The sequence below is a fragment of the Staurois parvus genome, unplaced genomic scaffold, assembly GCF_062004578.1.
Source record: "Staurois parvus isolate SC_StPar_1 unplaced genomic scaffold, SC_StPar_1.0 ptg000048l, whole genome shotgun sequence".
Lineage (NCBI taxonomy): Eukaryota > Metazoa > Chordata > Amphibia > Anura > Ranidae > Staurois > Staurois parvus.
Genome location: NW_028317844.1, coordinates 8,526,343 through 8,670,521, shown reverse-complemented (window position 1 = coordinate 8,670,521; position 144,179 = coordinate 8,526,343). Strand labels below are relative to the sequence as shown.

At 41.5% G+C, this 144,179-nt stretch overlaps 1 protein-coding gene across 3 annotated transcripts; it reads right to left on the bottom strand.

Moving 5' to 3' along the window:
• Nucleotides 1–39,747: 39,747 nt before the first annotated feature.
• On the bottom strand, nucleotides 39,748–116,272 carry POPDC3 (popeye domain cAMP effector 3). 3 transcript variants are annotated; one of them, XM_089665089.1, is made up of 5 exons: nucleotides 116,089–116,272; nucleotides 110,679–110,849; nucleotides 68,513–69,298; nucleotides 42,576–42,684; nucleotides 39,748–40,263 (listed from the first exon to the last, which is right to left on the bottom strand). In XM_089665089.1, exons 3-5 carry the CDS (start codon nucleotides 69,001–69,003, stop codon nucleotides 39,967–39,969), a joined length of 897 nt encoding a protein of 298 aa, XP_089521215.1. In that variant the 5' UTR covers nucleotides 69,004–69,298; nucleotides 110,679–110,849; nucleotides 116,089–116,272; the 3' UTR covers nucleotides 39,748–39,966. The 3 variants fall into 3 exon arrangements, with proteins under 3 accessions (XP_089521215.1, XP_089521221.1, XP_089521208.1); XM_089665095.1 differs by lacking the exon at nucleotides 110,679–110,849 and having other exon boundaries at nucleotides 68,513–68,730; nucleotides 68,992–69,298; nucleotides 116,089–116,271; XM_089665082.1 differs by lacking the exon at nucleotides 110,679–110,849.
• Nucleotides 116,273–144,179: the final 27,907 nt, after the last annotated feature.

The following is a 144,179-nucleotide window of genomic DNA, read 5'->3' as shown; positions in this document are numbered from 1 at the left end:
CGTAATCTGCCAGCACCCTATGTCAAAAAATTTAACACACCAGCAGTGTGAAGAGACCTGAAAGTGGCACATGGCAGCAGAGTGTGGCGATGGAGACAGCAGCAATGGGAGGCCGTACAGGGACCCATGAGAGACTCTGGACTTGGCAGCAGCATGAGGAGGCGGTATATAGGGGCCCATGGCAGATTAGGGGCCTGGCAGCAGCTATGTGAGGCCCGTAATCTGCCTGCACCCTATGTCAAAAAATTAAACACACCAGCAGTGTGAAGAGACCTGAAAGTGGCACATGGCAGAGTGTGGCGATGGAGACAGCAGCAATGGGAGGCCGTACAGGGACCCATGACAGACTCTAGACTTGGCAGCAGCATGAGGAGGCGGTATATAGGGGCCCATGGCAGATTAGGGGCCTGGCAGCAGCTATGTGAGGCCCGTAATCTGCCTGCACCCTATGTCAAAAAATTTAACACACCAGCAGTGTGAAGAGACCTGAAAGTGGCACATGGCAGCAGAGTGTGGCGATGGAGACAGCAGCAATGGGAGGCCGTACAGGGACCCATGAGAGACTCTGGACTTGGCAGCAGCATGAGGAGGCGGTATATAGGGGCCCATGGCAGATTAGGGGCCTGGCAGCAGCTATGTGAGGCCCGTAATCTGCCTGCACCCTATGTCAAAAAATTTAACACACCAGCAGTGTGAAGAGACCTGAAAGTGGCACATGGCAGCAGAGTGTGGCGATGGAGACAGCAGCAATGGGAGGCCGTACAGGGACCCATGAGAGACTCTGGACTTGGCAGCAGCATGAGGAGGCGGTATATAGGGGCCCATGGCAGATTAGGGGCCTGGCAGCAGCTATGTGAGGCCCGTAATCTGCCTGCACCCTATGTCAAAAAATTTAACACACCAGCAGTGTGAAGAGACCTGAAAGTGGCACATGGCAGCAGAGTGTGGCGATGGAGACAGCAGCAATGGGAGGCCGTACAGGGACCCATGACAGACTCTAGACTTGGCAGCAGCATGAGGAGGCGGTATATAGGGGCCCATGGCAGATTAGGGGCCTGGCAGCAGCTATGTGAGGCCCGTAATCTGCCTGCACCCTATGTCAAAAAATTTAACACACCAGCAGTGTGAAGAGACCTGAAAGTGGCACATGGCAGCAGAGTGTGGCGATGGAGACAGCAGCAATGGGAGGCCGTACAGGGACCCATGAGAGACTCTGGACTTGGCAGCAGCATGAGGAGGCGGTATATAGGGGCCTATGGCAGATTAGGGGCCTGGCAGCAGCTATGTGAGGCCCGTAATCTGCCTGCACCCTATGTCAAAAAATTTAACACACCAGCAGTGTGAAGAGACCTGAAAGTGGCACATGGCAGAGTGTGGCGATGGAGACAGCAGCAATGGGAGGCCGTACAGGGACCCATGACAGACTCTAGACTTGGCAGCAGCATGAGGAGGCGGTATATAGGGGCCCATGGCAGATTAGGGGCCTGGCAGCAGCTATGTGAGGCCCGTAATCTGCCTGCACCCTATGTCAAAAAATTTAACACACCAGCAGTGTGAAGAGACCTGAAAGTGGCACATGGCAGCAGAGTGTGGCGATGGAGACAGCAGCAATGGGAGGCCGTACAGGGACCCATGAGAGACTCTGGACTTGGCAGCAGCATGAGGAGGCGGTATATAGGGGCCCATGGCAGATTAGGGGCCTGGCAGCAGCTATGTGAGGCCCGTAATCTGCCTGCACCCTATGTCAAAAAATTTAACACACCAGCAGTGTGAAGAGACCTGAAAGTGGCACATGGCAGCAGAGTGTGGCGATGGAGACAGCAGCAATGGGAGGCCGTACAGGGACCCATGACAGACTCTAGACTTGGCAGCAGCATGAGGAGGCGGTATATAGGGGCCCATGGCAGATTAGGGGCCTGGCAGCAGCTATGTGAGGCCCGTAATCTGCCTGCACCCTATGTCAAAAAATTTAACACACCAGCAGTGTGAAGAGACCTGAAAGTGGCACATGGCAGCAGAGTGTGGCGATGGAGACAGCAGCAATGGGAGGCCGTACAGGGACCCATGACAGACTCTAGACTTGGCAGCAGCATGAGGAGGCGGTATATAGGGGCCCATGGCAGATTAGGGGCCTGGCAGCAGCTATGTGAGGCCCGTAATCTGCCTGCACCCTATGTCAAAAAATTAAACACACCAGCAGTGTGAAGAGACCTGAAAGTGGCACATGGCAGCAGAGTGTGGCGATGGAGACAGCAGCAATGGGAGGCCGTACAGGGACCCATGAGAGACTCTAGACTTGGCAGCAGCATGAGGAGGCGGTATATAGGGGCCCATGGCAGATTAGGGGCCTGGCAGCAGCTATGTGAGGCCCGTAATCTGCCTGCACCCTATGTCAAAAAATTTAACACACCAGCAGTGTGAAGAGACCTGAAAGTGGCACATGGCAGCAGAGTGTGGCGATGGAGACAGCAGCAATGGGAGGCCGTACAGGGACCCATGAGAGACTCTGGACTTGGCAGCAGCATGAGGAGGCGGTATATAGGGGCCCATGGCAGATTAGGGGCCTGGCAGCAGCTATGTGAGGCCCGTAATCTGCCTGCACCCTATGTCAAAAAATTAAACACACCAGCAGTGTGAAGAGACCTGAAAGTGGCACATGGCAGCAGAGTGTGGCGATGGAGACAGCAGCAATGGGAGGCCGTACAGGGACCCATGAGAGACTCTGGACTTGGCAGCAGCATGAGGAGGCGGTATATAGGGGCCTATGGCAGATTAGGGGCCTGGCAGCAGCTATGTGAGGCCCGTAATCTGCCTGCACCCTATGTCAAAAAATTTAACACACCAGCAGTGTGAAGAGACCTGAAAGTGGCACATGGCAGAGTGTGGCGATGGAGACAGCAGCAATGGGAGGCCGTACAGGGACCCATGAGAGACTCTGGACTTGGCAGCAGCATGAGGAGGCGGTATATAGGGGCCCATGGCAGATTAGGGGCCTGGCAGCAGCTATGTGAGGCCCGTAATCTGCCTGCACCCTATGTCAAAAAATTTAACACACCAGCAGTGTGAGGAGACCTGAAAGTGGCACATGTTTGAGGCATGATTCATGGCGGATTTAGTCAGTTGTGTCAGGAACTGGTGGTTTGAAATCCAGACTAATCCACGCCTGATTCATTTTCACAAACGTGAGTCTCTCCACACTTTGGGTGGACAGTCGTGTCCTCCGCGGAGTTACAATACCTCCTGCCGCACTAAACACGCGCTCCGATGCCACGCTACTGGCCGGGCATGACAGCCTTTCAAGGGCAAATTCAGCTAGTTGGGGCCAAAGGTCAAGTTTCGTTGCCCAGTAGTCAAGGGGATTGTCTACCTCGGTTGGCAGGGTGCTGTCCAAGTAGGCCCAAGCCTGTTGTTTGAGCTCCTGCTCCAGGTCCACCTGATGCTGCTGCTGCTGCTGCGGCTGGTTAGTAGTTTCCTCACTGCGCTGGTGAAGAAAGCTACTCATCATCGACTGCAGACTGAGGCAGCCACTGCTGGTGGAGCTGCCACTGCTCCTACCACCCCACCCCTCCCCTGCTGCCATGCCAGCGGAACGCGAGCGCACAGGGCCCACAGTGTCTGAGGATGGACGTTGGCGCACAAAGGCAGAGACCAACTGACTACATAGGTGGTTTTTATAGTACGTAATTTTGGCCTCCCTCTCAGCAGGTGTGAAAAAGGCCACCATTTTGGACCGGTAGCGAGGGTCCAACAAGGTGGACAGCCAAAAGTCATCCCTCTGTCTGATGGTTATTATTCGGCTGTCGCTACGCAAGCAACCGAGCATGCTATGGGCCATTTGTGCCAAGGAATGCGAGGGACTCCCTGCCTCCATCTCCACAGCATACTGCCACGGTGCGTCTGGGTCCTCTGTCTCCTCCTCCTCCTCCTCTACCAGATGCTCCTGCTCCTCCACTCCTGTCCGCTGAGTGGAAAAACCACCCATTTCACTCAATAATTCCTGAGCACAAATGTCCTCCTCTACCTCCTCCTCTTCTTCCTGTCCTGCCCCCACAGGGGTCATGTGGCGTTGAGATCTGTGCGCCACGTCTACCGCACCCTGACCAGCCATTGTTAACAGCATTTGTTCCAGGACGTGCAACAGAGGAATGACGTCGTTCATCCCATAGTCCTGCCGACTCACGAATAGCGTGGCCTCCTCAAAGGGCCTGAGCAAGCGGCAGGTGTCACGCATGAGCTGCCAATGGCTGACATCTAAGTTACACAGGGGAGTACCTTTATCCGCTTGTAACATCAGGAAATCGGTGATGGCCTTTCGCTGCTCGTAAAGGCGGTCTAACATGTGTAGGGTTGAATTCCACCTTGTTGCAACGTCGCAGATCAGGCGATGCTGTGGAATTCCGTTCTGCCGCTGCAGCTCAATGAGGGTGTTCTTTGCGGTGTAGGAATGGCTGAAATGCATGCACAGTTTACGTGACATTTTAAGGATGTCTTGCAGTGGGATGGTGGATTTTAGGAACCGCTTGACAACCAGATTGAACACGTGAGCCATGCATGGCGCATGGCACAACCTTCCTTGACGCAGAGCAGACACCATGTTCTTTCCGTTGTCAGTCAACATGGTTCCGATTTTTAGTTTGCGCGGAGACAGCCATCTGTCGATTTCTCTGTTCATTACACTCAGCAGTTCCTCCCCTGTGTGACTACGTTCGCCAAGGCATACCAGGTGCAGCACAGCGTGACACCGTTGCGCCCTGCACATGTGATATGCCGGTCGGGTAATGGGACTTGGCACGGGGGTGGCGGCTGAGGACACGGCGGAAAAAGAGGTGGTAGAGGCGGACATGCTTGCTGGACCAAGGACGTGCAAACGTGGAGGCAAAAGCGTCGTGACCTGTCCAAGTTGCTGGTGCGGCTGTGCCGGCACCACGTTCACCCAGTGGGCCGTAAATGACATGTACTGTCCCTGACCGTAGTTACAGCTCCACACGTCGGCGCTGCCGTGCACTTTGGCAGAGACCGACATGCTCAAAGACTGGCCCACCATCTCTTCTACATGTGAATGCAGGGCTGGCACTGCCTTTTGGGCAAAGAAATGACGGCTTGGCACTCTCCACCGCGGCGCGGCACAAGCCATCATTTCTCGGAAAGGTGCTGAGTCCACCAGTTGGAAAGGGAGGGACTGCAGCACCAGCAACTTGGACAGGAGGACGTTCAGCTTTTGCACCGTCGGGTGCGTGCTCGCAAACTGTTGTCTCTTGGATACGGATTCCAAGAAAGACTGTTGACGGAATCCGAGAAGAGGAGTAGCAGGAGAAGGAGCATCTGAACGAGCGGAAGATGCCAATGAGCGACAACTCCCCTCAGCAGAGGTGTTGGAGCCTTGACTGGCTGATAGAGGGCGATTGACGACGTCGGGTGACGGAGCAAGTAACGGAGCGGGTGATGGAGCGGGGGCTGGGGCAGGCAGAACCGCCGTATGTTTATCACGGTTTTCCCAGGCCACCGAATGGTGACGCTGCATATGCTGACGCAACGCTGTAGTCCCAACATGGGCCCCCTGGCCACGCTTGCATTTCTGGCCACATAGTCGACATACGGCTACGTTTACTTCCTCGGGCGGCTTGAGGAAAAATTGCCACACCACCGAGTAGGAAACTTTGCCCCCGCTACTCTTCACTGGCTGACTGCTACTTCCTCCGTGCGCACCGGCACCACTACTGGCCGTGGTGGTAGGCTGCAGTGGAGCTGGTGCTCTACTCCGTGGACGTTTGGCTCCACTGACACTGATGCGACCCTGCTGCTGTCTCCTGGGCAACCCACCGACTGTTTTGCTCGCTGCCAAGCTGCCACCCTCTTCTCCTGATGATGCGGAAGAAATTGCCTGATGACGACGAGGCTGCCAAGTGCGATCAACCTCCTCATCATCAAGTAGGGTCTCCGCCTCACTACTAGCCCCCTCGGCTGCGTCTGGGTCAGGAGACAGACCTGTCTCTAGACCGGCTACCGAGCCACTCTCCTCGCCAGTACTTGTTCGCTTGGCTGCTGAAAAGGCCGATGTCTCCCCCCGTTCCTGACCGCCCTCTGTTAGCTCTTCCTCACTGTACAGTGGGGCTGAGCCCACAGCATGCGATACTTCGCTTGGTGAGGGAACAGCAAAGGACAGGGGCAGGTAGAGGACACGTGATTTCAGTGGGCTTGGTCCCGGGCCATGCCAACTAACGGTTGTGTCTGACGTACCCACCGACCGTTGGCTGTAGGTGTCAGAGGTGACCTGGGAAGAGGAAGACGACCGAGCCAACCAATCAATGACGGCAGGGTTGTCGGTGGAGACACGACCGCTGGATGACACCGGGAGCACTGGCCTCTGGCTGCGAATACTGCTGCCTCGACCCCTTCCTCTGCTGCCACGTCTGCTCGCTCCTAAAACATTGCCTCCTCTGCCACTCCTCTGCATGTTGTCTGACATACTATTTAATTCAACGATTAGGTGTCCCTGAGTAACAATTCTCTGGCACTCAGTAACAATTCTGTCTGTCCCTGAGTATGAATTCTGTGGCCCTGAGTAACAATTCTGTGTCTGTGCGAGTAACAATTCTGTGTCTGTGCGAGTAACAATTCTGTGTCTGTGCAAGTAACAATTTTGTGTCTGTGCGAGTAACAATTCTCTGGCACTCAGTAACAATTCTGTCTGTCCCTGAGTAACAATTCTCTGGCACTCAGTAACAATTCTGTCTGTCCCTGAGTAACAATTCTCTGGCACTCAGTAACAATTCTGTCTGTCCCTGAGTATGAATTCTGTGGCCCTGAGTAACAATTCTGTGTCTGTGCGAGTAACAATTCTGTGTCTGTGCAAGTAACAATTTTGTGTCTGTGCGAGTAACAATTCTCTGGCACTCAGTAACAATTCTGTCTGTCCCTGAGTAACAATTCTCTGGCACTCAGTAACAATTCTGTCTGTCCCTGAGTATGAATTCTGTGGCCCTGAGTAACAATTCTGTGTCTGTGCGAGTAACAATTCTGTGTCTGTGCAAGTAACAATTTTGTGTCTGTGCGAGTAACAATTCTCTGGCACTCAGTAACAATTCTGTCTGTCCCTGAGTAACAATTCTCTGGCACTCAGTAACAATTCTGTCTGTCCCTGAGTAACAATTCTCTGGCACTCAGTAACAATTCTGTCTGTCCCTGAGTAACAATTCTCTGGCACTCAGTAACAATTCTGTGTCTGTGCGAGTAACAATTCTGTGTCTGTGCAAGTAACAATTTTGTGTCTGTGCGAGTAACAATTCTCTGGCACTCAGTAACAATTCTGTCTGTCCCTGAGTAACAATTCTCTGGCACTCAGTAACAATTCTGTCTGTCCCTGAGTAACAATTCTCTGGCACTCAGTAACAATTCTGTCTGTCCCTGAGTAACAATTCTCTGGCACTCAGTAACAATTCTGTCTGTCCCTGAGTAACAATTCTCTGGCACTCAGTAACAATTCTGTCTGTCCCTGAGTATGAATTCTGTGGCCCTGAGTAACAATTCTGTGTCTGTGCGAGTAACAATTCTGTGTCTGTGCAAGTAACAATTTTGTGTCTGTGCGAGTAACAATTCTCTGGCACTCAGTAACAATTCTGTCTGTCCCTGAGTAACAATTCTCTGGCACTCAGTAACAATTCTGTCTGTCCCTAAGTAACAATTCTCTGGCACTCAGTAACAATTCTGTCTGTCCCTGAGTATGAATTCTGTGGCCCTGAGTAACAATTATGTGTCTGTGCGAGTAACAATTCTGTGTCTGTGCAAGTAACAATTTTGTGTCTGTGCGAGTAACAATTCTCTGGCACTCAGTAACAATTCTGTCTGTCCCTGAGTAACAATTCTCTGGCACTCAGTAACAATTCTGTCTGTCCCTGAGTATGAATTCTGTGGCCCTGAGTAACAATTCTGTGTCTGTGCGAGTAACAATTCTGTGTCTGTGCAAGTAACAATTTTGTGTCTGTGCAAGTAACAATTCTCTGGCACTCAGTAACAATTCTGTCTGTCCCTGAGTAACAATTCTCTGGCACTCAGTAACAATTCTGTCTGTCCCTGAGTAACAATTCTCTGGCACTCAGTAACAATTCTGTCTGTCCCTGAGTATGAATTCTGTGGCCCTGAGTAACAATTCTGTGTCTGTGCGAGTAACAATTCTGTGTCTGTGCAAGTAACAATTTTGTGTCTGTGCGAGTAACAATTCTCTGGCACTCAGTAACAATTCTGTCTGTCCCTGAGTAACAATTCTCTGGCACTCAGTAACAATTCTGTCTGTCCCTGAGTAACAATTCTCTGGCACTCAGTAACAATTCTGTCTGTCCCTGAGTATGAATTCTGTGGCCCTGAGTAACAATTCTGTGTCTGTGCGAGTAACAATTCTGTGTCTGTGCAAGTAACAATTTTGTGTCTGTGCGAGTAACAATTCTCTGGCACTCAGTAACAATTCTGTCTGTCCCTGAGTAACAATTCTCTGGCACTCAGTAACAATTCTGTCTGTCCCTGAGTAACAATTCTCTGGCACTCAGTAACAATTCTGTCTGTCCCTGAGTATGAATTCTGTGGCCCTGAGTAACAATTCTGTGTCTGTGCGAGTAACAATTCTGTGTCTGTGCAAGTAACAATTTTGTGTCTGTGCGAGTAACAATTCTCTGGCACTCAGTAACAATTCTGTCTGTCCCTGAGTAACAATTCTCTGGCACTCAGTAACAATTCTGTCTGTCCCTGAGTAACAATTCTCTGGCACTCAGTAACAATTCTGTCTGTCCCTGAGTAACAATTCTCTGGCACTCAGTAACAATTCTGTCTGTCCCTGAGTAACAATTCTCTGGCACTCAGTAACAATTCTGTCTGTCCCTGAGTAACAATTCTCTGGCACTCAGTAACAATTCTGTCTGTCCCTGAGTATGAATTCTGTGGCCCTGAGTAACAATTCTGTGTCTGTGCAAGTAACAATTTTGTGTCTGTGCGAGTAACAATTCTCTGGCACTCAGTAACAATTCTGTCTGTCCCTGAGTAACAATTCTCTGGCACTCAGTAACAATTCTGTCTGTCCCTGAGTAACAATTCTCTGGCACTCAGTAACAATTCTGTCTGTCCCTGAGTATGAATTCTGTGGCCCTGAGTAACAATTCTGTGTCTGTGCGAGTAACAATTCTGTGTCTGTGCAAGTAACAATTTTGTGTCTGTGCGAGTAACAATTCTCTGGCACTCAGTAACAATTCTGTCTGTCCCTGAGTAACAATTCTCTGGCACTCAGTAACAATTCTGTCTGTCCCTGAGTAACAATTCTCTGGCACTCAGTAACAATTCTGTCTGTCCCTGAGTAACAATTCTCTGGCACTCAGTAACAATTCTGTCTGTCCCTGAGTATGAATTCTGTGGCCCTGAGTAACAATTCTGTCTGTGCGAGTAACAATTCTGTGTCTGTGCAAGTAACAATTTTGTGTCTGTGCGAGTAACAATTCTCTGGCACTCAGTAACAATTCTGTCTGTCCCTGAGTAACAATTCTCTGGCACTCAGTAACAATTCTGTCTGTCCCTGAGTAACAATTCTCTGGCACTCAGTAACAATTCTGTCTGTCCCTGAGTAACAATTCTCTGGCACTCAGTAACAATTCTGTCTGTCCCTGAGTAACAATTCTGTCTGTCCCTGAGTATGAATTCTGTGGCCCTGAGTAAGAATTCTCTGGCACTCAGTAACAATTCTGTCTGTCCCTGAGTAACAATTCTCTGGCACTCAGTAACAATTCTGTCTGTCCCTGAGTAAAAATTCTGTGGCCCTAATAACGTTTCTGTGGCCCTAAGTAACAATTCTCTGGCACTGAGTGAAAATTCTGTCTGTCCCTGAGTATGAATTCTGTGGCCCTAACTAGCGTTTCTTTGTCCCTAAATAACGATTCTGTGGCCCTCATTAACAAATCTGTGTCCCTGAGTAATGGTTCTCTGTCCCTAAGTAACTTCTCTCTGTCCCCAATTCTCGTTTCTGTGGCCCTAACTCTGTCCCTGTCCCTAGTACAGAGCGGTCTGCCTCTGTTCAATGACTGCAGGCAAATGAAGATTTCCAAAATGGCCGCTATATATACCTCGACCATTACACAGTGCTGGCTGGCTGGCTGCTGATTGGCTGATGCGATCACATGTCGTTGAGGAATGCATTATGGGGCAGCGCGCCTTGTCTGCGCGCCTTCCCCGACATCCCCGCTCCGTCGCCGCACATGTCAGCCGCCATTTTCGGAAAAATTTCGATTCGCGCGTCCGAATTAGGCTGTTTTTCGGATTCGGCACGAATCGAAATTTTTCCGATATTCGACTCGAATTCCACTTCGGATACTTCGATTCGCTCATCTCTACTCTTAATACAAGAGAGGATTTTGCTCACTTTAGAAGCTGCAGCTTGGCATTGCATGCCATTATTAAGCTTGTGATCTACCAGAACTCCTAGATCCTTCTCCACCATTGATTCCCCCAGTTGTACCCCCCCCCCCCAGTATGTATGATGCATGCATATTCTTAACCCTCAAGTGCAGAACCTTACATTTATCCACATTAAACCTCATTTGCCATATAGTTGCCCAATTAAACAGTGCATGGAGGTCAGCTACTCTTTTTTTTAAGTTTACATTTACAACCATTCACAAAGCCTCAAAGACAGGTTGTCTATAATAGCCTTCATTCTGGAACTCATGGGATTCATGCAAGTTCCAGGCTAGTGAAAAGGCAAGGCAGTATGAAGAGTGTTATTTTTTATTGTGCTGAGTCTATGCTCAACTGCCTTTTGGTAATTGCTGCTTGATGCTTGCTTTAGGTAAATGCACACATGTGACATGTCTTGAAAAAAGGAAGATGCACAGATGCAGAGCGAGGGTTGCACTGAACACCAATGTGGAGAAATGTTTGCGCTGAGCTCTAAGGCAGAGTGATTTTTGCACTGAGCACCAATGCAGAGAATATTTTGCACTGAGCACCAATGCAGAGAACATTTTGCACTGAGCACCAACGCAGAGAATATTTTGCACTGAGCACCAACTCAGAGAATATTTTGCACTGAGCACCAATGCAGAGAATATTTTGCACTGAGCACCAACACATAGAATATTTTGCACTGAGCACCAACGCAGAGAATATTTTGCACTGAGCACCAATGCAGAGAATATTTTGCACTGAGCACCAACGCAGACAATATTTTGCACTGAGCACCAACGCAGACAATATTTTGCACTGAGCACCAACGCAGACAATATTTTGCACTGAGCACCAGTGCAGAATGGGTTTTGTACTGAACACCAATGGAGTTTTAAACTGAATCCAGATGCAAAGAGTTAAGATTTAACATTTCTTATTTTATTTGATGTCATATCTATATTGCTGATCACACTAATGTTCCCTGATCTGTGGTTAAAAGTTTTTTCAAGGGTTTCATGAGATCTGACTATTTTTTCATCTAGTTGCAGCCTGTGCGACCTCATTATGTACAGTTAGGACCCACTCCTTATGCTAGAGCTGTATCAGGTTAGGGTTGGGATTTGTTTGTTTATTGCTAGTCTTAAAGTGTTACTAAACCCAGGACCCTGTATTCACTATATCTGGTCTCCCACAGTACACAGAAATGCAATTATTTTAGTAATTATAAATAAATACCTTTTTTCATCAGCAGTTAGAGCAGTCTTGTGGCTTCAGCGGAGCACAGGTTAAAGCTTGTAGGAGGACTTTTCTCTCTGCTCTAGGAGGATGCAAAACCCCTGACCTCTGTCTGAACAGTGCTGATTGGCCCTGTGCTGATCACATCACCCTCCCAAGAAAAAAAACAACTCTCTAGCAATACACACCAAACTGAGCATGTGCAGAGTGTCTCCACACGGTATGTCTTATCAGGAGATAAGAAGGGGAGGATCATAGAATCAGGAGCAAACACTCTCCCAAGGAAAAAAAACCAGCCTCTCTAGCAATACACAGCAAACTAAGCATGTGCATGCCTACTGTTCAGTCTGTCTTAGCAGGAGATAAGACGTGGATATTTGAACAAGAGGAGGGGCAGAGAAAAGAGGATCAAACACGAAGGATTAACCCCTTAGGTTCCACAGTGAGTATAACAAGCAAACGTTACTCCATATACAGACTGATTTTACGGTTTTGGCCTTAGCAACGCTTTAAGCCATAGACAATGTGATTTTCTTTGCTGCAGCCCATGGGTTTTGGCCACAGTGAGGAGTTACCCCTGCTGGGAGAACACAGTGGTTATTGCTAGCGGCTATGGCTGCTGGCAATAATCGCATAACAAAATCTGGCAGGCAGGTTGTACCCAATCAAATTGGGTACAATCAGCCTGCCCATAGATGGGTCCCTGCTAAACCTGCTGAGATTCGCACCACCCATTCGTTCACATGGTAAACTAGTCGTGAAGATATACCTATTATTGGATTAATTTTCGCTGACCATACAAATATTTCTTGATACAGATATCTTTGCTACAAGTTAAGTGGAACACCATTTTCCTGCCCTGAGCAACTTGATTCATGGGAAAACAACTTGCCATGTGCAGGCAATGTCAAATTGCCATCACTCCAGGAGCGGACTGACAACTCATGGGGCCCCCGGGCAATAGGGGATCATGGGGCCCCTGTTTCCTTGCCCAAACTCAAAAAAGCCTATGAAAAAGGTACCAGGGGCATCTCATGGGGCCACCTACTGACCCCCGGCCCTGGGGCAGTTCCCGAGTTTCCAAATGGTCAGTCTGCCCCTGCAGCACTCCACTACCTGACGCCCTATGTCTGTTCAGCACAGACCTCATTGAGTTTGAACTCCCTTGTCAAATCAGCACCCTAAAACCCTAAGCTTCTAAGACATTTTTTAAGGAAAGAGTAGCATGTCCTAAAGCCAACATTGTCCATGGAATTGAATCTCCTGCTGCTTTCTTTTGTGTTCTGTTATCTTGTATGACTACCCGTCCTTGAAAAGTACAACACAGACTTGCATATGAAATATTATACCTTGCTTAGAGCCAATTTTTCAGGAAAAATAACACTGATGTTTCCCAGCAGCACCACTGGGGGATAGGGCAGAATTAACATTACTTGACAAATTCATCAGGACAGGGCATGGAATTCTGCTATACAAAATGCTACAATTAAATGTGCTAAATATAGACTTCTACTCAGCAGGTGCATTTTAGCCTCGGTGGAAGTTTCGTATCAGTTCCTGAATAGATTTCAATTTATGACTTTATCAGACAAGACACAATTAGTGGATATTTGAAGAAATCTTTTTTATTTATGCCTATGTTTCCTGTTTTTCAGATTATATTTATTTATATGTTTTTAATACCTTCTATAATTCTTCTCTCTCTCTCTGCATATGTTTTTTTTTTTATAAAAGTTACCCCCAATTAAAATAAAATTACCTTCTGGCATAAAATCTGTCTGGACTCTGTAACCGCTTCCGCACTGCCTTATAGCAGACATTCTGCTACAGGGTGAATGGGTGTGCAAAATCACATATATTTATATATACATGATTTTGCATTTCCGGGTAGGGGGTGCACACGCGCCTGCCCTACCTGCGCCGCCATTCCTAGGCTGTCAATCACCATGTTCTTGTCGGTGATTCCCTGCCAGCGCCCGTGATCTCCGAGGATTTCCATCGGGGGAGAGACAATACAGATCTCTCTCCTGTTAGCTCCTGCACACTGCTTTGTATGGTTCTGCACAGCAGAGCCATACAAAGCAGAGTGCTTAGAGTGAAACACACACAGCCCACATAATAAAACAGCACACAGTTAACCCTTTGATCACCCTATATATGTTAACCCCATCCTGCTCAGTGCCATTAGTACAGTGTCAGTGCTTTTTATTAGCATTGATCACTGTATTGGTGTCACTGGGGATGTGAGTGACACCAAGTCATCTCCCCCCAGTGTCAGAATGCCCATCGCAGTCCTGCTATAAGTCGCTGATCACCGCCATTACTAGTAAAAAAATAAAATAAAATAATTCCAGTATCTATATACCGCCATTTGTAAATGCTATAACTTTCACGTAAAACATTAAATTTACACGTTTTGGGATTTTTTTTTGTAGCAAAAACATGATGAAATTCAATTTTTACAATTTTTTTTACTGGACATGTTTAATAGCAAAAAGATATAGGTTTATTTTTCCAATTTTTTTTCTTTTTTGTTCATAGTACAAAGAATGAAAAACACACAAATGATCAAATACCACCGAAATAAAGCTCTACTTCTGGGGAAAAAGAGATGTAAATTTCATTTGGCTACAGCGTTGTATGACTGCGCAATTGTCAGTTAAAATAACCAGCGCAGTATTGCAAAAAATGGCCTGGTCAGGAAGGGGGTAAATCCTCTGGAGGGCAAGTGGTTAATATGTTGAAAAAAGCACCTTGATATACTATGCTATATAAACAAATAACAGTAGCAAGATATCTTGTGACATTAGCAGTAACACCTTCCTTGATAATATCACACTAGGAATACTCATTCATTTTCAGACTCGTCTCACATTCAGTATACTTACATTTTCGAGCCTAGATTTTTTTTTCCTTTTTTTTTTCTAATTTGCCCTTCTAAATGTCTCCAATCCAGGCCAGTCGCTGGCAGAAGTTGAATACTGATTTTTCATAAGAGGTCCATATGCTTTACATAATCTGTGCATATTACTCCTGTTCCTACTACATGTATACTAGGTCATTATAAATTATACAGCAAAAATGTAAAATTGCTTCAAGGGATTGTGTAAATGTAAAGTTCTTTACTAATTTCACAACTCTTCTTAGGAAGGGGACTTAGAATACCTTGTACATTTAATGTAATACTTTTAATGTAATATAAGGGATGCATTTTAAAAATTCACAGCATAATCTGGCAGTGCTCGATGACCTTGGTGAGGCTGTACTCCAAGAAAGGCAGATGGATAATAAGGCACATAGATTACAAGACTAAATTCATTGAGATCGAGAAGTTATTTGAATTCAATTTTGTATTCCATATGGTTACAAACATTCTGCATGCCTTAGATATAGAAGCAATTTTCTTCATAGGAAATGAGCATTTACCTATTTAAAGGGCACCTCCACTTTTCTGGAAAAAATGTGGCAAATAAAAAAAAAAAAAAACACACACATATATATATATATATATATATATATATATATATATATATATATACACACACACACACACACACACTATATTGCTAAAAGTATTAGGACACCCTTCCAAATCACTGGATTCAGGTGTTCCAATCACCTCCATGGCCACAGGTATATAGAATCAAGCACATAGGTATGCAGACTACTTCTACAAACATTTGTGAAAGAATGGGTCGCTCTCAGGAGCTCAGTGAATTCAAGCGTGGTACTGTGATAGATTGCCACCTTTGCAATAAGTTCATCTGTGAAATGTCCTTGCTACTAAATATTCCACGATCAGCTGTTAGTGGTATTATAACAAAGTGGAAGCAACTGGGAACAACAGCAACTCAGCCACAAAGTGGTAGGTCACATCAAATGACAGAGTGCTGAAATGACAAATGACATGCTGAAGCACACAGTGTACAGAAGTTGAAACTGTCTGCAGAGTCAATAGCTAAAGACCTCCAAACTTCATGTGTCCTTCAGATTAGCACAACAGTGCTTAGAAAGCTTCATGGAATGGGTTTCCATGTCCGAGCAGCTGCATCCAAGCCTTACATCACCAAGTGCAATGCAAAGTGTCGGATGCAGTGGTGTAAAGCATGCTGACACTGGACTCTAGAGCAGTGGAGATGTGTTCTCTGGAGTGACGAATCACACTTCTCTCTCTGGACATCTGATTGATGTGTCTGGGTTTGGTGGTTGCTAAGAGAATGGTACTTACCTGACTGCATTGTGCCAAGTGTAAAGTGTAGTGGAGGGAGATTATGGTGTGTGGTTATTTTTCAGGGGTTGGGCTTGACCCCTTACTTCCTGTAAAGTTAAGGTGTTAGCATAACAAGACATTTTGGACAATTTCATACTCCCAACTTTGTGGGAAGTTTGGGGACAGCCGCTTTCTGTTCCAACATGACTGCGCACCAGTTCACAAAGCAAGGTCCATAAAGACATGGTTGAGTGATTTTGAGGTGGAGGAACTTGATTGGCCTGCACAGAGTCCTGACCCCAACTAGACAGAACACCTTTGGGATGAATTAGAGCGGAGGCTGTGAGCCAGGCCTTCTCGTCTGACATCAGTGGCTGACCTCACAAATGCCTTCTGGAAGAATGGTCAAACATTCCCATAGACACACTCCTAAACCTTGTGGACAGCCTTCCCAGAAGAGTTGAAGCTGTTATAGCTGCAAAGGGTGGGCAACTCAATATTGAACCCTACAGACTAAGACTGGAATGCCATTAAAGTTCATGTGCGCATAAAGGCAGGTGTCCCAATACTTTTGGCAATGTAGTGTGTGTGTATATATATATATATATATATATATATATATACAGTATATCATATGCAACTGTAAAGATGTGCACAACAGTATATTTTTTTTTTTCGTTTCGGATTAATTTGTTAAATCATTTAGTTTCATCATATTAATTAATTAGGGATGCCCTTTTTTTATCCGTGAGTACAAGTACCGCTACTTTTGGTCATGTATTCACCAATACTGCTTACTGATATTTTGTGGTGCGATTTGTGTCAATACAAAATGTATGGACGCAAATTGCACAGCAAAGAATAACATGCGATTTGAATAGAAATGTGAGGTTTTCCCACTGCTCCTGTGTGAGCCCAGGCTGAATCCCTGCCACTGTCTCTCCTTTCCTTTCAGGGATGACAGTTTGGGCTAGAGGGCTTTTGATTGGTCAGCACCATCACATGGACGATGCTGACTAATTCTGATGCTGTCTAGCCCGTACTGTCATCCCTGCAAGGGGAGGAGAGAAAGCCACTTCATAGGTCTGGGGATTTGAAATCCCTGCGGCTTTCTCCCCTGTCCTTGCAGCAATGACAGTACAGGCTGGATAGCATCTGATTGGTCAGCACTGTCCATGTGACAGTGCTGAGCAATCAAAAGCCCTCTAGCCTGTCCTGTCAGCCCTGCAAGGAGAGGAGAGAAAGCAGCGGGGATTTTAAATCCCCACCACTTTCTCTCCTCTTCTACCACTGAAAATATGGACCATAGTATATATCCCCACTTGCCCACTCTCCATTCAGCATGGGATGCCTGCAGAGAGGTTTCCCGCACCACTCCTGTGTAAACTCATGGTTATGGCAAGCCTGGGTTCACACAGGAGCAGTGGGAAAATCTCATGTGATTTGAACAGGAATCATATTCCTGTTCAAATCACATGCTAATCTTTGCCGTGCAATTTTTATTGACGCATATCGCACCAAAAAGTATTCGTTTCCAGTATCAGGAGCACTTTCATGAGACCTCATGAAAATACTTGGCTTCGGCACTGATACCAATATTGGTATCAGTGCATCCCTAATTAGAATGATTCATTTTCTGCATTTGTTTTGTATATTTGGAATAATTTTGTATATTCATTGTTCCAAATTGATTCGTATTTTTGTAAGGTATTGCGGACATTTGGCTATATTTGTTTTACTGTGTTAATTCATTATTTTGGGAGATTACTTATACACTCATCCCTGCTAGTCCAACCCAAAAAGAAAAATGAAATAAGCTTGGATGACATTGACTGGAGTTGTGAGCATCCAAAATTAACGAATGGAACAAAATACATTTTTGATTAATTTGCTGTTATCAGAGATTCATGATGGATCCACCTCCATCCAACCCAAACACAATAATGAATGTACAATATACAGTATATATGTAAAGCACTGCATAAATTGAAGGCGCTATATAAGTACCTGTAATAAATAAATAAATAAATTGGGAATCATCTAATTTCACTTTTATACCTTATTGTATTTATTGCAATATGTTTCCATTTCATATGTAACGCATTTTTTTTATATTACTGAAAAATGATAATACAAAAAAATTGGCTGACTAGCCGAGAGTCAAAGACTATTGTGCCACTCACATCCCAATAAAACAGTAGGATCAGAATCAATATGGATCATTTGTTATGCCATTACGTTATTTCGGATGCTTCCAACATTAACAAAAAGCTCAAGCTATCACACCATGTCATCCGAATGAAACAAATGAATACAAATGAATTCATTGTGTTCGTTATATTCTGGAATCGTTGAAAATTGTTACTATTGTGATTTGGAGATTCGGATACATTTGAATCTCCGAATAATTAAAATTTCCCCCTAATTTTCTATACCAGGGGTATCCAAACTTTCTAAACAAAGGGCCAGTTTACTATCCTTCAGACTTTAGGGGGGGGGGCAGACTTTGCTAGCAGGAGTGGAAATTCTCCTGGCATCAGTGGGAATAAACAATACCACATTAGGTATTAGGGGGAAGAATCGTGCCACATTGTTGCCGTCAGTGTTAGAAATGCTGTCCCATTGCTGATTTCAGTTGCCAGAATAGTGTGTTGTATCTGTGGGAGGAATAGTGCCCCAAGGGCAAGATAAAGGCTAGCAAAGGGCAACATTCAGACGCAGGCCACAGTTTGGACCACTGGTCTATACAATTGCTAGACAAGCCATATAGCAATTTAATGATATTAAAAATTACCATTCCTTTTTCAGTCTACAGCTGGTGTAATTTTCTGTGAAATGCAAAGCAATATGGCTACCTGGAGGCGTTCTGTACACCATAGGTGTATGGAATGCTCGTGGACATGTAATTTCTTGCTTGTGCCACTGGCTCACTGATTTTCTCATCTGCACTAACATATCTAACATACAAGTCACATTTTTAGTCACCACCTGTAATAGGTCTTTCAGTTTTGGTGAGATACTCTCAAGGAGTTAAATATTTCTAAAGGGAATTTCTAAAGGGATGTAGATCCTGCAACTTTTCTTATCAGAATACTGTGAGTGCACCAGGTAATAATAATATGCAAGGAACAGGATGAAACAAACACCTATTTCTTCAGAGCAACAAAAGGCAGGCATGTGCTAAAAAGTTTGTTAAATTCTCTGCAGGGGATTTTTTTTCTCAGAAAAGTGAGGTTATTCTTTAAGTCTTCTTTTCTCATGAACTGTGAATGTATCACACAAGGTTTCAATTTATAAGCTATAATGCATCTGTAATTTCCAATTTCAGTAGCTGCCACTGTTATTTTCAGCTCCCTATAGGGAAAATAATATGCATCCCTGTGGAAAAGGAAGGCACTCCCTCCTACAGTTCTAGGGGGTGCTCTTCCTTATAGCTGTTAGTTTTTCAAACTTTCCAAAGGGCCAGTATACTATCCTTCAGACTTTATGGAGGCCAGACTAAGGCCAATGGGAGTAGAAAATGTCCTGGTGTTAGTGGGAGTAAACAATGCCTCATCATTGGTGTCAGTGGTAGGAATAGTGCCCCATCGTAGGTGTCATTAGGAGGAATTGTACTCCTTCATTGGTGTCAGTGGGAGGGCATATGCTCAATTGTTGGTGTCATTGGGAGGAATTGTGCCCCTCTCACTGGTGTCATTGGAAGGACATATCCCCAACTGTTGGTGTCAATAGGAGGACGCATGCCCAATTGTTTGTGTCAGTGGATGGAATGGTCAAACTATACACCCCATCTCAAAAAATACCCAATATGTGGTGACAAATACAAAATATACCACTTAAGAACAAAAAGATATATAAATATAAGATAATAAAGTGTCTCCAAAAAAAAAAAAATCTAAATGTTTAAATGTGTCCCAAGATGAAGATTTTCAGAACATATCCAATTTATTCACCAATCCAGATCTCGTAGTACCTCAAAAAAATATAAAACTGACATAGTGTATTACCTTCAAATATTATATAAATATTGTGTGTGTTGTTTTGTCACGGTTGCAGGAGTGTACACGGAGTGGAGATTGTTTTTTGCATGTCACTCGCGTTGTATTTATCCAGTTTTTTTCACAATTTTTCACTTAATAATTTTAGAATATTTGAAGGTAATACACTATATCAGTTTTATATTTTTTTGAGGTACTACGAGATCTGGATTGGTGAATAAGTTGGATATGTTCTGAAAATCTTCATCTTGGGACAAATTTAAACATTTGGACTTTTTTTTTTTTTTGGAGACACTTTATTATCTTCTATTTATATATCTTTTTGTTCTTAAGTGGTATATTTTGTATTTGTCACCACATATTGGGTATTTTTTGAGATAGGGGTGTATAGTTTGTTTATTTAAGAAAAGGTTTTTGTTGTATATTCACTTTCAAGGGTGGAAGTGTGACTTTTCTTGGGTGCATTTTAGTGAGAGCCTGTTCAGTTATACATAGTGGATGGAATGGTGCCCCAAGGGCCAGACAGAAGCCAGCAAAGGGTCACATCAGGCCCCCAGGCCGCAGTTTGGAGACCACTGATCTAGAGGATCATCACAAAGGTTTCCTTTAAAGGTTAGTCTGAGAAGATAGAGGTCAGTGAATAAAGAAGTGTGAGTATTCAGAGCAAAGTACAGACTTATCAGTGTGTTTGTCTGCTTCTTGCTGGATGGAAACAGGATTGAGTGCATGGTAAATGTCAGCTGCACTCTCAGGCCTTGTCATTATGAAGCAAGTGTTATGTTACTGAGATACCTAAGGCACTAGTCATACCACACTGAAACATTCCCTGTCATGAGAAAGCAAATTACTATATCTACAATGTCTCTGACATACATTTTATTGCACTTGTTCATTTACATAGTTCAGTGCTGGTTTTACTCTTCCTTTAGAACAGGGGCGGCAAACTCAGTTTTATTGCAGGCCACATCAGCATTATGGTTACCCTCCCAGGGCCGGTTGTATCTGTAAGTCTATATAAATGTATCTACTCTTTATGATGTTAAATAATTGCCTCTGAATTTGATTACTTCTAGTCTTAGTAATAACTTAAGCTGTGAAGGGCAGGTGCAGATCAGCACGGAGTCCACTCACACCACTGTAGCAGATGATGCAAGTCTGAACAGGAGGGTCACACACTGCTGGTGCCATCCACAAAAATGTTATTGGAGACTGCCATGGTGTTCTGTTTAATTAGTCTCCAATAAAGTTTCTTGAGAATATTACCAGCGGAGTGTGATCCTCCTTTTCTCCTTGGCATATAATTGTATTATTTCCATAATAATTATAAGCAGATGTCCAGAGCACCCCCTTGCCTTAAATCACATCAATCAATCAAAAGCCACCATCAGAAGTCAAGTGTTTCCTACCCTCCCCTACATCACAGCGCACCCACCTTACCTTATGCTGCTGCCAGGAAGAAGGTGGGGGTGGAACTGGGAAGCAGAAAGTGCAGAGTCTGGAGGAGGACCAGAGGAGGGCTGGAATCAGCTGCCAGAGTCTGCTGAATGCTGAGAACAGGGGAAGCGGAGATGAGAGGGTGCTGCGGCTGGTTGCCTCTCTGCTGCCAACTGCTGAGACAAAGTGGGGGTGGAGGCAAGAGTGGTGCCATACTTGAAGGATAGGTGTGAAGGCCACATAAAATGGTCTGACAGGCCAGGTTTGGCTTGTGGGCCTTGTGTTTGACACGTGTTTTGTGGGCCTTGTTTTTGACACATGTGCTTTAGAAGCTCTCAAAATCAGGGCCATTTGGACCCTCCCATATGGAATTGTATTGTAACCATCTTTTAACTACATAGCACTGTACAAATGGCTGATGCTATATAAATTCTGTATAATAATAATAGAAAAGGGAAACTTAGAAAAGTGACGGTAGAAAAAGATCAAGTGATCCATCACGTCTGCCCGGTTTTTTTTTTGAGGGGGGTGGGGGAGTTTTTGTTTTGTTTTGGGGGGTTTGTTTTTTTTGTTTGTGTTTTTGTATAGATCTACGCTTGTCTCAAGCATGTTTGCAGCTATTTACTGCTGAATGGCTTACTACCTCTGCTGGAAGTTTATTCCAAGCATCAACTACTCTTTCAGTAAAATAGTACTTTCTGGGATTAGTTCTGAACTTTCCTCCAGTTAGTTTAAGGTCATTTCCCCGTGTTCTTGATTTTGGTTTCATGTTGAAAATACTGTCCACCTGAACCTTATTCACCCCCTTGATGTATTCAAATGTTTCAATCATGTCTCCCCTTTCCCTTCTTTCCTCCAGACTGTACATATTATGTTCCTGAAGTCACTCTTGATATGTTTTATCCTCCAGACCTTACACTATTTGTGTTACCTGTCTCCGGACTCAATCTATCAATAGATCAGCTTTAGATTCATGTTCCTACATTCCTTCTTCAATGTGCTGTAGGCTTGGAGATTTTATAATTGTCCACATGAACCAAAAAACCTAACTTAGCACCAGCAGCAATAGGTTGCTTTGCAAATGTCTCAGTCTTACTGCTGTACAAACCTATAGCTGGATTGTGCCACCAGTCAGCATCATTGTCAGACTCCCCTGTGACCACGTACATATCCCAGTATATTTTTAACACCATGAGTGACACAATTGGGTTGGTTTACTAATGGCAAATAGGCTGCTCACTTTGTAAGGAAGGTTTCACTTAGCTTTGTGAATGGGGTGAGAATTCACTTTGCAAAGAATACCCAATCACGTGCAAGGAAAATTAAAAGGAACAGTATTTTTGTTTGCACATGATTGAATGATGGAAGTCAAAGTGTTACTAAGCCCACAACTGTAAAATTAGTCTGTGTGTGCAGTAAAGCATGCTTGCTATACTCACTGTTGAACCTAAGGGGTTAATGTTCCGCATTATGTAAAAAAGCTGTTTGATCCTGTCATCCCCTTCTTCCACAGTCCCCAATCCATCTGCTGATAGTACTGAGCCCTAGGAGACTCTCTGCACATGCTCAGTTTTGTGTGTATTGCTAGAAAAAATGTTTTTTGGGGGGATGGTACATGTGATCAACACACGGGCCAATTAGCACTGTCCAGACAGAAGGTCAGGAATCATGCAGCCTCATAGGACAGTCAGAGGAGAATGAAAACTTCTCCTACAAAATTAACTAGTGCTCAGCCAGACACTGATAGAAGTCACAAGACTGCTATATACTTATATACTGCTGATGAGAAAAGGTATTTAGCAGTTTATATTTACTAAAATAATTGCTTTTCCATGCTCTATGTACTGTGGGAGACCGGATATAGTGAATGCAGGGTTCTGGGTTTAGTAACACTTTAACAGAGCTTTACCTCACTCATTAAGTTAAGTGGAAGCTTCCTTGCGAATTGAAAGTTTGCCATTAGTAAATCAACCCCAATGCAACTCTTTGGCTAGCGATGAAATATTCCCTAATTACCTAACAAATTATACAAAATTATGCAAATATTGACATCATTTAAAGGAGATCTTTACAAAAACTTAAAGTGGCAGGTAAAACTTAAGAAATAAAAATTTCCAGCAGGTCTTTTGGTAGAAGCGACTGACTGTGGCGCATGTGCATTACAATGTACAGTACTGGCATCATACAGATGCCAGGAATGGAACCGGGTGCCAAGGTAATGTAACGCTAGTGAGCATATGGGGCAGTTACATCATCAGAGTCTGCCCAATGGGTGTAGTAAGAAGACAGTATACCCAAAAGAAGAGGAAGATAACAGGGCACTGGCAGGGACAGAGTAGATGTGGGGAGGTTGGACCTCACTTCCCTGGAGGAGAGCAGACCTAGAGTAACTGTGTCATAATGTGTAACAAAGAAAGACTGTATGCTTATTTTTTTGGCAAATTTGGGCTTCTACTGGGTGCAAGCACCAGTTTTTCCGGAACAGAGTCACAAGTAGGAATTGGGATATATGCAGACATAGCCACTAATTGGCTGCCTTTGCTTGGCCATCCATTAACCGGATTTACCTGTACACACATAGCTGTTCTGGAACCCTGGCACAAGTATTAAGAGAACGTCTGATCTTGCTAAAAGATAAGTAGCATTATTACATTATTTTAGTGATTTGGTAGTTTGGTGGCTAGTTTAAGATTTTGCCAAAAATGATTGTCCTTCATTGTCTAATGTAATTGTTCCTGATACATCAAATATTAAAATGACTGTTGCTAGAAAAAAAAATGCCCAAATTGCCTGCAAAAGAAGACTCATAATACTTACCTATCTGGTAGGCAGGGAAGTCTCTTCAAGGGCTATGGTTCTGAAGGCATCTCCAGCATCCAAAGATTTTGAATGAGTCAGATGCCTACTGTCCTGCCACACATCTGTTGGAGCCCAATACAGGACACAGGGTTGGATCCCACTGGTGGCAGTGAAGAACATATAGTAGTATAAGAAGGGAAGAAAAAGGAGTACCTAGATCTCCAAATTACTGTAAAAGTCACTAGGATGAAGTGATGCATTGTGACTTTACCTGGATGAAAAACTGTAACGCTGAGTTGGTGGGCTATGTTCTTAATTAACATTTTATAGCTTTAAGTACACCACTCAGTTCACCATTCCTTCAGAGTTTTTCAGGTACAGGAATGCATTGTTTTCTAATATGCTTTATAAAACACTTCCTAGGGGTCTTAAAGTGTTACTAAACCCACATTAGTAAGATCAGTCTGTATATGCAGTAAAGCATGCTTGTTATACTCACTGTGGAACCTAAGGGGTTATTCCTCTGCATTGTGTAAAAAGGATGTTTGATCCTGACTTTTCTGACCCTCCTCTTGTTCAGATGACCACCTGATAAGACAGACTAAACTCGTGGTCACATGCACATGCTAAGTTTAGTGTGTATTGCTAGAGAGTTTTTTTTTTCTTGGGAGAGTGCATGTGATCAGCACAGGGCCAATCAGCACTATCCAGACAGAGGTCAGGGGTTTTGTATCCTCCTAGAGCAGAAAGAAAACTCCTCCTACAAGATTTAACCAGTGCTCTGCTGAAGTCACAAGACTGTTCTAACTGCTGATTAGAAAAGGTATTTAGCAGTTTATATTTACTAAAATAATTGCATTTCCATGTTCTGTGTACTGTGGGAGACCTGGTATAGTGAATGCCGGGTCCTGGGTTTAGTAACACTTTAAGAGCTAGCCTACTCTGACCAGCTTCCTTAGCTAGCATCGGGCCCAATCAATAGTGTGATGGAGGGCCGGCTTAACATTGCTAGTAAGTGTAAGCTCCGAGGAGCAGGGCCCTTCTATCCCTCTTGTATTGAACTGTATTGTTGCTGTATTGTCTCCCGTTATATTGTAAAGCACTGAGCAAACTGTTGGCACTATATAAATCCTTTATTATAATAATAATAATAATAAGTGTTGAAATGTGAATGCTGGAACATCCGGGGTCCCGGGGCTACTAACGATACCTAGATGTTGGATCAGTTTAATGAAGACTGGTTAATGAAAAGTTTTGTGTAATAGACTGAATAGGAACAATCAACCATGGGTGAGTAAACTCATATTAAACATATTGCCTGTCAGCTGATTTTTTTCCTATGTTCAGTCTTCATGTTTATGGGAGTTGTCTGACATATAGATTTGTGCAGATTATTGGGGAAAAAAGGTCTATCGTATTTTACTACACATGTATTGACATATAGGGGATTATTTACTAAAACTGGAGGAAATAATCTGGTGCAACAGAAACCAATCAGCTTTCGGTTTTTATTGCCAAAGCTTAATTGAACAAGCTGAAGTTAGAAGCTGATTGGCTGCCATACACAGCTGCACCAGATGCTAAGTGCACCAGTTTTAGGAAATCTACCCCATAAGGTCTACAACAACCTGATGTGGCAGGTCAGTAGTTAATGTATCAGTTACCCAGATATCAAACACTGTTTTATTTTAATATGATCAGTGTTTATAATGTAACATTTATCGTAGCAAAAAGAAATGTTTTCTTTAATAAGCACACTTACATTTAAAAGAGCATCTTGCTATCATTATGTTCCCCTAGCTGGTAAAGTCTGCTTCCTGCTGATGCATATCCTATATATAAATTAGAATACAAATAATGATGAATGCATGCACCCTCAGTAATGCAGTCATACATTTTGTTTTCTCCGGATGGTGCTATCTGCTTTTTTGTAGTTATATATTACCTTTGTTTGAGAACACAATCAAATTCTGAGTTTCAGCTCTATTAAATAAAATGTATGTATTTATTATTGTCAACTAAATGTCAATGCATCTAACAGACTATTCTACCATTGACAACATTATGTCAGTAATCCCTGTAACAGCTGCTGATGTCAGAGACCCCACAGAATCTTTTGTGCCGCAGCAAAGCCATTTTCATAATGAGCTGGAGTCCCAAAGGAAATGAAAATGATTACAAAAGATAATATTCAACATATTAATCATCCCAACTGGTTTAGTGACTCTTGTTCTATGAAAAGATCTGTGCTAAGCAAAAGGAATTGTTTTAGGTTATTACTTACCTGGATATATAAGACAACTATTCCACTCGGGATGATCGCAATTGAAAAAAGAAAATATATACTCATTTAATTCATTCTTGTAGTAACAAACAGAGGTCAAGATAACGGCAGCTGCTGTACCACAGAATTGATTCTGAATTTATTATAGGTTACCGGACAATAAGGGCAAAGAAAGTACAACAGGTGTTGTATGAGTTCTAGCAGCAGGGTATGTGTCAGTGATGATGTCAAGAAAAGCACATGTTCACTAATTAGGACAGCACAGACGTTCTGCTCTAGCATACAGAATGCTGTGTCATATTTATTCATGCTGTTGCCTGCTGTCTATCTCACAGATGTTACTACAGTAAATTTTACGGGGATGATTTACTAAAACTGGAGAGTGCAAAATGTGGTACAGCTGTGCATGGTAGCACCAGCTACAAACCTCACCTTGTTCAATTAAGCTTTGACTATAAAACCTGGAAGCTGATTGGTTTCTATGCATAGTTGCACCAGATTTTGCACTCTCCGGCTTTAGTAAGTCAAACCCTATGTATCACTTGGTCTATTTTTATGGAAATTATTTATTTTCCTACATTCAAATGGAAAATTGGTAACTTTTGTATAGTTATGAATGATGTGTTTGGGAATGGTTCCTATATATATCACTTATGAAACAACTAACCTCAAGCCACTGATACCTTTATAAACAATTGTTTCATAGATTTCCCTTCACACAGTTTTTGGAGAAAATATGGTCATCCAAATCATCCATAAGAAAGTGTTGATGAAAACAAAGAGCACATACTCCTTTGTTATGGGTCACTCCATTAATTGCCTTGAAAAGACAACCATCCGTTTGCTAGAAGATGTATTTGCAAAGCAGGTGGACATGTCAAGAAATATTCGGGAGAATTCATAGAGGGTGTTGTAATCATGAATCCATGAATCTGGAGCAAGCACCAACCCTTTCGGTACTGAGCCTCAATGGAATTCTACAACACCCTTTATGAACTCCCCCATGTGTTTAAGGCAACAAAAGATACAGAAAGGTAAGTGGCTATTATTATTTACCATTTGATGTGTTTTGTCTAATGCTCTGTGTTAAACTATATGATTTCCTATATTTTAGTGAGGATCTGTTTTTATTTATTTATTACAAGTAGTTATATAGTACTGACAACTGACACAATGCTTTACACATTGTACATTCACATCTGCCCTTAAGGAGTTTACAATCCCTACCTCACATGCATACAGCCACTAAACAGGAGCCACTAGACGTACCTGCAAGTCTTTAGAGTATTAGGAAAAACCCATGCAAGCACACCAAAAACATGCAAATTCCAGTCTTTTGCCCCAAACCCTTGAAATATTTTTTGAGTTTCAGGGAACTCCTATTAAAATTATTGAATTGGGGGCAGTGGGAAGAATGACCCTTATGGTGGTGTTGATTAGTAAGTATAATGTCCTTCTAACAGAGGTGCCACCCTTATCAGCTTCTACAAAGATCACTAGTGTGAAGCCACTGGCTCTACCAAGTGGCATTGGACACGGAACCATCCAGGCACCATCAAGATGGAAGGTCAATCAGCTCCAGCTCAAGGAACCCCTAGTACCCTCTGGAGAAACCTTAGGGTTTTACAAAGGCTGGTTGAAAATGGCTGCTTTTTGAGCCTCTGCTGTGATCATTTGTGTTATTTGAAAAGCAATTGCTTTCCTGTAGAGAGCTAGAGAGGTCAGGGATTGCTTGTTGTAAAGTTCTTTTACTGCTTGTTAAAAATATAGAAATAACTAAATGTACATAGCTTGGGCACTGGTATACTTTACACAGTTCAAAGGTGTAAAGTTAAGTAGAAGAATGGGTAAATAAATTAAGAAATGTCAGCTGATGACTTTTGGTACCTGAAGAAACACATGATAATGTGCTCAGTACAATGCTTTTTATGTCATTGGCCCTGTTACTCCATCAGTATTGTCATCCATTCATATTTGTACACACCACACAGTTGTAAAAATAAAGAGAGGTTTTCCTCTGTCTTTAATTTTTACTAAACCCACAACTGTAAAATCATTCTGTATATGCAGTAAAAATGCTTGTTATATTCACTGTGGAACCTAGGGGGTTAATCCTCCGCATTGTGTAAAAAGGATGTTTGATCCAGTCTTCTCTGATCCGCCCCTTCTTCTACTGTTCCCAACCCATCTGCTGATAGAACAGAGTCATGGGGCAAGTTGCACCTGCTCAGTTTGGTGTGCATTGCTAGAGAGGTTTTTTTTCTTTGGGAGCATGCATGTGATCAGCACAGGGCCAATCAGCGCTGTCCAGAGGGTCAGGGGGTTATGCAGCCTCATAGGGCAGTTAGAGGAGAATGAAAACTCCTACAAGCTTTAACCAGTGCTCTGCTGGACACTGACAGAAGTCACAAGACTGCTCTAACTGCTGATAATAAAAGGTATTTAGCAGTTTATATTTACTAAAATAATTGCATTTCCATATTCTGTGTACTGTGGGAGACTGGATATAGTGAATGCAGAGCCTTGGGTTTAGTAACACTTTAATTGTCAGTAGACGTGATTGGTAGTAAAAATGTCCCGTGTGGCTTTAACTTCACAGTGGCAGCCAATTCAAGAACAGCTGAGCTTGGGGATGCATAATTGCTTGCAGTAGTTTTTTCTGTGTGTTTGAGAAATTGACCTTTCCTATTGCAATGTGTGCATATTGCAGGAGTGTTGGAACCTGGAACATAAGCATAAATCTTCCTAGCATGCCTGCACTATCACATTATACTGAGTTAGTAAGAATATATCAGGCCTGTTGAGATATTATGAAAATGAAGCTATATGAACGTTGCTAGAACCTTGCGCTTACCAAATATCACAAAGTTGTTTGCATACTTCTTTCCTGGCTGCTGCACTCTATACATTGTGCTTTATGCTTACTCCTCCATGAACTCTTTTGCTTCTCTCTCCCTCACTTGTTAGAATTTAATAGGGTTGGAATCAATATTTTACCTGTCCCACCTTCTGCACACTAGTACTGAAATTTCCAGGCTCATTATTGCTAGCACTGCTATTACTGCTTAGTGACGTCTAAGAGAGCAGTCAGCAGTGAACAAAGGAGGAAAATGTATTTGATTAAAATAAAGTCCCTGGTTTTATTGTGGCCATTAACTTTAGATATTGTTTTTACTATTTAAATACTGACTGCTTTAGTTTCTGATAGAAGTTTTGGTCTTCTTTAGGCTGTTGGTAAAAATGGGTTTCATCTGTAAATGTTTTATGCTTTGTCTGTAAAAACCCTGCCCTTCATTAGGCTGATTCACACTAGTAGCAGCTGGTGGATTAGAAGAATGGAGTCATTGCATGGCAGCCAAGAGTTCCAGGCACACTGAGAAACATATGTATCTGATACACCAGCTATTTACAGTACCTATTATTCTTGACTTTACCCCTCTGGGCTATTTACACCCAACAAATGAGTTTCTAACCACACCTTTGTTTTAAGGCACTTAAGGACATTAACAGATCATGACCTGATCCAGCAGATAATGGTCATATAATGGGACAGATCTCAAGGAAAAATCAATTGTTTAAGATGGATTTTCCTTGAGTAGTTGCTTATGTTCTCCAGGAAAAATACTGGGCTGGAGGTGTGAATGTGTGAGCTTAATAGTTGTTGTAAAACAAATCCCAATTTTTAAATTGTTTACCCATTCACTAATACTATGTTATTTGGAAAATGGAATGCCAAAAAAAACATTGGATGTGGCCCTTGATCAGATGGAGGCCGCAACCTACCATTTAATGGACAATTACACTTAGCACTGGCTATGTATAAGGTTCACTGAGGAAAATGGTGATTAAACAGGTTCCAAAAATTGTTGGATAACTTTTTTGGCCCAAATAAGGTAGATCTGGAGACTTCTACAACATTGACCATGGGTTTAAATTTTTATTTTTTTAACTCAGTAGGCGATTGTCTGTTTTTTTAGCCTATCTAAATATGTTACTGTGCCCCCTGCTCTCTAATCCTAAATTAGAGAGTCCTGATGTTCCAAAGAGACACAGATGTCTGAAGGTGATCAGACTGGGGTAGATTTACTAAAACCGGGGCGTGCAAAATCTGGTGCCACTGTACATGGTAGCTAATCAGATTCTAATTTCAGCTTGTTCAGTGAAGCTTTCACAAAAAAATATGGAAGTTGATTGGTTTCTATGCAGAGCACCAGATTTTGCACGCTTCAGTTTCAGTAAATCAACCCCAACATGTCTTCATGTCTGTTGTCTATGGCCTGCTTTAGTTCTTCGAGAGGGAACGTTTAGTCTGTGCATGCTCATTGGGGCTGAAAATCCAAACACCAGAGGGGATTTCCTTTCTTAGACATTTATGTCACCAAGTACTTACAGTCAGTAGCAGAAGAATATTGTGCAGTCCCATGCTTCTGGCCTCCAAGTAATTACACACATCATTTCACAAAGATTATCACCACTCTTTTGCAGCTGCGATGGCATGTGCTGAATGCATAGAAATCAAGGAATCTGGCTTTCACTTTCAGATGAGAAGGAATTCTGTTCGATATGCATAATCCTTGCCTCGCTATGCCATGCCTGCTCACTCACAATGTCAGCTCAGCGTGGGTCTTAGAGGCAATTGCTTTTCAACTGGCATGGAGAAAGTGATCCATTCCAGAAACTAATTTTAAGTCAAGTGAATTGCAGCATTCAAAAATTCAGCAGCATTGCCCTCATGGCAGTAAATGGAGATTGGATTGAGCTTTGAGGTGACCAAATCAAGAAAAAATAAGACTGTCAGCTGTTAGATGCCCATTTCATGAAAAAAAAAGAATGATTTCAGAGCTGTAATATTTTTGTTTGTGAATTGGATATTGTTAAGAAAAATAGTGAAATAAAATGAATGACCCAATTCTTTGGCCCTCTTGGTCAGCTAAGCTATAGTTAAGTAAAAGCAACCCTGTATACATTTTATGCCATTTATTTTACATTTAGATTTGCATACGTGTGTACCTGCAATTTAACCCTTTCACTGCCATCAAAAAGTATTATGTTGGTGGCATGTAAGCAGACTGCTTTATCAGCCAGTAGTTTGCCTTTTTACATCTGGCTATGCAGTAGAAGTATTTTGGGTGGATGATCTAAATGCTGTGGATGCTGCCTTCCCAATCCATGTGTCCCGGGCTCACCAGTCCCTCCTGGGTTACTGTTACCTCTATAGCAGGTGTCAGGATGAAGAGCTGCAGCAGATAAGTGTGGGAAATGAAACCTGGAAATTCTCAGCTCTGAGCACTTCAAGGTTCAGAGTTGTCAATCACTGGCATTTCTGGCCAGGTAAGAAGCTGATTAAGCACAACCTATGCTCAGTCAGCTTCAAAAGAGTGCAGGGGTGGCATCAGGGGTCTAATAGACCCCTTATATCTCCTTAAAAAATCCATCACCTACACTATGCTAGCACCTAGAGGGCTTGTGATAGCAATGAAGTTTAGAAAAAAAACCTCTTTTTTTAAATAAACAATTAATACAATAAAAAGCACACATATGAATGCAAATGCAATATTTCTAGTGCCATTTAGTGCCTGTTAACATTAAAATGAAAAGACCTTTAAAGCATTGTCTTTGAACAAATTTTGGATACTCTAGTTTTGTGCCACTCCAGAGGTGCATGCTAGTTTAAGCCTTGCCATATTTGATATCTGTTTACTTGACTCAACCCTATCTTTTATATCCTACCAAAAATTGGGTAGCATATTTTGTTTGTGTGTTTAATTTAAGTGCATTGCTTACTAGAAATATAGATTTGATCAATAGTAATGTAATTATCATTTGACATGGTCTCATCTTTCAGAAAATATATTATGCTTTGGGGGGGGGGTGTTATATAACCTCCAGGCCTAAAATCTGCATTGAAAAAAATGGCTCTCGCAGCACCATGGAGATAACACAGTAGCTGGATGACTGTTACCCTTATGCTATTATTTGTACATGAACATGCAATTATCAAGAAACATTTATTGTATCGGCAGCATAGTTGCATTAGCTTATTATATTGATTAATATTGTGCCGGTAAATTGTGCAGCACCTTACAAAATAAACAAAATAATTCTTATCTCCAGACGGAGATTACAGTGCAATGTAACTCCCTATTTCAGTCAAACATCCATACACTAGACATATGGTCCAAATCAAATTAATATGTACCTAGACCCAAGAACAAAAATGTAAAACACTGCAACTTACCAGTCCTTAGATGTGTTGGCTGCATTGGTTTTCTTAATTCAGACTTTTCCCTTTATTTTCTTTTGGTGATCTGAGCATCAGCACACTTCCTGTCCTAAGGTGACAACACTTAATAACTGTACTGAATCTATTGAAGAACAGAGCCACCCTTGGACAGGAAGTGTTTTGGGACTACAGAACACTTCCCCTCTTCTTTATAACATATGGAAGTGTTCTTAATTTTGCATGCTATAATAATAATGCTATCTGATATAATTCAGCACAGGTGCGGTGCTAAGCACAGGAAGATATCAGTTTGCTAGATCTATGGCAGGATCAACAGTTTTTTTTTTGTACTTATGGAATTAATACTGTATAAGAAAAATAAACTTTTATTGCCGTGTTTAACAGACCAAAATGAAGCAAAGAGAAATTCATTGTTAGGGTGTACATACACTTTAACCCATCCGTGTGCCTTTGGACGCTGGAGGAAAACCCATATACAGTGGGGCAAAAAAGTATTTAGTCAGCCACCAATTGTGCAAGTTCTCCCATTTCAAAAGTTGAGAGAGGCCTGTAATTGGCATTATAGGTAGACCTCAACTATGAGAGACAAAATTAGAAAACGAAAGAGTGGCTTCGTAAGAAGCATTTCAAGGTCCTCAAGTGGCCTAGCCAGTCTCCAGATCTCAACCCCATAGAAAACCTTTGGAGGGAGTTGAAAGTCCGTGTTGCCCAGCGACAGCCCCAAAACATCACTGCTCTAGAGGAGATCTGCATGGAGGAATGGACCAACATACCAGCAACAGTGCCAACCTTGTGAAGACTTACAGGAAACGTTTGACCTCTGTCATTGCCAACAAAGGATACATAACAAAGTATTGAGATGAACTTTTGATATTGACCAAATACTTATTTTCCACTATAATTTGCAAATAAATTCTTTCCAAATCAGCCAATGTGATTGTCCGGATTTTTTTTCTCATTTTGTCTCTCATAGTTGAGGTCTACCTATGATGCCAATTACAGGCCTCTCTTATCTTATAAAGTGGGAGAACTTGCACAATTGGTGGCTGACTAAATACTTTTTTGCCCCACTGTACGTAACATTCAAACTGCATGATAGTTTTCCCTGAAGAAACAAAAGCCAGATCCAAGCACTGCAAAGCATGACAGGTAAGCAACAAGCATCAACTGATTATCATATTCTAGGTTACTATTATAGCATTGTAAAACAATTTTAATATTTGATTGTTTGTTGAGTTTTCAGTGTAGTATGACAGTAATATATTGAGGATTCTGGTCCCAGTGGAAATAACATCAAAAACTGACATCCCCATCATAAACTGTCAGCCCCATGGTCCAGCTATTTTCTAGGTTATTAAAAGGAAAACCAATCATGCACTACTATCGCTATCCGTGAAACACTACAAATCTGGACAGGCGCTTACCTTAAAGTGGAATTCTGGCCATATTAAAAAAATGCATCCACCCTCCAACCCATAAACAAATGAGCTATTTTTTTTAAAAGATCACAGTATTCCTCTTGTTTTCCCTACTGATATTAGCCTCAATTATTTTGGCTGGTTTTTGTATGATTGGCATTATGTATTTACTCTTGTCCATGCTTAATGTGCATTTAATAAAACCAGTTTAAAAAAACAGATTATAATATTCAGTAATACCTTGATCCACGGTTCCACAACAGTTGATGTACCAGTCCTCTGATCTTGAGCTATGAAATGTAGGTACCACTAGCAGTGGCCATGTTCCATCCTAATGACGTGGCCACTGGTTCATCTCAGTTGACATTGTAGGCGGGATGACGACGGTCAAGGGGTAGCTGCAGATTGGTCACTGACATCTAAACCAGCAGTGGCAAGATTATTGGACCATGGATTAAGGTATTACTAGGTAATAAATCTTTTATACAAGGCTGTGAGACACTTCTTACTACTAACATTTTTTTTACATTGGACCTTCTTTAAGAGAAAAGCAGCCTGCAATAGATGTTTGTGAATCACAAGCAGGGGTTCATACAAGAGGGGAATGGGTTAGACTGGTGCTCTATAGTAATGTCTGGATGAGAAATTGAACTACTTGGCAGGTATGCTGTACTAAATACGTGCAGTTCAAGGTTTAAGTATTAGTTTGCAGCTAAAAAAAATAAAATAAAATGATCCAAACAACATGGATCAATATGACTTACAGTACTGAGTGTTTAACACTTGTTGGCAATCTTATTAGCAGCCCAGTTATTTCAATTTGTTGCATTTGATTGTGAAAAGGAGTCCTTCAGTGAGAAGGTTAAAATGGCCCACATAGTTTAATCCTTAGGCTAGCCATAGACATAAAACAAAGTATGCCAAGCTTGTGAATAGTCTTTCCTATAAAATATCTTTCCATGAACCTTAACAAACTTATCTGCCAAAACATATTATAGATTCTGAAAGAACACATAGTGGTGCCAGAATATAATGAAGCAAGGCTTTGAAATGCGCATGTGGCGCATGCATATTTTTTTAAAGAGAAACTGCAAACCATAATTTATTTCTAGGTATGCACATAAAAGAGATCAGTCTAATACACTTGTTATAGTTAAATACACTGGGGTTGATTTACTAAAGGCAAATAGGCTGGTCGCTTTCAAGGGAATTTTCCCTTAGCTTAGCGAATGGGGTAAAATTTACTTTGCAAAGAACGAATCCAATCACGTGAGGAAAATAAAAACAGCCTTTTTGCAGGCACATGATTGGACGATAAGGGTCAGCAGAGCTTCCCTTTATTTACTTAGTGAAGTGAAAGTTGCCTTTCAAAGTGACTAGGCTGTTTGTTTCGAATACAACAACCCCATTGTTTTCTTGTATAGTTATCTAAGGAGATGTAGCAATATTAGTGCATTACATATACAACCTCTGCTTCCATCTCATCTTCTCCTCTCACTTAAGGTCTTTCTATTTTTTTTTTGATTGGAAACAGACTCAAGATATTCTCTGAAATACACCTTATGTATGCCATACCCTATATATACCATATGACCCAGAATGCCTAGTCTAAGAAGGGTTGGCATTGGCATTTTTTATTATAATAAGAGGTATGTTTTAAAAAATAATATTGTGATTTTGTAATGCTGATGGGTGCTCTCCTATGTGTGACTTGTAACCTTAGGATAAAAATTGTGAAAGACTTACCTTTAAACAAAGCTTTCCAGCGGTGTGCTGTCACTACTGAGGGGGCTTCCATCTTCACCCGGTCTTCCTTCCATGTTTGTGGGTTGTGGCCACTTAAATGGACCGAGCCACGATGACGTCACTCCCCTGCGAAGGCTGCAGGACACAGCATATGCATGCCATTCCTTCCGAGCGCATGTGTCGGTGACATCACCAGCTGCTGTTTACTAGAATATCTCCTAAACCGTACACGTTTTGGGGATATTCATTTGCCTACAAGTAAGCTTTATTGTAAGCTTACCTGTAGGTAAAAATAAAAAAGGAGTTTACTATCACTTTAAATTCAGCACTCTAAGCAAATTTCCATGTCACCATTTCAATCTGAGCACTCTTCAAGAAACAAATGTTAATTATTAATGATGTTTAGAAAACACTCATTCTTAGCACTATTGGCTGATATGTATCAATTAAAGGTCACGCTTTTCTTGCTTCCACATTAGGGGCCCATTTACACTAACGTGTTGTGGTAGCACACTGATTATCACAATACACATAACAAAACAATTCCTGCCTCCATCAAGCTCCTACATGTGTGTCACTTACATTATCCTTTCCTATGACTGAATCTCTAGTTCTCTGGATAGCAGGGTTCATAGAGATCCCTGAATCCATGAACCCTGGACAGCCATAAAAAGAAATGGAGTGATTGGGGTGCATGCACAGTAGGAGCTAGGCAAGAATAGAACTTTCTTCTATAAAGTGACGTTCAGGGGCACAGATCTCTAGTAGTGGGACTGATGGTAAGTACATTGCTTTGTGACTTCCAATGAGGGGGAGGAAAGATCTAAAGGGCAACTTTGCTAAAAAAGCAAGAGCCCTTAAAAGAAATTTCATACAGAGAGAAATATGCAGACTACCATTGCCAACTATGTTGAATAGGACCCTAACCAAGAAAAACTAGCGGGGCTTTAGAGGTACCAAACGATATCAATAAACATGAATTATCTGGGAATGTGCTGGTATCATCAACTGGAATTTGTGTTTTGTTTTCTCTGAAGAAGCGGGCCTTGTCCCGTGTTGGAATTTTGAAACAAAGTACTTACTCATGGTCCAAAGTGTAAACTACATGTTTAAATGTTCATTAACACCTGTGATACTATCTGTTTAGGAGTTCTATACCAACCAATTCACTACATGTTTCCATTGTTAGCCATGTACCATTGTGTCTATCCTTGTCCACAGCTTAGCCTTTATGTCCTGAGGCTATAGTTTTTGGTTATATGTAGCTGATGCCCGTGACACCTTTTTGCATCTAAAACATCAGTAACATTTACTGTGGCCAGGTCTCATCTATTGTATTCTCTGATTCTCTATGTATATGTCTGATGATCATGCTCCACCTGTTGGTGGTTCTTTTTAACCTAATAAAAGGTGTTCAATTTTACAAACTGTCATTACATTATTGTTTAATTTATGTTTATTGATATGGCTTGGTACCTCTAAAGCCCCACTAGTTGTTCTTGGTTAAAATAATAATTTTTTATTATTCAACATAATTCTCATTAGGGGTGTGGTACCAGTAAAACCGTGTTTACAAGGGTATGGAGAGCCATTTTTTCTCCATCTCCCACTTCCTATACATTTAATACCATTGCCAACACCTTTCAAAAGCTGTTAACTGTCTGGATGTCCCAGGTTTTCCTTAGCTTCAATACTTTGGGGTTGATTTACTAAACCTAGAGAGTTCAAAATCTGGTGCAGCTGTGCATGGTAGCCAATCAGCTTCTAACTTCAGCTTGTTCAATTAAGTTTTGACCTGGACCCATAGAAACCTGGAACCTGGTTTCTGTGCAGAGCTTCACCAGATTTTGCACCCTCCAGTTTTAGTAAATCAACTCCTTTGTGTCAATGTCCTGGAACAAGTATGCAAATCAAGTGTTCTAACTTCATTAGCCCCACACAGCTTTCAAATCAGTAAATCCTCATACACAAGATGAGATTATCGGACAAATGAGCATCTGGTTTTTTTGCATGCTAGTCTCATATTGAAAATAAAGAGGCCACTAAAGTTATGAAAATTCTTGTACAACAGAATAAAAATTTGGAAGTGATGTAATGTATTGCATTGTATTTGTATTGTATTTTCGGACGAAAACTGTACTGATGAAAAAAAAATACGATCTGGTATTGTATGAGAAAAATTTTCATGCTTGTCCCTTTTTTTAATTTCAGATAAAAGCTGTGTACTAAAGATCAGACTATTGTATGAACTTTTGAAACCGATATTTTTCGTACGATTTTCTGATTGTATGTTCTAGGCTTAACTCCAAAACAACTGGCAACTGATGTGATCAATAGAAATCTCCATATTTCCCTCAGGGCAAGTTTCCTATGAGTCACATACACAGAATGCTGGCCTTGACTGGCAGATTAATTGACATATTTTCCGGTTAGTGTGACCACCTATGTCAGCTAAGGCTCAATCAGTCGCAGCCTAAAGGAAACCCGTAGTGAGAAAAATACGTTGGTTATAATTGCTGACCTCTTTCTAAAAAATGCTAGTTGTCTCTGTCCTCAATACTTTGAGTCACTGACCCAGAAAAACCTTGCAGCTAGTAAAGTCATAAAGTCATGACTCCTGATCTACAAGCTTATTCTAAACTTACAAAGTACTGATAGTTATTGGATCACCATGACAACCAGGAAAGTAGCATATTCAGAGAGAAAGGCCAGCATGACAGTCTATGATTTCTCATCTGTACATATTCAAGAAAACTGCATGTTTAGCAAATACGTATAAATGTTATGTACTTGTCACACAAAAAGACTTGGCGTGCTTTAAATGTTAAGTGTACCATGCATTTTACATTATAATTGCACAGCCTCCTTTAAATCAATTAACAGCTATGCAGTGCAAAGGTCTTTCTAAGTGAATACAAACTGAATACATTAATTAGCTGGACCCTCGCATTACATAGTTTTGGTAATCCTAAGGCTAGTGCTACACGGACGAATAGCTCGCTTTTTGACTAAGAGACTTAATTGCTTGATGACTGTTATTTCATTAGCACCATGTTGATTTGATTGTATAGCCAGTGAGAAGACTGCCAACAAGTAGTTACATTTCTCCGCAGCAAAGAGAATAAATTGCCCATGTAGCCCTAGAAAAATGGATTTGTACAGTTAGATTGTCACATATATTACTATTCTGTATCTGTAGCCTTATTCCAACATCTCCCAAGTGAGAACAACGCAATAGGCTGGGATGGATTTTCAGAGCCATTTGACATTGGTTTACCTGTGGGTAGGCTGGAGACTGAACCCTCAACCTTTTCTCCGTCCTAGGCCAGAAGGTGCACATTTTTTTTTAAAGGCGTATTTGGAAGCAGGCTGGCCTATATTTAAGGGATGCATGACTTATGAATTGTAGTCATGATTCAGGAATGTTGGGGAAGTTGTATATCTTTGTAAAAGAAACATTTCTCTTATGGCTTGAACATATGGAGGGAAAACGAAGATAAACTCAGCTTGGGTTTCCATCTACATTGCTAAAACATACATTCAATACCACACACCTAAATGTATCTATGTAATCAAAACTTTTTTTTTGTTTTATCAGAATACGGTCACAACTTATCTGCAAACTTGTTCTGAGTTAACAACTTAAAAGTATTGAAGTTATTTGGTCACCATGACTCCCAGGCAAGCAGAAGGAGAGACCAGCATAGCAGCCTATGATTATCCTTCTGCAACTAGATCAAGTGGTAAATAATTAAAAAAAAGCCTATGAGTACCTCATATATTGGTGCATATGACTATTCTACAATCCAAGTTTCCATCCAATTTATTTAATTTATCTTAGAAACTGATCTACCATGTTTTACCTATATAATCTGCGGCTTATGGCATATTTGGTCCAATACTGGCATAGTAATTGGCCCAAGCATAGATTTCTGCAGTCTGGGTAATGTAACACCACTGGCTTTTGCAATGCCTACATTTATTTTCTTTATTAAAATACAGTACCTATTCAAATGATCTATAATGAGATCAATAGACAGTGGACATTATAAAAAGACTGAATACGAATGAGAACTGCTTATTATGAATGCAGTTAGTGGCACTTTGAATGGCTGATAAGTCTTGACCATGATCGATCCCCAGTTCATCCTGGGATGCCAGTAAGAAAGTGGTAGAGTTTGTTATGGTCGTTTGGCTGCTTTCCTCCTCGTAGAAAAGTCCTGAACACGAATAGTGGGCGTGGCCATATTTGATGGCTGTGGTAAGGCCATGTGATAATAGTTGGGTAATCGGATATCAAATCGAAACCCACTGTCCACAAACACCTTTTCATTTAATGCATAGAGTTTATCTGCAATGTCTCCCCTAATCAACACTGAAAAGAGTCTTGAGATGAAGCGGTGCTTGGCAAATAATAAATACAGTTTTTTCCTCCTCCAGGTAATGTATCGGCACTTTGTTTCTGCAGTTAGAGTTACCTGTAAAACAACATTTGCAACATTACAAAATGCCACTCTAAAACATGCATTGTTTCAATCAAAGCACAGCCTCCATTCTCTAGTACAGTGTTTCCCAGAATCTAGTCCACACAGGCCTCATCTTTTCAGTCAGATTTATGCAAAGAAAAAATGGATTCCGTTTCCATCAGTTTTTACACCTGTTTTTAGTTCAGTTCAGTTTACATCCACCTGTCAATGTCCTTAACAAACATGACGCATCCCTGCTGTCACCAGAATATAAACATTATGCCAACATTGTAAAATAAAATGGCGTGCTGTTCCCTACCCCCCAGATCTGGTTTGAATGTTGGGGAGACCACATGCCAAAAAGCAAGCAAAAAAATGGCATGAGCACCCCCCAAATGCATACCAGATCCTTATTTGAACATGCAGCTTGGCAGGCTAGGAATGGGAAGGATGCCGTGCATGCCCCCTGCCCAAACCATACCAGGCCACATGCCCTCAACATAGGGGGTGCTGGGAAGAGACCCCATGATTAGGACAAGGACCTCTTCCCCACAGCCCTAGCTGGTGGTTGTGGAGGTGTGATGTAATTGAAATCTGGCTGAATCTTTAACAAGGGGTCCTAGATCCTGCCCACCCCCTTATGTGAGTGAGCATGAGGTGGCAGCTCCACTTCCCCCCACTGCTTAATTAAACAAGGGGGAAGGCACAATGATGTCATAATGGGTGGGGTCACCCAGTGAAAAAATTGACCGTGCATAGACATGGAGGTGCACCTACATCACCGGACGATGTGTTTGATGTTGGATCTATGTTGTGGGACTTTTTTTTAAAGGACTTGTTAAAAACTCTGCTGTGTGTTTATTTACACTTGTTATTTTTTTGGGAATGAGTAGAGGTACTATGTATGTATGGTGATCTGGGGAAAAGTTGTGGAAAAGAGGCCCTTGTTCTCCCCCACATGTTGAGGCCAAGTGGCCTGGTATGGTTCAAGATGAAGGGGGGGGGGAATCACACTCTTGCCACCCCCCCTTTCCTATTCTGCCAAGCTGCATGTTCGGATAAGTGTCTGGTAGGGATTTTAGGGGGACCTCACACCATTTTATTTGATCCTGGTAAGGATTGGGGGGGGGGAACTGCACGCCATTTTTGTTTTTACTTTTTTCATATTGGCTCTTTTGTTTACATTCTGTTGTCTACTGGGAATCCCCTGCTAATAGCATGGATGAGTCACTGGTTATTAGAATGCTGGTGGGTGTTGCCACCTAACAGATGCATAAACAGACCTTGTCCATTTACATCTGTTTACGTCCGTTTAGGTCTGCTTAGAAAAAAAGTCTTTATTATTGTTTGAAACCTATTTCTGACAAGTACCTGCTCTCACTTCCGATCTGCTCACCTAGTCGATCAGTGCAAAAGTTCTGCCCCCCCGCCCACAACCTCCTGGGACATGCCACATGTTCCAGAAGACTGCAGGATAATTGAGAATGCTCAGCACGTCTTGCACATGCACAGTGGGAAGCTGTCTGTGAAACACCAGAAAATCACAGGTGTCACAGTCAATAGGCTGCATTGCTAATTAGAGTATCCTGACAGTGAAGGAGTCCAGCTGAGTCCTCCACTGTCAAAATACAATGACACAGTAGAGAGGATATCTGCATGCACCTTAACATCTTCATGCAGGCCGAATGCAAATGTGCGGCCTCCCAGTGTCTGGGCCTAGACGCCAAGCGGCCGCACATTTGCGTTCTATTAAAAAAAAACATATGTGCTGAGAGCGCGTGCCCTGCACGCTCCCAGCACACATGTCTGGTACTCATGGAAAGGTCCCGATCTCCTCTTTCGATCAGGACCTTTCCTGATCATGTGACTGCTGTGACGGCGTGTCACGGTGATCACATGACCCTAAACCCCGCTTCCCTGCTTCTGAAACCCTTAAAGGGCCGGGAGGGCGCCAGAGCCGGCACCAAGGGGTTAAATGTGCGAATGCGGGATTCGGTTCAGTTTTTTTATTCAACCCATGTATTGCAAGCTTAAGAGTTATTGGCATCATCAGGCAGTATAGTTAGCATCCCTACCTAACATATGCTTATAGTACAAGATCAGCCATACAGCAAGTCTGTGTTTTTCAATCATTCAGAGCAGGCTGCCACAGAGAAACAAAAAAGCATAATCACTATGCTGCACCACTAAACAGGAAACACAACTTGTAAATGTGAGTATCAAATATAGCGGCTGCTAAATACAGATCGTTTTTAAACAATGACACAAGGAGTATAGATCCACTTTTAATAAAGGCCATTAATTAACCTATGGGAGCTATTTACCTGAAAAAGCCCTTCTTCAGAGGGTCTGAGTGAATCCCACTCCGGTGAATCCAAAAACTGGAGCGGAAAGATGTAATGAAGAAACTCACCATCGACTGTCACACGTATCCTGCCAAATTTGTAAGATATAATTCATAATATATTAAAAAGTGAGATCATTGATATGCGATTATTAAATAAGCCAGCACAAGGAGCAATGATAAAGTACAAAGTATAGTTACTGACCAATCAGAAATTACTGATCTGATTAGTTAAAAACTGACTGGCTGCTATGGTTTGATGTACTGTATACATACATTCTACCACTGCTTATTAAGCACCCAAGTTTAGTTATTGTAGATCATTGTCTATCAACACTGCATTTTTGAAACCTACTGATTTGTCACTCCAAAACATGCTTTCTACCACTTTAAAGCACTGCAGGGAAAAAACACTTTGTTTTCATTGCCATCTTGATTTAAACGATATGGAGACCATCATTACTGAGCTCTCCTGAAAATGGCAATTCCCTGATGGGTAAGTTGACTACAGAGATATAGGCATTGTGTCATTGCTAAATGACCATGGCGGCAATCTGCTTTGGTGCTTGATGTGGTCAAGAGAAATATATATATATTTTTTAATATATTCATCAGATTTTTTTTAACATATACAAAAGTAATTTTAACATATATTTTTACATATACTGGTAAATGCATTCCAAAAATGTAGATTTGTATTTTTAACTGTTTCCATACCGAGCACTTTTACCCCTTTCCTGTCCAGGCCATTTTTCAGGTTTCACACTTTGAATGACAATTGCGCGGTCATACAACATTGAACCCAAACTAAAATTTTATCATTTTCTTCACACAACTAGAGCTTTCTTTTGGTGGTATTTAATCACTGCTGGAGTTTTTATTTTTTGCTAAATTAACAAAAAAAGGCTGAAAATTTTGAAAAAAAACCCACGTTTTTCTTTGTTTCTGTTAAAAAACGTTTGCAAATAAATAATTGTTCTTCATAAATTTAGGCCAAAATGTATTCTACTACATGTCTTTGGTGAAAATAACCCAAATTAGGATGTATTATTTGTATTGTTTGTAGGAAAGTTATAGAGTTCACAAACTATGGTATAGATCTGAATATTGATCAATCCTGAAGTACTGACAGCCAATCTAGGTCCAAGAATGTCAGAACAGTACAGATATCCCCCAAATGACCCCTTTTTGCAAAGTAGACAGTCCAACGTACTTCATAAGAGGCATGGCAAGTTTTTTGAAGTTGTATTTTTTTTTGTCATAATTGTTCGGAAAATTAAAAAATTTTAAAAATAATTTTCACTAATTTTTTTTTTACATACTGTCACCAGTGCAGTACAGAGTCATCATATAACTGGCATGGCGGTGATCAGGGACACTGACTGGTGACAGTATGAAAAAAATATATAATTTTTTTACATTTTTTATTTTTTTTAATTTTTTGTACGATTTTCTTTTCATATTTCACTATGACCAAAGTAGTACAATGTTACCATAGTAACATTGTACTACTTTGGGGAAGTGATCAGTATTTTTTTTTTTTTTTTACAATTTGCTTATAGCAAAGAATTACTTTGCTATAAGCAAGCATTTACCTGAATGACATCGATTCATTCAGGGTTTTTTTTTTTTTTTTGTGCTTAGCTGTGATTTGGCCACAGCTAATCACATGTGATTAGCCCAGCTTGTGCATGTGATCGCTGTGACCAATCACAGCTAGACGCACTAGTATACAATGGATGGCATGAATGAAGCCATCCATTGTATACAACTGTCATGTGACCTGCTGTGATTGGTCACAGCAGGTCACATGGTATCGACAACGGGGCCGGCACTCAGATCTGCCATCGGCCGTGTCCGAGGTACACGGCGCGGCTCTGCAGGTGCGCAAACTGCGCATGCCCGGGAGGACGCCATATGGCGTCCACCTGGAACACTAATGGATTTTGCACACCGCCATTGGCCGGGCAGCTAATGGTTAAAGATATACAGTATATTTGAAATGTACTTTTAAAAATATTTTTCATATATTATGTAATAAACATGCATTTCAATATGATATACTGTATATATATATATATATATATATATATATATATATATAAAAATTTAAATATATTGAATATGGCCAAAATTGTAGCATTTGAAATATATGGCAATATATTTGGGAAGAATATTTTTCAAATATATTTCAAATATATTTTCCTTCCATATGGGAAGAACTAATAAAAAAAAGGCTTGATAAAAAAAAAAATTAGTCAAAACACAGACATATACATCTGGTTTTAGTTTATGAAGTAACATATGCTTTAAGGTACTGACTTGGAACAAGTATGCTGATCAGGAGTAGGAATGAGCTGGGTTCAGTCCAAACTCTGTCCACACACAGTTTAGCAGAACCCATGGGACTCGGTTGAACGTACACAAAAGGGTGGGGATGCTCATAACATCATTGATCTACTATGGACACATGGCCATATTAGATCAATGTCATCAACTTAACAAGGCCTTGTGGCCATATTAGGTCAGTGATGTCACAAGTATCCCCACCCATTGTACATGCAACTCCAGGGTGGGGAATGCCCTGGGCAATGCTGATTGGGCTGGTGGGGATGTGATCATGTGACAGGTTTCCACGGGATCTGTCAAACTTGGTTTGGGCCGAGTTCTGACTGAACCCAAGTCATTCCTCAGCAGCAGCATGGACCTCACTGTCACATTCTAACCTGTGTACCTGTTCTGCCTGCTAGAGTATTTTAGCCAAGATCAGCCAAGCAGTGAATATTTGCAGAGGTCAGCGATGGCACCCTCAATTGCATAGGTTTCATTCAAAAACATTAATAGTTGCACAGAAGCAGGCATGAACATGACCACTTATAAACTCAGCACTTAAAGTGTCACTAAACCCACAACTGTAAAATCAGTCTGTATATGCAGTAAAGAATGCTTGTTATACTCACTGTGGAACCTAAGGGGTTAATCCTCCGCATTGTGTAAAAAGGATGTTGGATCCTGTCTTCTCTGACCCTTCCCTTCTTTCATGTTCCCCATTGTATCTCCTGATAGAACAGAGCCTTGGGGACACGCTACACATGCTCAGTTTGGTGTGTACTGATAGAGAGTTTTTTCTTTTTCGTGGGAGGGTGCATGTGATCAGCACAGGGCCAATCAGCACTGTCCAGGCAGAGGGTCAGGGGTTATGTAATCTCATAGGGTAGTGAGAGGAGAATGAAAACTCCCCCTACAAGCTTTAACATGTGCTCTGCTGAACACTGATAGAAGTCACAAGACTGCTCTAGCTGCTGATGAGAAAAGGTATTTAGCAGTTTATATTTACTAAAACATTTGCATTTCCATGTTATGTGTACTGTGGGAGACCAAATCCAGTGGGTGCAGGGTCCTGAGTTCAGTAACACTTTAAAGCACAACATAGTTCATCAATTATAATTCCAAAAGTTCTTCAATCTAAATGCTCACCCTGGTTGTTCTAGTTTTTAATGATTTTTGTTAAATTGTTCTCACCTTGTGGGATTAAAGGAAAAAGCAAATAACAGCCTGTGAGTCCATTTTTCCACCTAGCACAGCTGAACAGTGCGCATTTCTAAATCTCAATAATTATGTGGAAACCCTATAAGTGTTCACACTAGTTTCCTGTGGGTATGCCTCTGTCAAGGTGCTGTCATCTGATACATGGACCATTAGCAGGCCTAGGCAGTGACTGGGGTAACACAAACAGGCTCTTTGTCAGAAAGGAATTAAGACATATGGCTTTTTCTGTGTGTCCTCAATGGTCACACAATAAAGTACCGTTATGTATAAACTGCTTTGGTAGTCATATTGTTACGCATGCTGCGTACAGTATAATACCATCTTTAATTGGGAGGATAAAAAAAGCTCACAGCCTATGCTAAATATAAAGACTATGACTATGCAGTAAGTAGCTGTGTACTATGGCATTCATCTTGCAATGCTGATCATTGACTAAATATAGTGCATGCTCCTCTTCTATCATGTTTGTAAATATACTATAATAGTGGGAATAATGTATACCTGTTGTATTATTATTATTATTATAATACAGGATTTATATAGCCCCAAGAGATTGTGCAGCGCTTTTCAACATGAAGGCAAACAGTACAGTTACAATACAATTCAATATAGGAAGAATCAGTGGGCCCGATCGCTAGAGCTTACAACAGACAAATTGAAATAGATTTTCAGATTGCAAGCTCTATACAGTGGTATCCAAATTTTTATAACTTTAAGTGTATCTCTTATGTGTCCTACTAAATGTTGGACATGTTAAATCTTATAGAACACAAAGTACTATTTGGAGAAAAAAGAAAGTTAACTTTACAAGGTTATCTGCATGTCACTGACAGTTATAAATTATATCTTGGCACTCTTTCAAACTGAATGTCACAAAGGATTTCACTCCTTTCCTGCTATGAGTAATGTAGCCATTACTGTCCAAGGAAGAGTTATACAGACTTGCTCAATTACAGTTGCAAGAAAAAGTATGTGAACCCCTTGGGATTACGTGGAGTTTTGCATGAATTGGGCATAAAATGTGCTCTGAACGTCATCTAAGTCACAACAATAGAAGAACACAGTCTGCTGAACATAATACTACACAAACATTAGATGTTGCCATGGTTTAATTGCACATAATATGTAAACATTCACAGTGCAGGGAGGAAAAAGTATGTGAACCTTTGGACTTAATAACTGGTTGACCCTCCTTTGGCAGCAATAACCTCAACCAAACGTTTCTTGTAGTAGCAGATCAGACCTGCACAACGATCTGGAGTAATTTTGGACCACTCCTCTTCACAAAACTGTTTCAGTGTAGCAATATTCTTGGGATGTCTGGTGTGAATCGCTCTCTTAAGGTCATGCCACAGCATTTCAATCGGGTTGAGGTCAGGACTCTGACTGGGCCACTCCAGAAGGCGCATTCTGTGCTGTTGCAGCCATTGTTTTGTTGAATTACTTGTATGCTTTGGGTCATTGTCCTGTTGCATCACCCATCCTCTGTGGAGCTTCAGTTGGCGGACAGATGGTCGTACGTTTTCCTGCAAAATGTCTTGCTAAACTCTGGAATTAATTTTCCCATCAATGACAACAATCCGTCCAGGCCCTGAGGCAGCAAAGCAGCCCCAAACCATGATGCTCCCTCCCCATGTTTTACAGTGGGGATGAGGTTTTGATGTTGGTGTGCTGTGCCTTTTTTTCTCCACACATAGTGTTGTGTGTTCTTCCCAAACAACTCAATCTTGGTTTCATCTGTCCACAGTATATTTTGCCAGTAGTGCTGTGGAACATCCAGATGCTCTTTTGCAAACTTCAAACGTGCTGCAATATTCTTTTTGGACAGCAATGGCTTCCTCCGTGGTGTCCTCCCATGTACTCCATTCTTGTTTAATGTTTTCCTTATTGTAGATGTGTCAACAAAAATGTTAGCATGTGCCAGAGATTTCTGTAGGTCTTTAGCTGACACTCTGGGATTCTTCTTTACCTCATGCAGCATTCTGCGCTGTGCTCTTGCAGTCATTTTTACAGGATGACCATGCCTAGGGAGAGTAGCAACAGTGCTAAACTTTCTCCATTTGTAGACAGTCTGTCTTACCGTGGACACATGAACATCAAGGCTTTTGGAGATACTTTTGTAACCCTTTCCAGCTTCATGCAAGTCAACAATTCTTGATCGTAGGTCTTCTGAGAGCTCTTTTCTGCGAGGCATGGTTCACATCAGACAGTGCTTCTTGAAACCAGTAAACCCAAAACAGGTGTGTGTTTTTTAAGGGCAGGACAGCTGTCAACAACACATCCAATATCATCACACTGCTTGGAGTCAAGGTTGGCTCACTCCTGGCTCCAATTAGCTCTGGAGAAGTCATTAAGCTAGGGCCTCACATACTTTTTCCTCCCTGCACTGTGAATGTTTACATGTTATGTGCAATTAAACCATGGCAATATCTAATGTTTGTGTAGTATTATGTTCAGCAGACTGTGTTCTTCTATTGTTGTGACTTAGATGACATTCAGAGCACATTTTATGCCCAATTCATGCAAAACTCCACGTAATCCCAAGGGGTTCACATACTTTTTCTTGCAACTGTAGGTGTTCCTATTCTTAAAATGGACCTGTATCGTCCTCATACTGGGGACAGTACAGGTTCACTTTTTTGTAGGGGCCCTTAAATCAGAATTTTCTCCCTTCTTATAATAATAAACACTGTTTTTTTTCTTTTACTTACAGTTTATCTGGTTAATCTGGTTAAGTGAGGAACTGGTGATGTGGCCCCAGCCTCACAGCTGTATCCTGGGAAGGCTATCTCACTTGTGTCTTCCTAGAAAATCTCATCTGTAAACTGCCAAATCTTGGAGAAGATCCCCTGCTAGCTGTCAAAGCAGGGGAGCGGGGACCAGTCCTTTCATAATATGTTACATGTTACACCCATATTCAGTGTTATCAAAGTTGAACCTATCCTTTAAGCAAGTTAAACAATGGAATCGTGGACACCTCAGCTGCATGACAGAATGGAAAAGGAGTGAAGGGAAGGCAAGTACGTATATGTTCTTAAAGGTTCATTCACACCAGCCTTCTAAGATGCGTACAGGCCGCCATCTGTTGTGAAGTGACAGTGAGGGGCAGTGCTTCATGTTACAAGGCAAGGTACTGTTTACTTCTTTTTTTTTAACTTTATTGAGGTTTCAAAAAATGACACTTTATTCATATCTATGCATCACAGCAAGTTGCAACACACAGTGATGCAATAAGTTGCACTGTGAACAAATGCAACCGGTCTACATTTTTATGCATTGCACTGCAGCCCATCTCAAAGCATCTCTCAGCCTCTTTCAAATCCTCAATTTCCTTTTTTTTGCTGCTGTGATATGACTTCCTGATTGAGGGTGACTACATTTGTTCTCCATGGTCTGTATGTAGGAACATAACCACCTTCTCTTGCTCACTACTATGGACTATGGGCTTTGTAGTGTGCATAGAATGATGCACTGCTCTCTCCAAATAAATAGAAGTGATGAAGAAGAGGAGAGGTTTAGGAGCTCACAGAGGGCATTTCAAGGAGGCAGAAAAACATCAAATAAAAAATAGATTACAGGACCAATAAATAGGGGATGTGTATTGATTATATTTGGAGAATATGAATATTGTTAAGTGTCACGTAAGTGAAATTTCCTTAGTAAAAAATAGCAACTAATAAGAATTAGCTTTGCTGAAGGAAGACAAGTACAAAATGTGTTCTTTCTGGTTGCTATGGGCTACTGTTTTGTAAAAAAAGAGATCTTTATTAAATAAGACCAATAATTCACTGGTGTGATGACACTATTCTCTAAATACTTCACATGTTTACAGGTGGGACAGTAGTGTGATTCAGTTACAAGCTTTGCCAGGAAAATATCCTTCTTCTAAAATGAAAACAGAGAATATTTCCTAATTAACTGCAAGTTGTGAAAAGGTATCTGATCATTTTTCATCCTCTGCTATAAAATGAAACAATATTAAAACCTTGATACTGAATAATATATCCATCTTGGCCAAGCATTAAAAAAAAAGATACAATCTAAGGAAGACAAGAGCAGTTAATACATCTGGATCTTTTCTTTTTAATGAAGTGCATTGAAATCAAAGCCTTGATAAAGAAAACCCATAAGGCCTGCGTTTTTTTTTCTAGGTCGGCGATCTGCTCCAGAGCTTGTCATGTGAATGCTAGCCTTAGCCAAGAACAGGAGTCAATGTCATTTTAATTCTTGGTTTGTTTCTTGTGTGCTCCCTCTTGTATCTGCAGGTCAACGTTCTATTCCTGGTACAAATGAAATGCCTTTTGGAGATTTCTTTCCTCTCTTATCCCATCTGAACTATGTTCTTTGTAGAGAGAAACACAATGCAAAGCAAGCTCTCATTGTGACAAGTGACAAGTGTGCGAAAGGCGATAAGATTTGAAGGTTTGGTGGCAAATATATCCCAGCTTCCAAATCAGGGTCTATATGTTTAGCTTCCTATCTAAGGTATGGTAAAATGTGAGTCTCCACAAAAGGTATGGATGAAGGACTTGGAAATGTCACAGGGCTACGTGGAAACATTCCAGTTACCAAATAAGGTGGTTCTAGCCATACGCTTATAGCTTACAGCTTTCCACGCTCTTAGTGTTTCCATCTCTATATTATCCTCAAGTATACAGAGAAACACTACACTACGTACCAGTAAAGAACAAAAGGAAGGCAAGGAGATAGGATCCCTTAGGTTTCTCTAAGGCCTCATGCACACAGGCAGAAAAAAAACACCACTTTGAATAACATTTTTAAATTTTTAATGCCTCTGAACGCAGCTCTATTCAGCCAATGTGTCCACACACAATGTGGTGTTTAGGTCCATATTTTACAATCCCACACCTGCATTCAGAGACAAGCTTACTGACATTTGCATACAAGGGCCCTTTCACACGGGCGATCCAATCAGGTCTGCCTATTTGGTTTTTCAGGTGGACCTGATTAGAAGGTTCATAGGAATGTGTCAATATAATTAAAGGAATTGTGTTCCTTTACTTCCAGGTCTGATCAAGCCCGCTAACAAAATGGAGGAGTACTACATGTAGGCAGGTGCAGTCTGCTTCCTCCACTGTAGATGGCGCCCAACTGGTATGGTATCACATCCTGGAGAGGCAATCAAGAGAAACTTGGATTTTCTGTGGCTTCCTGGTTCCTGGAGGCAGTGTTCCAGATGGCTACACTGTATCTAGGTGACCTCTGGCGGCCATCTTTGGGTCAGCAAAGTCTTTATGTCTTTAGCCTTCCAAAGTCCCTGCCCCCAGGTTTTGGCTAACATTTTTTGAAATGGCTAGAGTAGGGAAAGAGCATCTGCCTGTCAGGGAAAGTGATAATGGCAGGGAAAGGTTCCAGATTAGTAGGGACAGGCTAGGGCCGCAATCCTATACTGTAGCTTTCCTTCGGGACTGGACCAGCCAGGCAAAATTCCACCCTCTGGACACAGACACTGTCGGTGCATCATTACCTGCTGCCTCTCTGCCTTGAACTGAACTGTGAGTGTTAAACTAAGCAGCGCTCTCACATTGGGGTTTGGCATTCTCTGCAATACAAGCTCTGGGCTTATCGGCAAACAAACTCTGTGTCTTCACTGCTGCCACACCCCACTGCACCTACACACATGTTCTCTTCCGTTTGAGCGGATTAGATTAGAGGTAGCCAGGTTTAGGCAAGCAATGGAGTCCATTTATACCAAGCTACCCATAGAGAAACAGCAGGGTCTGTCCATGTCCACTCTTCATAAACTGAACAGACACAGATCCGTCATCTGACCCGCTCTGCTCTGATCACCAGAGAATCAGTGGACAGATCCCCTGATGATTGCAAAGGAAGGTGCCCATATGAAAGGGCTCTAAATGTGAATAAACATACTGTATGTGTATACCAGCCTGTCCGATGTGGGGGTGCAGTAAAAAATGTCAGGGGGCAGAGGATAGGACAGAGGTCAATGCTAGCAGGGCAAAAGACAGGGACACAGCTCCTTCTCCCGCACAATGCACAGGGCAGTATGGTGCCAGGTTAGAGTAGTATAATGGCAATATAGTAGCAGGTTAAGGTTGGATTTTTGGGGGCACAACTAAAATCTGGGGGGGGGCATAGCCCACCCCAGCACCCCCTAGATCCGGCCATGGTGTATACACATAAATTAATTCCAGTAGCCAGAATTACAATATTCTAGCCAATAGAATGAGTTTAACTGCATATGCTTCTAAACGCTATACACAGGTAGAAGTGCCAAATGAACATTTTTGTGCTGGATTTGTCTGCCAGGCCATATTCTTGAAGCCTTTAAGTGTTAGTTCACCTTTACATTTTTTCTGTAAAGGCAAACTAACACCACAACCTTCCCCAACTCCCAGGTCCCACTGTCCTTTGCTTCAGCAATGCTGAGCTGCCAATGTTCCCGCAGCCAGTCCAGCGGCTTGGATAAATGGATGAACCAGAGTGATTCTGCTCAGTCAGCGACATAACAGTGAATCATTATAGTCTGTCCTGGAAGAATTTGTGTGCATACACTTCTAAATGCCATACGCCTGTTAACTTTCATAAGTACGCAACAAAAAAGCATTATTTTTTTTGCTGGATTTTTCTGCCTGTTGTGGTTTGATACCTGAGCCCTTATGGTATGTTTCTGCTTTCAGTTGGCAAAAATATTACAATGTCAGCTATTTTTCATCAAAAGCCTTACCACAGCCTTGGGGAAGATACACATTTCTATAAGGTTTTACTTTTTGTCTGTAACCCCGATTGAATTGTGCCTCCAGGACAAAAAATAAGAGGAAAGGCTATTACCACAATACTTTTGGATAGAGTAGAGAGGGATTATAACACCTGTCAGTTTTTATTGCTGTCTGTGCCCCTGTTAGAGATTCCCCCCTCTCTCTTTGTTGTGACTACCATTATCACTGAAAGTTAAAGAAAACCCCAAATTCTGGGTTTGCGCCAGAGCAGGAATAGAGAGGCTATGGGACAGGAGGTGAAACAAAGGAAATCCAAGGACAGTTGTTGTGTTACCAACCACTTACCAGAAAGGCATGACCCCCTGTTAGAGTGATTGACCACTCTTAACAGGGGGTCATGCCTTTCTGGTAAGCCTTTCATATGAGTGGTTGGTGACACAACAACAGTGCTTGGATTTCCTTTGTTTCATCACAGTCTCTGGGGACTTTGTATGACACATCTTTCACAGTTTTTTTTTTCACTAATCATTTGTCACTTTATTAAGCGCTGAACTTTATGTATAGGTAAATTCAGCACCCTAGTTTTTAAATCTTACATTAAACACCTGTCATATGAACTACAATAGGTGGTTTGGAAGGGAAACCTCGCCAACCAAATTTTTTTTTATGTGTATAAGACAACCCACCCTCCTAGTCCAAGTCTTGTCGAGTCTAGGATTTACACTTCTTTATGGAAGCAAAATATAAAACCATGGTTTTTTTCCAAAACCCTTTCATCAACTCACAGTACACACCTAGTATTTATAGTGTTATCAAATATTCATAACACACAGCTTTTATTAGTTTCCATCTGTTTAAAGCTGAGCTCTGGGATAAGCAAATATTGTCTAAATAAAGGAGGCATATATATTCCTATTGAATCTTGGTGTGCTTTGTGTATTTGTGCAGTAATCCAGTATGAAACTTTGCCTCTGTGCAGGGGCTTCCTGTAGTAAAGACTGGTCACTGCTGCTCTCTCTCCTTGTGCAGGATGGCTGGTCTTGTCTCCACCCGTCCTGTAATTTTCTGCAGGCAGCCTGTAGTGGGTGGACCTCCTGGGCCCCTCTCCATACCTCCCTCTAAGTATGTTGATATGCACCTATTTTTCCATAAGGGGCAGAGACAATTAATGGACAGAACAATGTAGCTCCTCACAGTTCTTCACTGTGTTCTCTCCTCTCAATTCAAAGTTGGCAGCACTGAGTAATGCAAATTAGAAAGGCTAATTCACACCAGCCACTGCGTTACAATTAAGGAGTGGCTGTGTGGTCAGCCTGAATCACTGAAGTGCCAATGTGCCAATATAGGCACATCACACTGCTCACTTTCTTTTCTTTTTTTTAATGAACTTTATTGAAATATCACAGAGACATTTCATAAAGTAATTTTTCCAGCTCTGTGGTGAGAGGTGGTGGACTGCCTTGCCTTGTGTTGGGAAGCAGGTACACCAGAGACAAGGCATTTTGCCTTGTCATGTGGTTGGACTGTGTTGGGTGGCTATTCCAGCACAGCCTCATCCCATGATGAGGCAAAATACCCTAGGGATCTGATAAAAGTGCAGATACAAGGAAGGATTACTGAGTGATAAAACAGCCATACTGCATGCTCAGTCCCTGGAAACAATACCAATATTTCCTAAAGAAAATGTCCTGTGCGGTAATGATAACCCACCGTTGGCTCTTTAAGAGATCATGAATGATGGGAAGCAGAGTTCCCAGAGTTCCTGACGATGTGACCATTGTGACCGGTTGTCACAGTGGTCACATGGTCTGGAGCCGATCCCACCTGCCTATGATCATTAAAGATGACTGGGTAGCTGGCAATGACAGCTCGTTCAGTGTGCTGGAAGCATGCAGTGAGCGAACTCTCAGCACAGAACAGTGGTGTACCATGGAAACATATGTGAGGCATGAGGACATTAAGGCTTACCCACCCTGCTGCTGCAAATCTGATTTCAAGAGGTTAGATCAGTTCCTTTAAATGGTAGTACCACCTTCATTACCTCCCTCCCATGCAGAGGAAGAAACTAGGCAAGGAGTCATTAGCAGGTATACTTGCAGTCCCACTTTTGACTTGTAATTTCATGAGTGTTTGCATTAAAAATATATATACACTTTACCTTTTTGTTTTAACTCTGAGATTGTTAAAATTTCCATGTTCATAGTGTTTAATAAAAGAGTAACATACACGTATCTCATATATAGGCTTTGTATCCCAACTTGTGCTTGTTACCCTCTTTAAAGTGGTTGTAAACCCTTATATATACTCAGTGAAGAGTATGGTCTCAGGTGATACATAGAGATGAAACACATTCTCCTACATAAGTTGTACCTGTCTATCTGCAATATTCTCTTCTCTACATTTGTTCAAAGTCAGGAATGTATACAGCTTGTCTGAACTTTCAGAAAGCAGGGGGTGGCAAGCTGAAGTTACACACTTCAGAGCTCAGTGAAGAGAGCTCTAAGAGCTGAGTGGAGAGAAGAGAGAAACCCCCCTCCTTCAGAGCTGAGGCCGTCAATCTCAGGCTGTGTGCTGGATGTCCTCCCCTGTACCCCCTTTTCTCTTGGTGGCAAGAAAACTTGACATAAGCGACTCATGCAGATAGCAGAGGACTGAGGCAGCAGACGAAAATTATACTGAGTGTTCTTAATTGAGACAAGTACACTACTATAGAGGGATATGCTTTGTTCATATTTCATGTCTGAGGTTTACAACCACTTTAAAGTTTCTCAGTTATCTCATATTGAATGGAAACAATGAAAATATCTGTAGATGACTACTTCCAATATCTCAGTTATTCAGTCTTGGCCCAGGGTGAACATGCAGAGCTTGAGGTAAAATTGACATCTAAATTCTCTCATGTAAACACTACAGATGCCTTGTCATTTTGTTAAACATATTAAAAAATTATCTCTCTAGTATAATCTCTAGTATAATTAACATATTTCATATTTCAAAATGTGTGCATAGCCTCCATACACATACATGTATATATTATAAATGAATAACTTCTATCATAAACTGGAACAGAACAGAAAAGAATTCTGTAACCCCCCCCCCTTTAACTCTGCAGTAGATTGCAGACCTCCAGCTGCACCATCTAGCTCAGTACATTGCAGTGCTTTGTGTACATTGGGTCTTGCTGAGCTGTCTGAGCACAGTACTGCACCTAAATTGCAATAATTTGTAGATTTGTTTGCTTTAACAATAATGGATAGCATATACATTTCAATGTCTTCTCCAGCTACTGCGGTACATCGCATGTGATTTGCACAGGAACCACACCGCATTGCTGTGCAAATCACATGCGAATTCTGTGAGGTGCGATTTGAGCCATACATTATGTATGGCTCAAATCGCACTGCATCCGCACCAAAAAGGTGCAGAACCCTTTTTTGGGTCCTCACTAGACTCGGATTGCATGGGTATTCACACCTATGCGATCCAATTCTGCACATTGCACCGTATTTTGTGGACCGATTTTTGGGTGTTGTTAACTTAACATACACACCTGCAGCGGTTCGCATTAACGGGGTGTGATTCTGATGCGGTGCGGAATTTGCACAGAAAACGCTGCGAATTCCGCACCGCATCAGTGTGAACCCAGGCTAAATCCTTCAAATCCACCTTGCTCTGATATGCAGAGTTGAAAGCTGGTTTGTCCACACTTGGCTACTGGTTACTGACCATTCTATTTACAAGTGAAGTACTGGAGGCCAACTAGGGGAAAGCCAATCAGATTCTCAAATAAATATTTCTTTAGAATTAATTGAAAGACACAGGAATTGTCAAAATATGCAAGCAGTATTAAACCCCAAAAGGTTATATAATACAGCTTACCAATCAGTAGATGTGGCAGCTGCATTAGTTTTCTTTTTTTAAAGCTTTTCCCCCTCTTTTTTCACCTGGTGATCTGGCCAGTAACACACCTTGTGCATTAGAATACCTAAACACTGGATAAAGGAGCAACAGAGACACCTTTAGACAACAGCATTGTCAGTCTGGGGGAAGGGTTTCTTGTATGCACTAACAGATTTACATACACTAACAAACTAAAGCCATACTCCACATAACATTTGTTTAGGAGGTTATAGCAACAGTTGTTTTTCCTTTTCGGATAAAGGTTTTATATAAATAAATAATCCACTGATCATTGTAAACATTCTTGTCAGAGGTAAATGGTTTGTCTCAATCCCCTAACTGCTACATCTGCAGGACAGCTGGGGTTTTTTTGGGTTTTTTTTTAAACAACAGACTTACTGGCAGGATAACCAGGGTAAAATAAAAGAAAGGAAGCCTAAAAAAGAAAAGTTGCAGCCACCACATCTAAGAATTGCTAAGCTGTATCAGGGCCGGACTGACCATTTGGAAACTCGGGCACTGCCCGAGGGCCTGGGGGCCCCATGAGATGCCCCTGGTACCTTTTTCATAGGCTTTTTTGAGTTTGGGCAAGGACACAGGGGCCCCATGATCCCCTATTGCCCGGGGGCCCCATGAGTTGTCAGTCTGCCCCTGAGCTGTATTATAATGCATGCTTGCTTTTGGGGTTAATACTGCTTTAATACCTACAAAAGGCAAACGAAAAACATTTCGCTGGTTAGAATCCCAACCCCAGCACCACCTGCCTGGAGTTTGCATGTTCTCCCTGTGACTGCGTGGGTTTCCTCCGGGTACTCCGGTTTCCTCCCACACTCCAAATACATGCTGGTAGGTTAATTGGCGCCTGTCTAAATTGGCCCTAGTATGTATAAGTATGAATGTGACTTAGGGACTTTAGATTGTACACTCCTTGAGGGTTAGGGACTGATGTGAATGTACAATATATATATATGTAAAGCGTTGCGTAAATTGACGGCACTATATAAGTACCTGAAATAAATAAATAAGCCTGCCTCTGTGCAAATCCACTATCAACTCCAGTTTGTAGCTAGTGTCCTAGTAGGTTGGAGCTCTGCTGAGAAAAAGTCTAAGACCTCATTCACAGTCTTTTTTGTCCAGACAGCATATTCCTGCAGGAAGAATCAGCGGATTCTTGGAGCTCGAATTCCAGGTAGTTTCAAACAGCTGGGGCCACTCAGCGTGTACAAAGCTATGACAAACTGACATGAGCCGCACCTGTCCACTGTTGTTTGCATGTATCTGCACATCCAGCGGTTATCTGTGTGTACAAATGACAGGAGGCTGGTCCTGGACGCAATCTCTCTACCAATCCCTCCACTGGCTTCCCATTGCCCAACAAATAAAATTCTAAACATTAACAATAACATATAAAGCCATTTATAACTCTGCCCCAAATTACATCACCGATCTTGTCTCCAAATATCACCCAAACTGTACACTCTGCTCCTCGCACGACCTCCTGCTCTCTAGTACCCTTGTCTCCTCCTCCCATTCTCTTCTCCAGAGCTTTCCCCATCCTCTGGAACTCTCTATCACAATTTATCAGACTATCGCCTACTCTGCCCACTTTTAGGCGATCCCTGAAAACCTATCTCTTCAGGGAAGCCTATCCTGTCTTCAGCTAATAATGGAATCTTCTCTTCCTCCTACCAGTCCATCCTCCACCTTTTGTACCACTAGCTTCTCCCTCTTAGATTGTAAGCTCCAAGGAGAAGGGCCCTCCTAACCCTCTTGTATTGAACTGTATTGTTGTCTCCTTTTATATTGTAAAGCGCCGAGCAAACTGTTGGCACTATATAAATCCTGTATAATAAAAATAATAATAATCTACCTGCATCAGTCCCTTGCCGCAGGTAACAACTGGATGTGCAAATACATGCAATAGCTGCGGCTTCTGTCAGCCTGTCATTGCTTTGTACAGGCTACAGTGCCTGCAGCTGTCTGGAAACACCTGTTATTCCAACTGTAAGAATCTGTTGATTCTTGCCACAAAGATCTGCTGTCCACTAAAAAGGCCCTCAAGGATGAGCTATAACTATGTTTTTGCTAGCCTTTTTATTCTTTTTTTTCCCCAATCAATATACTCAGTACACTGTAGATATCTTTTTCCTATGGTGACCTCAATCAAGACTTCAGAAATGCTGCTTGAGCTAGTCTCTACAAAGCAGCTATCCAGACTGACATATCCTCAGCAACAGCTTTGAAAGCTGTACCTGGGATCCATTGGACCAAAGAAAGCAGGGCTCTCCTGGAAAGTGACCTTTGGGCACTGGCTTTGCATTGTGGCGTTTTCCAGACCTTTGTGTACTGTGTTAGTTTGCCAGCAGAGCGCTTTCCAAGTCCAGAGCCGAGACACAACTGGTGTGAACCAGCCTCTGAAGACAGTTGACCAAAGCAATGGCAGCTACCTCATAATTGTATGATCCATTTTAAATTTCCCACCATTGCCATTTTTCATCAGTAATGGTTAAGGCTGACATCTCCGGCTAGGTGTAATGTTGCGTGCACTCTCCTCCTACACTTCTCTCCTTATTTAGCCTAGAGGAAACACTACTCCACTGCTGCTCCTACTTTTGAAACACCTTGTGGATCATCCGTTCCCCTTCCTGTTTGCCTACAGTGACTTGGTCACTTCTGGCCACCTACGACCCTCATCAGCTTTAGAATACATGAGGCCTTGTCTTGCTTTTGGCCTAGTTTTCCATTACGCAGTGCAACATATTTTTTCAATGACACACAAAGGACAGTCCCTGGGCAACATATGACCTTAGCTCATACTCCTATTGCTTTTAGGGGCAATTTTTTGGTATGCCCAGAAGGAACAGATACCCGTAACCTTGCATAATGCAGGCCTCAAATAACATAGGGTCATACTTATAAGACTTATAAGACTCTTTTATAGCTCCAGTAAGCAGGGCTGAGACCTACCATGTGTCCAGATGTCCCCTACAGACTCTCTGTTGGTTTGTGCACAATTAATGGAGCAATTTGCTCACAGAGGCTTTAAGTGTTCTCTGGCTTCAAATATGGCAGAATCTAACGCTGACCCTACTGGGCCACCATCTCTGAAGCTGTCCATATAGAGTAAAGTTTTTTTCATGCAACCAGCAGGTTGAATGGAAAAATAACTAATAGATTCCTCCATCCACATAAACAAGGTGAATGGAAGAACCCCCCCCCCCGCCAGGACACTGTGTTCTTACAGTGCCTCTAGCTGCTGTCAGACGACAATGATCAGCAGCTGCAGGTACTGATTCAAAAGCACCTTGCTATAGGGGCAGTCACCAAAGAGGAGAAGCCAGGAGGCGGGGGACCCCAGAAGAGGAGGTTCAGGGCTGCTCTGTGCAAAACCATTGCATAGAGCAAGTAAGTATGACATGGTTATTATTTAAAAAAAAAAAAAAGAAAACAAAAATTGGAAAAAAAAATAATGAAGGTTTAGAATCACTTTATGGGACACATGTCCCATCTCTGTTGACTCTTTGTACTGCTTGCTCACAAAACTGAAGCTTGATGGTTGGAGGTGGGCTATACAGGGGCTGGCTTTTTGTTTCTCAACCTCCTGCAGGCAGCAGGATATAATGACTGTTTGGGAATTTCTACAATTCCTATGTGCCTCAATAGACTTCAAGAAAAAGATATGGTAAGTACAAAAATCCTGTTATGTATATCAAGGTTCCACAGGTTTTTAAGGCTTCCCTCTCAATTCACAAAGCTATAATCATTGCGATTTGCCATAGCGACCAATATTTTTAGCATCGATAGGAAAGCTGAAAATAAAGATCATTATACAAATAAATACAAATAGCTTACTGAATTGACCCTATTCAATGGCATTTGCATACACATGAGAGCTGTCTGCTTTGCATTATCACTACAAGTTTTTTCACTGCAAATGTTTTCTTTAAATAGCTATGATTTTTAGTATTGAAATACTGTACAGTATATGCTGTGAGGACTGGCTAGCAGTTTAGTGGAGGCTTTATACTGTATGTGTCGCCTAGTTTACTAACCTATACATGGTGAGGGGCTCCAAGGCTGAGGACTGATATAGAGAAAGCAAATATGCTGTTTTCTTAGAATCATAATTAATCTTGTATTGGGTCCTAGAACCTGGAGGCTTTGCAGAGCTTTGGGTGGGAATAAACCTCAATTCCCAGGTCCATGTCTTACCTGGTAGTCAGACCTTGTTATTAGTCTCACGTGTGCACTGGCGTATGTGTGAGCCGAATGATACTCAGGTCTGTCTCTTGCTCTTTCTGCTGTGGGTGCTGACAGACTAATAAAATGATACAAGTGCTGCCTGTTTGTTTTGGAGAACCCTATTAAAGTACACCCTATTAATTAAGAAGTTACCAGTAGTTTATTTTTTTGCTTGGATAAGCAAATGTTTTGTATTTTTTATGCTATGAACTTGATGTACAAAGTCTTCTTGCCCTGAAACTATGTTTTTGTGCTACCTTGCTGAGTAAAGATGTGATACAAACCTGCTTGGACTGTTCCTGGGTGTCTCATGCATGGTTTACTGCTGTCACTAGCAATACTTTTTTTTTACAAAAAAATGCTTTTTTCTAACAAATAATGCTAAGCAAAGCTAAAAACCGTAAACACGGAAAAACAAATGAAAACGTCGCTAACTGCTAATGCAAAAACGGTACAAAAAAGCTGAAAAACACACGTTTTTAATGTGACTTTACACAGCTAACGTCACCAGCATTATCAAAACGTCCAGTGTGCATGAGGGCTAATACTCACCTAGGTGAATGCAGAATTGATCCAATGCTGCATCTGTCCACTGCTGGCTCTGCATAGAGAATTGAGCGATCTGCCCTGAGCAGAGTGCATAGACTGTTAGTCACCAACTCTCAACTTTTCCCCTCCAATACTCACTGGAGCACTGGGTGAGAGCCTGAGCCAGCTGCAAGTCCAGGCTTCTGGGTGACCATACAGTCGGGATCTTTTCAGAGCTTGGACCAGCTCTGTGACATCAGTCAACATTGGACTTCAGCCCATTGTCGGCTGAAAACGGGTCATAGGAGTGCAGAACTAAATGCTCTGCTGTGGTCCATAGGAGAAGTATACCCAAAAAGCTTTGGATATACTTCTCCTTTAAAGTGACAAACACCTATTGTTGAATCTAGTTGAGGAACTTGTAAAAAATCTTTTATTGGCAAACAATAACCAACAACCTACTTATCAGCTACTGCAAGAGATGAACCGCTTAAGTGCCTAACAGATACAAAAGCTATCTGAAGCCCACCAGGCCTCCTTAGAGGGGCAACACCAAGTGAAATAGTCTCTACCAAGGATGAGCTAAGGTTCAGCCCCAATCCACAAGAAAATGTCACATGATAGCAGGATGTATGCTCAGTCAGCTGAGGCCATGAAATTTCTATGCCTGTAGCCACATGTAACAAACTGGCAGGGACGCTGGTGACATTATCTCTACAGCAGCAGATACAGATACAAGCCCTGTCAGAGAAGCAGATGGTTGCACAGAGGTTGACGACTACACCTTGACAATTGAAGCAGAGTGCTTTATGGAAAGTAAAGAAGGAACAAAATAATTTGAGTTAGCAACTATGCATACGAGTTTTGTGTCTCAAATAAAAAAAAAACAAAAAAAAAACGTGGCAATACATAAAGAGATGTCTACTCAAACCTCATATACATAGTAGAGCACCTCCAGGCTTATCTTCATAGTGACAGATTTCCCACAAAGCACCCTAGCTCAGAGCTCTCTGAAATGACCCATATAGGTTAGAGTAAGCTTCTATTTTAGAAAAAATGTACTGGATTTTTACTTCATGTGAACATAGACTAGGGTGAAAGATTATGCCATCCAGATCCCCTTAATTGTATTCAGTTAGATCCACATCTCACAATGGTATTAATAAGTCTAGTAAATATTCTATAGATATAGTGTCTTGTTGCAATAATCGTATCTATAAAAGATATAAAATATATGGCACATAAATATGCATTTTTTTAAAGTGTCACTTTAATATCGGTTATTGCAAAAGTCTATTTTTTTTTCTTTTGGCATCTACAAGTTAGGATAATATTCAAGCATTTTCTTTATTATTTTTATACCCATCATCTAATGAGTGAGACATGTTTGTTTATCACTCCTGTCTTTGAGCGTAGTATAACCTGACTATACATAAAACAGAGTGATGCCTGCTTTGTGTCACATTCAAGAGGACAGAAATAAATAAAATAACTCAGCAAATAAAATATACAGTATATATGTTCTGCTGAAACATCAAAACAACATACAAAAATGCTGATGCTCACAATTAAATAGTACATAAAAGGTGGGTTTCAAATATAACCAGCCAAAGCAGGTAATGAAAATATCAGAAAAGGTTATACAATGTCCTCCTATGGCTTCTGACTAGGCTGGGAGAATACCCAACAAAAAGGATCACTGCTTACTACAATAAGATGTAGATGAATTTGATATATAAGTGGTGCAAATAGAATTTAAAACAGTATTAAACCCAAAACCAAAATGTATTATATTGCAACTTACCAATCACTAGGTGTGGTGGCTGCATCAGATTTGTCTTTTCCCTCTGTTTTAGCAGATGTAATAAACTAACAAACTGAAGCCAAACTCCAGCTCACACTTTATAATCACTTACAGTGAACAGTTTTATTTTCCCTTTTGGGATAAAGGTTTTACATGAATAAATAAAAGCTGATCATTATTAACACCCCTGTCAGTGGTATATGGTTTGTCTCAACCCTCAAACTGCTAAACTTGCAGGACAGCTCTTTCTTTTGAAAAACAATGAACTTACTGGCAGGATCACTAGATGAGATACAAGAAAGCCAAAAAAAATAATGCAGCCACCACATATAAGAATTTGTAAGCTGCAATATAACAAATGTTTGCTCTTGGGTTTAACACCATTTTAAGAATGGCAAATTAGAGGCACTTATTGAGGACTATTTCTACATCAGCTACACCAGTGTTTCTCAACATTTTTTTAGTCAAGGCACCCTTTAAACTTATGGATAATTCTAAAATGAGGTTCCTCAAGACTGTCCATAATTTTAAAAGGGCACCCCATTCTAAAATGTGCAAAACTATTCTAATAGCTTTATTTAACGCAACAACATCCACATGTAGGACAGCCAACATTAGATGTGACTTATTCTTCCAAAGCAAATACAGTTTTGCACCCTGGTACTGTGTAGTATTCCAGTGTTTCACTTATCCCTCACTGAGCTGGAGAGGGGCACTGATGGAGAGGGGCACTGATGGAGAGGGATAGCGGGAGGGTCAAACTAGGATGCTGTGCAGGCAGCTGACATCCTCCTTATCAACTGATGATGTCATTGGTTGTCAGGACGCTGTCAGCTAGAAGGTTGTAATGGTGCACAAAGAAAACCTGTGACTTTGTGTAACTAAAAGGCAGGCTTGTTCCACTCGCTGGCTTGTATAAAAGTTTAGGGCAATTTTAGGACATTTTGCCAAGGCACCCCTGAAGAAACTTCAAGGCACACCAGGGTGCCTGGGCACCCTGGTTGAGAAAGGCTGATCTACACCTCCAAACCCCCCTTCCCATACCAAAACAACAGTGCAGCATTCCCATTTAAATAAATTAGTCTGAATCAGAGCCATAACTTCTTCAAGGTTTAAAGTGGAAGTAAAGTCCACTTTGTAAGTTGTACCTACAGGTAAGCCTATAATAAGGCTTACCTGTAGGTACAATGATTATCTCCTAAACGTGCCCCGTTTAAGAGAGATTCACACAGTATGCTGCCAGTGATGCCACCAGTGCATACACTCCAAAGGGATGACAAAGAGTCTCGGACATTCAGAGCTCTGCACAGCAGCCAAGGGCTTCCGCGCACATGTGCGGGTGTGACTTTACCATGATTCTGGCCATTCATACTGCCAGAGCCCACAAACCCAGAAGGAAGACTGGGTGAAGATGGCAGCGCTGGGGAGCTGTGGCAGCCGGCTATTTTCTCCCATTTCTCTGAGGATTGCAGTAATCTATCAGCCTCCTGGACCAGTGTCGTGCTTTCTTTATGATTTCTCTGCCTGCCTACCCTACTTTCTCTTCTCTGAACTACCCACTATCATTCTCGAAGATTTTAACATCCCCATTAATGTCAACAACCCGGCTACATCCCAACTCTTCAACCTAACTTCATCTTTTGCATTAGCACAATGTATACAGTCCTCCACTCACTCTGATGGGAATACATTAGACCTTGTTTTCTCCCGTCTTTGCACTCCCTACAACCTCACAAACACCCCCTTTCCTCTCTCTGATCACAATCTCATCACCTTCACAGTGTCCTCGCCTTCAAACACTTATCCCTCCAAGCAGCAAACAATTACCCGCAGAAACCTTCACAACTTGAACCCTGCTCCTTTCCACTCTGTAACTGACCAACTCTATGACAGAATCTCTCCCCTGTCCTGCCCTGACCTGGCCACTGCTGTCTACAACAGTTTGCTTTCATCCACACTAGACTCATTTGCTCCTCTAACTAAATGAATTATCAGGACCCGACCATTACAACCTTGACAGACTGATGATACCAGAAATCTTAAACGACATAGTCGTGCGCTGGAGCGATTGTGGCGTAAAACCATATCTCACCAAGCATTCATCTTATATAAATCTGCTTTCTTGACATACAATTCCTCCCTCCATGGTGCCAAACAAGCCTACTTTGTCAATCTCATCAACAGCTTGTCATCCAGTCCTCATTGTCTCTTCTCTACTTTTAACTCTCTACTTTATCCATCTCCACCCAGTACCTCACTCACTGCTCACGAGATTGCAAATAATTTCAAAAACAAGATTGATGCAATTCGTAGAGGCATTGCCACTGCACAGACATCCATCCCACTTAGCATACCTTATACTAAACCTCCCTCTAACACTTTCCTCTTTTGACCTTGCTACTACCGAAGAGGTCACTAAGGTTTTCTCAGAAGCCCGTCTCACTACCTGCCCCTTGGATCCTGTCTCCTCACAACTACTACGGTCACCCTCTTCTTCCATCCTATGCTCCCTCACTCACATCTTCAATCTCTCCCTCTCTAACATTACCTTCCCCTCCCCTCTAAAGCATGTGCACATCACTGCTATACTTAAAAAGCCCTCCCTGGATCCCACCAACATGAACAACTTAAGACCCATCTCCCTGCTGCCATTTACCTCTAAACTACTAGAACGCTTAGTCTACAATCGCCTGAGCTCCTACCTCACTGACAACAACCTTCTTGACCCTTTACAGTCAGGCTTTTGCCCTCTACACTCCACTGAAACTGCCCTACTAAAACTCACTAATGATCTACTAACTGCTAAAACCAATAGGCACTACTCCGTACTCTTACTACTTGACCTCTTGGCGGCTTTTGATATGGTTGACCATCCCCTCCTCCTCAAAAAACTCCACTCTCTTGGCCTCCGAGACTCTGCTCTCTTTTGGTTCTCCTACCTATTGCAGCCCTCCTTCAGCGTTACCTATAACTCTGCCTCCTCCTCTCCACTTCCTCTTTCTGTAGGGGTCCCTCAAGGTTCTGTCCTTGGACCCCTTCTCTTCTCCATCTACACTTCCTCCCTTGGTCACTTGATAAACTCCCATGGCTTTAAGTACCATCTCTATGCTGATGACACACAAATCTATCTTTCTACCCCTCACCTCACCCCTTCAGTCTCCTCCCGCATTACTAACCTACTAAGCGACATATCGGCATGGATGTCACTCCACTTCCTCAAACTCAATCTTTCCAAAACTGAGCTCTTAGTATTCCCCCCAGCCTGTGCCCCCTCCCCTGACTTCTCCATCAAGATCAATAACACAATCATCATTCCCTCCCCTCATGCCAGGGTGGTAGGTGTTATCCTAGACTCCCATCTGTCCTTTCAATCCCAAATCCAATCGCTGTCCATATCTTGTAGACTTCACCTCCGTAACGTCTCTAAGATACGGCCGTTCTTAACCTCGGAAACCACTAAGCAACTTATTCACTCCCTTGTTATATCTCGCCTTGACTATTGTAACTCCCTCCTCATTGGCCTACCTCATCGCAGGCTATCCCCTCTTCAGTCTATCATGAATGCTGCTGCCAGACCTATCCACCTTACTAACCGTTCTGTATCTGCAACCCCTCTCTGCCATTCACTCCACTGGCTTCCCGTTGTCCAACGGATAAAATTCAAAACATTAACAATAATATATGAAGCCATTTATACCTCTGTCCCAAATTACATCACCGATCTTGTCTCCAAATATTACCCAAACCGTACTCTCTGCTCCTTGCACGACCTCCTGCTCTCTAGCTCCCTTGTCTCCTCCTCCAATGCTCATCTCCAGGACTTCTCCAGAGCTTCCCCCATCCTCTGGAACTCTCTACCCCAATTTATCAGACTATTGCCTACTCTGCTCACTTTTAGGTAATCTCTGAAAACCTCGTCAGGGAAGCTTATCCTGCCCTCAACTAATAATGGAATCTTCTACACTTCTTACCAGTCCATCCCCCACACCTTTACTACCTTTTGTACCACTAGCCCCTCCATCCTAGATTGTAAGCTCCGAGGAGCCCTCTTGTATTGAACTGTATTGTTGCTGTATTGCCTCCCATTATATTGTAAAGCGCTGAGCAAACTGTTGGCACTATATAAATCCTGTGTAATAATAATAATAATAATAAATGTACTAATATGCAGTGCATACTAGTATATTATGACTTAAACCCGTAGGGGACCCATTTATTTGTTTTGTTTTTTTGGGCAGTTTATTACCACTTTAATCCTAAAACCAAAAAATGTAATATATTGCAGCTTACCAATCATTAGATGTGGCGGCTGCTTTTTTTTTTCTTTGACGTTTCCCCTCACCTGGTGATCTGACCAGTAACACACCTCCTGTGTTATTGTGACACAACTCTGGATGAATGAGCTCAGAGAGAGTAGCAGACAGCCGCATTGTCAGTCTGAATGGGAGGGGAGTGTTAAATATATTAGTAGATCTAAATACACTCACACTTTATAATCAGTTACAGCAAACAGTTTTTTTTCCTTTTGTGATAAAGGTTTTACATGAATAAATGAAAGCTTATTATTTAATCACCCCTGCCAGTGTTAAGTGGTTTGTCTCATCAATGTAAACTGATACAATCTGCTGGAGAGCTTGTAAAAAAAAGAGTGTTAAAAAACAATAGACTGGTTGGATCACTAGATGCAAATAGCAGAAAGAAAGCCTAAAAAGGAAACAAATGCAGCAATCACATCTAATAATTGGTAAGCTGCAACATAATAAATGTTTGCTTTTGGGTTTAATACCACTTTTATGTCTGGGCAAAAAAAACAGAATTCACTACATTTCTGCAATACTTGCACATCCTGTGTGAGCTGACAACTCTGACTCTGCTGCACTGCAATCCCATGCATTGTTGCAAGCCCTGCCTGAGTTTTCTCCTATTGGACTACAAAACAAATCCCCCTCCTTATCTCGATAACCCCCTCCCTTTTTCACTTTATCAGCACTCCCTGCCCTGTACTAAGAATTATGGAGAATGTAATGAAAAGGTTTTGGGGATGTCATATAGTTATGCTGTCCAGCAGGGAATACAATAGGCAAGGCTGACAACACTACTACGTTCAGCAGAGGCAGCACTGTCAACTTGCTACAGAACTTGTTAGATACATCTACATAAGTATATTTATATATATTAAACGATGACACCAACCTTCCAGACACAAGCATAGAAAGTTTATCAATGGGAGTTTTGCCTTGAACTGCATAACAATGCTCCCTTTCCAACGTGACCACCTCTGCATTACAGTATGAAATGATCTTCCGGAATACAGTTAGTGAGATCCCCAGGGGTTGAAAGACTGCACTGTACACATCTTGGAATTCTTTGTCAAAGGTGACACTTCTCAGCTGGTAGGCAAGATGAATGATCTGCGCAATACAGATCATAAGAAGAATGAAGTTCCAGGAGAAGACATCTGCAGCACAGACATCCAGCCAGGCCCATATACAGGTACAGAGAAAACTCAAAGCAAAGAAGGCATAAACATATAGAAGCCCAAAGAAACCACTTCCGCCCATACAGCCCAACACAAATAGAACACTGGCCAGGTGGTAAATAGATCCCTCAGCCTCTTGCTTCCATTCAGGACACACAGGATGTCCGGTCACAAGGCTTTCCCAAAAACTCACATTTTCGCCCATGGCTGCCTTGGTCAAGATGGCTTCAACATTAGATAGCCTTGTTTCTTTCCTTCAGGTCAACCAAACAGGATGTCCTCCACCCATTTTTTCTACGTTGCGGAATGCTGCTATTTCATATTCAATCCATTATTAAGTTGGTAGCTTGATGTGTTTTTTCTGTTCATTTCTCCAGGTTGTGTGACCATCAGTGAAGGAACAGATTTGGCCATAGCGTAGTTGTCTGTGGTACCATTCTCACGCCAAACAGTACTTGCACTGACACAAATTCATAATATACCAGTATGAAGAGCACTGCCTTAAAAAAAAAAAGAAACAGGAAAAAGTTAAAAGCTGTTTCAAAATTTAGCTAAATAAACAAATGAGTTATCTCTGCAAGCAAATATTTTTCTTTAAGCAAATATTTTTTAAAACCGAGTAAGCAAGTAATACTTATGAATATTGTATCATGGTGCCAAATAATCCATGCTGTTCTAAGACAGATATCTATCCATCTATGGGCAGCCTTAGGGACCTGTCAGACGAGTAATTTTGTTGCAGCTACAGATTTTCTTTCTAACGCATTTTTTGCTGTGATTCCAGTGATTTGTAGCTCTGTCACTGAACCATTAACGTTTTTGCAATATTCATAGCCAGCTACAAAATCTCTGGTTTAGTATCCAATAATATTATCCACTGCAACTGGTGCTGAATAACCACCTGACCTCCAGGCCTTTTTCTGACACATTTGTTTATATGTAAAAATCTGTATTTTTTGCTAGAAAATTAATTAAAATGTTATAATTTTTTTTAAAGCAGAGGCCCTAGAAAATTAAATGCTGGGTTTTGCAAATTTTTATGTCATGCAGTTTTTCAAACACAAGTTGTCACGCTTTAAAATTGCACACGCCCATGCAATGGTGACAAATGATGTAAATTGTACAATCCATAGATGACCCTTTAAAAGCCATTACAGGTTACCACTTTAGATTTACACAGGAGCTAGAGTGCTAGAATTACTGCCCATGATCTGACGTTCACGGTGATACCTCACATGTTTGGGATGATCGCTGTTTGCGTGCATACAGGACTGAGGTGCAGGGTCGCATTTGTACATGACCACGGGGTCATCTTTATGGAGGGATCTGGGATCTAAAAGACACAAAATCCCTCCTCTGCCCTTAAAAGTATTAAAAACTTTGAAGATTAGTGATCAATTCTTTAAAAAATTGGTGCCACTGACTTCCATGTACACTGGAAGTGATGCCAAGTTATCCCTTCCGGGTTACTATAGCAGAGCCAACCACCGGCTCTAAAAAACGGCAGAAGGGTAATGCCTGCAGCTGCATGCATCATCCCGGTATAACTGCTTGAAGTTCAGTGACGTACGGGTATGTCGCTGGTCCGCAAATGGTTAAAGTGATTGTAAATGGAGAGGGTTATTTTTACCTTAATGCATTCTCTGCATTAAAATAAAAAAACCTTCTGAGTTCAGCTCCCCCACAGTCCCCCTAAATACTTACCTAAGCCCAAACTCGATTCAGCATTGGACATGTCAATCACAGCCTGTAAGGAAAGAGCGAAAGGGTGGGGCCGAGCAGTGCTGTGTGTGTCAATGGACACACAGAGGCCGACTCAGGATCTAGCCTGCATGAGTGAAGGGAGGAGGAGCCAAGAGTGCCGGCGGGGGAGCCGAGAAGAGGAAGATAGGGGCTGTGCTGTGCAAAAAAAAAATTGCACAAAGCAGGTCAGTAAACCGGTGTGACATAACCCTTAGCATGAAAAAAATCCATAAGTTAAAAATAATGCATTTAAATGTTTGAAAAGGTAAGCTAAAACCTCAGAGGAACATGTGGAAATACATGTACCAATACATACATTTTACACACACGTCTAATGTGCCATTACATGTATTCTACAGAAACATGCATTTACTATATGTCTGTTGTTTGTGGTATAACTTCTATCCAGCTAGACTTTACTCTTATCAAAACTGACAAAAATGTCTGCAGTTAAAAGGTGCTGCCAAAAATCAAAGAAGTCAGATAACCGTCCTGTAAGTGTGGCTACCACAACAGTGCTTCAAGACAGAAAAATACGATTTTTTTGTACACAGGAAGATGGCAACCAGAAAAAAGGAAGGTGACAGTAGGTGGCAAACAGAAAAAAATTGAAGGGCAGCCATAACAGCACAAACCCACTCCTAACATTATGGGATCCATATTCCTCAATGGACTTAAAGAAAAAAATGTATGGTAAGTACAAAAATCTTATTTTCTTTATTGTCCATTGAGGCACACAGAAAAATATGAATTCTTAGATAACTGGAATTTCCAAAAGCAGTCCATCTGAGGGATAGGCAACTGTTCCTGAGAATTCCAACAGATGCGAAAATCTTACTAGAAGAATGTTTGAAGGAATCCATTCCTGAACAAGTCAAGATAAAGAGGGAGAAAATTTCTACTAACAAGGAAAGGCAACAAGAAAGACGTTGATGTTCCACAGCAGGGCAGGTGGCACCACTAAAGGGAAGACTGTTATTCTGAAAGAATGATGGACCTCAACAATATGGAGTATAACAAAGCAACCAATGTAAGGAAACCGAGTAAAGAAAACTTAGACCAACAGATCAACAAGAGTGTTTGCAAGGTAAAGGTTGAAACTTAGTATACCTAATCCCTGATTCCAGAGAAAGGAATGTTAGACAAAGTATGTCCAGACCAAGGACCAACAAGTGAACAGCTGGAGGTTGAAGCAGAATACCCATAACTCTTGACTTCAGGGAAAGGGAAATCCGTAGTATGACAGCCCTCTCAATAATAATCTAGAAGGCTAGAGTAAAGTTTCTTCAATGGGGTGGAAGACCTACAAATTTTCAGAATTTCAAATGCAAAGCTCCAGAAACAAAACTTTGAGTCCTACATGGAAATATTGCGAACACTAAGAGATAGTCAGTGCTATGCAGTGTCAGTAGGCAAATATCAGTAATGACAATTTAAGTATTAATTTTCCCTGAAAACACATGAAGTGAAGAGGGAATCAGCATAAAATATGGAATCATATAAATATTGCCTTACGACTTAGGAAGCTGTCTGTTCAATAGAACCTGACCTAAAAGAGAAATACTAGATTGACCAAAATCTTGATTCTGCAACTCATGCTGTTAAGAAAATATATTGATGGAGTTGCCATCAATCTCACATTCACAAAAAGGGGGGATAGGAACTGATTAATCTGTTCAATATTCAGAAAACTGATGTTTGACAACCCTGTTAGTCTATAAGTCTCTCCTGAAAGAGACAGGACAAAAGAAACTATAGGTTGAAGCCTGATGATTCAAACTGAAAGGATGAAACTTTCCAGTGATCAAACAGAATGAGAAAACAATAACCCAGAGATAAAAGTGGGGGTATACCTCTAAATAGAAAGTTTTTGACTACAAGATCTGCAGTTCACATGTTCACAGTTCACAAGACTTGATCACCTGGTGTCAAACTGGCAGCCCTCCAGCTGTTGCCAAACTCCCATGAGGGATTGCAAGATTGACAGTTACAATCATGACTCCGAAAGGCAGAGGCATGATGGGACTTGTATTTTCACAAAAGCTGGAGGGCCGCAAGTTTGACACCCCTGACCTAGATATTACAGCTGTATTATCCAAAAATTGGGGTACTTCTCTGTTGAAATGGATGTACAGAGCAAGAATCAGGTTTGGACATGCCGCTGTCCAAACCCATGTACACAATACCAAAAAGATGCCTTATGTATTGGTTACACATATCCCAGGCATGTAGCTGAAGTGTCTTAACCATATGGACATCATTAAAGTCATGCAAAGCAGCAACTTAGATGCGTCTAAGACAGCAATGGGCAAACTACGGCCCGGCGGACCTTTTAATCCGGCCCGCGGAGCGTGGCAAACATCGGCTGTCAGAATGTGTGTAGGCGGGGCAGCGTGACGAACGTGAGGGGAGCTAGGCTCTTCTCACAGTCCGCCCTGAAGACCGGAACGGCGCAGGAACACGGCGAGAGGAACGCGCGGAGCAAAGGTAAGTGAATTGACAGAGGGGGGACTTGGGGACTTAATATGGGGGATGAATTAATATGGGGAATGAATTACTATAGGGGGGATGAATTACTATAGGGGGGATGAATTACTATATGGGGGATGAATTACTATATGGGGGATGAATTACTATGGGGGATGAATTACTATATGGGGGATGAATTACTATGGGGGATGAATTACTATATGGGGGATGAATTACTATATGGGGGATGAATTACTATGGGGGATGAATTACTATATGGGGGATGAATTACTATGGGGGATGAATTACTATATGGAGGATGAATTACTATGGGGGATGAATTACTATATGGGGGATGAATTACTATGGGGGATGAATTACTATATGGGGGATGAATTACTATATGGGGGATGAATTACTATGGGGGATGAATTACTATATGGGGGATGAATTACTATATGGGGGATGAATTACTATGGGGGATGAATTACTATAGGGGGGATGAATTACTATATGGGGGATGAATTACTATGGGGGATGAATTACTATGGGGGGATGAATTACTATATGGGGGATGAATTACTATGGGGGATGAATTACTATATGGGGGATGAATTACTATGGGGGATGAATTACTATATGGGGGATGAATTACTATATAGGGGATGAATTACTATATGGGGGATGAATTACTATGGGGGATGAATTACTATGGAGGATGAATTACTATATGGGGGATGAATTACTATGGGGGATGAATTACTATATGGAGGATTAATTACTATGGGGGATAAATTACTATATGGGGGATGAATTACTATGGGGGATGAATTACTATATGGGGGATGAATTACTATATGGGGGATGAATTACTATGGGGGATGAATTACTATATGGGGGATGAATTACTATATGGGGGATGAATTACTATATGGGGGATGAATTACTATATGGGGGATGAATTACTATGGGGGATGAATTACTATATGGAGGATGAATTACTATGGGGGATGAATTACTATATGGGGGATGAATTACTATGGGGGATGAATTACTATATGGGGGATGAATTACAATGGGGGATGAATTACTATATGGGGGATGAATTACTATGGGGGATGAATTACTATGGGGGATGAATTACTATATGGGGGATGAATTACTATGGGGGATGAATTACTATATGGGGGATGAATTACTATGGGGATGAATTACTATATGGGGGATGAATTACTATATGGGGGATTAATTACTATGCTTACTATGGGGGAATATTACTATACTTACTATGGATGACACATACACATCATTCATCTACTCTTGGTCTGGCCCCCAGGTCCAATATATGAACCCATTGCGGCCCTCAAGTCAAAAGGTTTGCCCACCCCTGTTCTAAGAGGTGATCATAACGGTGGAGGGCTTCATACAGTTGCTCAACAAAAATCAAAGTTCTTCGTTAGAGTAGTCCCTTTTAAAGTATGTGATCAATTGAGACATAGACACAGCACTATGGAAGCTGCTGATGAGGACAATCTTATAGAAATAGGATGATACATAACATGCTTCAAACAGTGAAAGCAGACGGAATATGCTTCCTTCTGAATGAAAGGCAGGAAGGAATGCAGGAGCACGCACAACACTGTCTCTAGCAAATTACATCAGCACCAAGTTCCCTCAGTTAAAAGGCAGTATTAAAATAAAAAGCCTGCATAATGATTTACATTGTGATGCAGTTCCCTTGCTACACCCTGGCTGGCCTTAATCAATAGATGCATTAGGAGAGCCTGATTCAAACCTACAGGTTGTGCTACAGTTCTAAAACTGAACAGTACTTTGCAAGATACTGAAAACAGTGAACCGATAACTGAGAAGTTGTGTGAAGGAAGAGTCCAGTGTGTAAGGTTCAGAGACTGGGTCACAACAAGGGTTGATCTATGGCAGGGGTGGCTATAGGTGGAATTATACAGGGGCTGGCCTTTTTTTCTGTTTGCCAGTGTCTACCTCCTGAAGGCATATGCATATAACCCAACTGTCTAAGAATTTCTATCTTCCTGTGTACTTCAATGGACAATAAAGAATTATTTTTTTTTATAGTGATAATACTGTTTGCCAAATTCTACTAAAGAAATTTGAATTTGGCTTTGCATAAGTAGGGTAAAGAAATGGAAATGACAGCTACTATACCACAGGAGAAATTACTTTGTTGAATAAGAAATATTACTATTATCTGCATAATATATTTAAAAGGAACAGGTCTAAAATTCTTTCTATTATGTAATGTAAGTATGGCTATGGTAGTTTCAACTGCAAAGCCTGAGTTTCTGAAAGAGTATTTGTTGCAAGCCAGCACAGTTTACAGTCGACAAACAACACTTAGCTCAGGACTGCACACTATACAAAATGCGCTAAGGGGAATTAATCTTTTTATTTATTTAAATTTTTTTTTTCTGGTGCGTTCTTTTTTAGTCTTGTTAATCACATGGGCTTATCTAATAAATAAAGAAAAATAAATGCAGTACAATATTGCCAGTCAATGATGATAAAATGTAAAAAGCAAAGAAGGTGCAGAACTACAGAGCAACAAATCACGTTTAGTACTTAAATGAGGGAGAGATGAATTACTTCTGGATGCCACAAATTTACCATGCTGTTTAAACCTGGAAATGTCTCCTTTACAATATTACATACTGCACTGGAGAAAGAGTTCTTCCTTACTTCAATTAAGGAAGGACAGGGAGACAAGAAAGAACTTTCCATAGCTTTTATGGTCACATGACAAACTTAAAGAAGTGATTCATACCTTATTGATCGATGCATTCAACAAAACTATCATATATAGCTTTTTTGAGCGACAGATGTGAATGTAAAAGCCACTTAGCCAAGAGCAACAAACCATTCAAGCATCCGGTAAACACAACCTGGTGCTATTCCCCCTGATACTTCAAACCCCTTTCTCAGGAACAAACCATACTTTAACTATTGTTTTATAGACAACTAATAGTAAGTAAACTGCTATGACTCTTAGCAACCAACCAGATTTCCTAATAGTAACAACTTCATAATCCATGACCAATTTATATTTAGCTCATTTTAATCCTTTATACCCCAGACCCCAGCTAATAATCTTTCCTTTTCTAGTAGATATTACAGGCTAATGCTGGCTGACTGTTATGTAAATTTCCTCGGGATTCATAACCCTTGGCAAATTCAAGAAAGTTCAGACAGGAGATAGACTCCACTCTCAAGTAAACAGCAGTCTATTTTAAGATCATAAAAGTAGTATTAATAAGTAATGATCTCCAGGCCAGGGGTAATGGGTATTCATTGCAATGTGCTCTTTTGTTGTTGTATGTGTCTGCCCTCTGACAGAGAGGACAGACAATTCTGGATAGACAAAATGGGATTACAAATATAATACAGCATCATCCCCAGTGGATAATGACTTGAACATGCACATGGAGGTGTCATGAAAGCTCTGGTTGCCACAGATGATCTGTCAGTGCTTTCAAATATAATTTTTTCCCAAGTGATTGGACTTGCCTCCATACAGAAAAATTATGAGGAGCAAAACAGCAGCACAATGGGTTAAAAGGAAGCAGTCCCAGCAAGCAGCTATGTATGTAGTAAATTTATTTTCCTTACCCATGATAAAATATTAAATTAAGGAACATATTTATTTAAAGTGGTTGAAGCATCGCACATTCACCAGCCATGTGTTGGAGTTCACCTCCCACTATTCTCAGAACTTATAATGGAAGCAATTATTATTATTATACAGTATTTATAAAGCGCCAACAGTTTGCTCAGCGCTGTACATTACAATGGGAGACAGAACATGCGACAGTACAATAACAATACAATGCGATACATGAGGGGTTCGAGGGCCCTGCTCCTTGGAGCTTACAATCTAGGAGGGAGGGGATAGTGGTACAGGAGGAAACAGCTGTGGGGGATGGAGTGGTAGGAAGAGTGGAGGAGGTCGGGAATTAGCAGGGGGTGGGGTAGGCTTCCCTGAAGAAGTGGGTTTTCAGGGTGCGCCTAAAGGAGAGTAGGTGATAGTCTGATAGATTGGGGTAGGGAGTTCCAGAGTATGGGTGATGCCCTGGAGAAGTCCTGGAGGCGGGCATGGGAGAAGGAGACTAGGGAACTAGAGGAGCGGAGAGTGTGTGTAGGGTGGTATTTGGATATTAGGTCGGTGATGTAGTTTGGGGCAGTATTATGGACAGCTTTGTACGTCAGTGTTAGGATTTTGAATTTGATCCGTTGGGCAATCAGAAGCCAGTGGAGGGATTGGCAGAGGGGGGTGGCAAAAACAGAGCAGTTGGTAAGGTTCATGAGTCTGGCTACCGTATTCAGGATCGGTTGAAGTGGGGATAGCCTGTGGCGAGTCAAGCTAGTGAGGAGGGAGTTGCAGTAATCGAGTCGTGATATGATGAGGGAGTGGATGAGCTGCTTAGTGGTTTCTGGGGTTAGGAACGTGCGTATTTTGGCGATGTTGCGGAGGTGGAGTCTGCATGAGTTTGTTAGTGATTGGACTTGGGGCTGGAAGGATAGATTGGAGTCAAGAATGACACCAAGTATTCTGGCCTGCGGGGCGGGCCTAATGGTGGCATTGTTGGCCGTGATGGAGAAGTCAGTGGGGGGTGGTGTGCGGGCTGGGGGGAAGACTAGGAGCTTGGTTTTGGAGAGGGGCAGTTTAAGGAAGTGGTAAATCAGGTAAACATGTTAAATGCTGCCATACGCAAATGAGGATTGTAAATAAATATTCTAATTTACACTGTACTGAACCAGGAATTGGGTGACTTGGCAGGATTGGACATGCAAGGTCTCCATAGGAATCAATGATATGGCATTTGAAAACTGCATTTAATTCCAAGTAATCGAAAATAGTATCTTTAAGGGCCTGTTTTAGCTGCTTTTGTTCTCTTCTAGAAGGTTTTGCATTTCTTTACACATTTTTGGGCATGCAAAACCCACTTGAAGTGGGTCAAGATCTGAAGTAGGTCAACTGCAGGTCAAATACACCCATCTGTGAATTTTGAATGATCTCATTTGTGGCTCAAACAGATGTCAAACTAATGCCATTGATACAAGACCAAATGCCGTGGACACAGGACCTAACATCAGTTGACCGTTGTGAGACTTGAAATGTCCACTGAAGAATAGAAGATCCAAATGTTGACTAAATGGAGAATGTGGTCCAACTGGTCAAAGGCACGGGCAAATGCAGATGGTGAGTGTGTTTCTATAAAAATGGTGAGTCCTCTGATAGATATTCAGCAGCAAAATAATGCCAATGACACAAGACCAAATTCTGTGGACACAGGCCATACAGAACTGACACAATGCTACTGACAAATTCCATGGATGCAGGTCCTATGGAATTGAGACAATGCCATTGTCAAACTAATGCCATTGACACAAGACCAAATTTCATTGACATAGGCCCTAACATCAGTTGACCACAGTGAGACTTGAAATTCCCATTGAAGAATAGAAGATTCAACTGTTGAGTAAATGGATAATATGGCCAAACTGGGCATGGGCAAAAGCAGATAGTGAATGTGTTTTTAAAAGAATGGTGAGTCTACTGATAGATGTTCAGCAGCAAAACAAAAAAAAAAGTGGCAAACAGATAATTTGCCACTTATTTATATCATATGTAGTACTACCCCCTTAGGAGTCGCTAGAAGATTTGGGTCCCCCTGTAGTCCTGAACAGCCAGGCATCACACATCTTCACACGAGCTTGCATCCAGAGTCAGAAATCAGTCCTTGAACTTTGGATTTGTTGTTTTATTTAGAGGATTTGAATTGGAATAGGGCTAGGAGGAACTGAGGAAAACTTCCTGGAACCATTTATAAGCCTTCACTGCAGCATAGTCTCTGTTGTCAGGAGAATCAGCCAGCTTCTCCTTAATGTACCACCCCAGACCCTAGATGAACTTCATCCAGCAATCTGGAGGTGTCCCTGAACAGGGGACCCAGTTCCTGCTGCTTTAAGAGATAGACAGTCAATGGTAGGTGGCTAATCTGGTTTTCCACCAGAGTGCTCCTTCCTCTATCTGCCCAGGAGTGTAGGTGTACTCTCTCAGATAATCTGCTGGTGGGTTGGTGGCTACTACCAGGCCTGTCAGCTGGGCTGCTCCTTCCCTGCCATATAGGTGGTCCTCTCACTAGGAGCTCTGAGTTTTCCCCCTTTCCAGCTTCATGCCGGCAGGTAGGTCCCATCCCACTGGGCCTCCTCTCGGCCTCTTTCCTTCAGCCTCACATCTTCCACCTGAACTCTCTTCCCAACTCTCCTGCCACTGAGCAGGCTCCAACACTTTTAAGGGTATACAGCCCCTTGCCAACCTCTTGTTGGGGATTGGCCAGGATCCCTCAAAAGTGCAACCAGCCACTCCTCAGATCCACCCACTGCCTCTAGGGCCTTCCTCAAAAGCCCCAGAGCAGGGGGAAATTCCAGAGGGGCTGGCCTACAGAGCCTCTCAGCCTTGACTACAAGCTAAACTAGGTGGGTGCTACACATAGAATATAAGTTTTTTCTACAGGCAACAGTGCCAGCCTTACCACCCATTTTACACAAGCTGAAAGCCCAAAGGCCCTAACATCTGTTGACCTTTAAGAGACTTGAAATGCTCACTGAAGAATGAAATATCCAAATGTTTGATAAACAGAGAATATTACCTGGGCAAAGGTGTGAGCAAATGCAGCTGGGTAATGATGTTCATATAAGGTGAATCCTCTGATAGATGTTCAGCAGCAAAACAAAAAAGTGGTGAGCTGATCATATGCCACTTAGGCATATTTTACAGAATATGAGTGTTTAAAGCAGGCAATAGTGCCAATCTGTCCACCCATTTGTATAAATTAGTCCCATTACTTTTTGTTTTAGTTAAAGGAAACATCTGGTCCATGCTACTTTGCTTCCTGCCCATGGCACCCTGCCCTTGGCACCCATGCCTCTTTTACCTTCTAAGCAGCACTAGAAAAGAAACAGCTTGGAGCTTGTTCCAAACACAGAAACATATCCACCGCATAAAAATGAAATGAGGCTAAACTATGAAGCCATTAACATCAGTGTTGTTAGATTAAAAGCATTTTCAGACAAGTAGTGATAAACATTGTAGGTTCTTACTTTCAACCATGTATTCCCCTGTTAGGCTAATAAACTTTTGAACATACGGTTTCAAAAGCATTTGCTGCAAAATCCTATCTGTCAAATAAGCAGTTTAATGGCCAAGTGAAGGAGCATAAATGGCAAGATGACAACGCTGTTGCTAATTGTGAGGCAGTGCCTTAGTGTTGTCAGCCTGCAATAGCAAAGTGGCATTACTGACAGGATCACCAAGTAAGAAACTTTGATTTGGGCAGCACAGTGGCTAAGTGGTTAGCACTTCCACCTGGCAGTACTAGGGTCGCTGGTTTGAATCCCAACCACGGCACCACCTGCCTGGAGTTTGCATGTTCTCCCTGTGCCTGCGTGGGTTTCCTCCCACACTCCAAAGACATGCTGGCTCCTGTCTAAATTGGCCCTAGTATGTGTATGAATGTGAATTAGGGACCTTAGATTGTACACCCCTTGAGGGTTAGGGACTGATGTGATTGTACAATATATATGTAAAAAGCGCTGCGTAAATTGACGGCACCATATAAGTACCTGAAATAAATAAATAAATTTTGCTTAAGAAAACTGCACAAAATGAGGCATGATTCCAAGCATGTTGAAAAAAGAGATTTAGCTTTTCAATACACTTTAAGTGGCTTGTGGATGAGTGTGGCAGCAACATTGGATGTACATGGAGTAACTTCAGTGAATGATTCAATTTTTATAAAGTGTGGAAAGTATAAAAATAAAATATAAAATGATAACCCTTTGTAGAGAAGACTGTTATGAAATATGCAGAGCTATAAGAGAAAAAAATAAATAAATAAATTGTCCTTTTAAAGTGATAAACAATAATTTTCCGATGTAGCTGTATCAAATGAGATGAGTGGTCCAGAGGAAAACTTCAAACAGCTCTGATGTCATCCAATATCCCAATATGAAAGGAATAGATAGATTGCCCACTTACCAGAAGCGCAATCTTAATGGGCATGTGAAGGTCATATGTAGCCGGGGTCCTGTATGGATACTGCCTGGAAATACACTGATGGTTCTTCACTGGTATGGGGGTCCCGGTCTGGTCAGATCACATTGCTCCTCAGATCCACACAGAGAAGCCTGAAATGCTGGGGCTGAGGTATGAAGGCTCAGTGCCAGGTATAAAAAATAAAGGTGCTCATAGTGTAGTATTGCTAAATAAAGATTTATTAAAACCAATGTGCAAAAATGAAACACATACATTAATGTGCCTGTAGCCTGTAGATGATGAAATAGGCAGTTAAAAACACCTAAAAGCACTGACCAGTATGAATCAAAGAGTGGCTGCCGGACCTCTTTAGCAATACTTCACTATGAGCACCTTTATTTTTTATACCTGGCACTGAGCCTTCATACCTCAGCCCCAGCATTTCAGGCTTCTCTGTGTGGATCTGAGGAGCAATGTGATCTGACCAGACCGGTACTCCCATACCAGTGAAGAACCATCAGTGTATTTCCAGGCAGTATCCATAGAGGACCCCGGCTACATATGACCTTCACATGCGCATTAAGATTGCGCTTCTGGTAAGTGGGCAATCTATCTATTCCTTTCATATTGGGATATTGGATGACATCAGAGCTGTTTGAAGTTTTCCTCTGGACCACTCATCTCATTTGATACGGCTACATCGGACATTTATTGTTTATCACTTTAAAAGGACAATTTATTTATTTATTTTTTTCTCTTATAGCGCTGCACTTTCCATTTTTCGTCAAATTTATATGGAAAGGTTTTGTGGTTCCTTTTAGTGCAATTAGCTGCTTGTTAAAGTGCGCTCACTAATCTGCTTATATACATGTTATGAAACATGAACATAAACACATACCAATATATATTTATGGGAACCAGAGTTGTTTTCTTTCCAATGAGTATTACCAAATCAGTTTGTCTTTGCATTCCACAAAAATGTCATAAATCTTTAATGTTTTAATCATTTTATCTGTCTGTTTCAATCTATCAGCAGCCTGAGAAATTCTGCTAAATTCCCTTATACTTATGGAAAAGTAAGTAGTACTCTTGTAATGTTTATTTTGGAATAATAACAGCTGATTTGAAACTTTGGTAAATTTTATTATGTTTAACATTGATAAGACAAAGTATTTTTAACAGGAGAATTTGTTACTGTTATTAAGACAATTTTGCTAAAGTGTATGTGTGATGTTAGTAAAGCCTTCATAATTGCCAAATGTAAACTGATCATACAGATTTGTGGTGCATTCAGGCAAATTTGCAGACCTCTGAGTTCACTCTCAAAATAAAAAGTGATTATTAAAGTTTAGATGGTGTGAGCTGCAGAGGAAAAACAAAGGAGAATGCAGGAAAGACTGAACTCCAACAATCCAGACATATACCTCCTCATTGGTGAGCACTGAGAAAAAAAAATCAACAATCAACTTAGGTAAATCATTAGCAAATTTTACCAAGACCTAGCTATGTTATGAAGAATGGGAAAACCGAGATTTCTGGTGAACAATCAGCCAAATCTGACTTATAAATGTACAGATACTCAGACCAAAAATCCTCTAAATATTAACAAGTTACTGGTCAGTCATTAACTACTTATAAATATAGTGCTAGAATAGTTGAATTGGGAGAGAAATTCAAAAAGGCCTCCCATAAAGTGCTATGGATTTACTGGTACCGCATCCTTTACTTTAAATATAGTATACAGAAAAATAAACCCTATAGGATGGGAACAACATAGGACTTTAATGGTACCACATCATGGAGTAAAAAACATAATTTTAATAAACAATCATCTAAAAAAGGTTTACCACAACATTAAAACAACCCTAAATATGGTTCTCAGCATCACATACACACGTTTGACCAATACAGCACCAAAACCAAATATATAATATAATGTCATCCTACTTCTAACACATTGGTAAAGGTTTCTTTCCATCAATGGTGCCTTCTACCATATTTCATGGGGCAAACCCGCTTCTTCAGGAAGAAGCTACTGCTGTATGTCTATTGTGTATGCTGATAGTTTTCTGTAACATATATAAACGTTCAAACTACTTCCATGAATGATGTTAGTGAACAAATAGACCCTAAATGACTTGCACTGTATGTAACTATATAGAAAGGAGAATATGCTTCATAGTTCTAATGTAGACTATAGGTCCTTCAAAAAGATGAAGAAAATATCCATAAATCCTCAAGAGGCCCAATATAATACACCACTTTCTCCTAGTCCAACATTCATTACATGTTTAAATAATGTATTACAATCCATGGGGATGCTAATCTCTGTCCAGGAAAACCACAAAATAAACTGTATCCAGCCCACACCCCTCTAGTGCTCCAAACTGACAGGGGTTATAACCCTCCCCTACCTTAAGCTTTATTCACTTTCTTGTACAATAATGCACTGTTATTGCGACAAGGTAGGGAGAGTCACCGTACTGGTATGATACAATGTACAATTAATCAACACAATTTCTAGACTGCTTAGAGATGGAATACAAGTCTGCCTTGGTACTACCCTTCTGTCATTTGGTGAAATCTTCCTATGCAAAGAATCCTGAAAAATATTCTAAAGGTTCAATTTAAAAAAAAGAAAAAAAAAAAACACACAAGCAGCCCTGAAACTCTTCCCCCGCTGGTGCTCCTAACTCCTTCTCCCTACTGAGTGCCCTGCATAACAAGCCACTTGCTACTGGGGCACTAGTGTGGGCTCAATCCCGAGCCAGGCTATGTGTGTCCATTGACACACACAGTATGGTTCGGCCCTGCCCCCCCTCACCTCACAGGCTGTGACTGACAATAGCAGAAGTCAATGGCTCTTGCTGTTGCCTCTATGAGGAGAGAGAGAGATGCGCTGCTGCTCTTGGGCACAGCGCTCCGGTACATATAGTGAAGGAAATAAGTATTTGATCCCCTGCTGATTTTGAATATTTGCCCACTCACAAAGAAAGGATCAGTCTAAAAATCGAATGGTAGGTGTATTGTAACACTGAGAGACAGAATAGCAACAAAACATTCAAAAGAAATGCATGTCTAATAAATGATGCACTGATTTGCATGTTCATGAGGGAAATAAGTATTTGATCCCCTTCACAAAACATGACTTAGTACTTGATGGCAAATCCCTTGTTGGCAATCACAGAGGTCAGAAAGTTTCCTGTAGTTGGCCACCAGGTTTGCAAACATCTCAAGAGGAATTTTGGCCCTCTCCTCCTTGGCAGATCCTCTTCAAGTCATTAAGGTTTGGTGGCTGACGTTTGGCAACTTGAACTTTCAGCTCCCTCCACAGATTTTCAAATGGATTAAGGTCTGGAGACTGGCTAGGCCACTCTAGGACCTTACCGTGCTTCTTCTTGAGCTTCTCCTTTGTTGCATTGGCTGTGTGTTTTGGGTCATTGTCATGCTGGAACACCCATCCACGACCCATTTTCAATGCCCCGGCTGAGGGAAGATGGTTCTCACCCTTGCGGGCACTGCAGTATTTCAATCCTTGTCGGCATAGTGTGTTACCAATTGTTTTCTTGTGGTCCCAGCTGCCTGGAGATCATTGACAAGATCCTCACATGTAGTTCTGGGATGATTCCCATGATCATTGACACTCCACGAGGTGAGATCTTGCATGGTGCACCATACCTAGGGAGACTGACAGTTGTTTTGTGTTTCTTCCATTTGCGAATGATTGCACCAACTGTTCTCACCTTCTCACCAAGCTGCTTGGCGATAGTTTGGTAGCCCAGTCCAGCCTTGTGTAGGTCTACAATCTTGTCCCTGACATCCTTGGACAGCTCTTTTGTCTTTGCCATGGTGGAGAGTTTGGAATCTGATTATTTGATTGCTCCTGTGGACAGGTGTCTTTTATACAGGCAACAAAATGAGATTAACAGCACTCCCTTTAAGAGACTGCTTCTAATCTCAGCTTGTTACCTGTATGAAAGACACCTGGTAGCCAGAAATCCTGCTGAATGATAGGGCATCAAATACTTATTTCCCTCATGAACATGCAAATCAGTGCATAATTTGTTAGACATGCATTTCTTTTGAATTTTTTGTTGCTATTCTGTCTCTCAGTGTTACAATACACCTACCATTCAATTTTTAGACTGATCATTTCTTTGTGAGTGGGCAAACATTCAAAATCAACAGGGGATCAAATACTTATTTCCTTCACTGTAGGTATAAATCAAACAGGTGACTTTACTACCGCTTTAACGTGCTTCCTAAATAATAACAAAAAACATGTATTGTACTGTATTGGACAGCAAATTGCATTTGAAAGACGTTTCTAATAGACAATGACAAGAAAAAAACGGATACATATTTATTTTTCACCACAAAAAAAATCCAATTTTCAGTCGCTTTAAAAGTACATCAATTCATCCACGAAAATGACAGCACAGCAATTTAATGTCATGTTCCATGAAATATACAATACTACTATAAATTCTTTCAAAAGTTTAACATTTCTTGAATTACTTTAAAAGGAACAAAAACTATTAATGCATTTGCATGTGAATTCTTGCTCAGCTAAATTTCTGGCTGCTTCTCCAGCCTTAAAATATTACTTCTTCAGCCCTAAAAACTACAAAGACTTTTTTATTTAATGTACCTACATTTTAAACCGTTCAACAATGGCGGGATGAAAGTAAGCATGTAATAAAGAAAAGCACATATTACTTTGAAGAAAGGCACTAACATAAAAAGGTAGGAAAATCATTTCTCTGTGATATATTATGAATGAAAAAGGTACATGGCCACACAGAGACACAGTAAAAGAAACACCACCAGCAATTAGCAACAGAAATGTCATTGGAAAAGTCTAATTAAAAACTGTCAAATTCCTAAGCAACTTGTAACATTCTTCAATGCAGTGTCACCTGACATTCAGTTGTGCTTCTTCTGGGAGTAAGGCAAGCCATAGATTACACAATCTTCTTTCCTTCCAGCATGGGTAGAAGGAAAGAAAATTGCTTGAATCCCTCCTACGGTGCTATTGTGTTCTGCCAGCAGGGAGCCTTCTTGCTGGCAGAATACAATGATCACTGCTAGCAGCTATACAGTTAGGTCCATATATATTTGGACACAGGCACAATTTCAGTTTTTTCAGGTATTCACCAAAACATATTCAAGCTATAATAAGATAATGGATATGGGCTGAAAGTGCACACTCTCAGGTTTATTTTGAGGGTATGTACATCCAAATTGGAGGAAAGGTTTAGGAATTACAACTCTTAAGAATAGCCATCCGCCCTTTTTCAAGGGACCAAAAGTAATTGGACAATTGAATATAATCATAAATAAAATGTTCATTTTTAAAATTTTGTTTAGAATCCTTTACTGGTAATGACTGCCTGAAGTCTGGAACCCATGGACATTACAAAAGACTGGGTTTCCTCCTTTCTGATGCTTTGCCAGGCTCTAACTGCAGCTGTCTTCAGTTCTTCTATGTTTGTGGGTCTTTCTGCCTTTAGTTTTGCCTTCAGCAAGTGAAGTGCATGCTCAGTTGGGTTGAGATGAGGTGATTGACTCAGCCATTGCAGAATATTTCACTTCTTTTCCTTCAAAAGCTCCTGGGTTGTTTCTGCAGTGTGCTTTGGATCATTGTCCATCTGTACTGTGAAGTGCAGTCCAATCAACTTTGCTGCATTTGGCTGAATGTGGGCTGACAGTATATCTCTAAAGACTGAAGAATTACTCCAGCTGCTTCTGTCGTCTGTCACACAATCAATAAACACCAATGACCCAGTGCTGCTGGAAGTCATGCATTTCCATGCCATCACACTGCCTCCACCATGTTTTACAGATGACGTTGTGTGCTTTGGATCATGAGGTGTTCTCCACACTTTTTTCTTACTGTCATTCTGGCACAGATTAATCTTAGTTTTATCTGTCCAAAGAATGCTTTTCCAGAACTGGTCTGGTTTTTTGAGATGTTTTTGGCAAACTCTAATCTGGCTTTTCTATTCTTCATTCTTGTGTATGGCCTTACAACGGCCTGTTTCACTTGCATGGACAGCTCCTTTGAACACATGATGTAGGTTCACAGCAATAGATTCCAAATGCAAATACCACACTTAGAATCAACTCCAGACCTTTTACCTGCTTAATTGATGAAGAAATAATGAAGGAGTAGCCCACACCTGACAATGAAACAGCTTTTGATTCAATTGTACAATTACTTTTGGTCCCTTGAAAATGGGGGGATAGCTACTCTTAAGAGCTGTAATTCCTAAACCCTTCCTCCAATTTGGATGTACATACCATCAAATTAATCCTGAGAGTGCACTTTCAGTCCATATCCATTCTATAACTATAGCATGAATATGTTTGGTAAACACCTGACAAATCTAAAATTGTGCCTGTGTCCAAATATATATGGATCTAACTGTAGCTACCTGCAGTGATTGCATGCAAAAAAATCTGACAGACTAGTTGTACTTAAAGGATAAGTTCACCTTTCATAACATCTTACATATTACACCTATATTCAAGGTGAACCTACTGGGGGATCTTCTCTAATTGAAAAAAAAAAACGGAGCTCTGCATGGCCGCATCACTCCTCTGTGAATGAGAAACTACAAGTCCCAACAGTCTTAGCAGCTGTCAGCTTGTAGATCTCAATGACCTACCACAGGGCTGTGGAGCACATAGATGCATCAAACTTAGGCAGGTCTCTACTGAAGCAGTTGAGATTCGATCCATCTATGGCAGGCTTAAAGACTGGTGATCCATCACAGCAGTCTGGAAACGCTACCTTGTGTGCTTTGGATCATGAGCTTTTTTCTTCTCGTCATTCTGGTACAGGTTAATCTTAGTTTCATCTATCAAAAGAATGCTTTTCCAGAACTGGTCTGGCTTTTTTAGATGTTTTTTGGCAAAATCTAATCTGGCTTTTCTATTCTTCAGGCTTATGAATGGTTTGCACCGTGAGGATGTCGTGGTGACGAAACGTGTAGGGCGTGGCTTACTTGATGTTGACGTCAGGACGTTCCCTGTGACTGTCGGCAGTGATCCGCGGTGAGCGGGGCTCGTCCATTACCAGTGCTGTGTAACGCTGTTTATGCTGGTGCCGGTCTGGACACCTTACTTGTGAGTGCTATGAGGTTTTATTAAATGTTATCTTGTTTTAAACGTGCTGCACCATCATTTCTTTTTCTTTGTCCCTGAGTGTGGTCCCTATATTTATGGAGATACGTTGGTATATGAAAAGGCTCATTCTGGGAGGATTGGCTGCTTAGTACTTGGAAATGTGATTATCACTGCAGAGCATTGCATCTATAGTCTGGATACCGCTTTATTCATCGCTCCCAGAGCAAAAGCGCTTGTGCTGGTCTATAACCTGATCAGCATTTAGCTCTGGTGAGTTTATGCAATTTATTTGGTGGTGGATTGATCACGGTGTTATGATTTTCACAAGATGACTTTTTGATATATTTATGGTGTTTGGACTTTCACATATTTAATTATGGACACTTTATTTTGTTGTTATATTTAATTATTTAGCGCATTCCTATATATTTTTCCAATTTTATGCCAAAATATTTTTTGGGTTGGGAGTTGCAGCTACAGTTGTTTATTTAAATATGGTCAAAAGTGTGGCGCTTTTCTAAGATTATTTTATTCATCTGTAAAACATGGTGGAGGCAGTGTGATGGCATGGGCATGCATGGCTTCCAGTGGCACTGGGTCATTGGTGTTTATTGATGATGTGACAGAAGACAGAAGCAGCCGGATGAATTCTGTAGTGTTTAGAGATATACTGTCAGCCCAGATTCAGCCAAATGCAGCAAAGTTGATTGGATGGTGCTTAACAGTACAGATGGACAATGATCCAAAACACACTGCAAAAGCAACCCAGGAGCTTTTGAAGGAAAAGAAGTGGAATATTCTGCAATGGCTGAGTCAATCACCTCATCTCAACCCAATTGAGCATGTATTTCACTTATTGAAGGCAAAACTAAAGGCAGAAAGACCCCACAAACAAAGAACAACTGAAGACAGCTGCAGTTAGAGCCTCAGAAAGGAGGAAACCTAGTCTTTGATAACGTTCTTGGGTTCCAGACTTCAGGCAGTCATTGCCAGTAAAGGATTCTCAACAAAATATTAAACATGAACATTTTATTTATGATTATATTCATTTGTCCAATTACATTTGAGCCCCTGAAAGTGGAGGGACTGTGTATAAAAATGGTTGCAGTTCCTAAAATTTGTACTTGACATTTATGTTCAACCCCTTGAATTAAAGCTGAAAGTCTACACTTCAAATTTATTTGGAATGTTTTGTTTTAATTCATTCTGGTGGCATACAAAGCCAAAAGTATGAAAATTGTGCCTGTGTACAAATATATATGGACCTAACTGTATTTGGCTACTATTAGAAGGGTCAAACAGGATTGTTTTTTTCCATTGTGACAAACTGAAAGTAGTATTTTTGTTTTGCTTTCTTCCAGATCAATGCTATCAGAAATGGTCAAATTTAGGAAAAACTATAATGTATATGGAACACTTATTTTAAAGTGTCACTAAACCCAAATCATAAATAAACTATGAATAAATGCTGTATTACATGCTGTTCATACTCACTCAGTAGCTATGAGATTTGTTTTCTGTATTCTGCAAAAAACCTTGTTGATCCTCCTGTTCTCTCCCTCCCCCTTCTGTCTATGTCCCCAATGCAGTTGGGAATTTTGCAGAGCAGTGTTGGCAGCTTTGCACATGCTCTCTTTTCAGTGAGTTTCTATGCTGAGCATTTCCTTTGTATTACATCTGAGCAGCCCTCGTGACTTTAGAGTCATACATGTGGGCGTAAACACAGTGGTAAATGCAACCCCACTCCCTTCCTTCTCCTCCATGCTTCCTAACCAGCTAAACACAATAGGGTGGGATATTACATGTAGATTGATGGAGGCTTCACCTCCCTCTTATTCTAAGACACAGACTGGAGGGGTGTGACACAGTCTGTGACTGGCAGAAATCCACCCACACCATGGTATTGCAAAAAAATAAAGATTGTATTTCAAATATATATTTGTATAATGATTTGAAACAGTTTATCAGCATTAATTATTTATTTTTACTCAGTACTCCAGAGGCTGTTTTTTTAACACGTGACCAGCAGCAGAGGACTAGAAGCTTCTCCTGCCACCGTTTCCCTGCAGACAGGCTGGGTTTTGTGATGTCTAGATAATTACAGTGCCAACATCCATATACAGAAATAGAGAGACAAAGTTAATTAAATAGTGTGTGTTTAGTATCGCTTTATGTTTATACTTAAAAAAATGGCTACAGTACTTATTTTGAGGGTGACCTTGTAGCAATTGTACATACTGATATGAACGCGGACATCCATTTTGCTCAAGATCCACCATCTTGTGTCATTCTCACTCCAAATCAGTCCCTCTCCCTTTTTGTTGAATTGGATGCGGTCTGTGTGTGTGCTGAGTTCAGGAGTGCACAGGGCACAGCTGGACACACTTCATGGTTGTAAACCCAATTAGCTGGTTCCAGGGTGTCTGACAGACTCTTGCTCTGGCCGGATCATAAAGCTATAAACGCGTCAGTCACTGGATTTGAAAAGCATTCTGAAATAGCAGTAAAACATACATCCCACTTGAAAACCACTTTGTCATACAATTTCCTAACTCCCAGCAGGAAACAGGTACAATAAAACAAAGCATATATTCAGATAGGTCAGTTTAATGCAAGTCACCAGATACCTTACATCCCTAGATTACGTCTACCTGAGAGCAGAAAGCGATATCTCTTTAACCGTCACAGGCAGATATGTCATATCTGGTGTCTGGACATTCAGCAGATGATTCTGCATATTATTCTACCAGTGGATAGGATGCTACATGTGCCTATGGAAGGTTATTGACCATGGTGTGGACTTGCGAGGGATTTGGGTCACAGCCGGGGTCTCCGCCTAAACCCCCTCCCCAAATGAGGCAATTGGCCCTTGGCTTCAGTAAACACCCTCTGCTGGGGGACTAGAAAACAGGCTGCCAGGCCTGAGAGAGGTAAGATGAAGAGATTCTCCCTTTTTAACATCAGGAACCAACCTTGGGAGAAACGGTACCCTTTTGTTCAGGACACTTGAATCTGCTTAAACCAAGGACTCTGGCAAGTATTCTACCTCTCTAAACTTCTTTCTGTTATCTCTCTGTTGTGTTATTGCTCTCTGTATTTATATATATATATATATATATATATATATATATATATATTGGCTACATGTTTTTCTGTAAATATTTTTATTGCACCATTTTGACCTTTTTAGTAATAAATCCTATTTTTTAAAAGTGTTGAACTGTTTCTAAAGCTCTTTAATGCAAATTAAGAATCCCTGTCTCTGATGAGCGCTACTGTGTGTTTTAAACTTATGCATACATCTGCCTGCGGTGACAGTGTGTATACAGACGCTTATTCAAACATCATAGTGTTACTGGTAAGATTTGTGAGTTTCCTCCTTCTCTGTACAAAAAGGTGGTGGTGGCAGTGTGAAGGGTTAATTGCGTAATTAACTTGACCCAGTAACAATCTCTCTCAGGCTGCAGGCACATAGATTGTGGTCCACTGAGCTGGAAAATCTCTGTGCAGGGGGCAGCTGAGAGTGGCATTGTTACGCAAGTGGCAGCGCAGTTTTAGATTGGCTAGTCCTTCGGTCACAAGTTGGTGAGAAGGACTGGGTGTGATGCCACGCCTGTCACAGACCTAGTTAGAGCAAACCTTTTAAACAATTACTGCTGAGCAATCTCTTGAAATCTTGAAATAAATGACACTAGCAGTGTTCTAGGTAAGCCGATGAACTGGCTCACTTAAAGTAAAACCCATAAACAAAAATGTTAACCAGTTCTTGTGGTGACTGCATTAGTTTTCTATCTTTATCCTTTTTTTTCTTTTTTTTTTCAGTAAGTCTGTTATTTTTCAACGTCTTTTAACAGAATAAGCTGTCCAGCAAGAGTGGCAGTTAGAGGGTTGCAGTGGGTGGTAGAGTTTTAAGAAAACTTAAAAGTATTGTTGTTGGACCATCAACTGATCGTTTTAATCAGTCTCTTCTAACAGGAGAGGCTTGCCATGACTGGAGAACCGCTAATAGTGAGGTCCATTTCCAAAAAGATTCTCCATGTGATATGAAGGTCACATGACTCATTTTCCAGAAATATCACACAAGATAATAAAAGCGTCAATTCATCAAGTAAAATATTGAATATGAGGTAAATACCGCAAAAAAAAGGAGATAAATCCTTAAAGTCAATTCACTAATAAACACACACATTCCTTATTTTTCACCTGGTGTAGGCAGCCAGTATTTTAGTAATGCAAAAAGTATCGATGAGGGGACCTTTTCACTGGTCTGTAAGGTAAAAGTATACAATGTATCAGTGTAGAAATGTTGTGCTCTGAGCTCAGGACTGAAAACAAATTGCACCATTTCACCAGGAGATCTTTCTGTGAATGAAAACACACTAGAACAGTGATGGCGAACCTTGAAGAGACTGAGTGCCCAAACTGCCACCCAAAACCCACTTATTTATCAGAAAGTGCCAACACTGCAATTAAACCTAAATACTGAGGTTTTAGTGTAGAAAAAACAACCCATACATTACCATCTTTTGTCTTAAAAAAAGCATAATAACAGAACTTCCACTGACCACCAGCACAAAGGGGCAAAGTTCAGTTGACCACAAGCACCAGGGGGCAAAGTTCCACTGACCACTAGCACAAGGGGGCAAGGGTCCACTGACCACCAGCACAAGGAGGCAAAGTTCCACTGACCACCAGCAAATGGTGGCAAAGTTCCATTGACCACCAGCAAAAGGGGGCAAAGTTCCACTGACCACCAGCACAAGGGGGCAAAGTTCCACTGATCACCAGCACAAGAGAGCAAAGTTCTACTGACCACCAGTACAAGGGGGAAAGTTCCATTGACCACCAGCACAAGAGGGCATAGTTCCACTGACCACCAGCACAAGGGGGCAAGGTTCCACTGACTACCAGCACAAGGAAGCAAAGTTCCACTGACCACCAGCACAACAGAACAAAGTTCCACTGACCACCAGCACCAAGGAGCAAAGTTCCACTGACCACCAGCACAAGGGGGAAAAGTTCCACTGATCACCAGCACAAGGGGGCAAAGTTCCACTGACCACCAACACAAAGGAGCAAAGTTCCACTGACTACCAGCACAAGGGGGGAAAAGTTCCACTGACCACTAGCACAAAGGGGCAAAACTTCCACTGACCACCAGCACAAGGGGGAAAAGTTCCACTGACCACCAGCACAAGGGGGCAAAACTTCCACTGACCACCAGCACAATGGAGCAAAGTTACACTGACCACCAGCAAAAGGGGGCAAAGTTACACTGACCATCAGCACAAGGGAGCAAAGTTACACTGACCACCAGTGCAAGGGGGCAAAACTTCCACTGACCACCAGCACAAGGGGGCAAAGTTACACTGACCACCAGCACAAGGGGGCAAAACTTCCACTGACCACCAGCACAACGGAACAAAGTTACACTGACCATCAGCACAAGGGAGCAAAGTTACACTGACCACCAGTACAAGGGGGCAAAACTTCCACTGACCACCAGCACAAGGGGGCAAAGTTACACTGACCACCAGCACAAGGGGGCAAAACTTCCACTGACCACCAGCACAACGGAGCAAAGTTACACTGACCACCAGCACAAGGGGGCAAAGTTACACTGACCACCAGCACAAGGGGGCAAAGTCACACTGACCACCAGCACAAGGGGGCAAAGTTCCACTGACCATCAGCACAAGGGGGCAAAGTTCCACTGACCACCAGCACAAGGGGGAAAAGTTCCACTGTCCACCAGCACAAGCTAAAATCTTGTGTTAATAAAAAATGAATGTATTAAAACTCACAGCCAGTCCAATATACTGTATATATCCTTTGCAGCGCACTGACCGGCCATGCGAAAGCTCGGATGAATCACGGCTAATTAGTCACGGCTCATGACGTCATCACCTGGTGCCGCTACTCTTTTCCTAGCATGTGCATGGCCCCCATGTGCCCTGTTATCCAATGCCCGGCTGCTGGGGAGATGCTGTGGAAACTTGGCTCGTGTGCCGATAGAGAGGGCTCTGCATGCCCGCTGCAGCACAATGCCATAGGTTCGCCACCACTGCATTAGAATGTTTTCACAGTTTCACAATATTTATATGTGCATTCGTTTAGGCCTGGTTCACGCTAGTGGAATTTCAGATGCAACTTCAGTCACACAGAATTGCACAACAATGGAAATGACATTGTTTTCAATGGTGTCCGTTCACATCAATGCGACTCAGCTTAGAGCAATTTTGAAAAAGGTTCCTCTACTACTTGCAATACCAGTTCAATTTTGGCCCTATAGAATATGCAGACCTTATCTAGGTTGTATCCATGTTGTATCCACATAGCACTGCATAATCTCACTGTAAGTCAAATCAAAACTATCACGGCAGTGTGAACCTAGCCTTACATGACTATCTTCCTCTGGGGCAGTGTTAGCAAAGTGTTAAAAAGATATTGTGAAAAAAAACCCTTAAAAAATAGCACTAAATTTAAGTGCTAAATATCACAATAACTATTTAATGCATTTGTTAAATAATGCATTTTTGTTTAGTGATTTGGCTAATTTTGGCACGTGGGTTATTTTAACTCAAAAATTCATGTAGTGGTTATCTATTAGTGCAATGCTCCTCAACCTTTTTTCATCCAATGGCACCTTTTAAAATTCTGTGCAAGCTGAAGGTCCCCCATTCTAAAATGTAAAAAATGAAACCAACAGTTTTACATACAACAGCATCTACACACTAAGGACACCCAACGTTACAGGTGATTTGTTCATAGCAAATACACCTTTGTACAGCGGTACTGACTAGTATTCCAGCATTTCTCTTCTTCAGTTTCTCTCCCTTACTCAGCTAAGGTGACCCCAGTGCTGATGGAGAGAGGCAGAGAAGGGGCAAAAAAGGATGCAAGTGCCTGATGCCCTCCTTATGAACAAATAACATCATCGGTTGCATGGATGTCAGAGGCTGTCCCGCATCGTGCCTAAAGTAATGCTGCACAGTGAAAACCTGTGGCTTTGTGATACAAAAAGTCAGGTTTGATCCACTTGCTGGCCTGTTCACAATTTTTGGCAATTTTTAGGCATTTTGCCAAGGCACCCCTGAAGAACCCGGAAGGCACCCCAGGGTGCCGTGCCACCCTGGTTGAAAAAGGCTGTATTAGTGAATTGACCCCATATCACGAATGTTTTTGGTCAGGATGGTGCTGTGGACATAGCCATACCTTGACTTCAGCAAAGCATTTGATAAGGCTTGCTATGGGGCCACTCGGGAAGAGCCAGTGGGGGACCCCATAAGAGAAGGATTGGGGATGCTCTGTGCAAAACCACTGCACACAGCAGGTAGGTATGACATGTTTGTTAGTAAAAAAAAAAATAACCCTTTACAATCACTTTAAGTACATCAAATGGGTAAAAAAAAGTTCAGAGAGGCAGTATTTTCAAATTAAAGCTAAGAACACAGGAACATGGCCTCCAACTAAAAGGAGGAAAGTTCAGAACTAACCTTAGAAAGTACAATTTTACCAAAAGAGTATCTGATGTTTGGAACAGATTTCCAGCAGAAGTAGCAAGTCAGTCAACAGTACGTGAATTTATTCTATGCTTGGAACAATCATAGATCTATACCTAGACACAAACATTGATCTATACTTAGAAAAAGAAACAAAAAGGGGCAGACTTGATGGACCAATTGGTCTTTTTTGCTGTTACTCTTCTATGGTTTCAAGAGGTAAACAATGGAGCAGAAAAAGTGAACCACCGTTTGGTTTTATGGGTATACCCAGTTTCCTAGATTTGCTGAGGGTATCACCACCTGGAAATGTTCAGCTGTCTATACTGCAACTTATCTTGGGCTCCAAAACAAATTGCAACAGGCTGTCACATGGAAGAAAGAATATAAGCTCCCTGTCCTAGTTGTTGTTGACTGTCCCAAGCTGAACATTATGCATTTAAAGTGAAACTTTACTCTCTCAGTCAATACTGACTATTTGTAATCCTTATGCTGCTAGCATTAGTAAATGGATAGGGAAATATTTTATATTTACTTGTTTTAACCTTTTTTTTTTTTTTTTTACATTTCTTCAGTTGCTTCCTGGTTTCCAAGCCTAGGCAAATTATGTCATATATCCCAGGAGTCTTCAGGAGGGGAGGGAGGGTTCTCAGCTCAGCCTATGCCTCAGCTAGGGGCAGATGGATTCCAGGAAGTAAATGCTACATAAATCACCCTCCCTTATTCAAGATGGCCACTGCCAGAAATGTCAGGGGCATTTTTCAAAATGATTTTGCAGCAATATAAAGCATGGAGACATGGATGGAGGGAGGAGTTTGTTTTGAATATTAACATTGAATTAAAAGGCATTTTTAGTTTGTGGTGCTCAGATGCAGTGTAGTAATAATAATAAGCAAACTTAAAATAAGTGAATACCCAAAAATATCCAAAAATATAAAGTCCCATACACCTAAAGTCCAAAGTAAAGTTCAAGTATCCAAAATCTTTACAAGTGATCTCTCAATTAGTCTTTATTCCCGGATCAGATTGGTGATATACTCCAGAAAATCTTCAAATACCTCAAAAGAAAAAACTCAACATAGTATATTACCCCAAAAATAAAAATATATTGTGCCACACGTGTCACATGCAAAATACAAAACTAAAAGTGTCACAGCAATCGTGAGATCTCAAGGGTATAAATTGAGTTAGTAACTCCACTGCACACAATATAAGAAGTGCATAATTACCCCAATCATAGATAAAATCAGCATAGAATCCATACTATAGATGAAAGTGTCTCCACACATAGATCTATTATCTTCTCCAGCCTTTGCCCATAGACCTCATAAATAGACCAGGGATCAGTATATGTATTAAAAATTCAACAATTTTATTGTAGCAACTTACATTCAAGTTAGATGAGCGCAGCTTCCATGTACTGGGAACGTCCAAAAAGAACCCACTCCCTAGCGGTGACTACTTTACAGCCCCTTATTAATACAACAGAGAGAGCCAGGCAACCATGGGAGTCTCCAGGGTTGGAACAGCCGCGTGTTCCAGAATCCAAAATGGCCGCCCCGGCACTTCCGGAAAAATGTCAGTACGTCACAACGTCACGTGCCCCGGACGCGTTTCGTCACATCCGGACTTTTTCAACTGTTCACTGTTGAAAAAGTCCGGATGTGACGAAACGCGTCCGGGGCACGTGACGTTGTGACGTACTGACGTTTTTCCGGAAGTGCCGGGGCGGCCATTTTGGATTCTGGAACACGCGGCTGTTCCAACCCTGGAGACTCCCATGGTTGCCTGGCTCTCTCTGTTGTATTAATAAGGGGCTGTAAAGTAGTCACCGCTAGGGAGTGGGTTCTTTTTGGACGTTCCCAGTACATGGAAGCTGCGCTCATCTAACTTGAATGTAAGTTGCTACAATAAAATTGTTGAATTTTTAATACATATACTGATCCCTGGTCTATTTATGAGGTCTATGGGCAAAGGCTGGAGAAGATAATAGATCTATGTGTGGAGACACTTTCATCTATAGTATGGATTCTATGCTGATTTTATCTATGATTGGGGTAATTATGCACTTCTTATATTGTGTGCAGTGGAGTTACTAACTCAATTTATACCCTTGAGATCTCACGATTGCTGTGACACTTTTAGTTTTGTATTTTGCATGTGACACGTGTGGCACAATATATTTTTATTTTTGGGGTAATATACTATGTTGAGTTTTTTCTTTTGAGGTATTTGAAGATTTTCTGGAGTATATCACCAATCTGATCCGGGAATAAAGACTAATTGAGAGATCACTTGTAAAGATTTTGGATACTTGAACTTTACTTTGGACTTTAGGTGTATGGGACTTTATATTTTTGGATATTTTTGGGTATTCACTTATTTTAAGTTTGCTTATTATTATTACTATGTTTGTACTTCAGGGGAAGGAATGTTAAGCAATCTATTGGGATTTTGGTAGAGGAAGTAAGTGCTATTTATTTTGTATTCAGATGCAGTGTAGTTCCACTTTAAGTGTAAGTAAGGTTTTGAGCTATTGCTTTATCTTGCCTACAGCTTTCCAAATAGACTGAAACCTGAAGACAGACATTTTGTTTACCAGATTTCCCATTCTGTCCCCCCAGTGCTTCCTGGGAATCCCATGAATTGCCTCCATGTCCAAGTAGTGAAGAATAAATATACCACCTGCCCCATATCACAAAACGATGTCTAAGAGTTGGGCTACCTATTGGCAAGTTTGGGAATTATTATGCGTTGGGTGAAGCTGTGTTTCTATGTTTCTGCAGGAAGCTGATATTTGCACACCTGTGCCCTCAAGGCTGCAAGCAATGCTGGGAAGACAGAAATGGATAGCAAGGTAATTGTTGACAACGTATGCTGATGTGCTTATGCTAGCATTATTAGTTACTCAATAAAAAACACCCAGGTTCAAGCTGTCATGACAGAAGTATAGGGGCTATTGCTGTCATCCTGCTGAAAATGCCAATTGGCTTGTTAGGCTAACCAATTGGCTTTGACAATTTCAGACTTAGAACATGGAAGCAGATCAGAAAGCCAAGAAGTCCATATCAATGTACATGTTCCAAGTCAAGTGCTTAAAGTGGATTTTTACCCATAGCAACTTGATAAAAAATATTGTTCTTTAGTAAGGAAGATACATTCCACATTAATAATTATTCTACCAAAATTAGTGTGAACTGTGAATTGTCTCCAGTATTGTTCCTGTTTCTTCTTGCTGGAGGTTGCCATTTTGCCGAAGCCCAGAGTCCTGAGCAGCATTAAATCTTTAGTCTGTCAGTAGATTAGCCTCTACAAATTCAGCACCGTGCCTAAAGAAAGAGAGCAACTGAGCATGTGCAGAGCAGGGTTAGAAGGTCTATTACTGGATTTTAAACAGCATAGGCAATTATTTTCAATCAAACCAATTAGCTCTGCACCTTGGAAGGTACACACAGTGCTAAAGATTTATAAACAAAAACTATAAACGTGCCAGTGCATATAAAACAAAAAAATAATAAATTCACTTATGTGAACTGTGACGGCTGCATCTGCCAATATGTGCTGACTAATACACAAATAGCTGAAAAAAAATTAGAAATGCAGACTGCGTATGTCACTCCTGAAAAATAACCTGTGGCCACGTACCATTATAATGCATTCATTAAATATTGTAACCAGAATCTGAAATAAAATCAACCAACCCAATAAACAGAAGTCCAAGTCCAACCCAATAAACAGAACATATTGAAAGGATAAAAAGACAAAAATCTACTCACTTGTAACAGTGCAAAAACTGGCACCAGGTGTATACAGCTTGTTTTAATAAACAAACAGAGGGCACACTGACCTAGTGAATTATCCTTAAAAAATGGCTTTAATGTATAAAATGGTAAATGTTATACTCACAAAATGGACTAAAGTACATGTTCATCTCATATCAACCCATCCCTGCATGCCAGGGTGCTAGGGCTAACCCTGGATTCTGAACTATCCTTTCAGGCCTATATCCAATCCCTGTCCAAATCATGTCGCCTCAACCTCTTAAACATCTCCAGAATACGCCCCTTTTTAACCGGTGATACCACAAAGCTCCTAATTCACTCCCTGGTTATCTCTCGCCTTGACTACTGCAACTCCCCTCTCATTGGCTTACCTTTACATAGGATATCCCCCCTTCAGTCCACCATGAATGCTGCTGCTAGGCTCATCCACCTTGCCAACTGTTCAGTGTCTGCTACCCCTCTGTGCCAATCCCTCCACTGGCTTCCACTTGCCCAACAAATAGAATTCAAAATACTAAACAACAACTTACAAAGCCATCCACAACTCTGCCCCCAGGTACATCACCAACCTGGTCTCAAAATATCAACCAAACCGCTCTCTTCAATCTTCCCAAGACCTTCTGCTCTCTAGTTCCTGTGTCACCTCCTCCCATGCTCGCATCCAGGACTTCTCCCGAGCTTCTCTCATCCTATGGTTAACCCTACCCCAATCTGTCCGACTGTCTCCTAATCTATCCACCTTTAGAGGATCCCTGAAAATCTTTCTCTTTAAAGATGCCTATCCTGCTTCTACCTAGTAAACAGCCATTTATTTCCTCCATCAGCTCATCCCCCACAGCTATTACCTTTTGTATCACTCAATCCTTCCTCTTGTACCAAATTGTTTCCTCTTGTACCAAATTGTATTGTAACTGCAAATGTTTATCTTCATTATTTAAAGTGCTGCGTAAACTGTTGGTGCTATATAAATCCTGTATAATAATAATAATGAAAGCAGCACAATACAATCCGCAAAACATCAAGATGTAACAGAACGATGGAATCTCAACAGGCTGACGCGTTTCAAGGACATATCCTCTTCCTCAGGTGGGCTCTTCTTCCCCAGGTGGGCTCTGAGGAAGAGGATAAGTCCTCGAAACGTGTCAGCCTAAAATGTTTGTAAAAATGAATTTATATAAAAAATGTAGATCTCATTCAAAATGATCTGTATCTAAATGAAAGGTTTCTTAACCACTTCCCAACCGCCCTATAGCAGAACTACTGCTACTGGATGGCAGGGCTGCACAAGCTCACATATATATTCGTGATTTTGTATCTCCGTGGGGGGACGCCGCTCTGCCTGCGCCGCCATTGGCTGTCGATCACTGGGTTTCAGCCAGAGATTACCCACCGGCACCCAGCAATCGCCAAGGAACACTGACAGATCTCTCCCCTGTCAGCTACAGCATGCTGCTTTGTATTGCTCTGCATAGCAGAACAATATAAAGGAGCATGCTTACACAGTAAAGCATAGACAGACAACACAGTAACACAGCACACAGTTAACCCTTTCACAGCCATGGCTATCAATCATCAGCTAATTACTCGCCAGTGCCTGGTGATTTCCAAAGATATCTGATGGGGAGGAGAACTGTTTTGTTTACTAACAGTTCTCCTCCCTGTAAGCTCGGGTACACTGCTCTGGATGGCTGTGCACAACACAGCCATCCAGAGAAGTGTGATTACAGTGAAGCACACAGACACCACCCCCTGGTAAAACACTCCCTGCACACAGTTAACCCTTTGATCGCCCCTCATGTTAACCCCATCCTGCCCAGTGTCATTTGTACAGTGTCAGTCCTTTTTTTTTAGCACTGATCACTGTATTGATGTCACTAGGGATGTCAGTGACACCAAGTTAGTTCCCCCCAGTGTCAGAATGTCCGCCGCAGTCCCGCAGTCCTGCTATAAGTCACTGATTGCCGCCATTAATAATATAAAAAAATTAAAAACAAAATTCCAGTATATACAGGTGAAACTCGAAAAATTAGAATATCATACAAACGTTCATTTATTTCAGTAATGCAACTTAAAAGGTGAAACTAATTTATGAGATAGACTCATTACATGCAAAGCAATATAGTTCAAGCCAGGGGCGGACTCACCATTTGGAAACTCGGGCACTGCCCGGGGGCCTGGGGTAAGTAGGGGGCCCCATGAGATGCCCCTGGTACCTTTTTCATAGGCTTTTTTAAGTTTGGGCAAGGACACAGGGGCCCCATGATCCCCTATTGCCCAGGGGCCCCATGAGTTGTCAGTTCGCCCCTGGTTCAAGCTGTGATTTGTCATAATTGTGATGATTATGGCTTACAGCTCATGAAAACCCCAAATCCACAATCTCAGAAAATTGGAATATTGTGAAAAGGTGCAATATTCTCGGCTCAAAGTGTCCCACTCTAATCAGCTAATTAAGCCATAACACCTGCAAAGGGTTCCTGAGTCTTTAAATGGTCTCTCAGTCTGGTTCAGTAGGAATCACAATCATGGGAAAGACTGCTGACCTGACAGTTGTGCAGAAAACCTTCATTGACACCCTCCATAAGGAGGGAAAGCCTCAAAAGGTAATTGCAAAAGAAGTTGGATGTTCCCAAAGTGCTGTATCAAAGCACATTAATAGAAAGTTATGTGGAAGGGAAAAGTGTGGAAGAAAAAGGTGCACAAACAGTAGGGATGACCGCAGCCTGGAGAGGATTGTCAGGAAAAGGCCATTCAAAAGTGTTGGGGACTTTCACAAGGAGTGGACTGAGGCTGGAGTCAGTGCATCAAGAGCCACCACACACAGATGAATCCTGGACATGGGCTTCAAATGTCGTATTCCTCTTGTCAAGCTGCTTCTGAACAAAAAACAATGTCAGAAGCGTCTTACCTGGGCTAAAGAAAAACAGACCTGATCTGTTGCTCAGTGGTCCAAAATCCTCTTTTCTGATGAGAGCAACTTTTGCATCTCATTTGGAAACCAAGGACCCAAAGTATGGAGGAAGAATGGAGAGGCACACACTGCAAGATGCTTGAAGTCCAGTGTGAAGTTTCCACAGTCTGTGTAGATTTGGGGAGCCATGTCATCTGCTGGTGTTGGTCCACTCTGCTTCATTAAGTCCAGGGTCAATGCAGCCGTCTACCAGGATATGTTGGAGCACTTCATGCTTCCTTCCGCAGACAAGCTTTATGGGGATGCTGACTTCATTTTCCAGCAGGACTTGGCACCTGCCCACACTGCCAAAAGCACCAAAACCTGGTTCAATGACCGTGGGATTACTATGCTTGATTGGCCAGCAAACTCGCCTGACCTGAACCCCATAGAGAATCTATGGGGCATTGCCAAGAGAAAGATGAGAGACATGAGACCGAACAATGCAGAAGAGCTGAAGGCCGCTATTGAAGCATCCTGGTCTTCCATAACACCTCAACAGTGCCACAGGCTGATAGCTTCCATGCCACGCCACATTGAGGCAGTAATTGCTGCAAAAGGGGCCCAAACCAAGTACTGAGTACATATGCATGCTAATACTTTTCAGAGGTCCGATATTGTTCTATGTACAATCCTTGTTTTATTGATTGCATGTAATATTCTAATTTTCTGAGATTGTGGATTTGGGGTTTTCATGAGCTGTAAACCATAATCATCACAATGATGACAAATCACAGCTTGAACTATCTTGCTTTGCATGTAATGTGTCTCTCATATATTAGTTTCACCTTTTAAGTTGCATTACTGAAATAAATGAACGTTTGCACGATATTCTAATTTTTCGAGTTTCACCTGTATACCACCATTTGTCGATACTATAACTTTCACATAAACCAATTAATTTACATGTATTAGGATTTCTTTAGCATAGACATGTAGCAGAATACATTTTGGCCTACATTTACGAAGAAATTAGATTTTTGAAATGTTTTTACTGGATATGTTTTATAGCAAAAAGTAAAAAATAATGTTTTTTTTTTCAAAATTGTCTATATGTTTTTGCTTATAGCGCAAAAAATAAAAACACACAGGTGGTCAAATACCACCAAAAGAAAGCTCTATTTCTGGTAAAAAGGACATAAATTTAATTTGGGTGCAGCGTTGCATGACAGCACAATTGTCAGTTAAAGTAACATAGCGCTGTATCGTGAAAAATGGCCTGGTCAGGTGTGAGGGGGGGGGGGGGGGGGAATCCTCTGGAGGGCAAGTGGTTAAACTAGCAATCACACTGGGTTTGAAATACCCAGGAAGACATTTTTAAGTCATTTCCCCTAAAGTCCCTTATTGGGTAATATTTACATTTGCTATATTGTGTATCATAATTCACTGCCTTATTTTATTTGTAAAATACTGTTTTCACCTTTTTTTCAATGTACAGTATGCTTCTCAGTGTTCAGCCACTTCTTATCTACAAGTACTTCTTCCAGTGTCAGCAACACATACTGTAATTGCTCAAGACCGGCTTCCTAATAATGAGAAAGGTGAGCATACCAGCATGTGACAGTGCAGGTACACAGCAGTTGTCATCACATAACAGGAGGTGCTTGTAAGGTACCTTTAAGGCAGGATCATCTGGAATAGTTTTATTGAAAGCTGTAAAATGATAAAAAAATCTTTGGAACTATATTTACATGTTACAGCTTTTGTGAAATGTAATCTGGATTTGAAGGTCCTTTTTACACAGGCCATGTCTGGTCCAATCAACAGGGGATCTGTGAAGTGTGAACAGACCCCCTATTGAATTTCAGCAGAATGGAGCAGAGGTAACTTTTGTGACATTCATGTCTGTTAATTTTTTTGTTGTATTATAAAAACGAAGCTTTCTGAACCCTTATTAATTCTGCAGTATGGGTGGTCGGCTGTAAATAGATTTCCATCCATTTACATCTGTATACCTCCTAGCTGTCATGTTTGGACAGGGCTGCTGTTAGAAATCACAGGGCCCCATACAGCCACCCTGACAGGGCCTCCTTTCCTAACACAAAAAATACAGTTTACTATACTTCAGTTATGAATGAACACAGTGAGTGATGTGTACCGATCACTCATTGTGTTCATTCAGGAAAGGAGGGCTAGTAACTGGACCATTTTCCATCCTGAAGGATGCTATTGCAGCATGCAGTGTATTGCAGTGTGCTTGCAGCTGCTGGTGGGAAGGAGAGGAGGGAAGCCAGCAGCACTACAAGGGTGGGGGGCCTAGGCAGCAGGGGATAGGTATTGTGCACAGGGAGGGTGATGGGTGTGGTGGGGGGTTTGGGCAATTAATGGAATCGATCTCCTGTATGGCTCTCTCAATTGAAGCTGTAATTGCCCCCTGCTGTGCAGATCACACTCCCTGCACACATCCTATTCACCCAGATGCCTGGGCCCCCCTGCTGGCCCAGTACAGGAGGACAGGTGGTACCAGGGGTGGACTGACAACTCATGGGGCCCCCGGGCAATAGGGGATCATGGGGCCCCTGTGTCCTTGCCCAAACTCAAAACAGCCTATGAAAAAGGTACCAGGGGCATCTCATGGGGCCCCCTACTGACCCCGGGCCCTCAGGCAGTGCCCGAGTTTCCAAATAATCAGTCCGCCCCTGGGTGGTACCCCTTTATCCACGGCCCTGTCTTTAGATCTGAAAAAACGCAAAAAGACACAGGACTTTTCAGACCTGGATGGTAATCAATTAGCCACCCATAGACTAACAGAGATCTTTCAATCAAGTGTGCCTGAAAAACTAACAGACGGCCCTGATCCGGCCACCTGTGTAAAATATGTAACTTAAAGAGGGGCTCCAGCTCCCCACCCCACCCCAAGAAAATAATTACAAAGACTTTTATCTGTCCAGGGATCCACTGCTGTCCACACCCAAGCCGATTCTTCAATGGGCTTCGGGTCCAGGTGCCAGTGTCTTAACAAGGCAAAATGGCCTTGGAGCTTTGCGGCTTCACAGTCGGCTTCCCACTGCACATGTGCGAGTTGCACTGCACTTTGCGAATAGTCCCGCAATGTACTGGAACCTGTGATGTGAATGGAGAGGGTGTGGTGAACTTAGGCGATCCAGGCGGAAGTGGTAGTGGGTACCTGTCAAAACCTCAGCCTGCACCCCCCCCCCCAAAAAAAGTGCCAATTGTTAAAGGGGGGGGGGGGGAGAGAGGCAAACAAGCAGAACTTCACCTTTTGGGTGAAGTTCCGCTTTAAAATGCAGGGTTGCTTTAAGTGTGCATACATGTGGAAGCAAAGTAAAACATCTAAATAAAAAAAGTTACAATTCACATTGTATTATGTTTCACAAGACTAGGCATCTACATTTTGTGCTGATATTGCATGTAATTTGTAGTAATCAGGGAGAAATGCTATCACTTTATCTATAAGGTCACATTTGTTAATGATGCTTTTTGCAGACTTTATAATTAAATAACAGAACATCATGAATCATCTTGACAAATGTTTTATTCTGTTCTTTCTGAAAAGCAGAGGGTTCCACAAATGCATTTCAAGTCTGTAAATACGACTTTTTTCATACAATATTCTACAATATTACCTACAGAAGATGTCCTGAATCTTGGTGTTTCATGGAAACATACAATCTTTTTCTGTGGGAAGGCAGTCTTAAACCTCAAAAATATGTCCTGGATAGCCGTGTACATGTCTTTCACACAACAATGCACTCAGCACAAAATTAAATTGGAATAGAAATGTTCCCTAAATTAAGCCTGCTACACGCAATATATTGCTCCTGGGAGTTCTGGACATCAAAAATCCAACACAAAACCCTCCAATCATCCACAAAATTCTTGATTAGAAGAAGAGTGCTGTACAGATACTGCTGCAGCTCGTAATTAGAAAATTATAGAAAAAAAGCACACAAACTGACAAAATCCATGTTTGCAGTATTTTTTGTGTGTGATAATTGAAGCTCTATTGTGAGAAAAGCAATATAATATAAAGTGCCCCAAACCTACAAAAAGAGAGACCTAGCACAATTATGTGTATAACTCACATAACATAAACAAATGCCAAAATAAAAAATAATGCAGTTCTCTATAGAAAATGTACAGAATAATAGCTACTGTTCAATTATAAACCAAACTTCAATAATATGTGATCAACCCAATAAAAATCTGCAAAGCAAAATTGGCCGTATTAGGTCTCATAAGAATTCTTCCATAAGTACATTAATATCAACCCATAATCTTCAGTGCTCAAAACGTGATGCTTAATCGATAGCCACACAAGACCTTCAATGCTCCAAATGTGGTGCTGAAAGGACAACCACCTTCACCTCCACACTATGTGCACCTGGATCCTGACCTGTAGATTTTGCTAAGCTGGTCGAAAACTGAATGTTCTGTTTATCAAAAAAACAAAAACAGCTCATATGATTGTACCATCATTTTTTCATTTTTCTAAAATAAAACAGCATGTTGGGTCAGGCACTTTCGATTGTGGCACAAAAATCACCTGTCACACCTGGCACACTATTGATGTGAAAAACGAACGATTCGAAAATTGACAAAACTTTTATTCAGTTTTCAACTCATCTATGGCTGGCTTTACTGCATTGGGGTGTTGTCATTTATAGACTCACTGCCTGCTGATGTTTTGTATTGTAACTTACAGTATGTGTCTGACTGTGTGTCAGGATATTGAAATCTTTTCTGTATGTTAAAATAAGTAAATCTTTATTCTTTATAAAAAGTGTATTTTTAAAACCAACTAATATAAGTACCTGAATTTAATTAGGGATCGTGCTTTTGCAGTCTCTGTGCAGCAGAACTCAGACTGTGAGAGAATCAAGCAGCACAAGAAGCCAATCAGTTGTGCAGTGCACTGTATCTGAGCACCACAAACATAAAACACTTAAATTAATTTGTAATATTCAGAGCAAGTTCACCCATCCATCCATGTCTCCATTCTTTATTTTGCTAAAAAAAAGATCACTATGCCCCCGCCAATAGCTGCAGCCATTATGAGTAAAGGCAGATGATTCATGTAGCATTAACTTCCTGGAATCGATCTGCCCTTAGCTCAGACATGCAGGCAGGAGGGTGTATTTATTTAAGAAAGCCCCTCCTTCAGATTAATAATAAAAATGCCCATGATGACTCAGCTGATGCATGGCATCATTTTGACCTAGGCCAGAAACCAGGAAGCAACTGAAGAAATGTAAGAAAAACATTTTAAAACTGGTAAATATGATATACTTTCATATCTATTTACTAATGCTAACAGCATAAGGAATAAATAAGTTAATGTTGATTCAGAAAGTTTAGTTCGGCTTTAACACTTGACACACAAAATCGGAGAACTAAAAGCTCATACACGTGAAGTAAACTGAAACTTTACACAATTATTATCTGGTAGTCTTTTGGTAGATGGTGAATGTGTATGTGTCTTTTTTTTTTTTTTTGCAATTGTACACAGATTATTGAGAATGTGCAGTACAAAGTGCAATCCTTGTATCTGCAGTGCATATGTGAAGGAGTTATGTCATCACTAGCCAAGAAGACAATTGACTAGGAAGAAGACAATTGACCCCAATAAAACCCAAGAAAAGATAGGAGCAGGGGGTATGGAGTGACAAGGAGGGATGTGGTCCTTGCATTGCTGGAGGAGGGTACACTAGGAGGTAAGTCTGCCTTAATGTATATGTACATGCTTGCACATTATGGCAACTGCTCAGGAAACATGATGCAGATGTGGTTTTCCTAAGACAACAAAATGTGTACTCAAATGTGTGTTTAATGTATAGATATAGAAATATACACTATATTGCCAAAAGTATTGGTACACGGTTACAAATCATTGGATTCAGGTGTTCCAATCACCTCTATGGCCACAGGTGTATAAAATAAAGCACCTAGACATGCAGACTGCTTCTACAAACATTTGTGAAAGAATGTGTTGCTGTCAGGAGCTCAGTGAATTCAAGCGTGGTATCGTGATAGGTTGTAGTGGTGTAAAGCATGCCACCACTGGACCCTAGAGTGTGGAGAAGTGTTCTCTACAGTGATTAATCATGTTTCTCTGTCTGGCAATTCCATGGACGTGTCTGGGTTTGGTGGTTGCCAGGAGAACAGTACTTGCCTGACTTCATTGTGCCAAGTGTAAAGTTTGGTGGAGGGGGGATTAGGGTGTGTTGTTTTTCAGGGGTTGGGCTTGGCCCCTTAGTTCCAGTGAAGGGAAACAAGACATTTTGGACAATTTCATGCTCCCAACTTTGTGGGAATGGGGATGGCCTCTTCCAGCTCCAACATGACTGTACACCAGTGCACAAAGCAAGGTCCATAAAGACATGGATGAACAAGGTTTGGGGTGAAGGAACTTGACTGGCCTGCACAGAGTCCTGACCTCAACCCGATAGAACACCTTTAGAATGAATTAGAGCGGAGACTGCGAGCCAGGCCTTCCCATCCAACATCAGTGCCTGACCCCACAAATGCACTTCTGGAAGAATGGTCAAACATTCCCATAGACACTCCTAAACCTTGTGGACAGCCCTCCCAGAAGAGTTGAAGCTGTTATTGCTGCAAAGGGTGGGCCAACTCAAAACTGAACAGGGATGCCATTAAAGTTACTGTGTGTGTAAAGGCAGGTGACCCAATACTTTTGGTAATATAGTGTGTAATATATATATATATATATATATATATATATATATATATATATATATATATTTATAATTATTTTTTTTTTGTGAAAATAGATTAAATTCAAGGCAAAGAAAAACTCAAATTTCCAACCCCCACACCTAGATAATCTGGCCTTTTTTTAGATTAAAGTAAAATGCTTCTAAACCCCATAAATACTTATCTGAACCCCACCATGGCATTCCCTCCAGTGATGGGGACCGGTGATTGCTTGTTGCTCTTCACCATTCGCCCAACCAATCTTGTTTCTGCTCCCCTTTTGACATCAAGTTACCAATCCTTTTAGGCCCAGTTCACATTGGCATTAGAAACAGGCATTTGGGGCACAGTTTTTCTGCTCCCCGAATGCCTAGCAAAGCAGTCTACAATGGATAATATGGACAGCAGACAGAGCTGTTCACATTTGGAAAATGTGTTGCATTTGTATTGCTTTGTGTTGCTGTGCGGCAAATGAGAAGCTACATGTTAAGTCTGGGAGGAGCTGAAGCTTGTCAATTTCTTCCATCAAAGTCTAAGGCAGGGGCGGACTGACAACTCATGGGGCCCCCGGGCAATAGGGGATCATGGGGCCCCTGTGTCCTTGCCCAAACTCAAAAAATCCTATGAAAACGATACCAGGGGCGTCTCATGGGGCCCCCTACTGACCCCGGGCCCTCGGGCAGCGCCCGAGTTTCCAAATGGTCAGTCCGCCCCTGGTCTAAGGTAACACGCAGTAAACGCACCTGTAGCATTTACAATGCATTTACAAAACATTTGACAAGAGTTTACAAATATCAGTGAGACTGATAGATCAGTGAGATCAGTGACTATCTGGAGTCAGGCTTGGAGGCCAGTACCTATAGCAGTAGCCAGGCTCCCATGGACCAGCTGGAGAAGTGCAGCAGCAAGTCACCCTGTGGATGAAACGGGCTCACCTGAGGTGCGGAATCTAAGTTCTAACTGGTGTTTGCCAGAGCTCCTGATGGTGGAGATGGATTTTGCAGCATGTTAGTACCAGGTCATGGTCCTCAGGATCGCCCCACCAGGAGCTGAACAAGCCGAAGTACATTAGCAGATATAGCAGGTATGGATCAAGCGGAAGCATAATCAGTGAACAAGCCAAAAGTTGGTAAGGAGTGACAAGACAAGATATTGGCTGGAGGGAGCACAATAATCTGGCATACTCAAAAAACAAAGGCATGGTATAGGAAGTTCATGGGAGGAGCAAGAAGTTCTAGGTTCTTGACAGGATCATCCATGACACTGTCCTGCATACCAGGTGGCTCAGCAAGAAGAGACATTGCCATACACAAAAGAGTTCACAGGTTCAAATCCAGATCCAGACAAAAACACTTCCACCCTAATAAAATAAAAACTTGGAGAGCATCTGGGGTGTATTTTTTTAATGCTCTAGGCACGTTGGTTAATGTCAGTGTTAGAATTTCTTGCAAATGTGTATTCAGGGCTTCTGAAAGGGGGATACAGCCAACCCTCCAGTAGTAAGCCTGAGCCTCATCATTTCAGTAAGGGGGACTGGGTGCAGGGGGATTCTTTAATTACCTTTGAGAAATCTTGTGGGCCATGAGTCCCAAACGTTAAAGAATTGTTCTTCACGCCACATCACTTAGGGAAGCCAGGGGTAAAAAGGAGACTACTTAATCCTTTTCAGTCACAGGCAGAGTAATCCCAGTAGCCATGGATTTCAACAAATATATTATGCACAGCCAAGAACTGTGGAGTACCAAAAAAAAGTCACCTTAGTTGTGGGTGTGGTTGTCACCATCCCTTTTACATGCATATTGTCATTGTGTTCCTCTAATGAGATTTTGAAGGCAACCAAAAAATTTTTTTTCTCTAAAAAAAATCCACTTTATTATACGTTCAAAGAATTTATTCCACTTGAAAAGTGTTTTTACAGTAAGATTGTTTTTCACAACAAAAAAAGAAAAGATTAAATATGTAATAACATAAGACCAAAGATAATTCCAATGACGTAGTTGGTAATTACTTAGTGATACTCCCAGTGACTAGTTTAAACTGCATATCCATGAAATCCTCATGGATGAAATCTTTCAACTTTTAAGAACTTCATCATTGACAAAGTGCCACTAACATAAGACCATGCATCTTTCCATGTCGGAGCAAAGCCAACCATATCAGGCTATAAAGTATGTGCATACAAGGACCGCACAGGTCAATAATGTATGAATCCAATATGTAATCTCTTGTCAGGCAAAAAATGGTGGTAGCGACAGAGGATCTCCCGCAATAAACAACAGACCTCTGCTCTACAGTTTGTGCAAACAGACACTGCCTAGCATTGGAGTACCACTCAAAACTTACCAACAACATCATTGGACTTATCTTTGGTCATATCTTTTGTTATGACATATTTTCTCTTTTCCTTTTTTTGTGGGAAAAATCTTTTTGTATGAAAACATTTTCCCTGGAATTAATTTTATGAACATGTAATAAAATGTATTTTTAAAGAGAAAAAAATCTTTTTGTTGCCTTCAAAATCCCATTAGAACTTAGAAGAACATAATGACAATATTAAAGGAACTGTGGAGAGGAGACAGACAATTTGCTTGCAGTGCTGTGGGAATCTGGGACACAGAGAGTAAGTGCTGCCCTGGGGTAAGGTATTATTAATTATCATAACTAATTGATAATAATAGTAAAAATTATTTATAATAATAACAACAATAATAGGTTATTATTAACCATTTTTAATAGGCAATTCATAATCCCCGCAGGCAGCAAAAATATTCAAAGGCACCAATAATAAGCTCCCCCACCCACTTGTAAAGTCAGCTTTTATTAGCTGCTATGGATTACGGCAACTTTTTAAGTTTAAATAGAACATTGAGGGGTTAGAAACAGAATTGTTTATGGTTGTCTCTAACCACATAGGGGGATTCACTCTTTTTCAATTGTCCTAGCCATCATGTAACCAGGAATGAAAATAAAAGTAAATGCAAAATTTTGAGTTGCCACTAGAACAGGAATAGAGGAGATATCTTCCAATGGAGACACCTGTTCCCATGATACCTAAGAGGGGATTTCTGGAAATATATCCTCTGACTTCATGTTGAGTCTACAAGACAGAAAGTGAAGGAAAATCTCCCTAATGAGATACAGATGGCATTAAATTGTTCTTTAATGCATTGTTCCATATACTGTTTATTCAAAAAGACCTAAATGAAAAAGCCTTGCAATGTAAGATCTTCACAATATTTACTTTATTCTACTCGTGTTCTTAACACATTTTACACAATAAACAGCTTACTATCCCTTCCCATTTCCCCTTTATATTAACTCTATTAAAAAAAAAAAAAAAAAAAAGAAAAATTCCAAGTAACTTGGTTGGTCAAGTCAACTTATAAATGACACCATCAACTGTCTATAAAGAAGGAGGCTGCAATGGCTGTTTGCTCAGAAGCACAATAATGCAATCTTCACAAATCCAGAACTAATAATGTCTGCCTTGAATTCAGTAAGGTATGCAAAATCGAATGATATGGGTCATCTATATAGAATTGTTAACATATTTTTCTCTACCAGGTGCTTTTTTAGACTTTTATACATACTAAACAATGGTATTCGTGTACAGAAGCTTCAGTCCTTATACTTTCCTTACAGGATTCCAAATGATATTTGTTAGGATCTTTTCTTTTGTAACTAGATAATACACTGGTTTAACTGGTATGCAGAACTGTCTTAATGCATGGGCACCCCGGGGCACTGCCCAGGGGCCCCAGGTGCTTGGGGCCCCATGATAATTTTGCATTAAATCGTATTTGCCAGCTGTCCCTGATTTGCAGAGACAGTTAAGCTTTTAACTAAGTTGTCCTGGAATAGCCGAGTCCCAAGCAGCGTCCTGAAACCTATACTGTGCCCCCAATATTGTGCTCTCCTGATTCCCCCAAAACAGTGCCTTTCTGCCTCCCCCCCCCCCCCGTACTACTTTGTGTTGTTTAGTCTTTGATTTATGGTTTAAAATTGATTTTTATTAAAAATACTAATAAATATATGTCTAATTCAATCAACTATTTATACTCCTAGACTCAACTATTTACACTAATTCTTGAGAGTAGGATTTGGGGGAATTGGAGCAGGCTGGTAGGAGCCGCAGTGCATTATTTTGCCCAGGGGCCATTGATGCTATTAAGACGGCCCTGCTGGTATGCATTGCCCTTCCATATGCTCCTTGCTGCATAGGCCAGTTATAGGTTGGAGTAGTTGCAATTTGTTTGTATTGTTGGTGAATTGGTGTGGGGACGCACTGGTTACCTCCGCTGCCATTGTGCTAGTGCTGCGAGTCCAGTACATCCCTATACCTTTAAGGAGGGATGGGCTCCCTCCAGGCATACCTTCCCTTAATCTATCCATTATTATATATGTGCTCCAACTCAGGAGACCCCAAATATATATAGTTTTAGGACTGCAGTACACTGGGGTGCCGTGACATGGCCGATGCAGCTTGTGTATAGATTTGCAAATGTGTGCAAACTAAACCCCTTGGTTTTAACGTGAACTATTAGACAAGGTTAACTTGGTTTGTTGCAGGCTGGCTAGTAAGTGAGCTGGTAATTTTTGTTTGCTGCTTTTTGACATGTGTTGCCCTTCCATGTGCTCCTTGCTGCCAAGGTCAGTTACAGGTTGGGGTGGTTGCCATTTGCTTGTACACTGGTATGTCTGCCTGGAAACATGGTTGACCAGGGGTACATGTGAATCAGGTTACATAATTTTGAATTGTCTGGGATATATTGTGATGGACATTGAAACATTAAATATTTTAAAATATTTAAAATAAATATTTAATTCATATAATTAATGGCTACAATGGCCAGATCAGGTATTAACACAACAATTGCATCTTCAAGAAAAAAGTTCTGAAACCCATTTGCTTGGGATATTTTTAATATAATTTTTTTTTTTTGTAATGTATGTTCTGCTTGAGACCAAAGCCAATTTTTTTCTCAAGTGTGCTGGCTCTGGAACTCTACAGAAAAAAGTAAAACCAAGACTGGCACAAGTTTAAAGGCCAAAGCATCATAATATAAAGAGTAACATTGTACATAAAGGTTCAAGCAAGGGATTTAAAGAAGAACCACAACCTGAGTGCAGTCTATGAATCCTCAAAAACTTTATCGATTTTTACAAACATTATTAGGTGAACGAATGCAAGGATTTAATTGGTTTTAATCACCAGCGCATTATAGATAAATATAAAAATTCCAGCTTTCAAATGTACAAAAGAGTCTTTAGTGATCTAAAACTACAAGTGTTTCTGTCTGAAGTGCTGACTGAAGCACTTGAAGTTTTTGATCACCAAAGACATTTTTGGACATTTGAGTGCTGAAATTTATATATTTATCAATAGAAGTACTATCTGGGGGAAGTGAGGATTTCCAGCTGCTAGGGTTATTTATATAATAAATATAGGGTTACATTGAAGCTCTGGATTGTATAGTTATATGATGTGCATTATAAACTGCATTGACCTTCTTCTATTATTATTAATTGCCATTATCTTCTTCTATCACTATAGATTGCATGTATGCACTATTATATTTTGCATTTATCTTCTATCATAGATTTAATTTATCTTTTTCTATCATTATAGATTGCATGTATCTTCCACTATTATATTTTGCATTTATCTTCTATCATAGATTTAATTTATCTTTTTCTATCATTATAGATTGCATGTATCTTCCACTATTATATTTTGCATTTATCTTCTATCATAGATTTAATTTATCTTTTTCTATCATTATAGATTACAGATTGCATTTATCTTCTATCATTTCATAGCATGTTTCACTGTCAAGTGCTAGCATGCAATGTTTCATCTTGCAAATGAATGAAGAACTATTGTATTTTGCCTTGCAGGCTGTATATCAATTTACAAGGCGGATGAGAAAGAAGCAGGGTGTGATGACAAGACACTGCTTCTCAAGCTATTCTAAATACAGTAACAGCATGCGCACAGCATGGGGCATTTGGAAATATTACTTTCAGTTATATCATAAGGTGCAGCCATCCTTTTAGTACACAAAGGTTAAATATAACAGTACAGTTCAATCTGATCACTGGCACAACACTACTTTTATGACATCCAATAAACTGTACAGTGTACACAATCGAGGTTGCCATGCCCCACTATTCACTGTTCAAAAATCAGATCAGTACCAACCACAGCTATACAGAAGAGACATGACCAAATTGTTCCTGATGGATTAAAGAGACAAGGCATTATTAGTAGGCTAACTAAGCTTATGATTATGAATGATCACACAGGTATCATTGGGTGGATGTGTGCATGGCATTAGCCAGGAAAGTCCCACTTGTGTATTGCAGGCACACAATACAAAACACATTTATTTATAGGCTGCCAGTGCTGCAGAGAAGGCTTGCTGATCTAGGGTTATATGTCACCAGGGACTGGGGGATTTCCTGAGATAGCAATCCCAGCATACACTCTAGGGATCCCTTGAAGAAATACCTGTCACTCCCTATACACAACAAGAGAGCTGATCTTCACTTACTTCATCCCTACTGCTTTCAGGTATGTCAGATGAAATAGAATCATCTGATCACTTCCCACTCTCCTCTTACTGCTGGTCAGCGAATGGCAGCCCACCAGTCATCACCTCCTACACACACACACGGGCAACCTGCCTGCGATCCGCTGACACTTAGCAGCGATCTACCATTAGTGGAGATCTGACACCTTGTAGCGATCTATTGACACCTACTGACGATCTGACCCTTACAGGCGATCAGATGACACTTACTGAAGATCTGACACTTACAGGCGATCTGATGACCCTTACTGACGATCTGACTCGTACAGGCGATCAGATGACACTTACTGAAGATCTGACACTTACAGGCGATCTGATGACTTTGATGGGAAGTTAGGCAGAGCCATGTGTGATCCAAGTGATCGCCGTCCTCTTACCTGTGTGTGCAGATCGTCCGTCCCGGGAAAGTTTGCCGATCTGATCGGTGACCGGGGGTGGGGTAGAGGTGACTAAAATAGGCAGAAAGAAGGGAGAAGGCTGCAGCCGAGCACCCGCCGAGCTCACTCCCCTTCCCAGCACAGCCTGCACGGCTCTGAGTGCTGGAGACACGCCGGGGGCGGAGCCACACTGACAGCTGGAGGGAGGAGGTGGGAGGGGCTGAGCATGTGGAAAGTACAGAATGGGATACCTACTCCTGATACTCTGCAGTATGCTGCCATTGCCCTACCGACTGGGAAATGTAATCACTCATCTGATCAAGGAGATATCCAAACACACCAGGGTAGGTTCAATAAAACAGGAGACTGACAACACAAAAAGATCACATGGTCCATCAAGTCAGCCCGTTTTAGATGTTTTCTTTTTCAATGTTTGAGTAGACCTATGTTAATCCCAATCCACTCACCCCAAAAAAACGAAAAAGACATTGGGAAAGCTTTTCTAAAACTGGAGCACACAGGATTTGTTGAAGCTGTGCATAGTAACCAATCAGCTTCTAACTTCCGCTTGTTCAATTAGGCTTTAACAATAAAACCTAGAAACTGATTGGTTACTATGGTCAGTGGACCAGATTCTGTGTTCTCCAGTTTCAGCAAATCTCCCCTGTTGTTACTTTTCCCATTCTGATTACTGCTGATTTATCCCCCTTCCAGGCCATTTTTTGTGATACAGCACTGCATTACTTTGACAATTGCGAGGTCATGCAACGCTGTACATTATAAATTAAATGCATCTCCTTTTTCCCCCACAAATAAAGCTTTCTTTTGGTGGTACTTGATCACCTCTGTGTTTTTATTTTTTTGCGCTATAAACAAAAAAGGCCGACAATTTTTTAAAAAAACCCACAATATTTCTGACTTTTTGCTATAAAACATATCCAATAAATAAAAAAAAATAAATGTCATAAATTTAGGCCAAAATGTATTCTGTTACATGTCTTTGCTAAAATAAAGTCCCAGTATGTGTAAATTAATGGGTTTACGCAAAAGTTATAACATCTACAAATGGCGATATATACTAGAAATATTTTTATACGTATATTAGTAATGGTGGCGATCAGCGACCTATAGCGGGACTGTGGGACCGTGGCGGAATTCTGACACTGGGTGGGAACTGACTGTCACTGACATCTCCAGTGACTCTGATACAGTGCTAATAAAAAGCACTGACACTGTACTAATGACACTGGGTAGGAAGGGGTTAACACCTGGGGTGATCAAAGGGTTAACTGTGTGTTAGGGAGTGATTTTATTGTGTACTATGTTGTGTTTTACTAAGCAGACCTGCTGCTTTCTATCTCTCTTCTGTGCAGTCCAATTGATCAGAGCCTTGGGGACAAGTTGCACATGCTCAGTTTGGTGTGTATTGCTAGTTTTTTTTTTTTTTGCTTGGGAGAGTACATGTGAGCAGCACAGGGCCAATCAGCACTGTCCAGACAGAGGGTCAGGGGTTGTGCAGCCTCATAGGACAATCAGGGGAGAATGAAAACTTCTCCTACAAGCTATAACCAGTGCTCTGCTGAACACTGATAGAAATCACATGACTGCTGTAACTGCTGATGAAAAAAGGTATTTACTAAAATAGTTGCATTTCCATGTTCTGTGTACTATGGGAGACCAGATAGAGTAAATGCAGGGTTTAGTAACACTTTAAGTTTCAAATCTTTAGATGTCATTGAGCATATGCCAAACCTTAGCATAATGTTCTTGTTTGACCCTGGATCAATATTTGATGAAGACTCCCTGAATATAGCCTTTGTGGGCCTCCTAGACCTATATAGGGTCTGTTGTAGTGTCAATAGAAAAGTAAAGGTCTAATTCTTTAGGTGGATTTTCATGGATCCGGGGCTCCTGAAGTAAGCACCCGTTTAGCCTCCATTGCCAGATTCAGGGTGAATTGTTCTTTGACAGGTCAATTGTTATAGATATTGGGGCATGGTCTGGCCATTTGATGTTTCCAATATCTGATTTAGTGACTCAGGGGTAATTTACTTCCAGTGACCACTAATGAAGGGACATTTTTTACTCCAATTGACCACTGAATCAGTGGCATTTTTTCCTTCCACTGATATTGGTTAATTTGTTGACTCCCACTGATGCAGGGGCATTTTAGTTCTTACTAAGCACCAATGTAGGGGTATTTTTTTCATCTGAACTTCAATTAATCAAAAAATCCTATTTTCTGCTATAATCTTTGTAAAAGCTACATTGATGCTCTTTCCAAGAAAGGAAAATAGTGTTTGGAAAATCTACAGCAGCAGGGGCGGACTGACCATTTGGGAACTTGGACACTGCCCGAGGGCCCTGGGTCAGTAGTGGGCCCCATGAGATGCCCCTGGTACCTTTTTCATAGGCTTTTTTTGGGTGTGGGTGAGGACACAGGGGCCCCATGATCCCCTATTGCCTGGGGGCCCAATGAGTTGTCAGTCCGTCCCTGTACAGCACTATATGGATATCAAAGAAACATGTAACATGGACTTTATAGGCACATAACCTCACAACCAATATTTATAAAATGAATATCTTTATTACAATTGAATGGTCAAATCCAAAGAGTGTATACAATCATACAGTAAATAGATCATCATTATAAGTCACAATAATAACTACAAGATCATAGATAAGGTGAATAAAAAAAAAAAACTGTATTGGAACGAGTTACCCCCATATATAAAGAGAATGTTGGATTATATATGCCACATAGGGCTGCCAGTGTAGAAAAGATAATAGGTCACGTTGGGGAATTACGCATCTCCAAATTATTATTTGCTCGACATGTTTGCGACAACAAGCCACTTCCTCAGGAGATAGAATGCATCTGCTAAGAAAAACATACAGCTTTAATCATCGGACAAAAAAGACTGTAGGCCAGTAAAGACCAGGATACAAAAATTGGCATTACTTACAACTGTGTGGATACCGAATACAATCAAATAAAAGCAACAGCAGACAGAAGAAATGGATGCACCAGACTGAAATATCTGGATATGGAGGCTGCAATGGGCACCATAAAAGTAGAAGTAAGAGATGAACCAACATATACAGATTTATTATGTGGTGTGAGGATGTACGAATATATAAGAATATCTATTCATGTACATCTTTGATATTGGTAAAATATACTGAAATAGCCAATGAGTCTTAGTCTTAGTCTGCATCCAGAAAGTATTCCCAGCGCTTAACTTTTGCCACATTTTATGTTACAGCCTTATTCCAAAATGGATTAAATTCATTTTTTCCCTCAACATTCTACAAACAATACCCCATAATAACAATGTGAAAGAAGGTCGTTTTGAAATCTTTGCAATTTTTAAAAAATAAAAAACTAAAAAAAAACTACATGTACATAAGTATTCACAGCCTTTGATCAATACTTTGTTGAAGCACCTTAAGCACCAATTACAGCCTCAAGTCATTTTGAGTATGATGCTACAAGCTTGGCACACCTATTTGTGGGCACTTTCTCCCATTCCTTTTTACAGTACCTCTCAAACTCCATCAGGTTGGATGGGGAGCGTCGGTGCACAGCCATTTTCAGATCTCTCCAGAAATGTTCAATCGAGTTCACGTCTAGGCTCTGGCTGGGCCACTCCAGGACATTCACAGAGTTGACCTGTAGCCACTACTTTGTTATGTGAGCTGTGTGCCTAGATGAACCGTTGCCTTAGTCTAAGCTCCAGAGGATTTATATATATATATATATATATATATATATATATATATGTGTGTGTATATATATGTGTATATATATATATATATATGTGTGTGTGTATATATATATATATATATATATATGTGTGTGTGTGTATATATATATATATATATATATATGTGTGTGTGTGTATATATATATATATATATATATATATATATATATATATATATATTCACATGTGTGTATATATATTGTGACAGTGTGGCGATCTGTCACCCTGGATTCTCAACAAGGCAGGTTGAGGGGCTCCAGGGTAAGTGTTTGATACGGAGGAAAGTGGCTTTTCACTTTTCTCCTTTGTTTGTAAGGTCTGTTTTGGGATCTGGAGCCTGGAGATTTCAAAGAGATCTGGGAGGGATGAAATCTCCAATCCTGGGACCAGGTTTTGGGATAGGCCAGGAGACTGATTGCACAGGTGTGTGCAGGCCTTTAGAGAGAGTCAGGACCAGGGTTCTGGGCTCCACCCCGGCAGCTAGGAGTCAGCAGGGCTCCACTTGGAAGACAGGAGGTCACTGCCTGGAAGTCAGGTGGGCTTCACCTAGGAGAGGTGGAAGCCAAAAGCAGCAAGGGGCTGCTAGAGACTAGCTGTGTGCTAGTGGCCAGCGGTGTGCAAGAGCCATGTCTTGAAGAAGTCTGCAGGAGGCAGACATCAAGCTGAGTATAAGCCAGGAGGCTGAATTTTGTTTTGTGTGATGGTGGATACCCCTGCGTGGGAACCTCTTATGTTATTGAACTTTCATTTAAATAAAAGTGGGCTAAAAAGGCCCTGAAAAAGAAAGCGAGTTGCTGTGTGCGTTAACAAAGCTCTACCACTTTGAAGCGAGTTCCCACAATATATATATATATAAGGGGCCTCCGAAACTGTGATAGGTAGTCTGGAAGTGTAATGAGGAAATAAAGCCCTTTAAAAGCCTGAAGGTGCTTATTGGATTTTGGGGTCCTGTACTTGGCTAGACTGCCAAAAAGTCTCTCACATGTGGTACCCCCATACTCGGGAGAAGTAGCAAAATGTATTTTGGGGAGTAATTCTACATATACCCATGGCATGTGTGAGCAGTAAATCATTTAAGTGACAATTTTGTGTAAAAAAAAAAAAATATATTTATTTTTGTCATTTTCCAAAAACTTGTGGTAAAAAAATAAATTCTTCTATTGATTCAACATTCCTCTCAGCAAATAGTTTGGGGTGACTACTTTCCAAAAAGGGGTCATTTTGGGGGGTGAGGGCGTTTAATGCCCAGCATTAGAAGTTTATGCCACACATCATTCACTCTTCTAACCACCTGAAGACCAAGCCTTTTTGTTCACATGAAAAAAATCAGTATTTTTTGCTAGGAAATTAATTTAAACCCCTAAACATTATATATTTTTTTAAAGCAGACACCCTAGTGAATAAAATGGTGGGTACTACAATTTTTTATGGCACTTAGTACTCGCGCAGTGATTTTTCAAAAGCAATTTTTAAAAAAAAAATACACTTTTTTTAATGCACAAAAACACAATATATTGGCCAATTGTTTGGTAAAATATAAAAGATAATGGTATGCCGAGTAAATAGATACCAAACGTGACATGCTTTAAAACTGCGCATGCCCGTTCAATGGTGACAAACTGCAGCCTGTGGACTGAATGAGAAAAAGAGAAGAAATCTCTGCCAGAAAAAGTGTGTGGTATGCCCACCATTAGAATATTCCACCCTGCATCCACCCACTTCTAATGGTGGGCACACATTAGGTCACACTTTGCCACAAGCGCCAGTTCCAAGATTGTACAAATGTCTAAATAGTGGCACGCTTCAATAAAAATTGTCCACGTATAAGTGGTACCCCATATGGAGAAATGATGACACCAAGTCCCAAACTATCTTGCCACTGCTCCCCATGTAGTCTGGGCATCCGGGGGGCTCCACTTGACTATCTTTTCCCTCGTAAATCCTAAACTTATAAGTATAGCCTGTTGTCCTCTCACAGGTCTTCTACATCTTGACCCCATATCTGGCACGCTTGCTGGGGAGAAATTGTTTGAATGCAAGGCGGCCAGAAAAATTAATCAGGGACTCATCAACGCAGATGTTTTGCTGGGGAGTATAGACGTCTGCAAATTTTAGGTTAAGGTGATTTGCGAGGGGCTGAATTTTGTGGAGCCGTCAAATTCAGGGTCACCCCGAGGATGACAGAGTGTATTGTCGCTGAAATACATAAAACACATTATACTCTCATATCTATGCCTGGCCATGGCAGCAGAGAATACGGTATATGATGAATCGGGTATGCAGACCAATACAACCTCAATTAATTTCTTTTAGTAATGCCCATGTTGCGGGTTAGGCCCAAAAAAATGTAAATTTGAAAACCGTAATGAGTTTCCACGTGAATGGTCTGGCAAAGTTTGAATTTGGGTTGGCAGCGATAAATTGTTGTCCATATAAACTGCTTTGATCCACAATCAACACACACAGATATTCCGTGAAAAACAGCTCCAAAAATCAAGGAGGTATGTGAAAGACCAAGATGTACTAGACCGCTGGTACTCACCAGTTCACCAAAAAGGTAGAGCGGCACTAGTACTGGCACTCTGCTGCATATGAGTGTCATCAAAATTTACTGACAAGTGCTAACAGAGATCAGGCCTGATTCTGCGAACACTGCGGTTTTGTGTGCAATGTATCAAGTGACAGTGACCTACTGACACTGCACTTGCTGGGGGAGAAGGGGGGGGGTAAGCGTAGGGGCTTAACGCAGGTGTTGGCAGGTGCAGGGGCTGATCCCTGCGTTTTTGGGGACGCTATACTAATGAGAACCCTGGTATAGTGCTGACCTGATCAAAGATATTGACCCGTTCAGACACTATACTAGCAATGGAGGTTTATTGTACATGAGCGTGCTCCTGGCAATCAAGGGGTTAAATGTGATGACTGGTGTACTGACGGCCAATCTGACGCTATCTGGGAGGGGCGTGAAAATATATATATATATATATGTGATTTTGCGTACCCATGCCGCCCTGTAGCAGTATTTCTGCTGTAGGGTGGTCAGGGAGCGGTTACAGAAGAGGTTTGTGTTACGGCGCTGTGTTACTTTAACGGACAATTGCGCGGTCATGCAACACTGCACCCAAATTAAATTGACATCCTTTTTTTCCCACAAATTGAGCTTTCTTTCGGTGGTACTTGATCGCCTGTGCGTTTTTAATTTTTTGCGCTATAAAAAAAAAGGCTGACAATTTTGAGAAAAAAAACAATAGTTTGGACTTTTTGCTATAAAACATGTCCAGTAAAAAAAATTAAAAAATCAAATTTTGTCACAAATTTCATCCAAAATGCATTCTGCGACATGTCTTTGCTAAAAAAAATCCCAATACGTGTAAATTAATTGCATTACATGAAAGTTATAGCGTTTCCAAATGGTGGGAAAGATACTGGGATTTTTAATTTTTATTTATACTAATAATGGCGGCGATCAGCGACTTATGGCAGGACTACGGGACTGCGGCGGACATTTTGACACTGGGTGGGAACTGACTTGGGGTCACTGACATCCGTAGTGACACCAATACAGTGATCAGTGAAAAAAAAAACACTGACACTGTACTAATGGCACTGGGGAGGAAGCGGTTAACATTTTTAGAGTTTACTGTGTGAGGGGAGTGTTTTACTAGGGGGCGGGGTGTGTGTGCTGAACGGGTACAGGCTGATCAGGGACAGGCTGATCGAGGGAGAGAAACTCTTCTCTCCCTCTGCAGCTTTTCATGAGCTGTCAGAGAACTGACACAGAGCAGGGCTGTGTGTAAACAATGCAGCCCTGCTCTGTGTCAGCGATCACCGCGAATCCCGAGGAAACGGCCGGTAATCACCAGCCGTGACCCGGCGGCTGACACCTGCGGGACAGGTAGGGTGGGCGCGCGCCTAGCGCGTGCCCCCTACCTGTTTTGCAAAACTACGTTTTAAAACGTGGTTTTGCCTGCCCGTGCCGCCCTGCTACCGTTTTAATGCGGTGGCTGGGCGGCAAGTGGTTAATACATACTTGAATAGGATTGTTTTTAGCATCACGCTAAGGCTGGCCATACATGATACAATTATCTTGTATAATTTTCCTTTAGATTTACCAAAAACCATATAATAGGAGGTCAAACCTGAACAACACTTTCAATTGTATACAATTAGGCAGGCCCTTGCACTACGTAGTTGAAAGTAAATCTAAAGGAAATTGGGCAAAAATTGTATATAAAATTGTATAGTGTATGGCCAACCCTAAGTTTATAGCCATCTTTAGTGATTGGATTTAGGGGAACCTAAAGGCTAATTAAATGTGCTTTCTGACTGCGTCCTTGTTAGCAGTTCACTGATTGACAGGGGCACTATTCCTCCCACTGATACCAATGATGGGGCACTATTCCTACCACTGACACCAATGATGGGGTACTATTCCTCCCAATGATACCAATGATGGGGCACTATTCCTCCCACTGTCACCAATGATGGGGCACTATTCATCCCACTGACACCAATGATGGGGCACTATTCCTCCCACTGACACCAATGACGGGGCACTATTCCTCCCACTGACATCAATGATGGGGCACTATTTCTCCCACTGACACCAATGATGGGGCACTATTCCTCCCACACTGACACCAATAATGTGGCACTATTTCTTCCACACTGACACCAATGATGGGGCACTATTCCTTCCACTGACACCAATGACGGGGCACTATTCCTCCCACTGACACCAATGATGGGGTACTATTCCTTCCACTGACACTAATGATGGGGCACTATTCGTCCCATACTGACACCAATGATGAGGCACTAGTCCTCCCACTGACACCAATGATGGGGCACTATTCCTCCCACTGACACCAATGATGGGGCACTATTCCTCCCACTGACATCAATGATGGGGCACTATTTCTCCCACTGACACCAATGATATGGCACTATTCCTCCCACTGACACCGATGATGGGGCACTATTCCTCCCACACTGACACCAATAATGGGGCACTATTTCTCCCACTGACACCAATGATGGGACACTATTCCTTCCACTGACACCAATGATGGGGCACTATTCCTCCCACTGACACTAATGGTGGGGCACTATTCCTCCCACACTGACACCAATGATGAGGCACTAGTCTTCCTACTGACACCAATGATGGTGTACTATTCCTTCCACTACTACTACTGATGGGGCACTATTCCTCCCATACTTACACCAATGATGAGGCACTAGTCCTACCACTGACACCAATGATGGGGTACTATTCCTCCCACTGACACCAATGATGGGGCACTATTCCTCCCACTGACACCAATGATAGGGCACTATTCCTTCCACTGACACCAATGATGGGGCACTATTCCTTCAACTGACACCAATGATGGGGCACTATTCCTCCCACACTGACAACAATGATGGGGCACTATTCCTTCCAATGACACCAATGATGGGGCACTATTCCTCCCACACTGACACCAATGATGGGGCACTATTCCTCCCACTGACACCAATGATAGGGCACTATTCCTTCCACTGACACTAATGATGGGGCACTATTCCTCCCACACTGACACCAATGATGGGGCACTATTCCTCCCACTGACACCAATGATAGGGCACTATTCCTTCCACTGACACTAATGATGGGGCACTATTCCTCCCACATGGACACCAATGATGGGGCACTATTCCTCCCACTGACAGCAATGATGGGGCACTATTCCTTCCACTGACACTAATGATGGGGCACTATTCCTCCCACACTGACACCAATTATGGAGCATTATTCCTCCCACTCTGACACCAATGATGGGGCACTATTCCTTCCACTGACACTAATGATGTGGCACTATTCCTCCCACTGACACCAATGATGGGGCACTATTCCTTCCACTGACATCAATGATGGGGCACTATTCCTTCAACTGACACCAATGATGGGGCACTATTCCTCCCACACTGACAACAATGATGGGGCACTATTCCTTCCAATGACACCAATGATGGGGCACTATTCCTCCCACACTGACACCAATGATGGGGCACTATCCCTCCCACTGACACCAATGATAGGGCACTATTCCTCCCACTGACACCTATGATGGGGCACTATTCCTCCCACTGACACTAATGATAGGGCACTATTCCTCCCACACTGACACCAATGATGAGGCTCTATTCCTCCCACACTGACACCAATGATGGGGTACTATTCCTCACACACTGACACCACTGATGGGCACTATTCCTCACACACTGACACCAATGATGGGGCACTATTCCTCCCACTGACACCAATAATGGGGGAACTATTCCTCCCACTGACACCAATGATGGGGCACTATTACTCTCACACTCACACCAATGATGGGGCACTATTCCTCCCACTGACACCAATGATGGGGCACTATTACTCCCACTGACACCAATGATGGGGCACTATTCCTCCCACTCACACCAATGATGGGGCACTATTCCTCCCACTGACACTAATGATGGGGCACTATTCCTCCCACTGATACCAATGATGGGGCACTATTCCTCCCACACTGACACAAATGATGGGGCACTCTTCCTCCCACACTAACACCAATTATGGGGCACTATTCCTTCCACTGACACCAATGATGGGGCACTATTCCTCCCACACTGACACCAATGTTGGGGCACTATTCCTACCACGCTGACACCAATGTTGGGGCACTTTTCCTCCCACACTGATACCAATGATGGGGCACTATTCCTTCCACTGACACCAATGATGGGGCACTATTCCCCCCACTGACACCAATAATGGGGGAACTATTCCTCCCACTGCACCAATGATGGGGTACTATTCCCACTGACACCAAAGATGGGGCACTATTCCTCCCACTGACACCAATGATGGGGAACTATTCCTTCCACACTGACACCAATGATGGGGCACTATTCCTCCCACTGACACCAATGATGGGGCACTATTCCTTCCACACTGACACCAATGATGGGGCACTATTCCTCCCACACTGACACCAATGATGGGGCACTATTCCTCCCACTCTAATAAAAATTGTGAGCGCTAAAAACAAAGAAGCAGCCACAGCATCAAAAAGGATACTAAATAACCTTGTAAAACTCAAAGTATAAAAGATGCGGCGCTAAATCCAAGATATTAATAATTATAAACCAAATCACAAAGTGTCTAATGACCAAGGTGCCAATATAGTCAATGCAAATATATGGTGAGCATAAATCAAGTGACTTGTGTGATCACATGTATTCCATCACTAACAGAGTGACAAGCAGTGCAAAATAGCAGTCTTACTGAAAACGTGAGATATGAAAATCCCTCTCCATCAGAGTGCTTCTTCCAAGCCGTGATAATGAAAAAAGTGAAGGCTGTGCACTCACCAGATACACAGTGTAACTGCGCATTTAGAGACAAATTTCTCTACTGGATCCGCTGATGAGTCCTAAAGACTTGGATCTGGTCTGGCCAGGTATTCCTCAACCCGCTTAGTACTGCTGATGATCCTCGGTCTCTCCTTTAACTGGCTCTATGGGTAATGGATGGCATGTGCCTTTAAGTAGAGATGCTTACTGTCACACACATATTCCCCATTATCATCTGCTGAAAACCGATTGTACGTATATCCTCCATTAGTAGAAAGTTCTTTGAGACTACCCTTTTTTGTCAGCTCCCTTGCATCTGAAGGAAAAGTGATTTTGACTGTAAACCCAGAGTTATCCACCTTGAATTTATTACTATTTATGTCTCCTAATTGTTGTTCGTCAGTGTCTGCTACTGATATATCGCTGTGATCGGGTGATCCTGTAGAACAGTGGTTCTCAACCTGTGGGTCGCGACCCCTTTGGGGGTCGAACAACCCTTTCACAGGGGTCACTAAGACCATCGGAAAACACATATTTCCGATGTGTAAAAAGCAGCTACTGTGTAGAAAGCAGCTGCTGTGTTGAAAGCAGCTACTCTGTTAAAAGCAGCTACTGTGTTGAAAGCAGCAGTATTGGAGGTAAAACGATACTTCATGAATTATAATTACTGGATAAATCATTTTATGGTTGGGGGTCACCACAACATGAGGAACTGTATTAAAGGGTCGCAGCATTAGAAAGGTTGAGTACCACTGCTGTAGAAGGTGATCGCAGGCAGAGCCCTGTGCTGCTCCTGGATGGGTCGGACACTCGCTGAGAACCTCCTCCCACACTGACACCAATGTTGGGGCACTATTCCTCCCACACTGACACCAATGATGGGGCACTATTCCTTCCACTGACACCAATGATGGGGCACTATTCCCCCCACTGACACCAATAATGGGGGAACTATTCCTCCCACTGACACCAATGATGGGGCACTATTACTCTCACACTGACACCAATGATGGGGCACTATTCCTCCCACTGACACCAATGATGGGGCACTATTACTCCCACTGACACCAATTATGGGGTACTATTCCTCCCACTGACAACAATGATGAGGCACTATTACTCCCACTGACACCAATGATGGGGCACTATTACTCCCACTGACACCAATGATGGGGCACTATTCCTCCCACTGACACCAATGATGGGGCACTATTTCTTCCACACTGACACCAATGATGGGGCACTATTCCTCCCACACTGACACCAATGTTGGGGCACTATTCCTCCCACACTGACACCAATGTTGGGGCACTATTCCTCCCAAACTGACACCAATGATGGGACACTATTCCTCCCACACTGACACAAATGATCGGGCACTAATCTTTCCACTGACATCAACAATGGGCACTATTCCTCCCACACTGACACCAATGATGGGGTACTATTCCTCCCACTGACACCAATGATGGGATATTATTCCCCCCCTGACACCAATGATGGGGCACTATTCCTCCCACTGACACCAATGATGGGGTACTATTCCTCCCACTGACACCAATGATGGGGTACTATTCCTCCCACTGACACCAATGATGGGGCACTATTCCTTCCACTGACACCAATGATGGGACACTATTCCACCTACTGTGGGAGGAATAGTGCCCCACCTTTGTTGTCAGTGGAAGGAATAGTGCCCCATCATTGGTGTCAGTAGGAGGAATTGTGTCCCACCGTTTTTGTCAGTGGAAAGAATAGTGCCCCATCATTGTTGTTAGTAGGTGGAGCTCTAATAGGAAGATGTGGAGCCTAAAGAGGAAGGGGTGAACTTTACAGACAAAGGGGTGTACCTTAAACAAGAAGGGGTGGGACACATTTAGATGCGAGGGAGGGGGCCCGATTTTAGTCTTGCCTAGGGCAGTACAAAACCAAAATACACCACTGACCTCATGGTAAGGTGACTAGATTTTCAAAATGAAATCCAGGTAACATCCTATTGCTTTTATTGGGGGTGGAGCGGGGGTTGGGAACATAACAGAATGCAAAGCACGCCACACTAAATGTTGGTTGTGACCACGCTAACAGTGGGAGGGGCCTAAGAGGGTATGATATAATGACACCTAGGCCAAACTTTGCTCTGAGTCAAGAGTGCTGACCCAGGTGTGCATTGCAGGTCACCGTCACAAGCAATGGCAAGGCAACAAATAATCCACAACCCTACTGACCACAAATGAAGTCTGCACAAGTCAGGAGAGGAAAGGACTGGGGCCACCATATAGTATTGCCATGTGAGATCAGCAATATAGCTGGCCACACCCCAAAATTGGGGACTAACATTAGGAACACACCCCATTTTTAATAGCCCGACGGGTAAAATACTGGTCAAGTGAAAACCTTAGTTTCAGGTCACATTCTCAAAAAATAAGCAGCAAAAAGATATAGAAAACGTTATCACACATATATAAAGAAGATCTGGACTGGAGAAGCATGCCAATTAAAAGGAAGTAGAGAGCAAATGACTAGAGTGGTCTTCTGCAGCTGATCTGTCCCCCATTACTGACTTACCATGTTTTAGTCTGCACCGTGCCTCTGTGTGGGGGCTACATGGGTGATAACAGTGAATGTCCCTTTTTTGGTTCTGAAGCTGTTGGAATACATTGTTCATGTATTTTGTGCAACAACTACATCAGTACTCAGTAGAGATATATTCTTCAACCAGTAGATGGCAGTGTTTATAAGTTTTTAGCTGTCTCTATGGTATATTCTAGGTCTTTTCTCTGAATAAAGTTTCCTGTTTCCTTGTTGTGGTGAAGCAGAAAAGTACATGTGGACTGGGCACTGTCTGCTCTGTAGGCCTATATACACAATTTCTAACAGATTACAGGCCAAGTCATAATCGACTACAGCAAAAAAGTGCAAGATACAGCAACAGAATAAAAAAAATGGCCAGTAAGGGCTCGTTCACACTTGACTTTATTTCTAACTCTTGCCAAACGCCTCTATAGCATTTGACAGGTGTTAGACAGGCGTTTGGGAAGCGTTTTTAATGTTCCTCAAATGCTCTCCAAACGCCCTATGCACGGTTTTGAGGCCAAGCGTTAAAACCGCACCACAGATGCCTATAATGAAGTTAAATGGTTTCAACGCTCTGCAACCGCCTTGCAAGCGCCCCACAAACGCCTGCCAGGTGTTTGAGGAGTGGAACCATAGACTTGAAAGGGAGGCTTACACTCCGCCTGACTCGACATGAGGCATCCGTTTTGCCTTGACGCAAACGCAACGCTAACGCTTCAGTGTGAACAGCACTGTGTGCTGCCATGTGCAGAATTTTCAACACCTGTCTGACGCCTTCTGATATAGTTAGTGTGAACGTAGCCTTTGCTATAATAAGTAATTCTTTGCTATAAGCAAATTGTGTAAAAAAAAAAAAATACTGATCACTTCCCAAAAGTAGTACAATGTTACTATGGTAACATTATACTACTTTGGTCATAGTGAAATATGAAAAAAATATCTTAAAAAAAGAGAAAAAAAAGTAATAAAACATTAAAAATAATATATATATATATATATATATATATATATATATAAAAATATAAATCAATCAATCAATAGATCAATTTTCAGATATACCCCATAGTTTGTGAACTCTATAACTTTCTTACAGACTAAAAAATACATCCTAATTTGGGTTATTTTCTCCAAAGATATGTAGCAGACTACATCTTGGCCTAATTTTTTGAAGAACAATTATTTATTTGCAAACTTTTATAACAGAAACAAAGAAAAATTGTTTTTTTTTCAAAATTGTTGGTCTGTTTTTGTTAATTTAGCAGAAAATAAAAAAAAACCCAGTAGTGATTAAATACCACCAAAAGAAAGCTCTAGTTGTGTGAAGAAAATGATAAAATTTTAGTTTGGGTACAATGTTGACCGTGCAATTGTCATTCAAAGTGTGAGAGCGCTGAAACCTGAAAATTGGCCTGGGCGGGAAGGGGGTAAAATGCCCGGTATGGAAGGGATTGGTTCATCACAGGATTCAAACTTATATCCAGTTCTTGGGGTGAAGCTAATAGACCCCTGATGTCTCCATAAAGAGGACCTTGTCACTACTATCACATCGGGGGCTTGTCAGTGCATACATACATCAATACATGGTTAGGACATATGTACATATCTAAACACCTATTACACGCCCCTACACACACCAGAAGTGGAAGAAACATTTTAGGGCTGTTATTTTAATTTATGGGTTGCCTATTAGCAATTTTGGATATCTTCATTAATTGCCTTTCACAACCGTGCATAATTTACTAGGTTAGCTAATGCATACTAGAACTAAAACTGCTAAATGTGGCCTGTATGTGCAAGTTTTGATAACCTCTGGTCATGAAAGGGATAAATAAAAACAAGAGGAAGCAATAAAAATGGAACTATACCAATTTTTTTATTGTATGTTTATTAAAGTATAAACCTTTAAATTGTCTTCATGTACTCTGATTAAACAGAGAGTCCTTTGGTGAAATCAATTGGCCAAAAGTGGAGATCTAGCGATCCTCTCGGCCATTCACTGACACACTTTTGACCAACAGATGTCAAGCCTGCCCACCACGACAAGGTAGACTCTCCTAGGGCAGGACCTACACTAAGCTACACTAAGCTACCCTACTCGATGCTAGTCATCGTTTTTCTAATGTTGGGTGTATGTTTGTAGCAGGCCTCATCCTAGAATCTGTGTGTGCGATCTACTCTCTCCTCATTTGGTTGTCATCTCTCTAAAGTATGTAGCAGTCAGTTTATGTACAAGTGGACGTCCTCTGTTAGTGTAGGTCAGTGTATGCCAGTCAATGTGTGTTGACCAATGTGTGTCTGTAAAGAAATGTCAGTCCTGTCTTCACCTCGGCACATATCCATACTGCTTTGCAATCTGAAGTTCTTCTTCTCTTCTTTCAAAAAATCTTGGTCTTCCCGATTTGACAACGAAGGAGTCCATCATCCTGTCCATCTGTGCGTACAGCTTTAACTTGAAGATCTCTTCTTTCTTCTCTGGTGGAAATGGTTTGGAGATTTCTGGGTTGATTGATTTTATGCCTTTAGATGAAAAATGAAATAATGTTTAGTTTGGTGCACAGAATATAATACTCAACATGTCAAGCCTAAAAATTGCAAAACAACAAACTTCAGTTCCCTAAATTTTCCCTAGGTGACATTTTAAAAGCCTCCACAGGTCATCAGTTTAAATTTAAAGTGCTATTAAAGGCTATTTTTTTTAATTAAAATAAAAAAGAGGTTATATTTATCTGCTTTGTGCAAGAATATTGCACAGAGTGGCCCTTTGCCTCATCTTTGGCAGTCCCATATTGACGCTGTGCACTCCTTCATTCGAGTGCCCCTTTAGCAAGCGGTGTACTATAGGGGCACTCAAATGGGTGTGCTCCTGAGCCAGACTGTATGCATCTATAGACACACACACCGGTAAGCCATGCCCTCGCTTCCTTCTCACTGGAGTTTAATTGACAGCAGCAGGAGGCTAGGGCTCCCACTGCTCTCAATGTCTCTTGTGAGACTAGGAAGTCAAAGGAGTGGTGCTGCAGACGGGACACTGCTGGAGTGGTGACAAAAGTAATCTAAGTGTTTAGGGACAGAGAGGCAGAACAAATAGTGGGGAGCTTCATACCTTAATGCAGAGAATGCACTAAGGTCACAACCATATTGACTTTGGAACAACTCTAAATACATATTAACCACTTCCAGTCCGGACACTTTTACCCCCTTCCTGTCCAGGCCAATTTTCAGCTTTCAGGGCTATCACACTTTGAATGACAATTGCGCGGTCATGCAACACTGTACACATATGAAATTTTTAGCATTTTTTTGAGACAGATAAAAGTTTATTTTGGTGGTATTTATTCACCACTGGGATTTTTTTTTCTTGCTATATAAATGAAAATGTCTAAAAATTTTGAAAAAAAGTGTTTTTTTAAATAAAATTTTGCAAATAAATAATCTTTCTTCACAAATCTTGGCCAAAATGTATTCAGCTATGTTTTTAGTAAAACAAAATAACCCAAATTAGGTTATAACTAAAAATTATAATTAAAAAAAAAATTTTTTTACATTTTTATTTTTTATATTATTATGTATGGGTTTTTTTTTTTTAACATGCTGTCACCCTAGCAGTACAGTGTCACCATAGTGACACTGTACTACTTGTGGGGGAGTGATGAAGATTTTTTTTTTACACTGGTTGCTTTTACACCCATAAATCGCATACTAGCTCATTATGAAGGACTTACCTTAAAATTAAGCCGTCCAGCGGTGTACTGTCATCACTGCAGAGGCTTCCATCTTCACCCTGTCTACCACTTTAACTCTGAGCGCCCCTTTAGCAAGGGACACCCATGTGGGCACGCTCCCAAACAAGGCTGTGTGTGTCCATAGGCACACAGAGTGCTGGTAAGCCATGCCCCCAGCTCCCTCCTCATAGGAGTTTGACTGACACCAGCATGGACCTATGACTCCCAGTGCTCTCATAGTCTCCTATGAGATTTTTGTACATATTTATTCAATTATTTAACATTTTGACATGGCACTAGGGTCCCTTCTAGGCAGCTTCCTTTTGGACCATAGTATTGATACTTTGGTCATGAACTTGTTTGGTGCTTTTTCTGCTGCAGGGACCACACTGACTGACTGCGTTGACAGTAATATACTTTATGAATCTTTTAAATTTGTAATTTATTTATTTTGGATAGTAGGAAATGTAAATTTGTCATTTAGACAAACAAAGTGATTTTGTCTCCCTAGCAGTGATACAATAAGCAGTAAAACCTTGAAAGAGGTTCTAGCTGCTTGCTACCCAATCTGAAACACAGAAAAATGATTTGGCTTTAGATACACTGTTTCTGACACCCACGCCCCAACCCCCCCCCCCCCCCCCACACACACACATATGCTGTCTCTAATTCTGTTATACATCGAAATGTAAGTGTTTGTCCCTATGTGTGATTATGGTTCCCATTTTCCAGGCCATTCCAGCTGGATTTGTTTGTTTCTTTTACCTCCCAGTAGTCCCTCTTTTGGAACCAAATCCATCTGTCCTGCGTTCCTCCATAGGTGCCCCTCTTTTTGGACAGATGTGTAGACCTGTATAATAAATGCAATACTTGAAATAACATTAAACCTTCATTTTTTTAAAAAATAAAAATAACAAACATATTATACTTACCTGCTCTGTGCAACGGTCTTGCACAGAGCAGCCCCAGTCCTCCTCTTCTGGGGTCCCCCGCTGCTTTAGACTCAGAAAATACAGCCAGTTCCCAGAAGACCTTTTGCTCTCTAGTTCCTGTGTCACCTTCACCCATGCTCGTCTCCAGAACTTCTCCTGAGTTTCTCCCATCCTATGGAACTCTCTACCCCAATCTGTCCAGCTGTCTCCAAATCTATCCACCTTTAGATGATCCCTGAAAACCTCTCTCTTTAAAGAAGTCTATCCTGCTTCTACCTAGTAAAGGGTCAGGGACATTTTTTTCCTGCGTTTTGCGTGTAATAGACTTCATTGGACCCGCACCAAAAACACATGTGTTGCGCTTTTTATTCATTTTGCTTTTTTTTTTTTTTTTTTTGCTAATAGGAAAGTATGACAGTTCTGTTCACGTAGTGTGACTTTGATGTGACTTTGATGCTACTTGAGTGCCAGAGAGTTTAAAATTGCATCAAAGTCACAGCACATGAACAGAACTGTCATACTTTCCTGTTGGACAAAGATAAAAAAAAACGCGTTTAAAAATGCAAAATGCACTGCAAAATGGGCCAAAAAGACATACCAACTGCAACCTGCATATATGTGAACCTAGCCTTAGAAAGTATAGAAACCATTGGATCAGCATGACAGTCAAATATCATTTACAGAATTCATTCAGCAATGGCAGCCTATGTATTTCTCTCATTACAGGTTTCCTGGCATAAAGGCAGAGTCAACACTTACCTGTAAACTTGTAGAAGGCCTCTATGTCTTGTATAGATGTTTCGGGGAACTCCAACAGAGATTTCAAGAGCGGGTGTTCTCTATTGGTTCCTTCTTTCCATCTCTTCACTGGTCTCCCCTCCTCTGCAGATGATGAAGGATGTTGTGCTTTTCTCTTCATCATCATCCTTGGTGTCCTAATCACAATGCACAGGGTTTGTAACCGAGGGATGTAGGTGTATGTCCTGCCTGATGATATGTTACAGTACTGACCCCCCAACCCCAAAATACAACTTTAAATCTTAAAACAACTTTATTTATAGATATATTATCACTAAGTAACAGAAATCAAATAACTATAAAGGCAAACCTGATACAAACTGTCCCCTAACCCCCCCTCACAGCTGTAGCCAACTGCTCCCCCACCCCCAAACTCCCCAAAAACACCTAATCTAAACTTTTAAACAAATATCAATTCTATTAAATAAATACAATCAAAAAGAAATTGAAAATCGATAAAACTAAGCAAGCCTGTTCAGCAATCCGGGTCTCTTCTGTCTTCAGACAACGATGCGAGCACCATCCAGCTCTGAAGGGAGAGTGAAGTGACAGTTGGAGCTGACCTGTGACAGTTGGAGCTGACCTCACCTCAGGTGCAGCCTGTTGCTATGGATCATTCTTCTTAGTGATCAGATGATTGGACCTAATAAATAAAAAAATATATACAGTACATATATTGTATATTTTATATATAGCTATATCTATCTACAGTATAACATTTTTTTCCTCCTAGCTTTGGCTAGGGAGTATACTATCTATCAATCTATATACAGTACTATATATATATATATATACACACACTTTTTTTGTCTATTTTATTTCCCCCTAGGCTAGGGGAATATTATATATATATATATATATATATATATATATATATGTATATATATATATATATATATATATAATTTACTTATTTTCCCCTAGGTAGGATTGGACCTAATAAATAAAAATATATGTACAGTACATCTATCTATCTATATACAGTACTATATATATATATATATATATATATATATATATATATATATATATATATATATATATATATATATATATATACAGTATTTTCTGGCGTATAAGACTACTTTTTATACTTAAAAATATACCCTAAAAATTGGGGGTCGTCTTATACACGGGGTATAAAATGTGAACTTTGAGTTTGTTTGGGTCAAGCTAGCTGGATGTGTGGTAATACTGTACATACAGTATACCGTGCTGAGCCAAGCTGGCTCAAAACAAATGTCCCTATGACAGATTAATCTGTCAGCCTGCTGGATGTGCAGCATATACAGTATACTGCGCTGAGCCAAGCGGTTTCAAAACGTACCAGTACGTCCCTACTGTAATCAGCCCGCTGGATGCGTGTATGTACGGTAGCTGCGGCTACATACAGTATACACTGGGCCAATCACGGCTAGTGATGTATTCTACTAATGAATACAAATCCTGCTCAGATTGGCTGAGTCAGAGAGGTGAGCTGATGATGTCACAACCTCAGCCAATCCGAGCAGGCTTTGTATTCACTAGTAGAATACATCGCTTGCCGTGATTGGCCCAGCGTATACCATACTGGTACGTTTTGAAACAGCTTGGCTCAGTATACTGTATATACCGCACATCCAGCGGGCTGACAGATTAATCTGTCATAGGAACATTTGTTTTGAGCCAGCTTGGCTTAGCACGGTATACTGTATGTACATTACTGCACATCCAGCGGGCTGTATATCCATATGATGACTGTCTTACAAATGTATCACAAGATGTCATTCATGAACTTATGATGTCAGAGGATGAACATGAGGATTTTGAAGGATTTTAAGTACTGGTAAGTCATAACCATTTCAGTTAAAAAATCTGATGTTTTTAAATGGTGTTACATCGGAAGGGGGGTAGTCTTATACGGCGAGTATAGCCCAAAACCTATGTTTTAACTGGAAAATTAGGGGGTCGTCTTGTACACCCAGTCACCTTATACGCCGGAAAATACGGTATATATATTTATATATATATATACATATATATATATTTACATATATATATATATACATATATATATTTAATATATATATATATATTTATATATATATATATATATATATATATATATATATAGTTTACCTGGAGAAAAAAGATTGCCCAGAATAGAGGCTAGTAAGCTGTATAGTAAATCCAAGCTAAGAAGAAACATGGATGGATCATCCCCCTAAAAGTTTGTTTGGTCTAAGGCCCGCAATTACAGCCAGAAAAATAGCTATCTCTAGAATAGGAAAAGAGGAGAATATTGTTCCCACTACTAGTGTCAACAACATAGAGCCAGATTATCAATACATCTGAAACAACTATGATGTGTAGCAATGCTGCATACCTGAAAAGAGTGTAATCCTCCTATGTGCTGTACTGCCTGACCAGGCCAGTGCCTGTAATGAACATAACTATATATATAACATAAGGCAGGGGTGCTCAACCTTTTGAAGAGCAAGGGCCATTTAAGTTATTTGGTAACTGGTTGTGGACCACAAAGAAATCAAATCGTTCTGAATTTAAATTTTTATATTTTGAATAGCATAATGAACATTTGCCTCCTGCAGCTGCTGAATGCTGGTGGGCAGGAGAGGAGAAAGGAGGCTGCACAGACTCCCTGGAGCAAGGAGCAGGGTCACCATTGCGACCCCTGATGCTACACCAATGGTTGGGGTGTGTGGTAAAAACATGTCTCAACCAGGGGTGTATTTACCACAAGGCAAATAAGGCATTTGCCTAGGGCGGCATTTTTTAGGGGGGCAGCACTACCCCGTGGAAAAAGGGACATATGTGGCATGGGAACCAGGTGGGATCAGAGAGGGGCTGTGGACTGTTTGATGGTGTTTGCAGAGCCCGGCTGGCGTTCCTGGGGATGGCCAGAGATGTGAAGGCGAGTGTCTTTCTCTCTGTCGTGGGGGGGGGTGGGTGTTAATGGAAGGCTCTCGGGTGGGGGGGGGTGGAGCAGGGGTGTTATTAGTCACTGTCAGGCTCTAGCCACAGGAGGGGGGGGTCTGGTGTTGGTCTGTGTTATGCTCTCTCCACCGTGGGGGGGGTGCATCCGAATTTTGTGTTGCCTAGCAGCACAAAATCTAAATACACCACTGGTCTCAACCAGGGGTTTTTACCACCCCCCAAAATACAAATGTATACAAGCCCTTACTGTCCTGAGCCCCCTATAAGGCTGCTTTTACACTGATGTGCTGTGGTTTACCAATAACATAGCAGTGCATCTATGGCTTTCGTGCAGATTAGCTGCGCTTTGCAATAGACTTCTATTAAATATTTAGTGTGTGGTGTACTTTCTGAAAACGCACCAAAACTGCTGCATTCAGGAGTTTTGTTGCACTTTCAGAAAGCACACCAAACCTGTGCAGGATATAATAGAAGTGCACTTCCATGGTTTGAGGTCAAGGGCCACATCAGAGGGCTCCGAGGGCCACAGGTTGAGCACCCCTGGCATAAGGCAATAGCTACTTTTTTTTTTTTTAACATTAACCTATTTTATTAACTTTTTAAGACTATAAAAACATTTGGAATAATGGAAATTTGGAGGCAGATCAGTGAAGTTTTACATGAACAAAAATTCATTTTTCTGCCGTGTTTAAAATAATGCAATTTGAATTTTTTAAACTGTGTCAAGCTACTAAGAATTACTATTCTATTTAGTTTCAGGCACAGACCCACCCCATCACTTCTGCTTCACTATCAACATACTAGACCACAATGACTTGACAACAGTGAGAAGTAGAGACTAGAAATGATAGTAATCCAAATAACATTAAGCAATCAGCCTATCAGCCTGTGGGGTGTTGGCAACATTGACTGCATCATGCAAGTCTATTAAAAAAACTTAAATTTGAAAGATAAAAATTAATGATACAGTTGCTTTCAGAGCTAATAGCCCAAAACCAGCCAAAACAATAAAAAGTTGTACTGTTAGTCATAGTCATAAAAGCAAGAACATTAGATACAGCAGCGTCTGAAGTACACATCAATAAATCATTTGCTTGTACAAGAAGATATAAACAATGCAATTGGGGCAGCAGTGAAAACTAATTAAGAACCTGAATTCAAAAGCATTTCAGTGCACAAACTTGTATAAGCCCAGAATCCAGTCATTTGTTCCAAGTGATATTAATTAGGTACCATATGTGCATTTATGTACAAGTGATGATTGAGATTGGGGTTTTGGGTCAAGTCCACCATGAGTCTGATCCAAACTCATTCGCAGTTCATGAAATTGGGAAACAAATGTAATTATTTGTTCTCTTGGCAACCAGTTGCTAATCATATTCTTCCTGGCCTTTGAACTGTGGTCAGGTGTTTTTCTTGGGTTTGTGCTCGGGTTAATGATTTATGATAGCAGTATAAAGTTTTTTGTGTTTTTTGAGAAAGGTATTTTTTATTTTAACTTACACTCACTAACCACTTTATTAGGTACACCTGTTCAATTACTTGGTAACACTAATTGCTAATCAGCCAATCACGTGGCAGCAATTCAATGCATTTAGGCATCTAGACATGGTGAAGACAACTTGCTGAAGATCAAACCATACATCAGAAAGGGAAATAAAGGGGATTTAATTGACTTTGAACGTGGCATGGTTGTTGGTGCCAGATGGACGGTTTGAGTATTTCAAAAACTGCTGATCTACTGGGATTTTCACGCACAACCATCTCCAGGGTTTACCAAGAATGGTCCGAAAGAGAGAAACTTTTCAGTGAGGGGCAGATGTGTGGACGAAAATGCCTTTTTGATGTCAAAGGTCAGAGGAGAATGGGCAGACTGGTTCGAGATGATAGAAAGCAAAAGTAACTCATGTCAATATGGACCAAAATCTCTGAGGAATGTTTCCAACACCAGGTTGAATCTATGCTACGAAAAATTAAGGCAAAAAGGGGTCCAATCCAGTACTAGCAAGGGGTACCCAATAAGGCGGCCTGTGAGTGTAATTTTGCTAGGGTTTTTCAGGGTCAGTATTGCTGTCACATGCAAAGATTCCTGTTGTTTGCACCACATCACTACATATTAGTGCGGTACAGTTGCGTACACCAAATCAGCACACTGATTAGTGCAACAAAACACCACAAACTCAATCCCCCTATTGTTACAGCTGCTAATAATGTTAGAAAACACCCTGTATTCATCCTGTCTGGGAAGGCTAAAGGGAGAAGCAGAGGTTCTTCACCTATAGATAGTATGGAGTGAGCAGGTTCCATATCAGCAGGACAAAGCGGTGGTTGAGCCACACCTTTGAGAGGCATGGCATGTCTGCTTTTTTTCATTCTGACAATGAACATTCTATACAGCCAGTGCATGTCAAGCAGGTAGTGGAATGGATAGCCAAGCATTTCTCATTCTCATCCTCCAAGACGCAGAGCAGAGTATTTTCATCAGCATCTGCAAATGCACCTTCTACAGCTAGTCCCATCATTGCCCCACAAACAGGCATGGAATATTTTAACACATCGTGACTAACTTGCTGATTCAACTGATGTTGAAAGAGAGAGCATGAGGAGGATAGAAGGAGGGAACAAAGTCAGTAAGCAGTAATTGCTCTTGATGTTCCTGAAGCTTCAGCTTTACTGCCAAGTGGACTCAGGTGATGGGGTTCGGGGGGGGTGGGGGTTGATGCTTACCGTGCCTGAGTGTCTGATATTGAGGAGGAGGATAGTAAAGGAAAGGCACAATAGAAGTGGGAGCAGGGGGGCAGTTTGTAGAACAGTGGACAGAACTCCTGCCTTATTTCATTGGATGACACTACAAATATTTGAGGGGCTTACTGTAAGAAAGATCAGAAGCAGGGTCCACATGATCACAGACACATGGTTCAACAAGCATGGGTAGGGATGTTACATCTCTCTTACTGCATTCATTTTCTGGTGGCTAAAAAGGATGTAGGATGGAGCACACAGCTGGACCTGATGGTGCTTTTCCATGTCCTTCACCTTGGTGATGGTGACAGCTCAGTCACCTATACCTTCTCAATGACCTCATCCAGTGACTTGCCAGGACCAGTGAGTTTACCCATTGGACACCTTCCCCAAAGCAATAAACTGCCTACACAATAGCGTAAGCAAAATACTGCCGCACAGTTTTGATGCTGGTATGCTTGGGGAATAGGTGCCATATTCAGCCAAATATTCTGTCAGCTTTTCAGGGGCAGGTCAAGAGGTGGCTAACCCCATGTTATCTTATGCCAGGCATGTTTGTGTGTGACAGTGACACCAACCAGCTGTCTGCCCTTCAAAAGGGAAAGTTCATACACGTGCCTTGATGGCACATGTTAACAACCTGGTAGTAAAACAGTTTCTAGTTAGGTTTCCCAACTTCCATGATGTCCTATGGCAAGCCAGGTGGTCATACCCTGTGAGTATGAGTGAGCATGAATGTGAGTATTTGCCAGCAGAATTCAGCAGAAACACAAGATACTTGCCAACCAATATGCAATAAACACATGTAGAGATGTGCTGGTTGCTTTAAATCTTAAACAGCAGTTGCAAAGCATTTTTTTTCTTTTCTCTCTTTGTGAGTGACAGACAGGAAAAGCAGGACTGTGCTGCAATTGGTTGTTGCTACAGCTGAGAAGGATCCACCCATAGTAGCATTGTTGCAGCTGAACTTATGATTGGCTGTGGAGGAAAGGAGAGAGGAAAAAGGAAGAAGAAGCACATGTGGGGAAGCAGACATTTTCATGGGACCGCATGGAGCAAGGGCTCCTGGTGTAAAGTCACAGAGTCTCACTCTCTGTGCTGCTGGAACCCATAAACTGGGCTGGGAGTGTGTAGCAGAGAAATTGTTGCAGGAGGACAGTGTGCAAACCAAGGATTGTCTTGCCTGACACTCAGGATTACAGCCACTTAAGTGCATGTGTCTGTGAAAGTGTGGAGCTGCTGAGAGAGGATTTATACTACTGTCTAATGCTATCTAGAGGACAATCCAGAAACAGAAGTAGTCTGTGATGAAAGGGGATTTTGATAGTGCTGCATTTGCTGTTCATCTCTGGAGAATGGTCATGAGAAAGCCTGCTCTCTAATTCTCAGAGTGACACAGATCGTGGAAAGCCCAAGCTGCTCAGAATTAGCTATTCCTGCTGCTGATTGATGAGAGAACTCTCTGTATAATACTGGTTTGTCTCCTCAAGATTTGTGCAGTGGCTGAAGAGTGTGTTTAGTTCCAAGTCCCCACAGAAGCTTGCTGCTTTAAATATACTGAGCAAGTGTCAGTACATCAGGATTTCACCTGTATGGTAAGGATTTGTTGAAGTGTTGTTGTTTCCTATTGCAATGTTCACTGGAAGATTCTGCTTAAAGGAGACTGTGCTATCCTGCTACACCTGAATTACAAATACTCTCCCATGCAGAGAGTGAGCACTCTTCCATTGATTGAAGGGCCCCAACGTTGAGAGACTTTAAGTTTCATCTCACTGGCCAGTGGTTAGGTAGGACATTTCTGCTCTAGATAGTACTGCTATAGCAAATGTCAATAAGCTGCTAAACCTCATTAACAGTTATTGTTTCATGTGTCAATGTCACTCTCATATGTCACTCTAGTCAGTGTGATACTAGTCAGATTTTGGAGTCTTTGGCGAGTGAATTGTGACTTCTTACTAACTGTGTTATGCAAAGTGGTATATGTGTTTTATGTACATTACCTGTGTTAAATCAGCTAGTTCTTTTTCAGGGTTTGTCTTCTTCAATAAAACTCATAAAAAATATTCTCAGAGTGTCAAAGTGTTCTGGGTATAATCGGAGGTGTCACCAGATTGGGAGCTGAACCTATATATCTAGCCAAGTTCCACCCAAGGGTGTTCTACACACACATGCTGGAACTCAACGTGCTGCTGTGGCAGCAGGTCATCAAAAAGTATTTGTGTGAGTGCAGAACAAAGACAGGCTCTGCGGATCTGGGGTTCTTTTACCCACATCAGAATGCCTGATTCAAGATGTGTGTACCATCATGTTACCATTTTTAAGGCAACCAAAATAGTAAGGTGGGATGAGGCAGGGATCAGCAATGTAATTCCTCTAGCATTCCTGCACACTGTCTGATGTAAAAGGCCAGGCAGTGGAGGCTCGGCAGCAGGAGGAAGAGGTGGGCTTTCTCCTGTCTCAGGGCCTGTAGAACCCTCTAACAACTGACTCCATTCTTGAGAGGCAGCAGCAGGCAGAGTAGGAGTATGAGATGGAGAAAGACTGGAGTTCTGGCAGACTTCTTCTGACAAGGACCACTCCTTGTTGTCTAGTGTGGTGAAAGAAGAAGTATGCTTGTACGTTCAAGACCTTGGAAGGTAGTTTGTTGTTCAGTAGCCTTGCTTGAGCCAGAGCCATAATGGACTCTTCTTCTCTCATAATGGTTTCTTGCTCCCCTTTGTTTTTTCATATAGGCCACAGTTATGGTTATGTTTTTCTTCCCCAGAAGGACTGCCATGACAGTGAATAAGGGGAGTGAATGGTTGCAGGGAACAATATGCAGTCCAGGTAAACTGAGCCAACATTTCCATAGGATGTGAACCCGCTTCCCAAAAGACAGCCATCCATTGTAATTGATACCCATAGTGGCAAGCACCATTGTGCTGAAAACCCTGTCAGAAAAGGACACCTATACTATTGAGCTCATTGGACCATTGGGATGGTCAAAACCATTGTCCCTGTGAGTCTGATTTACTGCACTGCCTTTAGCTGAGAAGCTCCCAGGGTTAAACTGTCCATACTTCTGACTAATATAATTTTCCTTTCTGGTAGAGAGATTTTATTTGCATGGGTATTCAGTTTGGCACCATAATAAATCAGATCTTTGCTTGGCACTAGTGCAATAAAATCTATCAGTGTAGCCAGAGACAAAAATAAATATGTGAAAAAAAAAATTTAAATCTGAGAAAAAAATATAA

Bases quoted from the DNA above. Each gene is read 5' to 3' on its own strand.
- POPDC3 (XM_089665089.1), bottom strand. From the start codon at position 69,003: ATGGGCGAAAATGTGAGTTTTTGGGAAAGCCTTGTGACCGGACATCCT. The intron at 42,685-68,512 runs GTTGGTGTCATC...CAAATTTGGCAG, and splicing joins TCTATGCTTGTGTCTGGAAG to GATACGTGTGACAGTCGATG. The intron at 40,264-42,575 runs GTAAATAGCTCC...GTTGTTTTACAG, and splicing joins CTGAAGAAGGGCTTTTTCAG to GTAACTCTAACTGCAGAAAC.